The sequence below is a fragment of the Oreochromis niloticus genome, linkage group LG16 (genome assembly GCF_001858045.2).
Source record: "Oreochromis niloticus isolate F11D_XX linkage group LG16, O_niloticus_UMD_NMBU, whole genome shotgun sequence".
In the NCBI taxonomy this organism is placed as follows: Eukaryota; Metazoa; Chordata; class Actinopteri; order Cichliformes; family Cichlidae; genus Oreochromis; species Oreochromis niloticus.
This window is the reverse complement of record NC_031987.2, coordinates 285-144,463: the sequence shown is the minus strand read 5'-3', so window position 1 is coordinate 144,463 and position 144,179 is coordinate 285. Positions and strand designations below refer to the sequence as shown.

Sequence of the window (144,179 nt, the reverse complement as noted above, 5' to 3'; positions counted from 1 at the left end):
GAAATTAAGAGACGAAATAATCTTGTATGCACATCAGCTGATTTCAGGCCTTCCTGCAACAGAGGAGAGACTACAACAAATAAGAGAGCAGCAAGACAACGACAAAACACTAAAACAAATCAAACTCTACTGCAAAAATGGCTGGCCGGACAAACTCAAAATACCAGGTTCATGTTTCCCATACCACCAGCATGCAGGGGACCTGACTCCTGAAAATGAACTTCTCCTAAAAGGTATGCGCATAGTTATTCCAAAGACATTACAAAAAGATGTTTTGACACGACTGCACACAGGTCACCAGGGCATTGTAAAGTCCAGGGAACGAGCCAAGTAGTCGGTATGGTGGCCAGAACTGAGCTCTCAACTACAACAGCTGGTAGCAGAATGTGAGACATGTGCAAAGGTGAGACAGCAACCCAGAGAAACACTCATGCCAACCGAGTTTCCTACATGGCCGTGGGAGTTAGTTGGTGCTGATCTTTTTGAGTGGAGTAACAGCCAGTTTCTGGTTGCAGTGGACTATTTCTCAAGAGACATAGAGATAGCTAAGCTGTCCTCTACCACATCATCATCAGCAGTGATTGTCCACTTAAAGTCCATACTGCCAAGTAACCAGACTACTGTAAGAAGATATCCTACAAGAGACAGAAACCCAACGAGGTACCTTAAGGACCTTGATTTAGGTAGAAGGTACTCTTGAGCACCTGAGTGATCAGCCCGGGGCATAATAATCCCCTCATTCAGTTGAAGGACTGGGTTGTCTACCCCACCTTCATAGTTAGAATAAGTTCACACAGTTAAATAAAATAATAGTTATAAATAAAGGCAATAAATGTTTGTTACAGATTTGAGTTAACATAACAGCCTTGGAGTATCCAGCTACAAGTTAAACTGTAGTGATTTCACTATTGACATAAAAGTGAATTCATACAGAAAACATTATAGTTTATAATGTACTCAGAAGGGGGGATGTTATGGTAAGGACTAATTCAATGGTTCATGCAGCACCCTCTGGTGGTTGCGCCGTGTGTGTTTGTTGTTGCAGCTTGGCAATAAACTGGGTCAACACGTTAAGACAGAGCTGTCCCAGTCTCGTTAGTGTTGCTGCTATTATAAACTCGAGATCTACCAAAACACTCTGCAAGTATGTTCCTGGACAGCTTTTAAGGTTACAACAGTAGGAATTAAACTCCAACCAACTTCATCACTGGAGGGACGACAAAGAAGATCTGGACAGTTCGCAGCATTATACTGACCAGTTTTTCGTTGTTATGTGGAAACCAGGTAATAAGGTGCCGACTCCCTCCAGCAGCAAAGGAACACCACCCTCGAAATGACATAATGTATACATATATGTGAGTGAACTATATAAATGGTGTATGCGTAGAAACATTGAAACAGAAACATTGTGGGGCTGTATACAGGGGCAGATATAAAATATAATAAATAAATAAATAAATAAGGGTGGAGGGGCTATGGTCATTTAGGGTGGGGATAGTAGTTCCACTGAGACCAAAATATTGCACTGAACATAGAAAGACTGACAGACTTGCACATGGGATGGCAGCAACATAGTTGATCAATAGCAGTGTCAGAGTGGATGTGTTGGAGAAGTCTGTTCACACTCTTAGTTTGCATTAAGAGTTCTGACAGCCCACGGGAAAAAGCTGTTCTTTAGTCTGTTGGTTTTACACCTGATGGATCTGAACCTTTTTTCAGAGGGCAGGATGTTGAAGAGGTGGTGGTTAGGGTGGAGGTGGTCTTTAATAATCCCCCTGGCTCTGGAGAGACATCTCGAGTTGGCAATGGAGTCCAGTGTGGAGAGTGGACAGCCGATCACCTTCTCTGCAGTTCTGATGACCCTCTGTAGTCTATTCTTGTCAGCTGTTGTCCAACCAGCGTACCACACAGGGATGGCGTGCACCAGCACACTCTCGATAGTGGCACAGTAGAAGGACACTAGAAGGTCAGTCTGCAGATGGTCCATCTGAGAACTCTCAGGAAATGGAGGCGCTGCTGGGCTTTTTTCGCCAGGGCTGATGTGTTTGTGGACCAAGATAGGTCCTCAGATATGTGGGTGCCGAGAAACTTAAAGGAGGACACCCTCTCCACATAGTCACCTTTTATGGAGAGGGGAGGGGGATCAGTTCTTGTTTTGCAAAGTCCATCACCCCAACCGGTCACAGCAGATGGCCCCGCCCCTCCCTGAGCCTGGTTCTGCCGGAGGTTTCTTCCTGTTAAAAGGGAGTTTTTCCTTCCCACTGTCGCCAAAGTGCTTGCTCATAGGGGGTCATATGATTGTTGGGTTTTGTATTATTGTAGGGTCTACCTTACAATATAAAGCGCCTTGAGGTGACTGTTGTGATTTGGCACAATATAAATAAGGTTGAATTGAATTGAATTGAACTTCTTTTGTTTTCTTGGTGTTTAGGGTGAGGTTATTGTAGCTACACCATTCTGACAGTCGCGGGACCTCATCTCTGTAGGCGGTGTCATCATCGTTGGTGATGAGCTCCATCAGAGTGGTGTCGTCTGCAAATTTGATGATGATGTTGCAGGGGTGCGTGGGGGTGCAGTCACTGGTGTAGATGGTGTATAGGAGTGGACTCAGCACACATCCCTGTGACGAGCAGGTGCCGAGTGACAGGGTGGATGATCTCTGGTTGCCTGACTGATTGTGAACGGTCTGTGAGGAAGTTTCTGATCCATGCACATGTGGAGGGGGGGAAGTCCAAGTTTACCAGCTTGGCTATAAGGATGTCTGGAGTGATGGTATTGAAGGCCGAGCTGAAATCAATGAAGAGCATCCTTACTGATGTCCCAGGATTCTCCAGGTGATGCAGAGCGGAGTGGAGGGCGGTGGAAATTGCATCCTCTGTGGACCTGTTTGCCTTATAGGCAAACTGGTGGGGGTCGAAGCTGGGTGGGAGGCAGTCCTTTATGTGCTTTAGGACCAGCTTCTCGAAGCACTTTACAAACTGGAGTCAGTGCGATGGGTCTGTAGTCGCTGAGGCCACTGATGGTGGTGGACTTGAGGACTGGGACTATTGTTGCAGATTTCAGGCAGTGAGGGACAGTGGCATGTGACAGGGAGAGGTTGTATAGTCTCTTGAACACAGGAGCCAGCTGGTCAGCACAGGTTTTGAGCACTCTACCAGGTATTCTGTCAGGGCCAGCAATCTCTGATTTACTGCTCTGAACACACTGCAAACCTGGAGTTCGTGGAGGCTAAATGTGTGGGGGCTGTGCTCAGAGGAGGCTGTGGGCAGGGCGGTGTGCATGGTGGGGGTGACTGCAGTTTTCTCCAAGTGGGCAAAGAAATGGTTAAGTTCCTCTGATAATAAGATGTCCATGTTATCTGTATTTGTCCCATTGCCTTTGTAATTGGTGATGTGTTTCAGGCCCTCCCATATCTTTGTGGAGTTGTTATCAGAGAGGTGATCTGAAAAGGCCACCCTCACAAAGTCGGTGAGATCCCTGACCAAAAGAATGACCCGACTCTTGGAAAAAAAATGTAAAAAACTGTCATCGAGCTGCAGGCCAGCAACATGAGGGCCACCTTGGTGTTTTCAGGAATACCAGAGTAGCCAGAAGAAGACCCGGAAACAATGGTCCAAACATCCAAACCCACCTAAAACTCTCAGAGGATGTAGCTAAAAACATTACCTTTAATCGTGTTTATCATCTGGGAGGTCAACGAGATGGTGCACGCGGACACAGAGCAATTGTGGCCAAACTCAAATACTTTAAACAGAAAGAGCCGGTGAAGAGCTGCAGAGGAATGGACTTCAGGTCAACGACCAGTTTCCCAGAGAGATTCTGGAGCGACACAAGGTCCTGTTCTCGATCCAAAAGAAGTTCATCCAAGTAGGCTCCTGAGCTGTCATCGCAACCAAAACACCACATCATGGCTGTACCAAGTCAGGTGATTTGTACCTACACAAATACCCTCTTACCTCTGCTTTTTTTGGGGGGGGGGGGTTGTTATTATTGTGAAGAAGAGCAGGGAGGCAGGCAGGTGCGTGGAGCAAAGCCATTGCTGTGAAACCTGTTGAGAGGTCCAGCGTCCGAATGAAGGTTCTGTGAAGAAGGTTTGGCAATCTGTGACAGGGGGACACCTGAACATGATGGATAATGTCAGCCAAGCTCCTTCCCAGTAGCAGAACCAGCAGGACTAAAAACTCCATTGTTCCCAGAGCCTTTAAACTGTACAGCTCAGCACTCGGGGTGTGGGGGAGGAGTAGCAGGAGGAGGGGAGGGGTGGACGAGGCTGACCCAGTGCAATAAACAAAACAAAACACACTGACACTGTATTACAGTTTAATTCCTGGACTTCCTTTAATTATTACTTTTTAAATTCTTATTGCTGCTGATATTTTTGCTCTTAATTTTTTTCTAAAAAACATTCATCACATCAAAATTTATCACATCAAAATTTTAGAGATAGGGTGAGAAGTTCGGCCATCCGGGAGGGGCTCAGAGTAGAGCCGCTGGTCCTCCACATTGAAAGGAGCCAGTTGAGGTGGTTCGGGCATCTGACAAGGATGCCCCCTGGGCGCCTCCTGGGTGAGGTGTTCCAGGCATGTCCCACTGGGAGGAGGCCCCGGGGCAGACCCAGGACACACTGGAGAGATTATATCTCTCACCTGGCCTGGGAATGCCTTGGTGTTCCCCCGGACAAGCTGGAGGAGGTGGCTGGGGAAACGGAGGTCTGGGCTTCTCTGCTTAGGCTGCTGCCCCATAATTCCCTTCAGGATTGATAAAGTATTTCTGATTCTGACTCTGACTCTGACTCTGACCCGGCCCCGGATAAGATGGATGGATGGAGCCCAGGGTATGCCACAGGCAAGAAGAGCATTGATTACCCAGCACAACAGAAAATGTTCTGTTCTCTAAGTAAGAGTCAAACTATTTCAAAGCAGAACCCCGAATGCTGATGCATCTCTTCAAGCGGTTCACCAGGACTGTGTGATTAACAGTGTCAAATGCTGCACTGAGATCTAAAAGAAAACATTACATTAGCAGATAAAAACACGTCATCGATCAGCTTCAACACAGCAGACTCAGCGCTGTGAAATGCTCTGAAACCAAACTGATATTTAAGAATGAGAACATCTTAGACAAAAACAGCAGCTTCAACATAAGTCTAAAATTATTAAGAGCTGACAGATACAAACCAGTTTGGGGTTTATTGTGGCTGAAAAAGAGGTAGTTTAAAAATATGAAGAGGAATTCCACCTGAGGCACTAATATTTACAATAGTGAGGATGTTAGGGCCAGCTGTCTGCAGCACATCTCTGAGAAATGTCATGGGGACCACGTCCAGGGCGGAAGGATCAGGTTTCACATGCATGACTATATCAGTAAAATAAGGTAAAGTTCAAGGAGGAAAGAACAGCATATTGGTGGATCAGAAGGGTCTGGAGATGGGAGCAGAATATGAGCTCTGATAACTCTCAGTTTCTTCAGTAACAAACCTTCACAAGTGTGTGAGGCAGGCTCACGTATGGCTGTACTCGTGGGACGCAGGACATAATTAAACAGAACTTTGGGACTATCAGAATTCTTTGTAATAATCTCAGAGAACCAATTTGCTTTGATGGTGCCATATCTATTTAAACAGTCTCTAAACACTTGGTAAGAATAAGCTTATCTTTCATCATCATCAATAGTGTCACAAGTGACACTATTTAACCAAGGTGGAGTTTTTTATTTACACGCTCGTCAGGGTTATCGTAGTGAGTTTATCACAGTATTTCATATGTTTGTATCTGTATGATGTCACAGAGACGCTCCACCCACCTGCTCTACTCTTTTTGTGTGAGGCATCCAATGAGATTCAGGTTCAGGTTAATGTTTATTCGTCTAACAAAGTTTCTAAATGTGTGAAAGATGATTTCAGACTGAGGTCAAGCTGCATGCTGCCACTGCCACACGTTATTAATTACACTCAGGTGCCTTCATGAAGCCGCGATCCAGCAGCACAGCTCTGTGAGCTGGACGGAGGCTCAGCCTGGTCTGCAGAGTAAACAGGAGGTTCATCAGCCTCGTCCCTGTCACAGTGTCCTGTAGATGTCCCACTGGGTAAAATCACTCAGGCTCTGGCAGCCTGTAATTCATCTGCAGCTGTAAGCGGATGAGCGGCGACTAATGGCGTTCAGTGTTTGCTGCTAATCAGCTCCTACTCTGTATTCATGTGAAGTGAGCTTGGAGAGGATAATGGGCAGCTTTCTGCTGCAGACTACGACCCAGCCCTCCAAACCAAAACAAAAGATTTTATAGAAACCAGACGGCTGATAATGTGAGTAAACACAGAGTGCTGCAGCAGAGGAAGGGTGTAAAGCTGTAACACATGACTCTGGACTGTACCCTAATGACTGCTGAGGATAATTAAACATACAGAACCTGAGAGCGGCTGATGGAGCTCACAGACGTACTGAAACCAGCTCTCAGGATCTGGGTCTCTGGGTGCCTGTGAGTCAGCACTCAGGGCTGATGTTTGTGTCATAGAGGCATTAATTCAATAAAGTGTGTTATTTATCATGAGGTGTGTAAACGAATGGGACGATTGGGTGTAATAATGATGCCACTCCCCATGTCTTTAGAAGGACAAGCCTTGCTGTGATTGGCTGCCTCAGTTTAATCTTCATGAAGTGTTTTTCTGGCAGTAAGCTCAGCTTTTTGGCTTGTTCCTCGCTTCTTATTGTAAATGCACCCACAGTGTTTCAGAAAGAGACCCAGCCCTCCTCTCTGACACTTCCCAAAGAACTGAAACTGAAGATCTTACCTGGGCTGAAAAACCCTGCAGTTCTTCTAATGTCCACCAGAGGCAGCAGTGATTTAGTCCCCATAAAATTAACACGTTTGCAGCCTGACGCACAAACTATTTGGTCTCTCTATATAATTTGTCCTTTGTACCAACTGTACGAAGATTTTTTACCTGTTTAAATTATTAGGGGCGTGGCCTATTTGACTGACAGGTCAGGGGCAGCACAGGTGGCTGTAGCTGCTAGCTGTCTGCTAGCTTGACCTGAACTGGACCTTTGTGCTGTTGGAGCCTTTTGGAGCATGTGTAATGACATCATGTGACCAATAATAAGGCTGCTGTTAGGTCATTGTACTAACAGATCATACAAGGAGGTGGAGCTACAGTTTGGTGCACTGTGAAATTAAGGATTTGATTTGTGTGTGACTGAACACTGAATAGCAGATAGCTAACTGTTTCTTTTGATGAGTTTCCACTTGGTTAGCTTTATGGTTTATTATTTATGGTCAGCGCTGCTGTAGATTTGCTGGATCATAAACACAGGAGCTGTCAGACTGCAGAAGCTGCTACCGTTGTTCATTTTGTCAGTTTTGGAGGGAATGGCTCAGTCTGAGGATGTGCTGGCTGATCTTAAAGAATAGAGTCTCTGTGGTTTCTATGCTCATTACTGTCCCACAGAGACAAACCTGCATACATGGTGATTTCCTGTGTCCATAAATCCCCTGAACACTATGTTGGAAGTTTATTTTAAAAGCAGCTCTTGTCTTTGCAGCTGTTACACTCAAACTCTGCAGTGACCTCAGAAAAACATCAGCTGTAACTGTTTTAAGATCTAAGATAATGGAACCTGCTGGTTTCTGGAGCTGTGATTGGACGATGGGTAGACACCGTGTCATGGTTCTAGGTCTGGTGTCCGAGTGTTTATGTTTGATTATGAATATTCTGTGATTTAGTGGTTTTTCATGGTTTAGTCTTTTGTACTTCTAGCTCAGTTATTCTTTGGTATTTTGGTGATTTCTAGTCTTGAGGTTTGTTACTGTGCCTCTCCCGTGTTCTCTGTCTTACGTCTGGTCATCCTGGTTTCTTTTTTTTTTTTTTTTTTTTTTTTTCTTTTAACCTGTCCCGTTTGGTTCTTTTGCCATCAGAATTATTGTCTAAAGGCGAAGAAAGATGCCCAACGGATTTACTTTACCAAATGGACCATCCCAGCCTTGCCGTAATGGTCCATTTGAATCACCTTTTATTGTTTATTTTATTTTCACTTGCTGAATACGGGACAGACTTGACTGGGGGAAGGAAAGGGGAGAAAGAAAGAGGGAAAGAAAAACAGCGGGGAAGAGGGACGGGGAAAAAGAGCAAAAAACCAAAAACCAACAGAATAAGCAGACAAAAAATACATATATCGATCACCTGGATCACCTGTTGAGAAAGAAAGAAGAAAGCAAGCAGAAGAAAACGAGAGTAATAAACATCATCACAATGATCTATGGGAATATGACAGTAAATACTAAATATTAAACATTATTGTGCAGCACGTAAGATCGACAGCGCACAGTGTGCTTTGAGGTAAGAGCCAAAAAGGGTGTAGTTTGTGTGTGATCACCTGTGTGTACACCTGTGAGCATGGACGCGCTTGGTTTTTTTTTTTTTTTTAAAGGTTCCTTCATGTAATGATCTGCTAGAGGGTGTGGGGGGGCCACTGCCCCGTCCTCCAGGGCATGACGCAGGTATGGAGGAGATCAAAACTCCAGACATCCAGAGGCCCCCAGAACACAAGAGACCAAGGAAGACCAACAGAGGGGCAGCCGCGTCACTATCCCAGAAAGAGCTGAGGAGAGTCCCAGATGAGGGGTCACTCAGCAGCCGCGGAGCAGAAGCCAGGGGGGTTGCAGTGACGTGCCCGTGAGCTCTGCCGGCAGCCAGCTGTGCCTGAGTAACCGAGCTCCGGGCCGAGAGGCCGAGGGCACCCCGCCTCCGAAGTGGCCCGAGCGAGCCCCAGGCTCCAGGCCCTGATAAGCAGCCGCCAAGGAGTGAGCCGGTGTGTACCTGGGCGCCCACCCCCGGACACACAGAACCACCAACGCACCGATGTCTGAGGGCGTCCGCCACCGGCAGGGGAAGTGGTGGGGGGGAGATAGGCCTCCAAACCTTGAAGGGCCTGAGATGTCCCCAGAGAGGTGGCGTCTGATACCCAACCTGACATATAGACACAGACATACAGGCACACACAGATACAAACATCCATTCCCACCCTCATGCTCTCATAAGCAATTATTCCACACTCAACCAACGTGGAGACAGACATAAAGAGACGCTGTACACACAATCACTCTCCCCAAGCGTACTCTAAGAACCGGGTCTGGGTACCCTTGCCCCTGGAGGGGGAAACTGCACCCAGACCCAGGTGGTGTTACCCTTTTCCCTGCGGTGGGGAGAAGCAGACCGCCCCGACTCCACAGCAGCAGGGAGGCCCCACATTCCAGACCCCAGTCGGACGGCCAACTCCTCCTCCCAGCCCCCCCACTCCAGCAGGCCGCAGAGAACGGGGGTGTGTGAAGACTCCAAACCTCCCTCCACCCGCTCATATGTAGTGTTGATGCATGTGTGTTCTAAGGTGCATTTAAAACCCAGGAGGGCATGGAGCTACCTGCCAGAGCAGCAGGTAAGCGCATAGCCCCTCCTGCTAGCCCTCAATGTCTACGTGTATTTAAAATTGGGAGGTGGGCAACGACGCCAGGGGTGAGGTGTACACCCTGATGGTAATTTGGATTCTGTGTGGCGTGCCCACCCCCAAGATCCTATATGTATGTGTAATGAGAGTGTGAGTAATGTGAATGTCTAAGTTGTGGGATAAAATTGAGGCAGAGGCAGCCAGAAGGGGACGGGGGGTGGGATGCCTCCCCTGCACCCTGGTGACACACCCCTACCCAAGGCCCTGCATGTGTGGGTGATTGTGGTGGAGCGGGAAGAGGGAGGCAGCTGGAGATGGGGAGGGAAGGAAGGGAGGGGCAAGTAACCCCTCCCTGGGGCCAGCTCCCCCGCTGACCCCAGTAGGCACCCCCATACTCTGCAACCCGCCAGGGAAAGGGGGCCCAGGCCCATCCGGACCGGGGCCCAGTGCGGCAGCGCTGCCCGGCCCCACAGAGCGCGGGACAGTCCACCCGACCCCACCACAGAGAAAACTGCACCCATCCCATCATCCACTCATCTTCCAGACTACACTAGACAATAGACGCCCAGGCTGAGATCTTCCTCCACCTCTCCTGTATCTCCCCCTCCTGCAGAGAGAGTTCCTGAAGAGAGGAAAGCTCCTGCAAGATGTGACAACCTCCCCACCAGTTGAAGAGCCCCCAGGTGGCTCGATGCACCGGCGGCACCCTGCGCCAGGGCCGGGCCCCCATACACCCACCCGCCCACAACCCCGGCAACACACCAACCAGGACCCAGCCCCTGAGGCCCGGCCAGGGCCCCAGCCCAGAGACGGAGCGCCCCCAGAACCTCACGCCCGTCCCGGACCCACCCAGGGGCAGCCAGGCTACCAGGTCAGTAACCCACGTCCGTCAGCACAGACCCTCCCCTAGCCCTGCTGCACGCAGCCACGAGGAAACCGTCACCCAAGAGCCAACACAGCCCTTAATTGGCCATGACCGCTACCCCGGGTTGAGCCCCCCAAGGAAGATGCTCCTGGGGAACCCCCGATGCCCTAAGCCTGTCCCTGCCCCGACACCCATCATAACAGTGAAGGCGGGACCAAACTATGACCCCCCACCCCCATTAGGTGATGGAGTTGATCAAAGGAGCCCAGAGCAATTGATCTGATGTGGTGGCAGAGGCTGTATCAAGACTAATGTAATCTAATACATAATTTCTATATTGGTTAGAATTAAGATTATTTTTATTTTTCCAGTTCATGAGGACTGTTTTCTTGGCAATGCATAGGGCAGTGAAAACCATATGGGCTATATTCTTTTCCGTAGTGACATTATCTAAGCTGCCCAACAAACACACTAAAGGGGAAGTTGGAATGTTACATTTCAGACACTTTGATAAGTCTTCACATATCTCGCGCCAAAACTTCTGAACTGGTGGACAGAACCAAAGAGCGTGGATATAATTGTCCGGTGAATTGGTTTGGCAGTGTGAGCAGTTGTTGGTAGACGTAAAGCCCATCTTGAACATCCGATGACCTGTATAGTGCACTCTATGTAGTATTTTGTATTGAATTAATTGAAGACTGGGGTTTCTAATTAGATGAAAGGTTTTTAAGCAGATCTGAGACCAGAAGTTTTGGTCTAAATTAACTGATAAATCCGCTTCCCATTTTGCAATAGGAAGTGATATTGATTCATCTGTTTTAGAAAGCATTCTGTATATTTTGGACAGTAATTTGGGGGTTTTAAGAGTAAGAAATTGAACCACACTTGGTGGTGTTTGTAGTTCAACTTGACCTGGTTTAAATCTCTTTTTTACTATGGATTTAATTTGTCGATACTCTAAAAATCTTTTCTTGTTGATCCCATATTGTGTAACTAGTCTGTCAAATGAAATAAATTCTGTTCCTTCTAGTATATGTTCTAAATATTTGATTCCTTTACCACTCCAATCTGAAAAGTTTATCATATTATTGTTTTGTAATATGTCAGGGTTGTTCCAGATAGGTGTACGTTTGCATGGGATTAATGAAGACTCTGTCAACTTCAGAAACTCCCACCATGCTGTCAGAGAAGAGCTGATGTTGATGCTTTTGAAGCATTCATGTCGTTGGATGTTTGAGCTGATAAATGGTAGATCTGAAATCTCTAGATTATTGCAAAGTGCTTGTTCTACATCTAGCCAAGGTTCATCTAAGAGGGTATGTTTTTGCCATCCTGAGATAAACTGAAGCCTGTTGGCTAAGAAGTAGTGCTGAAAGTTAGGTAGTTCTAATCCTCCTTTGTCCTTGGTCTTTTGTAGTGTTTTTAAGCTTATACGTGGGGGCTTATTTTTCCAAAGGAATTTGGACATATATGAATCTAGAGATCTGAACCAATCTTGCGGCGGTTTAGTTGGGATCATTGAGAATAAATAATTTATTTTTGGTAATACCATCATTTTTATAGCGGCAACCCTTCCCATGAGTGATATGGGTAGACATTTCCATCTAGCCAGATCACCTTCTACTTTCTTTAAAAGTGGGATATGGTTTAATTTAGTTAGATCTGCAAGCTTGGGAGAAACATTAATACCTAAATATTTTATATTTCCCGATTGCAGTGGAGTAGAAGAGGAATTATGGAAGGAGCAATTAATCGGAAGGACTGTAGATTTTGACCAGTTAATTGAGTAATCTGATATTCTTGCAAAAGAGTTTATCAGTTCAATCACCCCAGAGATATTGGTTTGTGAATTTTGGAGAAAGAGTAACACATCATCCGCATAAAGGCTGATTTTATGTTCCACGTTCTTGCATTTTATGCCCTTAATTACTGAATTCTGTCTAATTGCTGCTGCTAGTGGTTCGATAAAAATTGCAAACAGTGAAGGGGAGAGTGGGCATCCCTGCCTGGTGCCCCTCAGGAGACAGAAGCTGGAGGATGTCTGGTCATTTGTTCTGACACAAGCTGTTGGGGAATTATATAATATTTGTAACCAGTTGATGAAAGAAGATCCAAAACCAAATTTGTGTAAAGTTGCAAATAGAAATTTCCAGTTAACTCTGTCAAACGCTTTTTCTGCATCTAAAGAAAATATAGTAGTTTCAAGGTTTTTACTGTATGAGTAGTCTATCAAATTAAGTAATCTACATGTCATCCTGGTTTCTATGTTCATGTATTTCCAGTTTGCCGTGTCCTGTGTTATTCTGTTTTGCTTCCTCCCTGTCTCGTGTGTGTGATTAGTCCCAGCTGTGTTTCCCTCCTGGTCCTCACCCCTTGTTACTCTTTGTGTATTTAGTCCTCTGTCGGTTCGTCTGCTGCGTTTCTCCTCCCGTGTTTCCATGTTTCAGGTCGTATGTGATGTTTAGCTTACCCCAGTTTAGGTTTTTGTTAGTTTCTCTTCCTTTTGTTTATAGTTTTGTGTAGCCAAATAAAGGCTTGCTTTTTGTTCATCAGCTCACTCTGCCTCCATCGTCTCATTTTGGGTCTGCATTCTCTTCACTCCACGTCGTCTGCCTTCCCAGATGTGACACACTGTGAGTGTAGGTACCGTCAGGTTTTAGGAACCTCTTTCTTTTATTTTACTGTAAATTGCTTTGGTTATAAATGTGCTATAGAAATAGAATTTACTTACTTATCGGTCCACAGGTGGAGACTAAACTCAGTTTTGGTTGGGTGTCAAAAGTTCTTACAGTTTTCACGTGGTTGGATTCGAGTAGCACAGCTAATAGAATTAAATCTGCTGAGGAATTACAGCCGAGTTTACAGTCCCAGTCTCAGGAGACCAGAACCCAATGGACCCGGTTTAAAGTAAGCCTACGGTGTCAGTACTGAAGTTCCTGTGGACCATGAGAGGCTGAGCTTTGTGATGATGAGGCCCGTTCTGCAGACTGAGTTTCTCCTGCCTCCTGAATGAGAGCTGTTATCTGCTGAGGATTCATTTAAAACACGTTTTGAAACTGGAAATGAATCGGCGTCTTATCGAGGCTGCTGCTCATTTTTAAATCAACATCATTTCACAGGAGTGCTCGGTTTCTGATAGGAAACACTCAGGGTCGGGATAAATGATGGGCTCTCAGGCTTTAATTAATCACACTTGAAAAGACTTTGACCTTCTGAGGAGAAACAGGAAGTGTCAGATGTGACGAGGAAACGGTTGCTTTAATGAAGCCTGTGTGATCAGAAGTCGGAGGACTTCAGGCCACCGTCAGAAGCTTTCCTGATGATCAGCTGACATCGTTTAGCTCCTCCAAACATTTCAAACCAACAAAGAGATGAACGAGCTGTTTTTTTATTTAAACCAGCCTCCAACGTTCAGACACGTGAAATTAAGGGCACCGCCCTCGCCCACCGACAGAAGCGACATGACATTCGTGGTTAAACTTCAGGTCATAAACATCTGACCTCATAGAGTCTGCGCCGATTTCCACGAGTACATGATTACAATCAAATAACATTAAATATTAAAGAAATAAAACAAAACAGGCAGATAAAATAGAAATGCATTCAATTTACAAACCTCATTAACCTGTGACATCAAATAATGTAAACAAAATACAACGAAATGGGACATAAAATTAAAGGAAAATAAACAAAAAGCTATTTCAAAGAAAATAACATATTAAATCAATTTATACAAAATAATATAATATTTAAAAGATTAAATCAGTTCGATGGGTCTCAGTCAGGCAGGTCATTGAACATCAGCACACAAACGTCTCCAGTTTGCTTTGTTTGGATGGAAATCTAATAGCTGTGAGAGGGCGGGGCCAGAACATGACAACGGCGAGGACAGAGGCCGTTTCTCATTATCGTCGGTTATTTAGACGCTCGTCTGCATCCTGAACATTTACCAATCAGACCTGATCAGAGGTACAGACAGAAACACACAGTAATAGTAAGTTTAGTAGCATACATGTCAATCTAATAACAGTAATTATGATACAAGGACTGATGTTCTGAGAAAAGCTAATCAGTTTATTAACTATTGAGCTGCAGTTTAAAAATGTATTGATATGATGATGTTGGTGGCTGTGGGACATTATGGATATCATAGCAGAATGATGGTGCAGCAGCAAGTGATCAACATCACTTATAGTATCAGAGGAACGAGCAGCGATAAGTGAAGAAGCAGCAAAAAGAAACGAGAAGCTTAGAGTGATGATCACAGTCACAGACTAACAGGAAACAGGAAGTCAGACTCAGAGGAGACACTCTGATAGACGAGGTCACACCCGTTATTTCATTTCTCCTGCCTGATGAAGCCTCTTCCTCCTCCTCCAGCTGTAATCTTTAAATTCCTCATTATCGGACAGAGCGGCGGCAGATTGAGTTCTGATTGGATGAAGGCGACATAATGAGCAGCAGCTCCTGCGGCGTAATGAGACTCTGCCTCACAAAGACTTCTTGTCTTCACCAGGAGGAGGTGAGAAACAGAGGCGCCGCCGGGGTCAGGAGGTCATTGATAAACGCTTCGTGTCCAGACGCTCTACCGCCGCCATCGATGAGTCTCAGAGACAAAGTTCGACCTTCAAGTCAAGCCTACCCGATGTTACTCGCCTGCAGCCTCTGGCCGTGAACTGCGAGAACTCTGAGAGGGAGAATTGACTATTGATTGATGATCGGTAAAAGCTTCAGACCAGTTTCAGCCTGCAGAGACGATTGAGCTACTGCTTCTTCTTCAGTGACTCAGATGAAAACGTCCCAGCATCCTGACACCTTCTTTCTGAGAAATAAACCAACAGACAGGAAGCAGAGCGACGGCGGCACAAAGGCCGAGTCAGAGGCACTCATGCAGAAACAACAAGGCGCTAAAAGGCTGTTTGTGGTGTCTCCATGTGGTCGATCTTTGATTCGCCGCCAGCTGAGCAGAGAAACCCGCCATGATGTCCGCCGGTTGCCAGCTCGCTCAGACACCGGGACGCTTTTCTTCCTCCTGACTCAGAGCAGGTCTGCAGGACAAGGAGGAGGAGGAGGAGTGAAGGCTCCCTGCGGGAGCAGGAAACACTCGTCAAAGGAAGAATGGGTGTGTTTGGAGAGCCCTCGGGTGCGTTTGGTTTTAGTGTTGGCTGCAGAGCCGGTCGGCCAGCGGGGAGGAGACGCTTCCACGGCTGAGCCGATGTCACTTAGCAACACCACCTTTTAGCTGGCTGAAAGTTCAGGAAGTCCCCCAACAGCAGGACGGACACCGTGAGAGACGCCGCCACCGTCCAATGGGAAGAGGAAGAGATTAACCCTTCAGTGACAGCAGGAAGCAGAGCGGTTAACAAGACCCAATCAGTGACTCCATCATGTATGATTAATTTTTGTTTCATCTCCACACACAGGAGGAGAAACAGGAAGTGATGCCAGCTGTGGTTATGGATGTCTGAAGACTATAAACGACCTGCTATCAAACCTTGCACTCACAGGAAGATGGCTCTATGGTGAAGCCACTGACCGATCAAGGTCAAACTCCTGCTGCTGAGGTCCCTCCCACAGGTAACTCCACACAGAGTTTTTATAGAGACTAAAACAGAGCGATGAAGATTCTTCAGATTTGGTCTCGGTGCTGGGATGTGTTCACGTGTTATAACAATTGTGATCACATATATACATAACGAGCAGGTCAGACTAACTTGGTCTGTGGACTTGTTCAGGTGTTTCTCTGCAGGTTGTTGTGTCAGCTGTCCCTCCTCTGAACTCCAACAATGAACAAAAACAAAGCAAATATATAAAAGTGGAAAAGTTCAGCTGCAAACTCAGATTAATGATTCAGTGTGGATCTGAAAGAAAACAGCGGAGCACGGACGATATTCTGACTCTGTGACCTGCAGACATTTGTGTGTGTATATCTGCACTGTAAAAATGATAACTAGTAATTGTTGATTTGAGTAAAGTTTTCAAATTAAACTGACTTAGAAATAAAACTTTCCATTTACAACCTAAAATAGCTTGTCTGCCCAACAAATTTCTTCCATTGTTGTCCTAACTAAGATTTTCTAGCGAGCATAACAAAGATTATCAACTTTTGAGTGGATTTTTTGAGTTGAGTTGGGAACCAGTGGGAAACCCCGTAGGTGACTGGCACATGTGGTCTGAATAAGTTTGAACTAGACCAAACTAGCCTGAGCAGACTGTGTGATAGTGGTTTGTCGATGTGTTGTGAACTGAAAACCTGCTAAGAAACTTTGAACAAACGTGGCCAAAGTTGGATGAAAACTAAAATTTTTCGACCATTACGGATTTTACCTGGTCTGAAGTTGGAGTGTATTATTTGACCATTTTTTGGACAGGTGCGGGAGCTGCCGGCCATTTGCACTAGCAGGTAAGCTAATGACATCTGTTATTAGGATTTTCTACAAGCGCTAGGCTGCATCCTCCTGAGGACCCAGGAGGGTGAAACGAGTAAAGCACTGAAAAAAAGCCAAACAATAACATATTTAAGTCATCTAAGGGACTTATATATCATGTTTAAGCTAGCGAAGGACCGCGCGGGGGGTTGAAAATGATATGCCAGGAATTCGCTGTTCTCGCTGCTCTAGCGAGCCTTGAATCCCCAGCTAGCTATCAAAGCTGGTGGTAACAGACGTCTCCGAAAACGTAGAAGCATTTTTGCAGAAATGTGTTGTCTTAATAAACTGAGCAGATATTTGACATTTACACAGCTACATTCTCGCCTGAAAATACCTTAAAAGTTTACTTTGTGACCCAGAAAGAGTAATAAGAGTAATATTAAAACTAAGTGGCTGCCGCCATTGTTTGAAACTAGAATCGGCTGGGCCGCGCTATGAATTCTGGCATAGGGTGGGCCACGAAGGATACACCTGACCCATCCTTCAAAGCTGTGGAAAGTATTGTATTGTTTTGAGAGCCTTTTTGTTGGTGGAGTATTGATTTTATGTACAATTCCACGGGTAGACGCGATCTGTATGGTCCGACTTTGCAAATGCGCAGTAAGGATCGGGGAGTCCGAGCCGTAACTTTTTTCTCTCGTTTTTTTCTACATAATATTGAAATGTTTCATTATATTCATAACATTCATAACATTTTCTCTCAGGCGGAGAGAGGTCGTGGAGTGTCAGCCTATGGTATCTGAGGTCCAGGAGAGATGACCTGCGCTGTTTTCCTCTGAGGAGGTAAGACTGTCCTAATTTATTTATAATTTAATTATTATTTAAATTGGCCATTATTTATACTTATATTGAAGTAGTACGGTATTTGCTGGGGTAGTGCATTGGCCAACTTTATTATCTTACCACTCCAGTCAAGGCCCTCTCCAGTGTTATATTGAAATCCTTACCCTGAACATTTCTGCCAGTACAAGAGTCCCCATGCTAAATCGAAATTGTGAAACAGAAAAGCAATCTCATAATTTTGACTTAGCATGTATTTTTTTTCTTTTTGTGCTAGAAATAGGACTTCTATAGTCTGAGATTGTTAGGGAAAGAATACTAAGGCAGGTCACAGAATCTGATTGGTCACAGATTTTGGTGCAACTTAGAACATAATATGTATTTTCATATTGATACTGGGTTTTGTGGGGGGTGTTTCTATTCCTGTGCAAAAGACGTATTCATGAGAGATTTTTGAAGTAGGTAGGTTTTGCTGTTGATGACACAGTCAGGCATATAACATGGTGCAGACTGTCCAAGACAGCTACCCAGGAATTTTCTGTGCTGAATAAATGACAATATTTTGGTGAATGTATTGTTTAGATATCTGAAAAATTTCATCGGATCACAAGCAAAGACCTCCTGGGGACCTTCAATGCATCCCTTGAAAAATTTGTGCCTGGCCTGCTGAAACTGTACTGGTCTAAGAAGGGAGCTCTTTGTGAGGAGATGGAAGACCTCCTGGATAAACTTGATGAACAGGTGAGTGAAGTGCTCCTTTATCTGACATTTTTAGAAGAGAGTATACTTTTCTCTTAACAGAAACTGAAAAAGATGTTGGCTTCAAATAAAACACATCAGTGAACATGTCAGTAAAAATGAATGTCATGAGTCATTGCTTTGTTCTTATTTGGCAGTATTTTATTTAATTTGTAAAAAGAAAGTAAAATTGTTAACATGGTGTTGTTGTTGTTTTTTTGGGGGGGGGGGGGGGGGGGTTGTACGTTTTGCGTGTTGCTGGGTCTGACCTGTGCTTTACTTTCATTACTATGAGATTGATTTTGCATTGTGTATAGTACACTATGTTACTTCACTAATTGAAATTCTTGTTTTCCACTGAACACTCTTTAGACATCCAACACTGTGTCCAACTTGCACTGAGAGGCCTGCCCATTTTCCTCAAGAGAAGATGCAACAGGTTTTCCTGAAGTGCTTAGTAAGTACAAAAAAGTAATGCAAGTAAAACTAATTGCTATGAGATGTTTTTAAAGGATGAGTTTATCCAAAATGGAAATGTACACTTTCTCAGTGCAGTCCAGATAATTTTATAGTGGTGATTGCAGTTGTCATAACTCTCACTCCTTTTTTTCTGCTGAGCAGCAGCTGGGCATTATTAGTGGTTGTTCCATAGCAGAAAATATTTTTGTATAAAACTCACAAGGTGGCATTAATTAAAGGAAAATAAGCTTTTTCTTCTTAAAACCTCCATGAGTCAAACGACCAGCATGGTATAGAGGTTAAAGTTAAAATCTTTAGAAATTTGTTTTGTCTTTAGTTTTTCTTAGCTTTCAATAATTCATATTTTACTTTTCTTCAGGACACTGACATTTTGGAACCAGTGTTGAACGGTGCATCTGTTGCCATCCTCACCATCCTACAAGATGACGATGCTGATACGTCTGTGCGAGAACATGCAGTTGTGTTGGAAGGGGACATCGTGCTACAGAACATTCCAGATCTCTCTACTGCCCTGGCATACCTCTTTGGCCTTCTGTATGCCCTCAACATTGATTATCCAAAGCAGATGAGTTTTACCTTTGAAGCAATTCAGGCCATCTTATTTTGGCCTGGTCGGACAATATGAAGGTGAAGTGGATAAATCATTATTCGAAATGTAAATTTTAGTCAGATGAATCTGTATTGTTGACAATATATGGTGAAAATTTGTCTTGTAGTATTGTAAAAAACTTGTTATAGTGTTAGTTTCCTCTTCATTGATGGTAACATTTCTAATAACTTTTAACTTCCATAGTTCATCATAGTAAGCCTGTGTAAAATATCAATGTCTGGGTACATAGGCAATCGTTTGTTGCACTACCCTATTTAATGTGCAATAGTAATGTTCAGCTTTTACAAGACGGTCAGGGTGTGTGTGCATGAATTATTAAGTTGCTGGACACTTTTCTTTTTTGGTTCTGGACTCTGGAATTTTAACGTCTCTGCTGGGGTGCTCAAAGCACCCAAAAGAAACTGGCAACACGTTTTTGTTTGTTTGTTATTTCTTTTCTTTCTTTCTTTTTGTTTTTTTTAACAGAAATTCACCCTACTACCCATGACATTCTGAAATGTACTGAAAAGACTGTTGAACAAAATAAATAAGCTTTTAGATAACATTGAATTGTGCTTTGTTTTATTCTATATCTATTAAGTGTTTTTTCAAGTATAATAACAACATACATTTTCCTTTGTTTATATAGGTAAATTTTCAACTCACTGGAGTAAGAATTGTATGATTACTCAACAAGAATATCTGTGTTTGGTGAAGGCAAAAATACATGGCATTGGAACCAGAATTTCTTTGTTAGACTTACAGGATTATCCTAATTAGGTGAACAAGAAGATCCAAGTTGGCAGAACTTGTAAATCTTAGTTAAGTCAACAACAGTTGGCAAAAGTTGAGAAAACTCAAAAATCTCTTGCATCATGTTGCCTTGAAATTTTACGTTTTCTCAACATTTTCTTTTTTACAGTGTGCATTCTACAGGGTGGGCCATTTATATGGATACACCGTAATAAAATGGGAATGGTTGGTGATATTAAAGTCCTGTTTGTGGCACGTTAGTATATGTGAGGGGGCAAACTCCTCAAGATGGGTGGTGACCATGGTGGCCATTTAGAAGTCAGCCATCTTGGATACAACTTTTGTTTTTTCAATAGGAAGAGGGCCATGTGACACATCAAACTTATTGGTAATGTCACAAGAAAAACAATGGTGTGCTTGGTTTCAACGTAACTTTATTCTTTCATGAGTTATTTACAAGATTCTGACCACTTATAAAATGTGTTCAATGTGCTGCCCATTGTGTTGGATTGTCAATGCAACCCACTTCTCCCACTCTTCACACACTGATAGCAACACCGCAGGAGAAATGCCAGCACAGGCATCCAGTATCCGTAGTTTCAGGTGCTGCACATCTCGTATCTTCACACCATAGACAATTGCCTTCAGATGACCCCAAAGATAAAAGTCTAAGGGGGTCAGATCGGGAGACCTTGGGGGCCATTCAACTGGGCCACGACGACCAATCCACTTTCCAGGAAACTGTTCATCTAGGAACGCTCGGACCTGGCACCCATAATGTGGTGGTGCACCATCTTGCTGGAAAAACTCAGGGAACGTGCCAGCTTCAGTGCATAAAGAGGGAAACACATCATCATGTAGCAATTTCAAATATCCAGTGGCCTTGAGGTTTCCATTGATGAAGAATGGACCCACTATCGTTGTACCCCATATACCACACCAAACCATCACTTTTGTTGTTCCAACAGTCTTGGAGGGATCCATCCAATGTGGGTTAGTGTCAGACCAATAGCGGTGGTTTTGTTTGTTAACTTCACCATTCACATAAAAGTTTTCCTCATCACTGAACAAAATCTTCTGCGTGAACTGAGGGTCCTGTTCCAATTTTTGTTTTGCCCATTCTGCAAATTCTGTGCGCCGATCTGGGTCATCCTCGTTGAGATGCTGCAGTAGCTGGAGTTTGTAAGGGTGCCATTTGTGAGTAGCTAATATCCGCCGAAGGGATGTTCGACTAATGCCACTCTCCAGTGACATGCGGCGAGTGCTACGCTGTGGGCTCTTGCTGAATGAAGCTAGGACAGCCACTGATGTTTCTTCATTAGTGACAGTTTTCTTGCGTCCACATTTTGGCAAATCCAACACTGAACCAGTTTCATGAAACTTAGCAAGCAGTTTGCTAACTGTAGCATGGGAGATGGGTGGTCTCGTAGGGTGTCTTGCATTGAAATCTGCTGCAATGACCCGGTTACTGCGTTCACCAGATATCAACACAATTTCGATCCGCTCCTCACGTGTTAACCTCTTCGACATGTCAATGGCTGTGAACAAAGAGAAACTTGTAAATAACTCATGAAAGAATAAAGTTACGTTGAAACCAAGCACACCATTGTTTTTCTTGTGACATTACCAGTAAGTTTGATGTGTCACATGGCCCTCTTCCTATTGAAAAAACAAAAGTTGTATCCAAGATGGCCGACTTCTAAATGGCCACCATGGTCACCACCCATCTTGAGGAGTTTGCCCCCTCACATATACTAATGTGCCACAAACAGGCCTTTAATATCACCAACCATTCCCATTTTATTACGGTGTATCCATATAAATGGCCCACCCTGTACATATACTTGTGAGAACTAACAGTCACTTGTGAGGACACACACACCGGTCCTCACAAGTTTGAAGGCCTTTTTGAGGCTCAAAATGTGGTTTTAGTGTCAGGGTTACAATTAGGTTATGGTTAGGTTTAGGGTAAGGGGTTAGGGATAGGTATTCATTTTTAATGGTTAGGATTAGGGTAAGGGACTAGGGAAAGCATTATGTCAATGAAGGTCCTCACTAAGATAGCTGAACGGGCTTGCATGTGTGTGTGTGTGTGTGTGTGTGTGTGTGTGTGTGTGTGTGTGTGTGTGTGCGAGAGAGAGAGAGAGAGAGAGAGAGAGAGAGAGTGTTTGTAATAAACCACAGTGAATAAATGAGAGAATAAAAGCCTCAACATGATGTTGGGGGGACGCCTCCCATCGCTTCCCATAATGCAGTGTGTCATAATGTTGGCAGCCAGATCCGAGCCTCAGAACAAAGACTCGACCTTCAGATGTTTCATTCATCGAACCTCTGAGCAGCAGGACACACACACACACACTAACACACACTCACACTAACACACACTCTCTCTCACACACACACACACACACACACACACACACACACTCAAAGGTTAATATTTGTGTTAAAAATCATAAGAACAGGGACACGCTGACACGGAGGCTGGAGTGTGCTGCTTCCCCCTGCTGGTCACTCTCCTGTCAGCAGCCACTGATAACATCGGGATCAGTGTGACTCTGACCTGTGGTATTACAGCCCCCTCTGCTGGACTCACACCATCACTGCTCCTCTCTTCATCACAATCAACAGAGAACTCGGTCAGAGTGTTTGACAGATGTCGGGACAGAAAAGATCACAAATATGAGCAACCAATCAGAAGCAGCGCAATGATCCACATTTAAACTCTCCTTTAACCTCACAGTGACCTCCATCCTGGAGCTCTCTGATGGTCTGAGTCCCACCTTCACTGATGTTTTACCTGTGAAACATCATACGTCCGGGGAAAATAAGGACACTTTAGTTAGTTAGCTAACATAAACTAATGTAAGTCTATTGACCGCAACCAACCAATCAACCTCCCCGGTGATGTTTTGTTTGGTACTGACACAAGATGGCACTAAACATGTTCTAAAAACCTTAAGCACTTATTTCTTAAATCCAGCTTGAGATCAGGGCTCAGTGGCTTAAATTAGCCTTTCTACATATAGGGATTCATGTCCTCTTTAAAGCTGTAACATCTGATCCTGAACCAACGCTGAGGCTGGCTATTGATCTGAACGTTTGGCTGTCAGTGTACTACATGATCTAAGGAATTTGGAAAGGAAAGCCAATTTTCCATCAAATCAGCAAAGATGCACAGAAAAGAAGGTCAGACACCAACGAGGGAGAACCAGAAGGACAAACGGAACAACACCATCATCCCTTATGTAGCAGGTTTATCAGAGAAACTCAGGAGTCTTCTCCAGGCACGACATCCCAGTGTACTTCAGACCCAGCCACACACTCAGACACAAACTAAACATGGTAGAGTTGCTGTGCAGTGAGGAGTGCTCAGCCCTCTACACTGCCGACATCAAACAGCCACTTCATAAACACACAACATAGAAGAGCCACCTGGGCAGGACAAGACTCAGCTGTACATCTGCACCTGTAACCGAGTCAGGTTACATATTGTTATAACTACAACTTCTAAACCCCAAACTGTCCTTCATATCCTGACTCGGACCTCCACACCTGTTGTTTTCCTCATTATCAGTCAGAGCCCTTCCTCCTCCTCCTCTTCTTCGTCTTAGGTGCAGCCCTATAAATTTGGCATAACCTTTGGCCTCTCCCCTTTTCTACAGTCCCCCTGTGGGAGAGGTTGGTTTCATTTCTTTTCCAACACTAATTATATCTTTATCCATCCTGATATTTCTGATTGTGTATTTTAGTTGTGAGGGTCTCACAATGGTTTCACCTGAAACCTCTGCTGATAATGACCCACACCCGTTTTCACACCTTGGCTCACGAGATTATGACGATGATCAATAATGGGTCCATGACCCTGTTAAGGGACCACTCCCAACAGGGTTTAAAATCAGGGACTCTCCTTTATTTACATTATCATGGCGCCCCTCGAGGCAGACGTGTTTGCTTGCTCCGCTCTCAGATGCCGACTTGTTGTTTGTTCTTTTTGCACTGGATAAGTGCTGTGGACTGTTAACACATCCGCGACAGGCACTACTGGACATCGGTAACTCACACAATCTTCTGGATTTTACCCTCCCACTGGAGCTTCAAGTCATTGTTCACCCCGGGAGACACCACCGCCGCCACCATCTCCAGGAAGGCCCGTAAGCACCGAGCCCTAGTGAGTCAGCCGACCCCAGGAGTGAACTTCAAAGCCTTCGGTAAGGCTATCGGGGGAACGTGTGTGTGTTCATTAACAAGTCGTAGTGCAGAGACGTGCAGACTGTCCAGAAGCACTGTTCGCCAGACGTGGAGTTTTTAATGCTATATGCCACCCGTACTATCTGCTGCGGGAGTTCTCAACTGTGTTGTTGGCCATTGTTTACACCCAGCCGCGTGCTAACTCCGTAGCAGCGCACAGCAAACTCCATGACGTTAGAGACAACTCATTGAGACGCTGTTTTTATCATCGCCGGTGACTTTAAGAAGTGCAACTTACGGACTGTACTCAGAAAATGCCACCAACATGTGGCCACCCGTGACAAGAACACCCTGGATCATGTTTACAGCAACATACACGATGCATACAGGGCTGCACCACGTCCTCACTCTGGACAGTCTGACCACATCTCTCTGTTCATGTACCCGGCTTACAGACAGAAACTGAAACAGTCAAACCCTGTCACCAAACCTGTTAAACTGTGGACCCCAGAGACTGAAAGTATCTGACAGGACTGTTTTGCCCAAACAGACTGAGATGTGTTTCAAACTGCAGCCACCAAGGAGAACTGCTCTGTCAATATATGCAGCTTTTAGATGTGTCCTTGATCCAACACAGTTGATTTAAATGGCTAAATTACCTCCTCAACGTGTCTTGAAGTTCTCCAGAATCCCGGTAATGAACTAATCATTTTATTCAGGTGTGCTGACCCAGGGTGATATCTAAAACCTGCAGGACACCGGCCCCCGAGGCCTGGAGTTCAACACCCATGCTTTAAGACCACAACCATCAGCCCTCTTCCCAAGAAAAGCCCAGCCACCTGCCTAAATGACTATAGAGCAGTTGCACTAACTCCAATCATTACAAAGTGTTTCGAGACAGTGGTGCTGCTACATCCCAGACACTCTGGATCCCCTGCAGTATGCCAGGGGTGGCCAACTCCAGGCCTCGAGAGCCGGTGTCCTGCAGGTTTTAGATGTCCTTGATCCATCACAGCTGATTTAAATGGCTAAATTACCTCATCAACATGTCTTGAAGTTCTCCAGAAGCCTGGTAATGAACTAATCATTTGATTCAGGTGTGTTGACCCAGGGCAGGGCTCTAGACTAACTTTTTGCCATGGGCGCACCGGTGCACTCAAATTTTTCAACCGCATTGCTTAACACCGCAGTTTTACATGTGCACTTTTTTGGGGGGGAAATTGCAGTCCATACAGACAATATTCATTTCTAAATTATTAACTAACAATCTTGTGCTTAAAGTGCTTTGTCAATATTGTAGACAATGTTAAACTTAATCATCATCATCATCCTCTGATGACCTGTTTGCTGCTGCCTGCCGCTGAAAGGCAGTGGGGAGAGGGGACACTTGGGCAGTGCATTTATTGCAGCATATAATGTGTTTTCTGGATACACTGCTGCTTTTTCAGCATTCAGAGATTGATGGCACCGTGTCAGAGCTGCCTATGAATTTCAGACGGATCAGGCCTTAACTTAACAAAAACGTTATCAATAGTTCTTTTCATCTTTCCTCATTACCCACAGCTACAGCCACTCTGTAGGGCCTAGGCTGCTCACTAGGGCTGGGCATCATCACTGATTTCTATAATACATTCGATTCAATTCAATTTAGCCTCAGACAGTCAGAAATATTATAATTCTGATCATTTATCAGTACCGACACTGTGAGACTTCATCAGAATTGAGAACATCACAGCAGATGCCTTTGTGTGAAAGTAACTGAGAATAAAACACAGAAAAACATGAAGGAGATTTTCCTGGTCTGACTTTTTATAGCAGATAACCTTAAAAATATTCTGCAATATTCTGCAATTTTGCATAATTTTAAAAAGTTTAAATTTCTTCAGTATTGAACAGCAGAAACGAGTCTTTCCTGTCCGAGGACATTTAAGTAAAAAAAACAAAAAACAAACAGACAGCGGCCAACAGCGCTGTAAACAACGGTAGACTGGTGGGTAATTAGTGAATGAATAATGCAGAAAACAGAGATTTGAGACAGGAAACTGTTCTTGAAGTACAGAGAGAGAGAGAGAGCGCTGTGCATGACGTGTGATTTTTATCATGGTGGAAGCAAAACAGCAAAAGTCAGAGGGAATTAATGACGACATTTATCAAATGTGAAACGTAGTTTGCTGCTTCTTTTGCTGCTGGCTCGGTGAATTTTGGTTGGAGAGAGACAAAACCTGCAGCTCAGAATCTAAAACACTGAGCGGACCCGACGCATCAGAATCGGTTAGCTCCGACAGCGTGTCCGTGTACGGGCCGTCAGGTGAGAAAGCCGAGAAAGACAAAGCTGATTCTGATGCGTCGGTCCGCTCAGTGTTCACGTCTTTGTGTGGAGTCTGTGTACCTGCTCTCATTTGCTGTTTGGTGGTTGTTGAAATAGTTTTGTGAGCTTTAATCTGAGAATCTGGCGTTTCTGGCAAAACACATATTATATTATTATATATTATATTTAAAAGTCGATTCAGGATTTAATGAATCGATATCGCTTTATTCAAGCTACTCACCTCTCTCTATCCACCTGCACTTTCAAACGTACACAAAGGACTACGGGACAACTACAGGACCACGGCCAATCACAGAGGTCCCGCCCCTGACTATCTCTGATTGGTTTAGTCCATGATAGGGGCATAATGTGTGTCTGTTGTTGACCACACGGAGAGTTGCAGAGATTTTTTTTTTTTTTTTTTTGTTACCCGAACAGTGCGACCAAATGTTTTTTTTAGTCGCACCATTGAAAAATTTGGTCGATATCTAAAATCTGCAGGACACTGGCTCTCGAGGCCTGGAGTTGGCCACCCCTACAGTATGCCTACTGGCCCAAAAGTCCATGTGAGACGCCACCACTGCCGCCCTTCACTATTCCCTCTCCCACCTGGAAAACAAAGGCTCATACATCCTAAGACTTTTTGTTGATTACAGCTCCGCCCTCCACCCTATGTGACTGGCTACAGGACTTTTTGACTGGCAGGCCCCAGTCGGTCAGGATCGGCAACAGGACTTCAGCCAGCATTATTACAAACACTGGCGTTCCACAGGGTTGTGTCCTCAGTCCCATCCTCTACACCCTGTACACCAGGGGTGGGCAATTAATTTTTACAAGGGGCCACATGACAAAACCCGAGTTGCGTCAGAGGGCCACATTAATGACATCTTGAACCCAAGTCTGCTTAATTTTCTTAAATTGTAAAATTCACTAAATTATATATCACAAATAGCTGGTACAGGTAATCAGAAGAATAAAACTAAAATAAAATAATGTAAATATTTATATTGGGCTATGCTATGTGAAATTGTGGCGCATATTCCAAATAAAACAAAAACAACCACCGAATCAATGCAATTTTATTTTAACATGTTTAACTCAACAAACAAGAAGTTTATAGAAATGCAACAATACAATGACTTGTGTCATGTTTTCTTCCTTTTCAGTGAGAATAATCCAGCCTGTTTTGGTTTTGAACAAGGGCATTGAAATCTGGCTGAATGTCTGAGGTGGCTATGCGAAGTACAGCTGAGAGGTGGTCATCAGTGACAGAGGACCTGTGTTTGGATTTGTTGAACTTCATCACCGAGAATGTCTGTTCACATACATAAGTAGATCCAAAGAGGACTAGAATCCTCTGAGCATGATTCCTCAGGTGTGGAAAGTTCTCTTCTTTGAGGGAGGAATAAAAGTCCAGCAGTGAGACTGACCTGAAGTGCTCTGCCAGAAGTGTGTCAGACTGCAGGTCAATGAGTTCCATCTGAACATCACTTGAAGCATTATCCACACTGCATGTGAAGGGAGAAGAAACCATGTCCATTTCATTTTCAAGAGCTTTGAAATCTTGAAATCGCCTTGAAAACTCTGCATGCAGTACTTCTAACGTGGCTGAGTACTTGTGGAGGTGATTGGCATTTGGAATAGCCTCCTTTAGTGTTGGCAAGTGGGTCAGAAAGTTGTCCTTCACTTGGCTTGAGATAAGCTGCAACTTCCTCATGAAAGCCTTTACTGCAGTGTACATCTCATGCACAAAAAGTCCCCTGCACTGCAGTTTGACATTTAGTTGGTTCATTAGTGCAGTCACATCCACAGCAAATCCGAGGTCTGCCACCCAATCTTCATCTGAAAGCTCCGGGACGCCATGTCCTTTCTTCACACAGAAATCCTGAATCTGTTCTCTCAGATCCCAGACACTTTTTAGTACCTTGCTTAGGCTGAGCCACCTGACAGAGCAGTGGTAGCTGATGTCACCATGTTCCATCTCATTTTCCTCCAAAAGAGCAATAAATTGTCTGTGATTTAATGCTCTTGCTCTGATGAAGTTAACTGTTTTAGTTACAACATCAACAATGTGGTCCATCTTTAACACTATCTTACACAACACTTCCTGATGTATAATACAATGCAAAAATGTCAATTTCTGCACAGGATTAATTTCTGTCACTTTATCCTGCATTCTCTTTAAAAGTCCTACATTTTTCCCAGTCAGATTTGGACAACCATCTGTTGTTACACCTGCCAGATTGTCCCATTTCAGTCCTAATTTTTCCAAACATGCATTTACCTCTGTGAATAAGTCATTGCCGGTTGTTGTTCCTTTCATTGACTGCATGGCAGCCAGCTCCTCCGTGACTTGAAAGCCTGCAGTTATTCCACGTAAGAAGATGAGAAGCTGGGCGGTATCACGCACATCACAGCTCTCATCCAAAGCCAGAGAAAAAAATTCAAAGTCTGCAGCTCTGTTCTTCAGCTGAAGCTCCAAGTTCTCAGCGATGTCCTCAACCCGCCTCGTCACAGTACGTCGGGAGAGTGAGACGTTCTCAAATGCGTCCTTTTTCTCTGGGCATATCAGTGTAACTGAGTCCAATAAGCACTCCTTAATAAACTCTCCATCAGAAAAGGCCTTACTTTTCCTGGCGATTTTGTGAGATATTACATAACTTGTCCGAACGGCAGCCTCTCTGGTGGTGTGAAGTTTGGTGAAAAGTCCTTGTTGGGTTTGTAGTTTTGCTAGCAATGCATCAGACACCCTTGCCCGCTCTTTTTCAGACAGATTTTTGTATTTATCCTCATGTTTGGTCGTGTAGTGGCGATTCAAATTGTAATCTTTTAACACAGCGACCTGTGTACCACAGACCAAGCACACAGCTTTACCTTTAATTTCTGTGAACAAGTACTTGGCAGTCCATGTCCTCTTAAAAACGCGACATTCGTTATCAATTTTTCGCTTCTTAGCGCGTGCTGCCATCTTGAGGCTAACATCATTTATGGCCGTTCACCTTCACTGAAAGCTCGCGACACGCAGATACGTCAATGTGGAAGTAGCGCAGCGGTTTTCAGAATAAAAGCAGCACCATCGTATTGCACTCACTACATATATTTACATAATCTATCTAGTGGTAATTTATTATTGACCTCACGCGGGCCTGAAAAAGATACACAAAGGGCCGTATGTGGCCCGCGGGCCGTAATATGCCCAGGTCTGCTGTACACCCACGACTGTGTCGCCTCCAGTAGGGATAACATCATACTGAAGTTCACGGACGACACTGCAGTGACCGGTCGCATCACTGGAGGGGATGAAGCGGCTTACAGGAGAGAGGTGGCCGGTCTGGTGTCATGGTGTGAGGACAACAACCTCTCCCTCAACAATGACAAGACAAAGGAGATGATAGTGGACACAAGGAAGAAGAGGAGGCCTCACCAGATGTGTTTATCCGGGGACTTGAAGTGGAGAGGGTGAGCAGCTTTAGGTACCTGGGCGTCTACATCACTGAGGACCTCACCTGGACACTGAACACCACACAGCTGGTCAAGAAGGCTCAGCAGCTGCTGTATTTCCCGAGGAGGCTGAGGAAGGTATGTTGGCCAAGATCCTCAGCAGGTTCTACAGCTGTACTGTGGAGAGCACACTGACCAGCTGCATCACTGCATGGTACGGCAGCACTACTGCTATGGACCGGAAACGCCTGCAGAGTGATAACAACTGTGGAGAAGATCATCAGGACCCCGGTGCCCTCTCTGCAGAGCATCTACCATCGCTGAGCCCTGACGAGCTGCCTCCATCCTCAAAGACCCCACACACCCCCAACATGTACTGTTCACACTTCTGCCCTCAAGACGAAGGTTTAGAAGTGTGAAATCCAGAACATCTCGACTCAACAACTCCTTCTTCCCCACTGCCATCAGACTCTTGAACAGCTGACCTATTTTAACAGTAATAATAATAATTTTTGCACATCAGGTCATCTCACATATCAAACCAGCACATTAAGCTCATAGCTCTTTTGCACATAAATTTAACACTTCAAATTTTTTCTCCTTTTATTTATTCATGCTATTTGTATTTTATCTATTTGTACATATTAACCAGCATCTGAGTGTGGACAGCAGAGAAAGAATTTCATTGTACAGAGAAATGCTTTTTCTTTGCACACATGACAATAAACGCTTTGAATCCTTGAATTGAATGAATTTGGTGTTAGAAGTGAAGAAGCTTCTTGGATGAGAAGTGAAACGTCTTCAAGGAAGTTTAAAGAAGACCAAACGCTTTTCTTTCCAAGCTCCTTAGACTACCATGACCTGGATTACTGAGGACCTACATGATGTTAGTTCAGTCGCTAACTGCTGTTTCCACCACCAAGTGACGAAACAAGTTTAAAGCATAAATCTCACAGGTCAGAAAGTTTATAAAACATTTTTATATTTTTTAGGTTGTAACTGGATTATATTCAAAAAATTATAGTTTTACTGAATTCTGATTGGTTTATTGGAGGTTTCTTTCCGCTTGTATTTTTCTCCATTTTTAAAGACTTTTCTGACAGCCCACCAACCTCTTTTCAGTGAGCGGGGCTTTTCTCTCATTCCATGGGCTCTACACACAAACACGGCTAATCATTGGTGAATAAATGGGGCTCCGGATTGTTCTAGGCATCCTATTGGTTGTTGTAGGTGCCCATCAGATGATCGTGTACGCTGTGACAGGTGACTATGGAAGACGGTGAAAAAAACAAACTGATCACAGCGTATCCGCCATCTTCCTCCTGCTGTCGGCCTCGGAGTGTGGAGTGGAAGTAATACGGAGACTAGGCGAGGGGGAGGCGGGCAGGTCGGCTGTACGCTGTGAGCCGGTCCGGGATCGTTCACACGGCGCTTCCTCCCGCGGAGCGAACAGACGGTACGCGGATGCGGTTTGAGGTTTTCCTCCTCTGAGCTAAGCTAAAGGGTAGCCGGGCCAGCTAGCATCCGTGTAACAGAGCAGTGATCATCAGAGGCGGGCTGAGGCTACACCTCCGCCCGGCTCTCTGCGGGGAGGTGAGTGTGATCCAGGGTCACAGCACGGCTGAGGCTTCGCGGAGAATGGTACAGTGGTCCAAGGTGAACTGTGCTTCATGGCCGGAGGTTCGCTGATGGAGTTAATCCAGATCAATCCTCTGATTGATAACCTGTCAGTTCGTCGATAAACCGATTTCTGCAGCATAAACCTTTACAGCACCGCTCCGACCCGGCGAGCAGCCTGTACTGGTCCTCAGGTCCGGATCTCCTGACAGCGCACCATGTCTCAGGGCCTGCCCGGCTCCTGGGCCCCTCTTCCCGGGTGCTCTCACGGGGCGTCTCGGTGAACGGGCCGCAACCGCTGCTTGGACCGGGACATGGTTCCGGTGCCCAGAGTCCTGTTGTCAGTCAGAGGGAGCGTAATCCCGGATTAGGATTGTAACTAGGATTTATCTGAGCAGCACCATGGGATCCGCCACCAGGCTGGCCTTCAGCGTCCTCCTAATCACCTGCTCCTCAGGTGAGCACACTTGGCTCTAACATCATCACCACAGACACAATCGATCATTAGAAACCAGACTTTAATTCTGATGTCACAGGAAACAAGCCCCAGTAAATAACTCCGAGCTGCTTTGATCCTAATCCGGGCTCAGCGCTAAAATAGGTAGCAGTCAGCTGTGTCTCAGTGATGCTGTCTGCTCACTGAAACGCCTCAGGGCAGCTATCCAGCAGCTTCATTTCAATAGTGTATATCACATATAGGTGATCTTCAACCACAGGTCACCTCAGACCTGCAGAAAACCTGCTGATCAGATATTGGTCAGTTATTGATTAGCTCTTGAGCTGACAGGAAACAGCTGATCTGTACCTGTTTCAGTCACTCTCACATGCTGTATGCTTCCTCTGCCTCCTCAGGTGCAATCCTGGGCCACATTCAGACTCAGACCTGTGTGCTGTACAGCTCCAGCTCCTACTCCTCCTCAGTGGAGGGCCGAGGGAACATCAGCGGCGTGGAGATCTGCTCCGGGCAGAAGGATAAGAGGCAGCACTGCTTCGCCACCTGGAGGAACACCTCCGGTCAGGTGACCGTGGTCAAACAGGGCTGCTGGCTTGACGACCCTAGCTGCTATGACAGGTAGGTGGGGCCAGAGAGGTCATGCTCAGGTAACAACAGGAAGTAAAGGAGCACGTCTGTGGTTCAACAGGAGGATAGCAGAGTTTAGACCTGATCGGGTTATTGATCGATGATGCTCCCAGCCCTGAACCTGACTTTGTTCAAGTACAGAGTGGTGATTTTAGAAGTTCCCTCAGGGCAGGTGTGTTCAGGTGTATGTCTACCTGTAGTTGAATTGGTTTGTCTACATGTTGCTGTAGGTTCACTCGGAGGATCAGAGTGATTTCAGGAGAAGAAGAGCTAGCACAAACTCACACACTCTGATGCATCCATCGGAGTGTGTGAGTGTGATGCATAAGAGTGTGACTTATGCATCCATCGGAGTGTGAATGTTCATGTATGAATTAGTTGGATAGCACTAAGAACTTAGAAAAGTGCTTGTGTGAATGGGTGAATGAGCGAGTTGTATAAAGCGCTTTGAGCACTCAGAGTAGAAAAGCGCTATATAAGAACCAGTCCATTTACCATTACCTGTCACCAGTCAGCCCTCGTATCAATCAGAGCAATTGAACAGTTTTCATATGTGAACCGAGAGGTGCTGTAAAAGCTCACCAGTGTGATAACATGAGTTCTGTCACTGTCGCTCACCTGTGAGAGACCACACAGGTGAGTGACTGTGAGCTCATGTGTGAGGTCACTTGAGAGTTCAGTGATAAAGCTGAAACACATTAGTGCGTGTGAGGAGTAGAGATGGATACTGACCTAAATTACTGGATCAGATATCGGCCAGAAATAAAAAATTTAATCCGATCCATTAAATATAAAAAAAAACACCTCACAAAACTTGCCACATGGCGTAACTCGGCTCATAACCGTAGCACGTCGGAGCAGTGTGCGTCACATGATAGAGCGGCTGTGTGTATTTGTAGCCTCGCTACCAAACCGGCATTTCATCTCCGAGGAAGTTATCCCAGAGAGAAGTAAAGCAAGTGTGTAAGTTCATCTCTGAATGTTTGTAAAGCGTTCCCACGTTAAGCTTAACCACCGATATATGGAGCGACTGCCTCTCTCTCTCCCTCTCCTGCTGCTACTTCAATCGTGAAACTGATCAATGATCAGCTGATCGGCTTTTCTGTGGCGAGTCCGTCTCTCTTCTTTGTTTTTGGCCCACTTTGCACCAGAAAGAGGAAACCAGCGGCTGAACAACAGCAGCACGTTTACGCTTGATAAGCTGTTGTTAGAATTTATTTAATATTACTTTCTACACCAGGATCCTTTTCTAAGTAGCTGACGGCTGGTAACTGTGCAGGGGCGGATCTAGCAAAGTTTAGCCAGGGGGGCCGATAGGGCATGAACAGGGAAAAGGGGGCACAAAGACATACTTTTCTTTCTTATTCTCATTTAAAATGTCGAGCTTTTAATAAATAATTATCTGAATCTTACACCCAAAGTTTTAATCTGATGTAAAATGTATAGAAGTCCATTACTGTATATAGTAACTGTTAATTCTAATATACCCTAGTAAGCTATAGTACTTTTTCCTTTGGGAAGGTTCCATCTGTGAATTCTGTAATTCTGTAGAAGAAAGATGTTGAATCTATTTAATTATTCTTGGAAAAATAATTGATTTCTGTGCATTTTTTTTCACCCTGCATCAAATTAAAGTTGATTACATCGATTAAGCATCATGAGGTGGGGGGTGGTTCCCTATTTTCTTTTGCTGGGAGTTTGCAACCCTATTAGTTAGGTTGCTTAATATTTCTGCTAAGTACTCTTTAAAATACCAGAATAGGGAGGATGGAGCAGGTTTAAGTTTATTAGATTGATCAGTGTTGCTGAACTATGAAATATTTTGGGCGCAGTGTATTTTTTACATACAGGTATAACAGAATACCTTTAGTGTTGTTGTTTATGCGATCGTGGCTCAAGAGTTGGGAGTTCGCCTTGTAATCGGAAGATTGCCGGTTCGATCCCCGGCTTGGACAGTCTCGGTCATTGTGTCCTTGGGCAAGACACTTCACCCCGTTGCCTACTGATGGTGGTCAGAGGGCCCGGTGGCGCCAGTGTCTGGCAGCCTCGCCTCTGTCAGTGCGCCCCAGGGTGGCTGTGGCTACAACGTAGCTTGCCATCACCAGTGCGTGAATGGGTGGATGACTGGATATGTAAAGCGCTTTGGGGTCCTTAGGGACTAGTAAAGCGCTATATAAATACAGGCCATTTTTTATTTAAACTTGAGTATGAACTTATACAAAATGCAGCAAGATATTAAAAAACAGTTTTATTGATTAAAAAACGCACTATATCGGATTCATATTGGTATCGGCAGATATCCAAATTTATGATATCGGTATCGGACATAAAAAAGTGGTATCGTGCCATCTCTAGTGAGGAGGAGGAGACACGTCATTGCGGGGGGGAGGGTTACCTAAGTGTGGTGACCTCACCTGTGCATCAGCTCATCTGTGCCGTTTCCTGATAGGAGGGAGTGTGTTGAGAGGAAGGAGTCCCCTGACGTCTTCTTCTGCTGCTGTGAGGGAAGTCTGTGCAACCAGAAGTTTTTCTACCTGCCCAACAGCAACCACACGCCACCACTGCCCCGTACGTGCCTGCTCATCTTGCAACTTATTCTGAAAATCTTTGACGTTAAAATGGAACCTTATAGTGAAAAACCTCCTGTACTTCATGTTGTAACCTCTTTTCGGTGTGTGTTTCCATAGCGACAAACATCCCACTCACGCTGCGACCCCCGGTGGTCACTGCACTGATGTACTCGCTGCTCCCCATCATGGCCGTCGCCACCATCATCCTGCTGTCATTTTGGATGTACCGACACCACAAACTGGCCTACCCACCTGTGCTGGTGCCCACACAGGTGAGACCTCCTGTGAGGAGCAGGTCATGTAACAGTCGGGTGACTTCCTAATCTGAGTTTAAAAAATGAAAAACAAACTTTCACAATAAATGCTTCATAACAGCTTTAATCAGCTGTCTGTTCTACAGGAAGTCCCAGCAGCAGGTGAACAAACTCGTTCCAGGTAAACACTGAAGCCAGGTGTACTGATCAGGTGTTTGGGGTTTGTCCTGACATGTTCCTGCTGTTTAGTCCAATCAGGAAGTCAGGAACACGTCATGTCAGGTTCAAAATAAAAGACCTGAAACACTCGCAGGGTGATCAGGAAAAGCACAGTTTCCACGGTAACGGTACACAGAGCTGGTGTTTGTTGTAGTTTAAAACAGCATCATCAACTCTGTCACGTGACTGTGTCATGTGACATTGATGCTCTTTTTGTTAAAAACCTCTGTCTTCACCTCTGGGGTGGGAGGGGCTAAGACGCGAGGAGGCGGTGACACATAGCTGGAGTAGTGAGGCAATGCTGATGTTTCAGAGTGAGGCTGTGATTTAGCTCCACCTCTTCCTGTCTGTGTGACTTTGAGCTGTTTCTTTGCCTCTCAGCACGCTTTTCACATCATGGTCGAGGTAAGGAGACCCACTGAGCGTGCTCCGTCACCACCCGCCTTGTGTTCTCCCACTTTGGGTCTCTGAGCACATTCTGTCACCTTTATGTTTTGTGTCACATGATGTCTGCACATCCCGCTCCTTCCTTGCCCTGCATGACTGTGTCAGCACGCCACACCGCCCATCTTTAGGCCAGCCCACTCTCATGGTTCTGTCACTCTGTGTTTTTAATGTACACATGTCCATGTGGGTGTGGCCTGACAGCCCTGACAAGATGTTCTTTATTTTCCTGTATCCTCTGTCTCTGATCTCCTCCTGCCCCCCCCAGGAGACCGGCCCCCTGCCCCCTCCCCTGTCCTGGAACAGAAGCCGCTGCAATTGCTGGAGCTGAAAGCCAGGGGGCGCTTTGGCTGCGTGTGGAAGGCTCAGCTGCTCAGCGAACTCGTCGCTGTCAAGATCTTCCCTGTCCAGGTCAGTGTGTGTGCCGTTAATCTTAGTGTGATTAATATTGATAATACAAGTAGCCCATTTACTACACAAGTGATTCCAAGCACTTTGGCAAAAATCTTGGCTATGAGAGGAGCATCAGAGCGTTGGTCTTCACGGCTCTTCTAACATCCAGACACTGATGACCTTCATACAGCTGAGCACCAACAGTCACATGACTGAAACACAAACATGTACGCACAGCTCACGCGGCTTATTTAACAACAACAACAAACGGGTCAGACGTGAGAATGATTTTGTTTTTATTGTCGTAGAAACAGAATAAATATTAAAAACATTATCTGATCCTTTGTGTGAAGTCTTCATGAGCAGCTTCGCCAGATGTTTCTGCTCCATATACATGAGCACATCTGCGTCAGGGAATAATGACGAGCGGAATATTCATTTCCAAACACGGTGACAGCACTCCAGTGAGACATGAAAGTTAAATACAACGATCCAGTTTTGATCAAACTGATTTTCTCTAAAACACTGAAATAAGCCAAACATGATGTTTAACCTCCACTGAGTGGCCAAAGCCTGGGGAGATTTAAAAATGATGTGGCAGGAGTCAGGGAGAATAAGCCTTGACCTTTTGGTCAGCTGACACCTGGCGAGGCGAACTGGCTGTTCGCCCAGAGGGAGGTGATGTTTGGAAATATCCGTATCTACATTCTCGCCTGAAACATCCATGCTGTGGAGACCATCCGTTACTTTGTGTCACAGAAACGGGCACATTTCAAACTTCACTCACAGTTTTAGCCGCTCTCCTCCGCCACGGCCACTTTTGAGTTTCAGTTCAGTTTTATTTCCACAGCACCACATCACAACAACAGTCGCCTCGAGGCGCTTCATATTGTAAATTAGATCCTACAATAACACATATTTTCAGATGAAATGCACCCCAACCCTTTGAATGATGACATCTCACAAGAGCACATGTTGGGAAATGACCTCTGTGTGAGGTCACAGTTGGGCCACGCCCCTGACTACTCTGACCTCTGACCTGTGCTCAGGAGCGTCAGTCTTGGCAGAACGAGTTTGAGATCTTCAGCCTGAGCGGGATGAGACACGAGAACCTGCTGCAGTTCCTCGGCGCTGAGAAGAGAGGCAGCGAGCTGGAAACGGAGCTGTGGCTCGTCACCGCCTACCATCACAAGGTAACAGTGACCCCACAGGCTGGAGGTGGAACTGCAGAACACTCCTAAAACTCCATTAGAACTAGAGATGGACCGATCCGATATTACGTATCCGTATCGGTCCGATACTGACCTAAATTACTGGATCAGATATCGGCCAGAAATAAAAAATGTAATCCGATCCATTAAATATCAAAAAAACACCTCACAAAACTTGCCACATGGCGTAACTCGGCTCATAACCGTAGCATGTCGGAGCAGTGTGCGTCACATGATAGAGCGGCTGTGTGTATTTGTAGCCTCGCTACCAAACCGGCATTTCATCTCCGAGGAAGTTATCCCAGAGAGAAGTAAAGCAAGTGTGTAAGTTCATCTCTGAATGTTTGTAAAGCGTTCCCACGTTAAGCTTAACCACCGATATATGGAGCGACTGCCTCTCCCTCTCCTGCTGCTACTTCAATCGTGAAACTGATCAATGATCAGCTGATTGGCTTTTCTGTGGCGAGTCCGTCTCTCTTCTTTGTTTTTGGCCCACTTTGCACCAGAAAGAGGAAACCAGCGGCTGAACAACAGCAGCACGTTTACGCTTGATAAGCTGTTGTTAGAATTTATTTAATATTACTTTCTACACCAGGATCCTTTTCTACGCAGCTGACGGCTGGTAACTGTGCAGGGGCGGATCTAGCAAAGTTTAGCCAGGGGGGCCGATAGGGCATGAACAGGGAAAAGGGGGCACAAAGACATAATTTTCTTTCTTATTCTCATTTAAAATGTCGAGCTTTTAATAAATAATTATCTGAATCTTACACCCAAAGTTTTAATCTGATGTAAAATGTATAGAAGTCCATTACTGTATATAGTAACTGTTAATTCTAATATACCCTAGTAAGCTATAGTACTTTTTCCTTTGGGAAGGTACCATCTGTGCAGTCTGCAATTCTGTTGAAGAAAGATGTTGAATCTATTTAATTATTCTTGAAAAATAATTTATTTCTGTGCATTTTTTTTCACCCTGCATCAAATTAAAGTTGATTACATCGATTAAGCATCATGAGGTGGAGGGTGGGGGGTGGTTCCCTATTTTCTTTTGCTGGGAGTTTGCAACCCTATTAGTTAGGTTGCTTAATATTTCTGCTAAGTACTCTTTAAAATACCAGAATAGGGAGGATGGAGCAGGTTTAAGTTTATTAGATTGATCAGTGTTGCTGAACTATGAAATATTTTGGGTGCAGTGTATTTTTTGCATACAGGAATAACAGAATAGCTTTAGTGTTGTTTATTTAAACCTGAGTATGAACTTATACAAAATGCAGCAAGATATTAAAAAACTGTTTTATTGATTAAAAAACACACTATATCGGATTCATATCGGTATCGGCAGATATTCAGATTTATGATATCAGTATCGGACATAAAAAAGTGGTATCGTGCCATCTCTAATTAGAACCTGGGAGAACGTGGACGAGTTGGAGCGGGTTCAATTTGTGAATGTGTGGACAGAAGACCGAGTCGCTCTAACAAATTTGACTTCTGACCCTCCGTCTTCATTCTGTGTTCTCCCTGACGTGTTCTCAGGGTTCTCTGACTGACCACCTTAAAGCCAACGTTCTCTCCTGGTCTGAACTCTGTCGGATTGCTCAGTCAATGTCACGAGGCCTGGCTTACCTCCACGAAGACATATCTGCATATAAACCCGCCATCGCACACAGGTACGTGCGTAAGGGCACGCCCACACAGGCGCATCTATATATATATATATATATATATATATATATATATATATATATATATATATATATATATATATATATATATATATATATATATATATATATATATATATATATATATATATATATATATATATATATATATACACATACACACACACACACACACACACACACACACACACACACACACCTCTACACCTGCCTGACAGCTCTGTGTGTTTTTCAGGGACTTCAAGAGTAAGAACGTCCTGCTGAAGTCCGACCTGACTGCCTGCATCGCCGACTTTGGCCTCGCTCTCAGGTTTGAGGCGGGAAAGTCTCCAGGTGATGCTCACGGACAGGTGAGTCCACCTGAGCTACGCCTCTGTCACACTTTGTCATTATAGCAGTGAGAGTGTAACAGTCAGTGGATACAGAAATATCTAAGAGTGTTTAGCAAACGCATGATGGAGTTCCAGGTACACCTGATGGTCCAGGTGAGGACAGTCTGGGTTAGGAAGAAGCAAATAGCTCCATCTGGTGGCTGATGGGTAAATATTCCGGGATGTTTGATAGAAGAATAATTAGTGCTGGGATGTTGAGCTGGCCTGATTGCAGCTGTGCACAGCGGGGGAGGCGTAGCTGAACGGAGCAGAGTGTCCAGAGTGTGGAGAACCAAAGAGAGAAATGAGAGTAGAGCAGCCAATTAGAGGGTTTGAGGAGGTGAAGCTACATGGTGTGACAAACTCACTGTTTGCGTTTACATATTAGTTGTAGCAGCTTTGAGGTCGGCTCTAAATGAGCTGTTTGTTTACCGGTCACTCAGCTCGTTCTCCACAGTAATGACATCATTTAGATGCTGTTGTGTTATTACAGAGTTTTAAAATAAGTGTGAGCACCTGCCATGAGGTTAAAGGGGGCGGGGCTTCAGACAACTGCTGCGTAACAAGTTCAAACTTTATTGATATCAGTGATGTTATCCATGTCTCTTCCGCCAGCTTCTCTGCTCTTTATAGTTGTGTCACATCACCTCAGTAAACAGCTGATCTGGTTCCTGTCTGTGTCAGGTGGGGACCAGGAGGTACATGGCCCCAGAGGTCCTGGAGGGCGCCATCAACTTCCAGAGAGACGCCTTCCTGAGGATCGACATGTACGCTGTGGGGCTGGTGCTGTGGGAGCTCGCATCACGCTGCAAGGCTGCTGACGGTATGAAACGCCAGAAGATACCTGAGGTCTGGTCACCTGACCCACCAGGTCAGCTCGTCAAAATTTAACAACAGCCAACCGGGTGGGACTAGGCCTGGCTGGGGTCACGCCTGGTTGGTTGTTAAAGTTTGACCTGCTTATAAAGAATGGTCATGTGACATGTGAGGAAACTGACATGAACATGTCGTTGTGGTCGGTGGAGGGCGACGCTGCCGTCCTGTGTTTACGTCTTCACCTGCTTTGCTTTGGTTTGCATCAGAGTGTGTGTGTGTGTGTGTGTGTGTGTGTGTCAAAGTGAACATTGACTGATCAGCACACCCTGGTCTTCTGTGGTTCAGGTCCAGTAGATGAGTACCTGCTGCCCTTTGAGGAGGAGGCGGGTCAGCATCCGTCTCTGGAGGACATGCAGGAGGTGGTCGTCTACAAGAAGCTCAGGCCCACAATCAGAGACTGCTGGCAGAAGCACGCCGTGAGTCACTACCCACAGTACACTGTAAAGCATAGCTCATGCAGTTGTTTGAAGCTCCGGGATGACCTCGCTGCAGGTGGAGTTTATAAAGAAACAAGGGCTATGTTTGACCTCTGACCCAGGTCTCCTCTATGCCCCCCTCCCAACGCAGGGTCTGGCTCTCCTCTGTGAGACGATGGAGGAGTGCTGGGATCATGAGGCGGAGGCGCGGCTGTCGGCGGGCTGCGTGGAGGAGCGCGTCGTGCAGATGCAGCAACAGTCGAGCGTCACGGCCCACGAGGAGATTGTCACCATGGTGACCAATGTGGACTACCCGCCCAAAGAGTCAAGCTTATGACCAGGGCCAATCAGAGCAGGGCGGGGACTCCAAACTAAAAGACTTCATGTAGGATGGAGAGGACAGATGTCAGAATAAAAGAACAAAGCCTGTGACTGTGCTGCAGGTGTACAGGCTTGTGCAGGTGAGCACAGCTGATTGGTCCATCAGCTGGAAGTCTGATCAGGAACAGAGACAAACTTTATTTCTTTTTTCACCTCCTGGAGCTGACAATCACGTCCGCCATGAACCTTTTCACCTCCCATGACCGAGTCTCTCAGTCCTCGCCGCCATGAAGTCGGTCTGACCTGCAGGTGGTCTTGGGGTCAAACTCAGTTCTAGTAAAGCTGCTACATGTGGCCTCATTGAGTCAGAGTCACGTGAGGACATCAGGAAGCAATCATGTGATCAGATGTATTGATTATCTGAGAATAAAAACATCATCAATTGGTTTTACAGGAACACAAACAGAGCTGTGTTTTTATTTTCAAACACTAATTTCCTGTGTGTGTGTGTGTGTGTGTGTGTGTGTGTGTGAGAGACATGTAAGCTGACCTCAGCATTGTTTACTGATCCTCAGTTCTTCATAAGACGTGCATGCTGTGGTGACCATGCTTCTGTGTGATGCCATCTGAGTAGGCGGGGTCAGACTTAGGAGTCTCTTAGAGAAACAGGAAATCATTTGATCATCAGGACAGGCTCTGATTGGTTGGTTATTTAGCAGCTGAACTCTTTGGGTGTCACCTTAAGCTGAGCAGCTGGAGGTCAAAGGTCAGCAGGACTGTTTTAACCTCAGATGATGCTGATGATGTCAGCGAACACATCACTAAACCTGTGCTGCATTCACGGCATCTGTTTTCTGACTGCTGAATCTGTTCAGATGAGAACATGTTGTGTTCAGGTCCCTGCTGTTTGAATCCAGATCAGCAAATCCAGGATCGGGTTTCCTGATTAGTTTCAAATATCCTGACATCAGGCTCAGGTCACGTGATCATTGTTCTGAACTTGATCAGGTAATCCAGACTTTCTCAATCAGCTCTAAGTGGGAAGGAGGCGGAGTCAGAAGCATGGACAGATGTGCTGACAGCAGGTATATGAAGATCAAACACCTGCAGGCAGAGCAGCAGGGACTGATGGAGCTGATGGTGCTATCACACTCTGACATCACTGCTGTGAATGGTGTCATCAGTTCACAGGTGCTGTTACTGTAGCTGCACGCCTGACGAATCCAACACACCTGAGAGTGAAGTCGGTCTACAAACTTAAGTTAACTTTAACGTCTGCATCACCAAAGTAATGCTTTACTGTACTCTAAATTACTGAATTACTCTAAATTCAGTAATTTGTTACAGTTTGATTGTTTGTGTGCTACAAAGGCTCTTCAGTTCTCTGCAGATAGAAAGGAAACAAACATAAGGTTTTTTTCTTCCTGCTACAATTATCTGATTTCAGTTGGTGTGAGGAAAGGACGAGAATGGTGGAGCGGTCTACAGTGATAGATAGATATGGATGTGACCTTTATTGCACAAAAGAAGAGACCAACCGTAAAGTGCAGTACTGTGTCCAGGACAAACAGCTGCAAACATCTGGGCAGACGTGTTGATGGACACTCATCTAGGTAATGTGTTCATCTGGATGTTTTCAGTGGTAGAAAACGTTTCATCAGATGACTACAGGTCGTTGATACAGGTTTCCAACCTTATCAACAAAATCAGAGAAACCAAACAACCTCTGACTAAGTGGATGGCACAACACAGAAGAGCTCAAGGAACTGACCTCCCAGCCCATTGTTCAGTGGTGCTAGTGTCAGTCATCATACAAATGTCATATTTATGAGGTTGGAAACCTGCAGTCAGCTGAGACTGAAGACGTTACCTGGATGATGATGAAAGGTCCAGATGAACAGAATCCACTTTTTGAGATTACTGCTTTGTCTTTTATTGGCTCAGAGGTTCACGTGTGAAGAGTTGGGGGTTTGATACCAGGTGTTAGCGTGGTCCTGAGACTGGAAGGTTGAACCAGGAAGTGTGTCTGCTGTAAGTCCTGTGCTGAGCCAATGGCAATAAAGGAACAGCTGCACTGTGATTCAAATGCCTTTTAGAGCAGCAGCATGCTGTGTGAAACATTGCCCCCTGCCGGTAAACCCTAAAAATGAAAGCAGTGGTGACAGCAGCAGCCTGACTGCCTGTGGGGTTTGATCAAAGAGGAGGAAGTGTATCTGTAGGTTCTCAGTCCTCCGGGTCAAGGTGATGTAAGGAAATGACTGGATGTATTTCTGATTCCTGAAGACGTTTCACAGACTGAAGCTTCTTCAGTTCTAAAACCAGATGCTGGAGAGTCACAGGTATTTAACCCGTAGTGGGTTTTTGACCCACTGCTGACCATGTGCCTCATCACATGAGCCAAGTGAATTTCTTCACTGTAAATAAATTCACTGTTGTCTATCAAGAAGTCCTGCATTTGTCTCCTGTTTCTAATTATAATAATAATTGGATTGCATTTACATAGCGCTTTTCAAAACCCTCAAAGCGCTTTTACAATTCTACTATTCATTCACGCTCACATTCACACACTGGTGGAGGCAAGCTACAGTTGTAGCCACAGCTGCCCTGGGGCAGAGTGACAGAAGTGAGGCTGCCATATCGCGCCATCGGCCCATCTGGCCAACACCAGTAGGCAGTAGGTGAAGTGTCTTGCCCAAGGACACAACGACCGAGACTGTCCGAGCCGGGGCTCCGATCACAGCCGGCAACCTTCCGATCACAAGACGAACTACCAACTCTTGAGCCACAAACCTGACAGTGAATCTTTTTCTGCTGCAGAAGAAGAAACAAGAACATTTAACGGTGTGGTCATTATCATTATTATTATTGATGCTGTTGTTGTACGGTCTGTGATGTAAGAGAGTTTGATCTGTTTATGAAAATCATCATGTCCTCTGATTGGGCATCAGGGCCCTGTTTCAGAAAGCTGGTTTAGTGCAAACTCTGAGTAAGTATACCCTGAGTTAACGAAAACTCTGGGTTTTCGGTTTCACAAAGCGAGTTTAGATTAATTCTGAGTGAGTTACTATGACGACACACTCCGTGAAGCTAACCTGCCCCCTAGCAGGTTTACTTCAACTAACCCTGACCTCCTCTTTGTCGGAAACCTGACTGTAGGAAGTGTCAGACATGGCGTGCCCCTTCCTTGAAGAGCCAGTAGATGTTGAAGCCCAAATTCTCTGCAGAGCTCTCCGCCGGGAGAGAGTGATTAGAGCGCGTTTGGACATTTTATCATTTCCTGATGATTTTCTGTGTGAACGTTACCGTTTTTCAGTTATTCAAATAAATCTATAATTTATTTGAATAACATCCTCAGGCCTTATATTGCTCATATAAGGCCTGAGGATGTTATTCAAATAAATTATAGATTTATTTGAATAACATCAGCCCCAACCTGTTTTTCGGGCCTCCGCTTTTTTTCTGTTGGCTATAACGGGTCACATTTGAGCATACAGAGTAAGCAAATATGTACTTGTAATGTGCTCAGATAATTTCAAGTGCTTACAGAAAGAAAATTAATGTAGCCTCTAACTCAGGCGTGTCCAAAGTCCGGCCCGCGGGCCAATTGCGGCCCGCGGTCCAGTTTTAATTGGCCCACAAGTAATTTTATAAATAGAATAGAAAATGGCCCGCACTTCAACTTTTGCTTGAGTTTATTGCACTTCTTAGTTTTAACACCAGGGGGAGCTGCTGTTGATCAAGGCAGTTGCTCCACCAAAAAGGACAATCACAGAAGAAATTTACCCCCAAGTTACCAAACATGGCAGAACCAAAGAAGCCAAAGGTAGAAAGTGAGTGCAGAAAATTTCAGACACTGTGGGAGTGTGAATATTTCTTCAAATAATTCAAGGGGACGTGTGTCTGTTTGATCTGCACTGAAACTGTGGCAGTTATGAAAGAGTATAATGTACGACGTCATTATGAAACCAAACATCAGGCCTATGCATCCTACACTGGTGCTGAGCGAGAGCAGAAATTAAAGCAAATGCTAGCTGTCCTGCGGGGTCAGCAACAGTATTTTTTCGTGCTCAAATTGTCCAGGAAAAGGCTCCAATAGCAGCTATGAGGTCGCCCAACTCATCGCAGGACATGACAAGCCTTTTTCAGATGGAGACCTCATAAAACACGGCCTCGTTAAAGTCACCGAAATAATGTGCCCGGAAAAAGTGCAGGACTTCAACAACGTCAGCGTGTCCAGAAATCTAGTTGTGCCACGCACTGAAGACTCGTCAGCCAACATTAAACTGCAACTGTCTGATAAAGCTGTGCTTTTGATTTTTACTCCATCGCATGCGATGAGAGCACCGATGCCACAGACACCGCACAGCTGCTAATTTTTTGCGGGGAGTGGATGAGAGCACGAGCGCTTTAGGTGAGTAAAAAATATATTCCACAATACCCGTGTGTTAATATGCAGGTGCACATGCTTCAAATATCAATAATGCGCATCAATTCTGTCACTACCCTGCTTTTGCGCACCACTTTCTTATATGCTTTTTTCTTGTTAACACACAGAGTACACACCGCTGTGCACAGCGCACGCACAGGCAAAGTCAGCTGATCTCCTCTGATGCAGATCTGCTCCTTGATCAAGTGACATTTGTCTGGATTTTTGGCACGAGTGGCGCACGATCAGCACCGCAGCTGGATGGCCCGATTTACATACCCAGCGCAGCTGATACTACAGAATAATTTACTAAAATTATATGGACTCATGTTATTAAGTCCAGTTCAATCTGTTAATGTTGATAATCGTTTCAAACGAACGTTAATAGGTGTGTTGCTAAGCCTAATAACGTAAATAACAAACTTGAAATGTACCCGTCCCATTTTCCCCTTTATTGTTTTTTCTCTGTGCTGTAAATCTTCTGTCTAAGAAGAAATCTGAGGCTGTTCTGAGAATGAGCTACCAAAGCTTTTTCTGAATAAATCAATAAAGATCCATTTATGGAAAGCTGTGATGAAGGCAGTTTTGTCTTTAATTATATTCAACAATATAACACATTTGACCACTTTTAAGTGATTTTTAATACAGTAAAGTTAAGGTTATATACCTAATTTCTAGTAAGTGGCCCAGCCCCTCCTATATTTTTATGTATGTGGCCCTCAGCGAAAAAAGTTTGGACACCCCTGCTCTAACTGCAATTGATTTACATAGGACAAACAGACCAAGCACTATGGCTCATAATATAATTACACCTTACCTGTTTGGACTATATTTTTATATTTCATTTTTACTTGCTGCCAGGAACGTTTGGGGCCTGTTGGGTTGCACCTGCGCTCACATCACATCACAAAATAAAATGTATAAAATAAAAAATAAAATGAAATATAATAAAATAATGTGTTAAATGGGTGGAAATCCCTAGATCAATGTTTAAATTAACACTCACGCATTGACTCTGTCGGCTATGTTTTGCCATGCATGCTCCCTTTCTTTTGCAGCTGAGGCTGTGTTACTTTTTTTCCGCAAAATTTGCATGTTATCGGCATATGCTGCCATCAGAATTTCGGCCTCAAGCGCTGTAAAATACATTGACCGCGCCTTCTTTCCCTCCGTCTCCATGGTGACTCGCTTAATCTGTGCTCCACTAATCAGGGCTTTATGTATCCTCGTGCGCGCGCTTAACTTGGGGTTAAAGCAACTCCGCGTTGATTGAACTAATTGTTATCAGCCTTTCTGAAACCGAATATTCCGAGTTGGACAGTTCGGGGTTACTCAACCCTGAGTATCATTTTTAACTCTGAGTTTTCTAAACCCGCTTTCTGAAACAGGGCCCAGTTGTCCAACCTCTTCTGATTGTTTATGTTTTGAAGCAGCCTGAGATCATCACTCAGTGGTAATCAAGGTGACGACGGGAACATCATGTTCAATCTCTGAGCACATTCAGGTTAGAGGCGTTTTGATGCATCGCGTGGGCGATGTAGCTCGACCTCCTTCAGTCAGAGGATGAACTGGTGACGAATGAGGAGTGGAACGTAGATCAGTGGATATACTGATCACAGACACACGTTTCTTCTGTTTTCAGATGTTTTGCCAACTAAATTAAATTTGAATTAAAATTTATGTTGATAGCGTAACCGAATACTTCTTCAGATCAGATCATCAATGACCCTGAGCATGCTCTGATTTATCGGGTTAATTATTTATTCTAATCATGAATTTGTCAGAAAATTCTGATTTTTGAAATGGGAATGTTTCTCGAACCTTCTGAAAAGCTACCAATCCTCTTCTGCTTGTCCTCGTCAGGGTCTCGGGGGCGGGAACTGGAGGCTATCCCAGCTACCATAGGGCAAGAGGTGGGTACAGTCTGTCACAGGGTCAAACAGAGAGAGAGAGACAACCATCTGCACTCATATTCACACCTATGGCTAATTTAGAATCACCCCACTAAATACATGTGTTTGGACTATGGGAGAAGCCCCGCCCAGGTGGGGGCCAAACCTCCATCCTGTTCCTCTTGTGAGGCAGCAGTGCTAACCACTGTTCTACTTTATCACACATTTATTTCTAAATTAATAAACTATGTTCTATTCACTTATTTTAAAAACCCCTCTGACAAATTTAAAAAAATATAAATGTTTATATGTCTGTGAAGGTTCTCAGATTCTCTAGAACTGAAGAAGCTTCTCGGATGAGAGGTGAAACGTCTTCAAGCAACTTAAAGAAGTCCAGACGCTTTTCTTTGCAAATTCCTTTGACAATAAATGTTTATATGAGTTTTATTTTGTATCAATTTTGTCTTTCAGGAAAAAAATCTAAAAAGAGCCAAAAACGTCATGAGTCAAATATGACCCATTTGGCTTTAACCCGAACTTAAAACATTTTCACGCTGGATGTGAAGGAGGACTTCATGTCCCATGGTTCTTTGCGGCTCGGTGGTCCAGGGTGGACCTGTGAGAGGTGGAGCCTTCATCCTCCTGATGGAGAAGCACTAACCGGGAGACCGCAGCCTCTGAGCAGACCGTGTGGACCCGAACTAGAGCCGAACCTCCCGGTGCGTGTGTGTGTGTGTGTTTCCGCGTGCTTGTCGGTGCTTCTTGTCGGTGATGGAGGCGGCGGAGGGTGGCGTTTGCGGGGTGAAGGTGATGTGTCGCTTCAGGCCGCTGAACGAGGCGGAGCGGAGCCGCGGAGACAAAAACATCCCGAAATTTAACGGAGAGGACACCGTGGTGGTGTCGGTGAGTACGCGCGCGCGCACACACACACACAGACACACACACACAGCCTCAGCGCCACGCTGTCTGTGTGTTGTTCACTGTGCAAGCAAACCTGCTGTGTGTAACTGCAGAACCACCGCACGCCCTATGAGCAAGCACTTTGGCGACAGTGGGAAGGAAAAACTCGTTTTTAACAGGAAGAAACCGCCGGCAGAACCAGGTTCAGGGAGGGGCGGGGCTATCTGCTGCGACTGGGTGGGGTGAGAGAAGGAAGACAGGATAAAGACATGCTGTGGAAGAGAGACAGAGATTAATAACAAGTTTGATTCAATGCAGAGAGGTCTATTAACCAGAGGCGGAGGCAGACATTTGATACACCTGGGGCTTAGTCCTAAAGGGTAGTATGCATGTGGGGTGGGATGGGGGTGTAGAAATGACTGAAAGATTAATAGGCTCTGTTTTGAGTTTTGTTAAAAAAAGAATGACTTCATATAGGGAAAAATATATATGACATATGCAGGACACCTTAAACTAGTTTTTTAAATTAAGCAGCAAGGCAGAACAAAATCAGGGCTGTATCAAGAAACGAGGACTAAACCCCAATTCAACCAGACCCAGAACTGATCTGGAATTAAAACAGGACTACAACAGTTCAAAATCAGGACTACTTAGGATTTAACCAAGACAGAACCAGAATCAAAACTAGATGATAGTAGCACTAAAACTCATCATAGACCTGCACTACACTTGTTTTTTAATTCTACCAAAGTACACTATTTAGATTGAGAAAAGTTTATATAATTATTTAGCCTTGTTGTGCAAACAAGCCTGCATAACTTAATAAATATAGAATTTGAAAACTAACAAACCTAAAAAGAAACACTAGGTATGAGATACATGAGTACCTATGATACGGTGATACTTTTGGTAAACAACCATTTGACTAACATGTGTCTCACCTGCTCTTGTTCCATCTCTGTTCTGTCCTCATTCTCCATCTCTCTCTCTGTTCCTCTCTCTCCTTCTCTGTTCCTCTCTCTCCCTCTTTGTGCTGACAATCAAACCAAACACCGACATCATCAAATATACAGTGGAAACCAGATATTTACACACTCTTCAGATAAAAACACAAACACTTTTTTAATTGTAACATCAAATCAGACTAAATGTTTATTTTTTTAGATTGATAAATATAAAAAACATTTTTGTTAACTTTAAGAGTAAAGAGAGAAACTATCTGTATTTCTTAATTGTAAATGGCACCAAATTGTATTCAAAACTGAGCCACACTTATGGAGCTCCACAGTTCTTTTCCTGGTGTTTTGGTTGACATGTCTTGATTTTCCCATGTCAAAGAAACAGGCTCTGTGTTTTGCCTTATATGCATCCACAGGTGTGCCACCAATTTACTCACATGGACTCTACTAACCTATCAGAAGCTTCTTCAGCTCAGAATGGAATCGTCTGGAGTTTTCGTATTAATTAACAATACACTTAGTGTACATGTACTAAATTTGATGAAAGTGATAAAAAATAGACAGCTCTGTCTCTCTTTATTCTGTCATTAAACTAATTCAAAAGATATTTCAATATTTATTTATCCAAAACAAAACAAATTTACTCTAAATTGATGTACAGTAAAAAAATGTTGTTGTGTTTTCCATAAAGTGTATGTAAATATCTGGTTTAAACTGTGAATATACTGCTGTGTATTGAAATTCCTCTTATTTTGCATAGAAATATATTGTACAACATACAAAGCATAATATATAAAATAACATCTACCTGAGTTTTTTCTTTGAAGAAGCCCCTTATGCCCATTCTTGCATATCAGTACATTACTGAAACCGATTTGTTTAGCCGTGGAGGGTAACAACTGAAAATATGAAATAAACACACATGTAAGCTAAGACTCTCTAAAGAAACAGCATTGTTGTTGTTCGGCTTTTCATTTCGCCATTTGTTGATTCACTTAAGAGCAAGTAACGTAATATGGGTCAAGTCATCCTTTTGACATCAATCTTTTGTGATAAACCATCATATTTATATTATTTGTACAGTACGAATGATTTGCTTTGGTACCTGGTCAAACTTCAGTTCTCCTCTGTCTGCCTGGCTGCGCTTCTCCAACAGCGCACTTGCAGGGAGCAGTTCCCCCCGCCCCCTCGCTCAGTCGCTTAGTGTCTGAGCTTGGATCATACCAATATTAGGGGGGATTTACGCACAGTCATAAATTCCCACAGTGTGCACTATGTGCTTTGAATATTGTGTGTAGTTTTTGTTTTATACAGATGTCAGCCAGGCATCTAACTATGAAAAAATTACACTCCAAAAGACCCTGGGCTTCTGAAAGAACAACCCGGGCTTAAGCCCAATAAGCCACCCCCCGCTCCGCCACTGCTATTAACACATAGGCTGTTTCCCAATTCAGGGGTTGCATCCTTTGGAGGACGCGGCCTTCGTGGTCTACTTGGGCCCAGTCCTTTGAAGACCGAGAAGGCCGGAAGTGAATGGGATGGTCTAGCTTCCGTCAGGCTGCTCAGGTTGCCTAGCAACCATGATACTAACTGCTGGAAACGTTTCATACAGCATTGTTTGACAAAAATGAAGGACAAATTTCTTTTGTTCATCTGCTTGTTTTATATGAGCTTTGTTTGATTTGATAAGTATCTGAGGCTGAGACCACGGGACTGTAAAACATGATTGTTGGGCTTCAATTCTGTACTGAACAGTCGTTTTAAGATTAGCTAGTAAATAACAATTAGCTAATGTTGTTCATGAGACTAAAGTCACTTCACTTTGGTAATGTAAATGTAATATGGCCAATATTAAAGTTATTATTATATTAATCATTATTAGTTATTACCAGCGTTGGGCAAGTTACTTTGAAAAAGTAATTAATTATAGTTATTAGCTACTTCATCATAAAGTAACTGAGTTGGTAGCTTAGTTACAAGATTCTAAAAGTAATTAATTACTAGGAAAAGTAACTATTGCGTTACTTAAAAAAAAAATGTTTAACCCTCTGGGGTCCAGGGTATAATTGGCCATTTTTGACTACTTTTAATTTTCCCTCTACATTTCACCTTTAAAAACGATTTACTTTGCCTTGTTTGGTATCATCCTTTTCAGCACAACCTCACTTGTTAGAATTTACAGTTATGTTTTCATTTTGAGATACAGTCAGTGTTGGGAAGGTTACTTTTAAAATGTATTCCATTACAGAATACTGAATACATGCCCCAAAATGTATTCTGTAACGTATTCCGTTACGTTACTCAATGAGAGTAACGTATTCTGAATACTTTGGATTACTTAATATATTATCATGCTGTTTACAACTACGTGAATGTACTATTGCTGTGATTTATTACTGTTACTGAAGGTCCGCGGCTCCGAACCGTAGTAAAGGGACCTCTGGCTAATACGGTGGGTTCCGTGTCGGGCTGGTAGCCGAAAAATAGCTTTACTTTGGTGTCTGGGTCAACTTTGCTTGCCAGAGACAGAGAGAGGCGTTGAAAGGCTGCTCCAACGGAACTTATTTTTTCCGGAGGAAAACACGAACACAGTGTACAGTTGAGTCTTAATAGCTTACTTACAGCTGGGTTCGTCAGGCACTCTTCTTGGCTGCGGTGATTATTATTATATTTACATGCTTCCAGCTCCCGTTTTTGCTCCGTGACAGCTCGGACTTTTCCTTTCTCTCCCTCCCTCGCTCACAGACACATAACGGGTATGGCAGTCCATTCTCCCTGCGGCACGGACTACACTGCCCATGAGGCTACATTCTTTAGGGCCATGCCTGTAGCATTCTGCCTTTTAGCTTAGCACAACAACAACAACAAAAAAGCGCTCTCTCACCCAGGAAACACGCAGAGAGAGAGCGTCACCCTGTAACCATGGCAACCGTAACGCTGCCGCCTGGAACAACAGAACATAGCTGTCAAACAAACCCAAACAGTCCTGACCCGCGAGAATATGAAACAGGAAAGTACCGCCGTGTAATCCATTTATTTCAACAAAGTAACTGTATTCTGAATACCACCTTTTTAAACGGTAACTGTAACGGAATACAGTTACTCATATTTTGTATTCTAAATACGTAACGGCGGTACATGTATTCCGTTACTCCCCAACACTGGATACAGTATTAACACAATAAAATCAGACAAAAAACATAAAATCCAAGTAGAAAAAGTATAAAATATATTATAGTATTTTTTACTGTAACAACCACAAAGATGTTTAATGAATCATATTGTTGCGACTTTCATCCATAAATAAAGCCGCGGCCGGCTGAGTTGGTTGTGTCCCTGTGACGCGCCTCCAATAATCCATAATGAGTCATACTTGTACTTTGCATATTTAATTTAAGAACAAAACAAAACAAACTTTTGCGCTTTGAATCAGATTAAAAATAGCGTATGCATTAACTGATGTGCCAAAAAAATGACGGTCAACAGAAAAGTTTGCCCACAAACCACTCACCCAACACCCCTGCTGCGAGCACCGAGATCAGGCAAATAGACTGCGACCACACCCCCATGCAATCACCTGAGATGCAGGTAAAGCTATACACCTGTGCCACCATAACAAATAAACAAAACATAAACATTGACTTTGGCTCTTACACATATTTCATAACTTTAAATGCAAATATAAATTGTCAATTTTAAAATCATATGCACAAGTTTTGCCAACAGAATTTGCAGCCATTTACCTTTTACCCCCTTTTTTAAAATAACCATTTCAAACTATTTACAGAACAATCAGGTGTTCTGCATTTAATAAAATGTCACATAAATTATTTGTGCCACTGCAAAAAATAACTTCTGTCCACTATAAAGGAGAACATCACAGCCTGATACCTGCAGGTCTGACAGCAGCAGGTGTATCACTGCTCCTGTTTCTACCAGTCTTTTACTGTACTGATAATCAATCACACATTGATTCTCTCCTCTCTGAGCTCTGACAGAGACTTAATTTAACCTGTCTGTTACCATGGTAACTGAGACTGAATGACTCATCTCAGCCTGAAAAAGACTCACCTGTGAAACCTGTACCTGAAACGTTTTCAGTGAGAGGAGTAAACATGTGACTGTAAACATTCCCTAATGCCCGGAGTTGTATGGTCCTGATTTTCTCTTGTTCATAACTAAATGTGAAGCACTTTGTTGCTTTTAAATGAAGAAATAAAACTGATCGTTGAAAAATCATCAGAGACAGCTGCACTCTCTGAATTCACTTGTTTGTTTCAGTTTTCCTTCATAAACTTTTAGTCTGAATTTTATTTAAACTAACGAGACAACAGTGAAAGGTTTGTGGTGAGTTAACGAGCCCTCGTTAAACTCAGACTGAACGTCTTGTTTTAGTTCTCATTACCTCCCCTGAGCCTCTGACCCTTGACCCTGCTCATTATATAAAGGTAAATCTGTTATTGTCTCGGTATCGTCTGTTTGTTTTTCTGAAGGAGAAACTGAGACAGTCATGTGACCATCAGGAGTCCCATTAAACTATAAATGCTATCAAACTTTATTTAAAATCACAGTGGAGACACTTTGTAAAAAAATAATAATTAGATTTATGTTCAGCTTTCAAGGAAGCCAAGGCCGCATTACATAAAGAAGGTCAAAGTTCAAAGATCTGAACATTAACTGACGGACGTTGAAGATCTCAGAGGGGAGCACTCACACAGAGGAGGCAGCAGAGCTGAAGGTCTGCTGTGGGGCTGGAGACGGTGTGACAGGTGCTGAGAAGGGAAGCATGGAGGGGTTTGTAGATGTGGGACCTGACCCAGCGTCAGTGGAGGTGCCTGTGTGGACTGACCAATCAGGACAGCTCAGCAAGAGTCCTCCCAGAAGGTGATCAGGGAAGCTCACTGTGACCTCAACGACCAGCGGACGGTTGGTGGTTTGATCCCTGGCTGCTCCAGTCGCCATGCCAAATACCCTTTGGTGACATACTTACCCCGAGCTGCTCTGTGACACCTCCATCAGAGTGTGAATGTTGTATAAATGCAGATACATAAGAAGTGCTCTAATTAATGAAGAGCTTCTTTTGTTTTTAACCAAATAAAATATAAAATCAGTGTTTATTTGTTTAACGTGTTTATTATTAACAGTAAGTAAGTCCTCACATACAAGGTTGTAGTACCATATCACCCTATTAGAGCACTTCGCTCTCGCGCTGCAGGCCTACTTGTTGTTCCTAGAGTATTTAAAAGTAGAATGGGAGGCAGAGCCTTCAGTTTTCAGGCCCCTCTTCTGTGGAACCAGCTTCCAGTTTGGATTCAGGAGACAGACACTATCTCTACTTTCAAGATTAGGCTTCAAACTTTCTTTTTTGCTAAGGCATATAGTTAGGGCTGGACCAGGTGACCCTGAATCCTCCCTTAGTTATGCTGCAATAGGTGTAGGCTGCCGGGGATTCCCATGATGCATTGAGTTTTTCCTTTCCAGTCACCTTTCTCACTCACTATGTGTTAATAGACCTCTCTGCATTGAATCAGACTTGTTATTTGTTCTTGTTCTTCTATCCTGTCTTCCTTCTCTCACCCCAACCAATCACAGCAGATGGCCCCGCCCCTCCCTGTGCCTGGTTCTGCCGGAGATTTCTTCCTGTTAAAAGGGAGTTTTTCCTTCCCACTGTTGCCAAAGTGCTTGCTCATAGGGGGTCATAGGATTGTTGGGTTTTTCTCTGTATGTATTATTGTAGGGTCTACCTTAGAATTACAATTGGTCAGTTCTGTCTTTGTTATCAATGAAAATTAATGTCAGATGTTGATTGATTAACTCTTTTCTCTCCTCCTAGTTTTGTTTTTTAAAAGAGAAATCTAACAGTCTTCACTGACCTACATTAATAATCTTGGCTTCGATGTGTTAAGATGTTACTGAGAGACTGAAACATCATGCCATAACACTCAGTGTCAGTGATCAGGGTGTTTTTTATATGACCACTTCATAGCAGGAGGAGACTGTCTGCTGACAGCATAATTTTTTTCCAAACAGAGGCTTTTATTTTTACAGTGTGTTTCCTGTGTTTCAGGGGAAGCCGTATGTGTTCGACCGAGTCTTCCCCCCAACCACTGAACAGGTTCAGGTGTACGACACCTGTGCCAAGCAGATCGTCAGAGGTCAGTGCAACACATTCCATTAAAGAAGGAAAGCGACTGAGAGGAAGTGACAGCTGTAAACAGCGTTTGTTTCTTTGTTTGTGCCTCAGATGTGTTGGGAGGATATAACGGCACCATCTTTGCTTATGGTCAGACCTCCTCAGGAAAGACTCACACGATGGAGGTTGGTCTGTTGTTTTGTAGTTTTTTTTCAGGTCTTTGTTTTGGTGTTTTTTGAATGATTAATTAAATGATTCGTCATGTTTCAGGGGACCCTTCATGACCCTCATCAGATGGGGATCATCCCTCGTATTTCCAGAGACATCTTCGACCACATCTACTCCATGGATGAGAACCTGGAGTTCCACATCAAGGTGAGTCTGCTTGTGAAACAAATATTTTTATGTTGTTTGTTTGTTTCTGTTGTCAGATCTCAGGAAAATCTCACTGTAAAAATGATTCTTCATCTTAATTCAAAGAAATATCATCATTTGATCTCTAAAGTGTTTTTATTCTGAATCACAGTTTTTCTTTTTAGAAGACTGAACATGTTTAATGTAACATAAACACTGGCTGTGTGTCTGCAGGTGTCTTATTTTGAAATCTATCTGGATAAAATCAGAGACCTGCTGGATGGTGAGACCAACTCTGAACCTTTACCATGCTCATATAGAGTTGAATAGAATAGAATAGAGTAGAAATAGAGTGTAAATACAATCAAGCTAATGCTAACTGCTATGATGATGCTTTCGTGTTTCAGTGTCAAAGACCAACCTGGCTGTTCATGAAGATAAGAACAGAGTGCCCTTTGTGAAGGTAAATAAATCGTGTTAGCTGCGTTTCGACTGCAGGAACAAAAGTCAGCAGAAACTGTCTCCAGATGTTTGTTTCCACAGCTGTGGGGGATCCACTGGACTCACCTGGTAGCCTAAATAGTTACTGGATATAACTCCAGAGGCCTAAACTATTTTGGGTTAGAAAGTGGTTCATTCTTACTGGGGTAAATCGACACAGTAACTTATGCTGTGAACCTAACTCGCTCCGGAGCCTGTTTAGATCCAGATTAGACGTCAGCAGGTATGAAGCACCACCCACTGACCAATCAGATCTCCAGAATACAGCGTCACAATTCCTGGAGGATCCGTCAGAGGTTTGTGTGCAAACAGTAGGAGAGTCTAAAGTTTTCTACTTCCATGCAAAGACATGGTATTCAATCATAAATATTAAATAACAAATAATAATATGGATTTTTATACACAGTGTTATTAATCTAAAAGCATTATTATAAGATTCTAAAACAGGACACCTGCACTCTACCTGCTGAGCTCAGATCAAATATGGACATAGACTCATGTCTGAATCGTAGAGACCTTTGTGAGGAGCAGGTCATGTTTCCTGGATCTGGTTGTCACAGAAATGTCTGTCTCCTTTATGGAGCTGTGGAACAGTAAGCTTTAATATTAAATTGATATTTTATTTTATATAAAATAAAACATTTTCTATTTTACATAAAATATATTATTTGTATTTTGTATAAATGCTTTTATGAGCTTTAGATTTTTATCATTGATAACATCTCTGGACTAGGTGGCATAGTAATAAGTCATATGATCCGTGAAATGCCCCTTTATGATTGGTCAGATGTTGCCAGTCCCGCCCTTTTCACATGAGTGTGCATGGGAAACCCTGGTTACCTTAGCCAGGTGATGATCAGCTTTGTGTGACAATGTTAGGATAAGAGAAGATAACAGAGACATAACCTGGATATGCTGAACGAGTGCTGTGGTCCAGGGCCTATGAGCCTTACCAGGACACCAGACAGACGAGGGGGGGGTCACTGTATTTATATTTGTTCAGTTTATGGAGAATTTCGTTTGTCTGCTGAGTCTCACAGGTGTGCTGTGGGTGCGCTCCGCCTCCAAATAGCCATATTGACCACGTGTCTGCAGCGTCCTGCTGCTGATATTCTGCTGATGTGTGTTTCACTGTCAGGGCTGTACTGAGCGCTTTGTTTCCAGTCCCGAGGAGGTAATGGACGTTATCGACGAAGGAAAAGCAAACAGACACGTCGCTGTCACCAGTAAGTCTTCACCTGTACGTGTGATACTTCCACCCCGGACCATGGTGTGTTTGTTCTTGGATCACTTTACTGAATGGGCTTTCTTCTTCCTGCAGACATGAACGAGCACAGCTCTCGCAGTCACAGCATTTTTCTCATCAACATCAAACAGGAGAACGTGGAGACCGAGATGAAGCTATCAGGGAAACTTTACCTGGTGGACCTGGCTGGCAGCGAGAAGGTCACACTGCTCCATCACACTCAGTGAGCACCTGTTCTCTGTAAATTTCTGCTTGCTGACACCTGGATTGTGCTTTCTGTCATCCAGGTGAGTAAAACAGGAGCAGAGGGCGCCGTTTTGGATGAGGCTAAAAATATCAACAAGTCTCTGTCTGCTCTGGGGAATGTCATCGCTGCCCTGAGTGAAGGAACGGTGAGTCTTCGTGTCTCCGATCTTCAGGTCTCTGACATGTACGCCTGAAATATTCTGGATTTAACTTGATTTGTTTGACAGAACGTCGCAGCTCACCTGATTTTTCAGGTGAAATGATTGTGACGTGTCTCGTGTGTCTCTAGAAAACCCACGTTCCATACAGAGACAGTAAGATGACCCGGATCCTTCAGGACTCTCTGGGTGGAAACTGTCGAACTACCATCATCATCTGCTGCTCGCCGTCTGTTTACAACGAGGCTGAAACCAAGTCCACCCTCATGTTTGGACAGAGGTACGGCAAGTCACCTGATCAGAGGAAAAAGCAGAGTACTGTGGTCGAAGTACGTCCTCCACAGATCTGAGTGTTTCTTCATTCGTCCTGTTGTTTCAGAGCTAAAACCATAAAGAACACAGTGTCTGTGAACCTGGAGCTGACCGCCGAGGAGTGGAAGAAGAAGTATGAGAAGGAGAAGGAGAAGAACAGGAGTCTGAACATCATGATCCAGAAACTGGAGAATGAGCTTAAACGCTGGAGGAAAGGTGAAAAAAGATGTTACTTCAGGGTTTTCACCTGGTGACGGCATTTATACTTCAATCTGCCTGCACACTTCAGACAGCTCAAAACCCACGATTGATGTCGCTTTCTCTCACCGCTGGCACTCCCACAACTTTTCACTCAGAGCTACCGAATGCTCATGTTGTCAAATAATCTGAGTGGTTGATGTGGTGCGTTTTCCACCAACAGCAAAGGGGGCATCATGTTTGGGTTTTTTCAGTTTTCTTCCTGCATTAAATGTAACTATCCAGGAAACAGCAGCTGTAAATGATGTATGTGCTTTAAAGTCCACAAAGGTGGAGTGAGGCTGCATCTTGCTGCTACGTCATCTTAAATCTGTCACGTGTTTTGGAAGGCAGGTCATTTGGTGGTGGCACGAACGCATTCTGCACTTTAATTTTTTTCACATTTGGTTCTGGTACCAAAAGAGTTCGGTTAGAGAAAGATCATGGTTTTTGCTGGACTCAACCCTCTGACATCAAACTACTCCTATCAGCAAGTCTCACCTCTGGACATGTATTCTGGCAGCTTTTCCTAAATGAGCTTTAATGATAAAAAAAAAAAAAACCACTAAATCTCATCCTTTAACATTTACCAGCTTTGTTACAAAAGAAAGTTTAAAAGCTTTTTCTTCCTCCTGGAAGGTAAACGTCTGCCTCCATCTTTGTGTTACTTTAGTCTGTAAAGGTTTCACTTCAGGACTCTTTGAAGTAGGACAGGGCAATATGGCCAAAAATATTGATCATGATATATATTTGAAAATTTGCGATAACGATATAACTGACGATATAATTGACGCGAGACAAAATACTTTACAACTCCACAACTTTATTAGTGCAAAAAAACAAAACAAACATCAATGTATTTTCACTTAAACAAGCAGCTATTTTTTTTTTTTTTTAAATGCAAATTCCGTGCTGACAGTCTAACCAAAAGGCATTTCCAGTGGAAATTGGCCGACATATCCTGAGCAAAACCATGTATAATATCCACAAACAGGGCTCTAGAGTGCGACCAAATCTTTCAATGGTGCGACTAAAAAAAATCTTAGGTTGCACCGGTGCGACCAACTGTTTGAGTAACATTATGCCCCTATCGTGGACTAAACCAATCAGAGATAGTCAGGGGCGGGACCTCTGTGATTGGCCGTGGTCCAGTTGAAAGTGCAGGTGGATAGAGAGAGGTGAGTAGCTTGAATAAAGCGATATCGGTTCATTAAATCCTGAATCGACTTTTAAATATAAACTTATTTTGCCAGAAACGCCAGATTCTCAGATTAAAGCTCACAAAACTATTTCAACAACCACCAAACAGCAAATAAGAGCAGGTACACAGACTCCACACAAAGACGTAAACACAGAGCGGACCGACGCATCAAAATCAGCTTTCTCTTCCTCGGCTTTCTCACCCGACGGCACGTAGACTGACACACCGTTGGGGCGGAAAGCCGACAGACTCTGATGCGTCGGGTCCGCGCAGTGTTTACGCCTTTTTGCGCTAGATTCTGAGCTGCAGGTTTTGTCTCTCTCCAACCAAAATTCACTGAATCAGCAGCAAAAGCAGCAGCAAACTACGCTTCATATTTGATAAATGTTGTCATTAATTCCCTCTGACTTTTGCTGTTTTGCTTCCACCACGATAAAAATCACACTTCATGCACAGCTCCCTCTCTCTCTCTCTCTCTCTCTCTCTCTCTGTGTATTTCAAGAACAGTTTCCCATCTCAAATCTATGTTTTCGGCATTATTCATTCGCTTATTACCCACCAGTCTACCGTTGTTTACAGCGCTGTCGGCCACTCTTTTTTTGTTTTTACTTAAATGTCCTTGGACAGGAAAGACTCATTTCTGCTGTTCAATACTGAAGAAATTTAAACTTTTTAAAATTATGCAAAATTGCAGAATATTTTTAAGGTTATCTGCTATAAAAAGTCAGGCCAGGAAAATCTGCTTCATGTTTTTCTGTTTTATCCTCAGTTACTTTGACACAAAGGCATCTGCTGTGATGCTCACACCTCTGATGAAGTCTCACAGTGTCGGTACTGATTAATGATCAGAATTATAATATTTCTGACTGTCTGAGGCTAAATTGAATTGAATCGAATGGATTATAGAAATCAGTGATGATGCCCAGCCCTAGTGAGCAGCCTAGGCCCTACAGAGTGGATGTAGCTGTGGGTAATGAGGAAAGATGAAAAGAACTATTGATAACGTTTTTGTTAAGTTAAGGTCTGATCCATCTGAAATTCATAGGCAGCTCTGACACGGTGCCATCAATCTCTGAACGCTGAAAAAGCAGCAGTGTATCCAGAAAACACATTATATGCTGCAATAAATGCACTGCCCAAGTGTCCCCTCTCCCCACTGCCTTTCAGCAGCAGGCAGCAGCAAACAGGTCGTCAGAGGATGATGATGATTAAGTTTAACATTGTCTACAATATTGCCAAAGAGAGCCAAAGCACTTTAAGCACAAGCACAAGATTGTTAGTTAATCATTTACAAATCAATATTGTCTGTATAGACAGCAATTTTCCCCCCCAAAAAGTGCACATGTAAAACTGCGGTGTTAAGCGATTGGGTTGAAAAATTTGGGTGTGCCTAAGAAAAAAAGTTAGGCACACCAGTGCAACCGTGGCAGAAAGTTAGTCTAGAGCCCTGACAACTGACTTAAAAAGAGGTTATACACACACACAATACGGTAATATTATGTCGAAGCACAGTAAGTATTACACCACGAGGCTCCTGACTACGGTAGCCGTAATGCTCCAACAATCCATCAAGCGATGCGGCTTCGTAGCTTATCAATTGGAGATTATGTATCAGAATTTCAGGAGCAGGACCACGCCTCCAAACACGGAGGAAACTCCTTCCGGATGTCATCTATATAGGTTCCCCCAGTTCTGCAAGCTGATCATTCTCGTTTACGTGCAAACAGGGTCCATTCTCGGTGAATACCTTTAAACACAGCTCATCTCTCAGGGGTAACGTAATTTTACTCACCCTTCGCTACAATCACCCTCTCGTCCGTCAGTGCGTCAGATAAACAACTACTCAAGCTCTGCATTCCATCGCTTTTCCTCCGGCAATCCCAGAAACACACCGAACGTCATGGCGGCGCTTCCAAAACCGAATGCTGACGACCTCCTAGCAGTTTTCTCGCCACCCGACATACGGTCTGTATGTACAGCCGTCAGCGCCGAACCCACGCTTCCAAACAAATTGCAGCTCCAACAGCAAAAGCTACAGCATACTTCGTAGCTCCACCCACCCGCCAGCGCCAGGTAGCAGGGGGAAGCTCAGCTCTGTTCTCTACCACTGACATGCCAGTTTCTCAGGAAAGAAGACGAAAAAAAAAAAACTCATCAGCAAACGTCGGCACCGAGTTGCCAGGTTCTCAGCCACCCATCCCTTCTTCGCAAAATTCTGCAGCCAGCCTTGGCACCGAGTTGCTGAGTTCCAAACCTCTCATCTGCTAAACTCCGCAGCAAACGTTGGCACTGGATTGCCAGGTTTTCCTTTATCTCTTATTTACCAAGCATTCTACCAACGCCTTGCCAGTTTCCATTCCTTCCATCCATCCTTCGCAAAATTTAGCAATATGCTTTCGTCGCACCAGGATGCTAGGTCCTTCTCTCATATCCAATCGCACCAGCAAGCTTTTCTACGAACGAGTCGCCAGTTTCTCTTTCCCGTATCCCATATTGGCAAAATGCAGCAGCACGCTTTTGGCACCAGGATGCCAGGTTCTCTTCCTCTATCACGCCTATGCAAATGCAGTAGCAGCGTTGGCACCGGGATGCCAGCTTCTCTTCCTCTATCCCCCCTATGCAATACAGTAGCAAGTGTTGGAACCGGGATGCCTGCTTCTCTTCCTCTATCTGTTATGTGAAGGCTGTGTGGCCCCTCGAACACTCCAGCGGAGACGAACAAAGGCTGGTGCGGTTCTCCAGAACCCCCAGCGGGAACAGAAGGCTGGACGGGGCCCTCGGACCCTCCAGCAGAGGCAGAAGGCTGGACGGGCCCCTCGGACCCTCCAGCGGAGGCAAACAAAGGCTGGTGCGGTTCTCCAGAACCCCCAGCGGGAACAGAAGGCTGGACGGGCCCCTCGGACCCTCCAGCAGAGGCAGAAGGCTGGACGGGGCCCTCGGACCCTCCAGGAGAGGCAGAAGGCTGGACGGGGCCCTCGGACCCTCCAGCGGAGGCAAACAAAGGCTGGTGCGGTTCTCCAGAACCCCAGCGGGAACAACAGATGAAAGCCGGACGGGCCCCTCGGACCCTCCAGCAGGACCAGGTTGCAGAACAAATGACTGAGGAGAGGAGTGGCGGTGGCGAGGCTGCCGTTTCCTTCGGGATGAGGAAACAGGAACCGGTGGAGAAATGGAGACCACCTCCTCTTCCTCCGACCACATAACCGCCAGGAAAAAGGCAGGCGAACGGACAGGTGAACGAGATCCCCGCTGGTGTGGGGAGGGAGAGGAAGTCCGTGGCAGCGGTGCGGAAACTCTGTCCCGCTGTGGTGACCGCTGCGGAAGCTGCTTTACGGCGAGCTCAGACCGCTGCTGCATTGGCGTGGTGAGAGAGAGGGCAAGCTCACGTGCCCTGACCTGCTCCCTCCATGCAGCGATGGTGCTGCCCAGATTGGCATCCGAAGCAAACTGCTGAAGCCGGGGACTGGTTTTCACCATTGCTTCCACTGTGCTCAGTCCCACAGACATAGCCCGTAGGCTGTCGGACTGGGATATGCGGTCCAGCAATTTAACCAGCCTTTCCATCTCAGCGTCTGACTCCAAAGTGAAAAGGTCTGTGGGGTCCATGTTCTGGTCGCGATCTTCTGTTATGTGAAGGCTGTGTGCAGGCAGGAGTGGTAGTAGGAGGACCCAAGGTGCAGACACTCGGAGGCAAAACTTGAACTCAAAACAGCTTTAATGCTAAACTCAAATGTAACATAACTGGATATATCAAAATAAACTTACACGGGAAGACTGACAGAACACACAGCATGGCATAAGGGTAGATCACGGCACGGACACAGAGAAACACAGGGCTTAAATACACAGAGGGAGCAATCAGGGAATGAGTAACAGGAGGGAAACACACCTGGGGCAAATCAGGCCTAACGAAACAGGGGAAGCAATACCAGATACATTAACATAAGACGCGGACTTTCAAAGTAAAACAGGAAACATAACACAGACTCACAGGCAGGCACTGCAACAGAGGGAACAGAGACGTGGGATCAGGGCAGACACAGACACTGACTGGACACGGGGATATAGCAACTAAGGATTACACAGAGACATAGACCATAAGACAGAATTCTAACAAAGAAACCAAAGACTAGAAATGATAAATAATATAATAAACTCAAAACCCTGGGTCAACAACCCAGGCATCCTAACACTATCCCTCCTATCCCAATAAAGTAGCAAGCTTTGGCACCGGGAAGGCCTAGGGTTTCGTTTTGAAGCCACTGATGCTTACTTCCAATCATGCAATATTTGTAAAAAAAATTTCTCTCCTCTTCTCCTGTCTTCTGTTTGCTCACTTTTATAGGGTGCTGCGAAGTTGCTGATGGGCAAATTAGAGATGTTTTAAAGAAAATGGCTAATAACTTAAAGGACCTGGCAGAACTGATGACTTAAAACAAGTCCTTTGGAAAAATAAAACCATGTATGAAACTTAAAACTGTGCTGGTCTGTGAGTCTGATTAATATGAATCTCCTACCCAAATTGCCACAATGAGTATTGAAATGAAATGAAATCTCTAATAATCAGCTATGTACCACAGGCCTTCAAAGTGGCTGTAGTTAAACCTTTACTTAAAAAGCATCTCTAGACCCAGCTGTCTTAGCTAATTATAGGCCAATCTCCAACCTTCCTTTCATATCAAACATCCTTGAAAGAGTAGTTGTCAAACAGCTAACAGATCATCTGCAGAGGAATGGCTTATTTGAAGCGTTTCAGTCAGGTTTCAGAGCTCATCACAGCACAGAAACAGCTTTAGTGAAGGTTACAAATGATCTTCTTATGGCCTCTGACAGTGGACTCATCTCTGTGCTTGTCCTGCTAGACCTCAGTGCAGCGTTTGATACTGTTGACCATAATATCCTATTAGAGCGATTAGAACATGCTGTAGGTATTACAGGTACTGCACTGCAGTGGTTTGTATCATATCTATCTAATAGACTCCAATTTGTGCATGTAAATGGAGAGTCCTCTTCACACACTAAGGTCAATTATGGAGTTCCACAGGGTTCAGTGCTAGGACCAATTCTGTTTACATTATACATGCTTCCCTTAGGCAGCATCATTAGAAGACATAGTATACATTTTCACTGCTATGCAGATGACACCCAGCTCTATCTGTTCATGAAGCCAGGTAACACACACCAATTAGTTAAACTGCAGGAATGTCTTAAAGACATAAAGACCTGGATGGCTGCTAACTTTCTGCTTCTTAATTCAGATAAAACTGAGGTTATTGTACTCGGCCCTGAAAATCTTAGAAATATGGTATCTAACCAGATTCTTACTCTGGATGGCATTACCTTGGCCTCCAGTAACACTGTGAGGAACCTTGGAGTCATTTTTGACCAGGACATGTCCTTCAACGCACATATTAAACAAATATGTAAGACTGCTTTCTTCCATTTGCGCAACATCTCTAAAATTAGAAATATCCTGTCTTAGAGTGATGCTGAAAAACTAGTTCATGCATTTATTACTTCCAGGCTGGACTACTGTAATTCATTATTATCAGGATGTCCTAAAAACTCCCTGAAAAGCCTTCAGTTAATCCAAAATGCTGCAGCAAGAGTCCTGACAGGGACTAGAAAGAGAGAGCAGATTTCTCCTGTTTTGGCTTCCCTTCATTGGCTTCCTGTTAAATCCAGAATTGAATTCAAAATCCTGCTCCTCACATACAAGGTCTTAAATAATCAGGCCCCATCTTATCTTAATGACCTTGTAGTACCATATCACCCTATTAGAGCACTTCGCTCTCACACTGCAGGCCTACTTGTTGTTCCTAGAGTATTTAAAAGTAGAATGGGAGGCAGAGCCTTCAGTTTTCAGGCCCCTCTTCTGTGGAACCAGCTTCCAGTTTGGATTCAGGAGACAGACACTATCTCTACTTTAAAGATTAGGCTTCAAACTTTCCTTTTTGCTAAAGCATATAGTTAGGGCTGGACCAGGTGACCCTGAATCCTCCCTTAGTTATGCTGCAATAGACGTAGGCTGCCGGGGATTCCCATGATGCATTGAGTTTTTCCTTTCCAGTCACCTTTCTCACTCACTATGTGTTAATAGACCTCTCTGCATCGAATCATATCTGTTATTAATCTCTGTCTCTCTTCCACAGCATGTCTTTATCCTGTCTTCCTTCTCTCCCCCCAACCAATCACAGCAGATGGCCCCGCCCCTCCCTGAGCCTGGTTCTGCCGGAGGTTTCTTCCTGTTAAAAGGGAGTTTTTCCTTCCCACTGTCGCCAAAGTGCTTGCTCATAGGGGGTCATATGATTGTTGGGTTTTTCTCTGTATCTACTGTACAATATAAAGCGCCTTGAGGCGACTTTTGTTGTGATTTGGCGCTATATAAATAAAATTGAATTGAATTGAATTGATTTGATGGTATTATCAGTAATTTTGACTCCTCCAGGTGAGTCTGTACCTGTGGAGGAACAGCTGGGCAACAGAAACAAGAAGTGCAGCAGCGAGACAGCAGCAGCGATTGACAGCTTGGCTCCGCCCCCCGTCGCCCTGTCTGAGGAGGAGAAGTCGCAGTACGAGACTCTCATCACTGACCTGTATCAGCAGCTGGACGACAAAGTGAGTCGCACCTGTACCCCTGTGTGAGGCCAAACTATTTAAAAGCTCAAAGACAGCAGTGCTTTTCTTTTAAAGGATTGTGGAGGTCTCATGACGGCAGCTCTGACTGTGGAACTAAAGATTTTTAAAAGGGATCACTACAGGTTTTCCCTTAGTCAGCAGTTGTCCCTCTCCTGGATCGGCTGGAGCTTAATTTAGGCGTGTTACGGGTCCGAAATTTAGGACGAGAGTAAAACAATGATGGTCCAGAAGAGGTCAATCAAACAATTGATTTTAATGAATACACGCAGCGTGGGGAGACGTACACTGGAAACCATCAGTTGTAAATCCCCACCCAAAAATACACTTCAGATTGCTTTTATAACATCAGGGTATTGTAACGCCCCTTCTTGCGTTTACAAGCACATAATTTGCATGTACAGAACATTCATGTATTTTAAGAATTAAATGCAAACACAGAGGTTCCTCTTTCTGGCATCCTCTTCCGAATATGGTGATGATCTCAGGCCTTTGCTCAGCTACTATTTTACTGTAACAATATACTCAGCATATGAGTTTTGATACATATATTTAACTCAATCATTTTAAAGTGGTTATAACTGCACCTATAATAAACATGTTAATATTTGATTATGATAACCCCTGTAATACAAATTATACCACAATGCCAACAGCTTCAATCAATGCTCTAATGAATGATAATTAATGCAATGATAAGGATGATGGTTATATACAGTTCAGCAGTAAACTAATTTCTTTAATTCTTACAGGCGCCTTCCCAGCTTTGACAAATGTCCAGCTGGGATAGCCACATTTGCTCAGGGCCTTCTTGATGTGATGAACATCATATCAAAGAAACTGACCTCACAACCCAGTGTTAGTCAGTGGTGCTAGTTTCAGTCATTGTGCTAATGTCCCGTTTATAAGGTTGGAAACCTGCAGTCAGCTGAGACTGAAGAGGTCCACCTGGGTGATGATCCAACGTTTCTCCCACTGAGAACATCCAGATGAGCACAATCAACCTTTCGGATCTTTGGTGAAGGTTACAAAGGATGATCTTATGTCCTCTGACAGTGGACTCATCTCTGTGCTTGTCCTGCTAGACCTCAGTGCAGCGTTCGATACTGTCGACCATAATATCCTATTAGAGCGATTAGAACATGCTGTAGGTATTACAGGTACTGCGCTGCAATGGTTTGTATCATATCTATCTAATAGACTCCAATTTGTACATGTAAATGGAGAGTCTTCTTCACGCACTGAGGTTAATTATGGAGTTCCACAGGGTGCAGTGCTAGGACCAATTCTGTTTACATTATACATGCTTCCCTTAGGCAATGAACGTCTGCATTTTAAAACTGGCTTCAAAGCTGCTGCAAAAATGTAAGAAACACTTAATAACAATAACAATAAATAATTACTGTAAAAGTACAACAGTCAAAGTCTGATTCTGGCTTTCTGCCCTGGATTTCATTCATTATTTTCTCCAGTTAGTTCTCCACACTCTGGATTCTCTGATTAGTTCAGCTGCCATTGCCCTGCTGCTCTGCACCGCTTCGGTCATAGACTCCCGCTGTGACCCACCCTGTCACCAACACCTATATATTTATTGATCAGTCACACATAGCTAGCTCTTAGTCATGTTATAGCAGCCTTTACATCAACATATATAATAATAATAATAATAATAATAATGCGTTGGATTTATATAGCGCTTTTCAAGGCACCCAAAGCACTTTACAATGACATTATTCATTCACGCTCACATTCACACACTGGTGGAGGCAAGCTACGGTTGTAGCCACAGCTGCCCTGGGGCAGACTGACAGAAGCGAGGCTACCATATCGCGCCATCGGCCCCTCTGGCCAACACCAGTAGGCGGTAGGGTAAAGTGTCTTGCCCAAGGACACAACGACCAGAACAGAGAGGCCGGGGATCGAACCGGCGACCTTCCGGTTACAGGTGCCCTTCCCAACCCCCTGAGCCATGGTCGATGGCAACAATTGTGTTGCTAGGCAACCCGGAGTCCCCCTGTAGTGGATAATTTATGCCGGGTCAAAACATCCTCTCCACTTCTAGGTTATAGTGGTCGTAATTATTTGTCTTTGGATCCCACACACCCAAAATTCAGTATTTGGTGAGTAAGCCCATTTTAGAAAAAGTCGGGAAATATGAGATGATAGGGTTTTATTTTAACAAGGTAACAGTAAAATGCCAAGGGATCAATGGACAGTCCACGCCAAACTTCCAGTATGTGCAGTAACCCCGGAGAGCACGCGGTGTCTTCTGGACAGTGTGTGAAATTATCTGGTTGTCACAAGTTGCATGGATGGGCCAGATCTTATCTGGTTTTGTACAGTCAGTCTTTTTAACGCCTTCTGTGGTAACTAGCTGGAAGACTTGTTTAAATCATTAAACTCCGTCTGATTGATGTTTAGGATGACGAGATCAACCAGCAGAGTCAGATGTCTGAGAAACTCAAACAGCAGCTGATTGACCAGGATGAGGTGAGTCTCACCTGAGTGTTACATTCCATACTATCCACTGATCGATCGATCAGAGGTTAATCAATAGCTCTCCACCAGCTGCTGGCATCTATCCGCCAGGACTATGAGCGGCTGCAGGAGGAGCTGTCCCGCGTGCAGAGGGAAAGCGATTCAGCTAAAGAGGAGGTGAAAGAGGTGTTGCAGGCACTGGAGGAGCTGGCTGTCAACTACGACCACAAGAGTCAGGAGGTGGAGAATAAGAACCGCTGCAATGAACAGCTGAATGACGAGCTCGCTCACAAAACTGTGAGTCCACAGTCAGAGGGATGGATGGATGTTTGGATGAATGAATGGATGTTTGGATGGATGGATGGATTGATTGATGTTGGTATAGATGCATGGATGGATAGATTTTTGGATAGATGTTTGGATGGATGGATTGATGTTCGGATGGATGGATTGATGTTCGGATGGATGGATTGATGTTCGGATGGATGGATTGATGTTCGGATGGATGGATGGATGTTTGGATGAATGAATGGATGTTTGGATGGATGGATTTTGGGATGGATGGATTGTTTGATGTTTGGATGGATGTTTGGATGGATGGATTGCTGTTTGGATGGATGGATGGATGGATAGATTTTTGGATGGAAGGATGGATGTTTGGATGGATTGATGTTTGGATGGATGGATGGATGTTTGGATGAATGAATGGATGTTTGGATGGATGGATTTTGGGATGGATTGGTGGATTGATAGATGTTTGGGTGGATGGATGGATTGATGTTTGGATGGATGGATGGATACTTGGATGAATGGATGGATGTTTGGATGAATGGATGGATTTTTGGATGTGTAATGGACCTGCTGTGTTTCCAGGTCAGTCTGGAGGCGGTTCAGAGGGAGCTGTCCTCCCTGCAGGAGCTCAGCTCTCATCATAAGAGGAGGTCAGCGGAGATCGTCAGTTTGCTGCTCAGAGACCTCAGTGAGATCGGCAGTGTTCTCGGGACCACCGAGCTCAAAGCTGTGAGCCTCAAACTAGTTCTTCTTCTCAGCTACTTCTACTTTTCATGTGTCTGAAAACAAACTCTGATTCTGTCTCTTCAGATGACTGAAGTGAGTGGAGTGATGGAGGAAGAGTTCACCTCCGCCCGACTCTACATCAGTAAGATGAAGTCTGAAGTCAAATCTCTGGTGAACCGCAGCAAACAGTTTGAGGTCAACCTGACAGAAAACACCTGCAAGATGGAGGCGAATGAGAAGGAGCTGAGCACGTTCCAGCTGCTCGTGTCGCAGGTGAGACAAATACAAACTGAGACAGAGACACACACATACACACACACACAGCCTGTCTGAGCAGGTGTGATGATAAACTCACCTGTGCGAGTTGTTTGTGTCTGCTTGTGCAGCTCCAGGCAAAGCTAGGGTCTCTCACTGATGACCTGCAGAAGGTGGAGCAGAAGAAGAGGCAGCTGGAGGAGAGTCAGGATGCTCTGATGGAGGAGGTCGCCAAGCTTCGCGCTCAAGGTAATACTGCCATGGTTACAGGAAACGGTGAACTCTGATTGGCTAACAGGTATTTTTAAAAATCCACCACAGGTGAACAGGTAGAAACAATAAGAGACTCTGTGTTTGTGTGTGAGCAGGTCAAATGCACGAGCTGACAGTGATGGACAAAGAGAAAGAACACATGAGCCAGCTGAAGGATGTTGTGGAGATGAAGGTAAACATGGCGTGATGTCACTGCGAGCAAAGTAACAATCAGGAAGTGAGGCAGGTCTGTCAAAGGTAAATCAGTGATAGAGGTGATGGAAGTGTCGCTGTGTGTTCTATAGAGAACGCTGGAGGAACAGATGGAGAACCACCGGGAGGTTCATCACAAACAGCTGAGTCGACTCCGAGATGAGATCGATCAGAAACACAGAGACGTCGACCGACTCAAAGAGTGAGTTATTGATCGTGATGACTGATTACTGAGTGATTGAGCTACTCTCAGACTCTTCTCAGTTGTTCTGGGTTCAGTCACATCGTTCATTTTAAAGAGTTTTGTTATTGGTCAGATTTTTGCTTCAAGTATGTGTTTTGTCAGAGTGTCGAGCCGGCTGTTTCCAGCTTCTTTGTTTCTTTCAGCGTGAATCAGGCTCTGCAGCTGGAAAACAGGAAGCTTCAGTCTGACTTGGACAAACTGAGAGCAGAGGATCAGAACAAAGACCAGAAGCTTCAAAAACTCATGTACGTTTGTCCCTCTGTTCTTGCCGTCGCCTCAAACATCATGATTGAGGTTTTAGCGCCATCAGACATGGTTGTGTCCACATTCAGTTCACAATATAATCTGTGACGTCTAAGTGTGTCAGACAGAAACCACATATTTATTTATCATGTTATTTTTCTCATTTGAACTCCTGCGGTGCTCAGATGACATCATCGTATCATGTCGCCTCCTTCTGCTTCCACCTGCCGTTTCTCTGACCAATCAGTGAACTCACATTAACAGGCAGTGGGTGTAAACGGAGTTCAGCTCTGTCATGCTAAACTCTGCTTGTGTCTTCAGGTTCGTGAACGAGAAGAGAGAACAAGCCAAAGAAGACCTGAAGGGTTTGGAAGAGACGGTGGTATGAGATTATATTTTCACTGCCATACATGCTCTGGGTCTAGAAGTGCTTCTGTGCACCACCACAGTGGGCGTTACATCAATCTGTGACTGAAGTGCAGATTTTCTATTCAACTAAAATTTTACATGAACTGTTGAAATGCGTGCTCAATCATCCAGGTAAGGAAATCCTAAAAAGTTGATTCTGTTTAGCTTCTCTGTATGTATTATTGTAGGGTCTACATTACAAGATAAAGCGCCTTGAGGCGACTGTTGTTGTGATTTGGTGCTGTATAAAGGATTACTCCTGAAAGTCTGCAAATAAGCTCTTCAGTTAAGGGCCTCCAATTCAATTTTTCAATTTCATTTCATCATCAGGACGCTACAACACAGAGCGAACACCATCCCCACAGACACAGCGGCCGGGGAAACAGAAGAACATCACATCAAGAAGGCCCTGAGTAAATGTGGTTATCCCAGCTGGACATTTGTCAAAGCTGGGAAGGCACCTAAAGAAAGCTCCAGCCGATCCAGGAGAGAAGGACAACCGCTGCCTAAGCAAAAACCTGTAGTGATCCTGTATGTGTCAGGAGTATCAGAACAGCTGAGACGCATTTTTTCTAAACACCGCGTCTCTGTGGCTTTCAAACCCCAAAACACGCTGCGCCAAAAATTGGTCCACCCCAAGGATCGGGTCCCCCGACACAAACAGAGTAACATAATGTACGCTGTTAAGTGCCAGGAGGATTGACAGGATTTATACATCGGGGAAACCAAACAACCTCTGGTTAAGAGGATGGCACAACACAGAAGAGCTACCTTGTCAGGCCAGGACTCTGCAGTCTATTTACGCAGATTAGTGACTACAAAGCCCCCCTTCCTGATGATAAGACATTTTGACCGCTCTCTACCAGATAATGTGAACAACTTCTATGCACAGTTTAAGGTTAACAAAAGGCACAGATAGAATAGAATAGAATAGAATGCCTTTATTGTCACTATACAGTTGTACAATGAGATACAGAGCATCTCCTACTCAGTGTAAACATGCTGGGGGGGGGCGGGTACAGTTCTGCAGCGCTATATACATATGGACAGTATTAACATATGGAAGAAGATGTGTATATATATATAAAATGTACAATTTACAAGCCGTAAGTAATATGTAATAAATAGTGTTATGTATATACAGTTGAGTTATTGCACATAGAATTGGTACAAATAGTGGTGGTCCATAGAGGAAGTGGGAAGTGGGGGGCTGTGTTATCGGTGCATGTGTGAGTTCAGGGTGGTTATCGCTTTGGGGAAGAAACTGTTTTTGAGTCTGTGGGTTTTTGTGCTGATGCACCTGCAGCGCTTCCCTGAGGGAAGCAGGCTGAACATGTTGAAGCCAGGGTGGGAGCTGTCCTTGATGTTTGCTGCTCTGCTGAGGCAGCGGGAGGAATAAATGTCCATCAGGGAGGGGAGAGGGCAGCCGATGATCTTTTGTGCTGTCTTGACCACACTCTGAAGCCTCACTCTATTCAATTCAATTCAATTCAATTTTATTTATATAGCGCCAAATCACAACAAAAGTCGCCTCAAGGCGCTTTATATTGTACAGTAGATAGCACAATAATAAATACAGAGAAAAACCCAACAATCATATGACCCCCTATGAGCAAGCACTTTGGCGACAGTGGGAAGGAAAAACTCCCTTTTAACAGGAAGAAACCTCCGGCAGAACCAGGCTCAGGGAGGGGCGGCCATCTGCTGCGACCGGTTGGGGTGAAAGAAGGAAAACAGGATGAAAGACATGCTGTGGAAGAGAGACAGAGATTAATAACAGATATGATTCGATGCAGAGAGGTCTATTAGCACATAGTGAGTGAGAAAGGTGACTGGAAGGGAAAAACTCAATGCATCATGGGAATCCCCGGCAGCCTACGTCTATTGCAGCATAACTAAGGGAGGATTCAGGGTCACCTGGTCCAGCCCTAACTATATGCTTTAGCAAAAAGGAAAGTTTTAAGCCTAATCTTGAAAGTAGAGATAGTGTCTGTCTCCCGAATCCAAACTGGAAGTTGGTTCCACAGAAGAGGGGCCTGAAAACTGAAGGCTCTGCCTCCCATTCTACTTTTAAATACTCTAGGAACAACAAGTAGGCCTGCAGTGCAAGAGCGAAGTGCTCTAATAGGGTGATATGGTACTACAAGGTCATTAAGATAAGATGGGGCCTGATTATTTAAGACCTTGTATGTGAGGAGCAGGATTTTGAATTCAATTCTGGATTTAACAGGAAGCCAATGAAGGGAAGCCAAAACAGGAGAAATATGCTCTCTCTTTCTAGTCCCTGTCAGTACTCTTGCTGCAGCATTTTGGATTAGCTGAAGGCTTTTCAGCGAGTTTTTAGGACATCCTGATAATAGTGAATTACAGTAGTCCAGCCTGGAAGTAATAAATGCATGAACTAGTTTTTCAGCATCACTCTGAGACAGGATATTTCTAATTTTAGAGATGTTGCGCAAATGGAAGAAAGCAGTCTTACATATTTGTTTAATATGTGCGTTGAAGGACATGTCCTGGTCAAAAATGACTCCAAGGTTTCTCACAGTGTTACTGGAGGCCAAGGTAATGCCATCCAGAGTAAGAATCTGGTTAGATACCATATTTCTAAGATTTTCAGGGCCGAGTACAATAACCTCAGTTTGATCTGAATTAAGAAGCAGAAAGTTAGCGGCCATCCAGGTCTTTATGTCTTTAAGACATTCCTGCAGTTTAACTAATTGGTGTGTGTTACCTGGCTTCATGGATAGATAGAGCTGCGTGTCATCTGCATAGCAGTGAAAATTTATGCTATGTCTTCTAATGATGTTGCCTAGGGGAAGCATGTATAATGTAAATAGAATTGGTCCTAGCACTGAACCCTGTGGAACACCATAATTGACCTTAGTGTCTGAAGAGGACTCTCCATTTACATGTACAAATTGGAGTCTATTAGATAGATATGATACAAACCACTGCAGTGCAGTACCTGTAATACCTACAGCATGTTCTAATCGCTCTAATAGGATATTATGGTCAACAGTATCGAATGCAGCACTGAGGTCTAGCAGGACAAGCACAGAGATGAGTCCACTGTCAGAGGCCATAAGAAGATCATTTGTAACCTTCACTAAAGCTGTTTCTGTGCTGTGCTGAGCTCTGAAACCTGACTGAAACGCTTCAAATAAGCCATTCCTCTGCAGATGATCAGTTAGCTGTTTGACAACTACTCTTTCAAGGATTTTTGATATGAAAGGAAGGTTGGAGATTGGCCTATAATTAGCTAAGACAGCTGGGTCTAGAGATGGCTTTTTGAGTAAAGGTTTAACTACAGCCACCTTGAAGGCCTGTGGTACATAGCCGATTATTAGAGATAGGTTGATCATATTTAAGATTGAAGCATTAATTAATGGCAGGACTTCTTTGAGCAGTTTTGTAGGAATGGGGTCTAAAAGACACGTTGATGGTTTGGAGGAATTAATTATTGAAGTTAACTCAGAAAGATCAATTGGAGAAAAAGAGTCTAACTTAACATTGATGGTACTAAGAGTAGCTGTAGATGATATTACATCTGTGGGATGATTATTGGTAATTTTTTCTCTAATGATAAAAATTTTATTTGTGAAGAAGTTCATGAAGTCATTACTAGTTAACGTTAAAGGGATGGTTGGCTCAGTAGAGCTCTGACTTTTTGTCAGCCTGGCTACAGTGCTGAAGAGAAACCTGGGGTTGTTCTTATTTTCTTCAATCAGTGACGAATAGTAAGATGTTCTGGCTTTGCGGAGGGCTTTCTTATAAAGCAGCAAACTATTTCTCCAGGCTAAATGATGATCCTCTAAATTTGTGACACGCCATTTCCTCTCCAGCTTACGAGTTATCTGCTTTAGGCTACGTGTTTGAGAATTATACCACGGAGTCAGGGACTTTGGATTTGAGGCCTTAGTTTTCACAGGAGCTACAGTATCCAGAGTCGTACCTTGGTGCAGCTGCCGTACCATACCATGATGCAGTAGGTTAGCAGGCTCTCAATGGACGAGCGGTAGAAGGTCAGCAGCAGGTTGGAGTTCAGCTTGTACTTCCTGAGGACTCTCAGGAAGTGCAGCCGCTGTTGGGCCTTCTTGATGACCGCTGAGATGTTTTCCGTCCAGGAGATGTCAGCAGAGATGAGGACACCAAGGAACCGGAAAGTGTGGACCCTCTCCACACACTCCCCGTTGATGTAGAGGGGGGCCAAGTCGGTGTTGTGTCTCCTGAAGTCAACAATGAGCTCTTTGGTTTTCTTGGTGTTCAGTGCCAGGTTGTTTTCTGAACACCATGCTGCCAACTTCAGGACTTCCTCTCTGTACTCTGCCTCGTCTCCCTTTGAGATGAGTCCGACTACCGTGGTGTCATCAGCAAACTTGATGATGAGAGTGTTGTTGTGGGTCGGACTGCAGTCGTGGGTGTAGAGAGAATACAGGAGGAGGCTCAGCACACAGCCCTGTGGGGAGCCGGTGCTCAGTGTGCGAGTGGAGGAGAGATGAGGGCCGAGTCTCACAGTCTGGGGCCGGTTTGTGAGGAAATCCTTTATCCAGGCACATGTGAGAGGAGGGAGGCCAAGAGTGACCAGTTTGTTGATGAGGATGTCCGGGATGATAGTATTAAAGGCTGAGCTGTAGTCCACAAAGAGCATTCGGACGTAGCTCTGCCGCTGCTCTAGGTGACTCAGCACAGAGTGGAGGGCTGTGGCGATGGCGTCTTCTGTGGATCTGTTTGCACGGTATGCAAACTGGTGGGGGTCGAATTCTGGGGGGAGGTAATCCTTGATGTGCTGAAGGACTAGTCTCTCAAAGCATTTCATGATTACCGGTGTGAGGGCCACAGGGCGATAATCATTCAGGCTGGAGATGGGAGACTTCTTCGGCACTGGGATGATTGTGGCTGATTTTAGACAGGATGGGATGGCTGCCTGATCCAGTGAGAGGTTGAAGAGTCTGGTGAAGATGAGGGTGAGCTGGTGTGCACATGCTCTTAGTACCTTGCCAGGTACTCCGTCTGGACCGGCCGCCTTCCTGGGGTTCACTGCTAGGAGCACACGTCTGACATCATGCTCCGTTACAGTGAGTGGAGCGGTGCAGGAACCAGGTGAGGATGAGGATGGGAGCAGGGCTGAAGCAGATGAGTGTTGCTGTTGTGGTGTTTCAAAGTGGGCGAAGAAGCTGTTTATTTCCTCTGCCAGCTGCACACTCGGATTTTCTGTTTTCACAGTGCTGCCTCTGTGGTTGATGATGTCTTGCATTCCCTGCCACACCTCTCGTGTGTTGTTGCTGGACAGGTGGGACTCGATGTTCCTTTTGTGGTCTGACTTGGCTTTTTTAATCCCCCTTTTCAGGTCAGCTCGAGCAGCCCTGTACAGAGCTCTGTCACCTGACCTGAAGGCGGCATCACGGGCTTTGAGGAGTGAGCGGACCTCGCTGGTCATCCAGGGTTTTTGATTTGGGAAAACCCGAATGCTTTTGTCCACTGTCACATTTGCAGTACAGAACTTGATGTAGTCCAGTACTGATCCTGTGAAAGTTTCTAGGTCCTGGTGTTCAAATATGTCCCAGTCTGTCTCTGTGAAGCAGTCTTGTAGTTACTTGTAGATACTTGTAGATACTTCCACTGCCACTGGGCAACTGGCAGCAAGACCAGACAACATTCCTGGACATCTTTCAAAGAACTGTGCAGAGAAATTTAAACATCTTCAACACATCACTCAGGCAGGCAATTGTGCCAGTTTGCCTCAAGAGCACCATCATCATCTCCAAAAGTTGATTCTGTTCATCTGGATGTTTTCCGTGGGAGAAACGTTTCGTCACTCATTCAATTGACGAAATGTTTCTCCCACTGAAAACGTCCAGATGAACAGAATCAACTTTTGGAGATTTACTTACCTGGATGATTGGCATGCATCAAGAAGCACCATTATCAGTCCCAAAGAAAGCAAACCTAGCCTGCTTAAATAACCTTAGATCCGTGGCCCTCACACCAATTGTGAGTAAATGCTTTGAGCAGCTGTTTTTGAAGCACATCAAGGACATTCTCCCAATAAACCTGGATACCCTTCAATTTGCATACAGAACCAGTCTATCTACAGAGGATACCATCTCCACCACCCTCCACCTTATGCTGTCACACCTGGAGAGGAAGAAAACCTATTCCAGAGTCATTGACTTCAACCACTTTTAACACAATCATCCCACAGCAGCTGGTGGAAACATGATGCTTCCAGGTGTGGACACTGCAACCTGCAACTGGGTTCTCTGCTTCCTGACAAAATTCAATTCAGTTTTATTTATACAGCACCAAATCACAACAACAGTCACCTCAAGGCACTTTATATTGTAAGGTAGACCCTACAATAATACATACAGAGAAAACCCCAACAATCATATGACCCCCGATGAGCAAGCACTTTGGCGACAGTGGGAAGGAAAAACTCCCTTTTAACAGGAAGAAACCTCCGGCAGAACCAGGCTCAGGGAGGGGCGGGGCCATCTGCTGTGATTGGTTGGGGTGAGAGAAGGAAGACAGGATAGAGACATGCTGTGGAAGAGAGACAGAGATTAATAAGAAGTATGATTCAGTGCAGAGAGGTCTATTAACACATAGGTCGTGTCCAAATTCATGGGCTGCATCCTCCTGAGGCCGCATTTGTAGACCGATTACGTCACAACGACGTGGCGAAGGCTGTCCAAATTCGTAGACTCCTCCGAATGCAGCCGACAAATGCGTCCTCCTTTTCCCCGAATTTGAAGGATGGGTCGGATGTGTCCTTCGTGGCCCACCATATCCCAGAATTCAAAGCGCGGCCCAGCCAATTCCAGTTTCCAGCAATGGCGGCCGCTACTAAGTTTTAATATTACCTCTTATTACTCTTTGTGGGTCACAAAATAAACTTTTAACATATTGTCAGGCGAGAATGTAGCTGTGTAAACTTCAAATATCTGCTCGGGTTATCAAGATATCACATATTTGCAAAAGCAGAGGTAACAGACGTCTCCGTCTGTTACCCACCAGCTCGATAGCTAGCCGGGAGCTCGAGGGTCACTAGAGCCGCCGAGAACGGCACAACTCCCGGCACATCGTTTTCTGATCCCCGCGGTCTTTCACTACTCAGGTTAAACATAATGTATAAGTAACTCAGATAACCTAAACATGTTATTATTTGGCTTTTTTAGTGTTTTATTTGTTCCGGAGTAAATCGGTTTGGCTGAGATTAAAGTTATTAGATTAGATTAGATAAAATAAAACTTTATTAATTCCTGTGGGTGGTTTTCACACAGCTGAATAAACGTCAAACAGAAAACTGATTAAACAGAAGTGTGAGCTGGTCGAGAATTTACACCAGTGTCCTGTTATATTTTAGATAGCAAGGAGCAGACGGCTGAGTTTATTAAACTCCACCAAGACAGCGGTGACGCTAATCTGAAGGTTAGACTGTCCAATTTCACAGCCGTTTACTTCCGGCCTACCCGACCTTCTGAGGTCGGGTAGGCCCATGAATTTGGACACGACCATAGTGAGTGAAGAAGAAACACCCAGCTGCCTACACCTATTGCAGCATAACTAAGGGAGGATTCAGGGTCACCTGAAGGAAAGTTTTCAAGGATTCAAGGACCTTTATTGTCATTCGCATCATGTTTACATGAGGTGGAACAAAATTATGTACACATGGTCCCGGAGCGAAAAAAAACAGAATAACGAAGAAACAGAATTTTTAAAAAGTAATAAATAAATATAAACATTTTTTTAAACAAAACAGAATAACAAGTAATAAAATAATACAATAAATAGAGTGCAACAACCTGAGTACCAATTATGGAGTAAGGAATGGAATAGAATATAGGTATAAATACTTTAGCAGCAAAGGGCATGATGTCCAGCATTGATCAAGTGACGGTGTCAGTAAGTGTCAGTAGTGATTAAGGTGCTACAGTAGCAGTTCTTGTACATTTATGCACTGAGAAGTCTCACAGCTTCTGGAATGAAGCTGCTTCTCAGGTGGTTTTGCATTTAATGCTCCTCAGCCTCCTGCCTGAGGGGAGCGGGACAAAGAGTGAGTGTGCTGGGTGAGTGGGGGCCTTCATGATACAGGTGGCCCTCTTCCTGCATCTGGAGGTGTATATGTCTGTGACGGTTGGGAGGCTGCCTCTGACCACTCTCTGCAGCCTTCACCACCCTCTGTAGAGCTTTCCTCTCTGCCTTAGTGCAGTTTCTGTGCCACACGTTGATGCCAGAGCACAGAACACTCTCCACCGCACATCTCTAAAAGGAGATGAGGACTGAGCTCTCAAGTCCTGCACGCTTCAACCTCCTCAGCAAGTACAGCCTCTGGTGAGCCTTCCTGATCAGGCTGGAAGTGTTGTTTTTCCTGTAGCCGTTCTAGTCATTGTTTGTGATGCAACCAACCACAGCTGTGTCGTCCGCAAACCTTACAGTATGACAGCCTGGGTGGTTGGGTGAGCAGTGTGAACAGGAGGGGACTTAGCACACAGCCCTGAGGGGAGCCAGTGCTGAGGACTCTGGAAGATGAGGAGACGTTGTGGATCCTCACAGACTGTGATCTGTTGGTCAGGAAGTCCAGAACCCAGTAACAAAGAGAGGAGCTCAGTCCAAGAGTCAGTAATTTATCGACGAGTATCTGCGGGATCATTGTTTTGAGGGCAGATGAGAAGTCCATGAAGAGCAAACGGACGTAGGAATTCTTCTGCTCCAGGTGGGTGAGAGTGGTGTGAACCACAGAAGAGATGGCATCTTCTGTGGATAGATTCTTGCGGTAGGCGTACTGGTGTGGGTCTGAAATGACACTGATGGTGGGCCATAATCAGCCTCTCAAAGCATTTCGTGACAATCGGCATGAAGGCTACTGGCTGATAGCCATTTAGACCTGTCGCAGCAGAGCTCTTGGGGACTGGGATGATGGTGGCGGTCTTCATACAGGTGGGGACAGCTGCCTGGATGAGGGAGGAGTTAAAAATGTTTGTCAGGACCTCAGAGAGCTGATCAGCGCAGTTCCTCAAAACCTGCCCGGGGATGTTGTCTGGGCTGGCAGCTTTGCGGGGGTTAATCCTCTTGAGGATCCTCTTCACTTCAGCTGCTGTCACACTGAGGGTTTCTCCATCAGGTGGTGGAGAGAGTCTGATGCTGGGGGGCGGTGCGTGTTAGGGTCCTCAAAGCGAGCGTAGAAACGGTTGAGAGCCTCAGGCAGAGAAGGGTCCCTGGGGCATTGTGTATCCCTGGTTTTGTAGTCAGTGATGCACTTGATGCCCCTCCACATACTGCGTGTGTCAGGTTTAAGTGGTTAAAATCCCCAGCCACTACCTAAAAACCTTCCAGGTGCTTATTCTGAAGCGAGCTGGTATTATTGTGTAGCTCCTTCAGTGCGTTGTTAGCATTAGCATGCGGTGCTATGTAGGCTGCTATGACAAACATCTCCAAAAACTGACAAGGTGAATAGAATGAGAGACATTTCACAGTCATGAATTCTACATCCTGAATTGAATTGATGGAAGCCTAATCTTAAAAGTAGAGATAGTGTCTGTCTCCTGGATCCAAACTGGAAGCTGGTTCCACAGAAGAGGGGCCTGAAAACTGAAGGCTCTGCCTCCCATTCTACTTTTAAATACTCTAGGAACAACAAGTAGGCCTGCAGTGTGAGAGCGAAGTGCTCTAATAGGGTGATATGGTACTACAAGGTCATTAAGATAAGATGGGGCCTGATTATTTAAGACCTTGTATGTGAGGAGCAGGATATTGAATTCAAAATGGCAGCCACAGATGAAAAACCATCTCAGTGAGCACATCAGGGGTGTGTCCTGAGCTCGCTGCTGTTTAGACTGTTTACAGTCTAAACAGTACAGTCAGATCCAGCACCAACCACATTGTAAAGTTTCCAGATGACATGACAGTGATCGGTCCCATCAGTTACGGTGTTCAGTCCGTTTACAGAATGGACAGCTTGAAGTGTGGTGTAGATCCAAAAGTCACCATCAATGTGGACAAAATGAAAGAGAGAGTGATTTCAGGAGGCCCGGCAAAGATCACCACACAGACCTCAACACAAATGGTGGTGCTGTGGAGAGGGTGAGTAGTGTTTAGTTCCTGGGTATACTTTTGTTAAATGTCTGGACGTCTACTCTTCAGTCACATGCTGGATGCTTGGTTTCCTCTGTGATGATGTACAGAAGCAAAATCATAAAGTCTCTTAGTGCTGATGTGAGACCAGCTGAGTCTCTGTTTCCTCCAACAGGCCAAAGAGCTGCAGATGCTCAACAACCTTCGCAAACTCTTCATCGACGACATCGGAGCTCGAATCAAGAATGTAAGAATAAAAAGTAGCTTTACTTTTTCAGAGGAGCAGAGCTTTGATTCTTCACACAATCGCTGATGTCACTTCCTGCTTTGAATGCTGTCGCTGCTCCAGGTTTACAATAAGCTCATTTATCATTTTCCAGCTTATTTACATTCAAATTTAATAAAGTTTAAAGAGTACCATTGCGACATTGCATTTCCACTGATGTTAACGTATCTGATCTGCCTCAGTCCATTTTGTGTGCGTGCGTGTGTGTGTGTTTCTGTCTGTCCAGTGATAAAGTCTGATGTGTTATTGTCATGATCAGAGTTCAGAGAATGACAGCGATGAGGCTGGTGGCAGTTTGGCTCAGAGACAGAGGATCGTCTTCTTAGAAAATAACTTGGAGCAGCTCAGCAGGGTCCACAAACAGGTAAGTGATTCTCACCTGGTCTCTAAGCCCTACCCACAGGGTCACCCTCAACTGGTGTCTCCCGCATTGGAAGTTTGTGTTTCAGTTTTTAAAACCCGGATCTTTAGTGTGGGTCTGTCATTGACAGGTTGCTCTGTGATTGGATGTTTGGTGATGTTGTGTTTGTTGGCAATTATTTCTTGAAATATAACAGAGTACAGATCCTACAGTGAAGCTTGTGTCTCCAGCTGTGATCCTCTGTGTGACCATGTGAATGAGAAGGCGTCTCCCAGGTATAATAGTGCATAAAAGCTTAAGAATTTAGACGTGTAGACAGTGTAGAAGCTTCAAGGTGAAGGGACACTAAGTCCTACGATAAGGTGGACACTTGGGCAGTGATGTGAATAACGGCGTTACAAGTAACAGCGTTATTAACAGTGTTACTATTTTTCAGTAACAAGTAATCCCAAAAAATTGGTACCTTTGGTTATGGAAAAGTTAGGCCCTCTCTTTTTTTTTTTCTTTTTTTTTATTCATATTTTAAATGGACAGAAACATTAACAAATATACAACAGGAATAATCATACTGTCAGTTCTCTGTCCGCTTCTTAACAACAACCAACAAATAAGGACTAACAATAACTAAAGACAAACAAACAAACAAAAAAACAAAAACAAAACAATAACAAAAAACAAAAAACAAACAAAAAAAACAAAACAAAAAAAGAACAAAAAAAAACAAAAAACAAAAAAAACTTTAAAAACTTTAAACTTTAAACTTAATCTCTCTAAATCTCCAGCTGTATGTGTCCTGGGCCTGTTACCTGACAACAGTATTCTTTCAAAAAAACAGAGACTGTGGATGCGTCTGGCTTTCATAACAGGATGCAGGATAATACTGAGGCACTGGAAGTCATCCAGCCCCTGTTCTCTCAGGGAATGGACTGAACAAATGTCTAAGATGGCATCATATGAACGGGTTATGTACAGAATTAAGGGGAGAGAAGATATTTTTGAGCAGGTTTGGGGTCCTTTTTTGTTGTATATCGACAATGTCTCTTAGATATTGTGATAAGTGTTTTTTTTTGGGGGGGGGGGGGGGGGGGGGGTTCATGTGTCGTTGGTATTCTGGTTGTTGTTCTTTTACTTTGAAAGTCAGCAGAGGGAAGAAATTGTCTAATGTTATCAGTGGTCAAGGTTATGTCTTATTTTTTTTTGGCACCCGGGGGTTTAGCCCCCATTGATTTTGTTTTTGTTGATGTTTCCCAAAAGTTAGGCCCTCTCACTACATTTGCAAAACCTTCTATCAGGAACCTTGGTGTAACTTTTGACTAGGGATGGGTATTGTTTCGGTTTTATCCGATACCAGTACCAAACCGGTACTTTTGAAATGGTGCCGGTGCTTAAACGGTGCTCGAACCGGTGCTTAAAGAATGGAGAACACAAACTTTGTCCAAAAACCTCTCATGTTTAACTGTTTTTTTGTAAAAAGGTAACAATGTTAGCCTTTTCTGCAGCTATAGGGCATATATGGTATCACTCTTGGCTGGAAGCAGTGCTTAAACAATGGAAAAACACAAACTTTGTCCAAAAACCTCTCATGTTTAGCTTTTTCCCACTTTTTCTTTGGTCACTTGAGCCTTTTTGGCCAGGGTGAAGGGAGTATCTGCCATCAAACAAGAAGACAGCCGCGTGTAACTATGACAGTGTTTGCTAGTTCACCTTACATGCATTAATGTAATAACGTGGTTAGCGTACTCAACGTTAATTACACATGAACAACATGAAGCTACTCACGCAGAGAAAAACGGCTGCTGCTGCCATCATCATCCGTCATCATTTCTGCTACACTGGCAGGGCTTGGGGCCAGGACTCTACTCTTCGGGTTTTTGGGGGATGTTGCTAACTCCGGGTCCGATAACAGGCAACCCACCTGCAGTAGATGTGCACGGCGTGAGGTCTCGCAGCAAGCTATCAAATACGGTGCATTTCTCGGCTTTTAAAAAAACGCTATGCGTCACCAGGTGTTTCATCAGATTCGAGGAGTTACCTCCTTTGCACAGTATCAGCTTAAAGCACTTGTTGCAGGCTGCTGAGTTTGCATCTTTTGCTGTGAAGTACAGCCAGACTTTTGACCGCTTCGCCTTGGGCATTTTTAATCTGTAGCTCTGCTCTAAAAGAACGTACGTACCTGGGCCCGCCTACTACGCTTGCAAAAGTAAAATGATTGGCTAGAATCCAAAGTGTATGACATCTCAGTAAAAAAAAAGCACCGAAATAAAGCACCGAAATGTGCGCTGCTTTTCGGTGTGGTTACTACCGTTTATGTCAGAACCGGTGCCATTACCGGTACCCATCCCTACTTTTGACTCAGCTCTGACTTTGGACACTCATGCTAATTTATTGGTTCGCCCCTGTTTTTATAATTTAAAAAATATTGCTAAGCTGAGTCCCATTGTTTCACGCTCAGAACTACAGGGAGTGCAGAATTATTAGGCAAATGAGTATTTTGTCCACATCATCCTCTTCATGCATGTTGTCTTACTCCAAGCTGTATAGGCTCGAAAGCCTACTGCCAATTAAGCATATTAGGTGATGTGCATCAATGTAATGAGAAGGGGTGTGGTCTAATGACATCAACACCCTATATCAGGTGTGCATAATTATTAGCAGTGTTGGGTAAGTTACTTTAAATTAGTAACTTAGTTACATTACTAGTTACTTCTCTAAAAAAGTAACTCAGTTACTTCAAGTTACTCGTTACTTTCAAAGTAACTAGTTACTAGGGAAAGTAACTTTGGTTTTACTCAGAATTCTCTTGTTCATGTGTTGCTTCTGTAACTGGATACCCAGCAGGATTGCCAGTCTTCTAGCTTGCTTACTTGCCACAAGTGCACTGTGCCACCTACCAATAGAAAGGAAAAAATAATGTGCACATTTCCATGAGAGAAATCCCACGCCTGGACCGTCGTTGACCGCCACCATGATTCTAGCCTACTTTTTACATCCAACACAAAAACTGCAGTCGTGGTGCTTTTGATTGTACTCAGAACTTGGAAATTCTGCCTTCTGAATAGGAAGATGTAGGTAACACCAGACTGCAGATGAACTGCATACAGAGCTGGACTGGGACAAAAAAATCGTCCCGGGCATTTTGACTAGAGACCGGCCCACCATTATAGGAAAAATCATAAAGCCTTTGAATGAAAATAAACACTGTTGTGACAGTGATGTACACTGTTCTGATGGTATCAATCTATCAATTGTTTGTTGTAAGACTCAGATAATTATTTTTTTTTAAAGCGAGACATTTTAAATGAGAATAATAAAGAAAAGTATTTCCTTGTCCCCCCCTTTCCCTGTTAATGCCCTACCTGCCCCCCTGGCAACACTTTGCTAGACCCGCCCCTGCACAGTTACCAGCTGTCAGCTACGTAGAAAAGGATCCTGGTGTTATTTGTCTCTCAGAAACAGTTCATAACTTCCCTTCAACTCATTCATGTCACCTAAAAGGTAAACCTGTTTCTCCATCACCTGTTCAGCTCTGATGATTCAGTAAGGACATCTCCTGGTTTCATCTTCATGTTTCCCTCTCACCAGATAACCAAACCGATATCATGACCAGCAGCTTTACAGCTGTGGCTCCAGCAAACATCAGCTAATACTAGAAATTAATATTAAATAAATTCTAACAACAGCTGATCAAGCTTAAACGTGCTGCTGTTGTTTAACGCGACATCCGCTGGTTTCCTCTTTCTGGCGCAAAGTGGGCGATAAATAAACAAGAGAGAAAAGCCGATCAGCTGATCATTGATCAGTTTCATGATTGAAGTAGAAACAGGAGAGGAGAGAATGAGAGAAGAAGAGGCAGCTGTGCAGCTTCAGCTTTGTGTCTTTTGTAGCTGAAGTCCGGGACAAACTGTGTTCCTTTTCACCTCAGTACGAAACGCGTAATATTTTCTCTGAATACCAGACGATTCTGTTTTTAGGGCACGGTTGGCAACTCTAATAATTAACCGTATGAACAAAATAAAGTTCAACATCAGTAACATAGCACCCACCCAGCTGTATAGAAACTCCGTCATGCTAGCTAGCACGCAGTACGAAAATGTCAGCATACCGAAAATAAACTCCACCTAAACTTGGTTTATATCTGACTCAGATAGACTGCAGGTCATAACTTCTTACCTGAAGTTCAGTTCACCTGACACGCGGACCGGCGGCCGCTTCGGGTCTCTCCTCTTGCCTCCCTTTTCCTTCATCCACCTGCTGGCCTCCACCACTTGCTAATGTTATTGAATCTGTGGAAGCTCCGCGATATCCACCACACGAAGTAACGAGTAACGAGCCTATCTAAATCCCAGTAACGAGTAACGCGTTCCTGGTTTTGGCATAGTTACCGTGCTCGTTACCACAATAATAACGTAGTTACTGTAACGCGTTACTTAATAACGCGTTAGTCCCAACACTGATTATTAGGCAACTTCCTTTCCTTTGGCAAAATGGGTCAAAAGAAGGACTTGACAGGCTCAGAAAAGTCAAAACTAGTGAGATATCTTGCAGAGGGATGCAGCAGTCTTAAAATTGCAAAGCTTCTGAAGCGTGATCATCAAACAATCAAGCGTTTCATTTAAAATAGTCAACAGGGTCGCAAGAAGCGTGTGGAAAAACCAAGGCGCAAAATAACTGCCCATGAACTGAGAAAAGTCAAGCGTGCAGCTGCCAAGATGCCACTTGCCACCAGTTTGGCCATATTTCAGAGCTGCAACATCACTGGAGTGCCCAAAAGCACAAGGTGTGCAATACTCAGAGACATGGCCAAGGTAAGAAAGGCTGAAAGACGACCACCACTGAACAAGACACACAAGCTGAAACGTCAAGACTGGGCCAAGAAATATCTCAAGACTGATTTTTCTAAGGTTTTATGGACTGATGAAATGAGAGTGAGTCTTGATGGGCCAGATGGATGGGCCCGTGGCTGGATTGGTAAAGGGCAGAGAGCTCCAGTCCCACTCAGACGCCAGCAAGGTGGAGGTGGAGTACTGGTTTGGGCTGGTATCATCAAAGATGAGCTTGTGGGGCCTTTTCAGGTTGAGGATGGAGTCAAGCTCAACTCCCAGTCCTACTGCCAGTTTCTGGAAGACACCTTCTTCAAGCAGTGGTACAGGAAGAAGTCTGCATCCTTCAAGAAAAACGTGATTTTCATGCAGGACAATGCTCCATCACACGCGTCCAAGTACTCCACAGCGTGGCTGGCAAGAAAGGGTATAAAAGAAGAAAAACTAATGACATGGCCTCCTTGTTCACCTGATCTGAACCCCATTGAGAACCTGTGGTCCATCATCAAATGTGAGATTTACAAGGAGGGAAAACAGTACACCTCTCTGAACAGTGTCTGGGAGGCTGTGGTTGCTGCTGCACGCAATGTTGATGGTGAACAGATCAAAACACTGACAGAATCCATGGATGGCAGGCTTTTGAGTGTCCTTGCAAAGAAAGGTGGCTATATTGGTCGCTGATTTGTTTTTGTTTTGTTTTTGAATGTCAGAAATGTATATTTGTGAATGTGGAGATGCTATATTGGTTTCACTGGTAAAAATAAATAATTGAAATGGGTATATATTTGTTTTTTGTTAAGTTGCCTAATAATTATGCACAGTAATAGTCACCTGCACACACAGATATCCCCCTAAAATAGCTAAAACTACAAACAAACTAAAAACTACTTCCAAAAACATTCAGCTTTGATATTAATGAGTTTTTTGGGTTCATTGAGAACATGGTTGTTGCTCAATAATAAAATTATTCCTCAAAAATACAACTTGCCTAATAATTCTGCACTCCCTGTAGAAATGGTCATCCATGCATTTGTCTCATCTCGTTTAGATTATTGCAATTCTTTGTTTACTTGTTTAAGTAAAGCCTCTGTGGATCATTTGCAAGTTGTTCAGAACGCTGCCGCAAAGCTTCTGACCAAATCTTCTAAATACTCCCACGTTACACCCCTGCTGATCCAGTTGCACTGGCTTCCCATAAAATTCAGAATCCACTTCAAAATTTTGACTTTGACATTCAGGGCTCTGCATGGACATGCACCAACCTATATCAGAGATCTTTTACATCAGTACATCTCCAGCAGGTCCTTGAGGTCATGTGATCAGGGCTTGCTGGTCGTCCAACATATGAGGCTGAAAATGAAAGGCGATAGAGCGTTTGTAACTGTGGCCCCCAGACTCTGGAACTCCCTTCCTTTAAGCCTGAGATCTGTGCACTCAGTGGTTTCATTTAAGAAACAGCTAAAAACCCATCTTTTTAAACTTGCTTTTGGTTGATTTCTGTTTTTATGTTTTAGCTTTTCTGTGAAGCACTTTGTGATTTTTGTCTTGAAAGGTGCTATACAAATAAAATTTTACCTACTTTACTTACTTAATCTAACTAATTACTATTTCTATCGTTACAACGCCGTTACCGTTACTAACAAGAAAATGCGATGCGGTTGCGTTACTATTTTTCAACAAACAGACGGTTGAAGCTGTGTTCAGCTTACCGCATCTTATATCAGTTGCACAGAAGTAGCTGTAAGTAATCTGGGCGCTACAGCTTTAAGCAGCTGCGCGCTCCCGTGGGCGGCAAACAGTTTCTAGCAGATGATCAGTTTTTGGCACAACACCTGGAGCTAAGGGGGCAAAACAATCGCATGAGTGCTGCTGTTTGACTGAGGAAGAATAAAGCAGTCGTGGTAAGCCAATCACATGACCACTTTAAGATGCCAAAGCACCAAGGTGATATATACCAGTTTTTAAATTGTGTTGATAGGCCACGTAAAACCAGAGTCGTGGTAAACAATATATATGCGGCATTTTTTCCTGAATAGTTTCGTCACGTTTAGTGTCTAAGGAAAGCGCTAGCAAGCACTCTCTGCTTATGAGCAGAAACAAAACAAACAAACAAAACAAAAAACAGCCCGTTCGTGTTGGTGGAAAAATTCACCATGTCGACCAATCAAAAAATGATATGGCAACATGACATTTGGTTGTTTAGGAAGAGGGGGAAGTTTTAGGAGTGACAGCGAGTGAGAGAGAGAGAGACAGACAGACAGTAGAAAAAGAGAGAGAGCGAGTTTTGAGATGTGAGAGATTTGTGACGTTTAGCGTGTTTGCAGTGTGTAGTTAATGTGTTGTCTTGTGTAGTTAGTGTGTAGTGTAGAGGATAGTTTTGTGTTGTGTGTCAGAACAATGAGGCGACTGCTGAATGAAAACAGGAGCAGTGATACACCTGCTGCTGGCAGACCTGCAGGTATCAGGCTGTGATGTTCTCCTTTATAGTGGACAGAAATTTTTGCAGTGTCACAAATAATTTGTGTGGCATCTTATTGAATGCAGAACAGCTGATTGTTATGTAAATAGTTTGAAATGGTTATTTAAAAAAGGGGTAAAAGGTAAATGGCTGCAAATTACTTTGTTTGCAAAACCTGTGTATATGATTTTAAAACTGACAATTTATATTTGCATTTAAGGTTATGAAATATGATTCATTAAACATGTTTGTGGTTGTTACAGTAAAAACTATAACTTTTTCTACTCAGATTTTATGTTTTTTGTCGGATTTTAGATCAATTGTGTTAATACAGTATGTCAAAATGAAAACATAACTGTAAATTCAGACACGTGAGGTTGTGCTGAAAAGAATGATACCAAACAAGGCAAATAAACAGTTTTTAAAGGTGAAATGTAGACGGAAAATCAAAAGTAGTTAAAAATGGCCAATTATACCCTGGACCCCAGAGGTTTAAATGTTTTTTTAAAGTAATGCAGTAGTTACTTTTCAAGTAATTGATTATTTTTAGAATCTTGTAACTCAGTTACTAACTCAGTTACTTTTTTGAAGAAGTAACTAGTAATTATAATTAATTACTTTTTCAAAGTAAGTTGCCCAACACTGCACTTGGGACCGCTTGAGACAAAACAACATCTGGCGTCTCAGTCAGGGTTGCTTTCACGGTCACTAAGACAACAGGCTGTTAGGTGAAAGGTGAGAGAATAGGGAAAAGCACTCAGTACACGTTTAACAGAGTTTGTAGGTGCAGCTCCCCAGGCGGACTGCTGAGAGGCTGGGACCAGCCTGGGGCACCGACGAAGGGAGAATTAAGTGTAAACTATGATTTCTCCCCATTAGTTTTAATCAATCAGATAGATGCACAGTCTCTTATAAAACTTTGTATACTGATAAGTTGAGAAACTCTGATTTGGGAAGACGGACTGCAGCTTTACACCCTGTGGTCTTCTGAACAAAAGGGATCCATGTACATGATAACATGTAATCATTCATCACCTGCTTTAATAAATAATAATTAAAGAAAGAAGTGTTTTACTGGGGATTCCTCAAGGTGGATAAACAAACACGCTGTCAAGTCACATAACTGACAGTAGCTGTTTCCTCCAGCTGGTTCGGGATAACGCTGAGCTCCGCTGTGAGCTGCCCAAATTGGAGAAGCGTCTTCGGGCGACAGCGGAGCGAGTGAAAGCTCTGGAAACAGCTCTGAAAAATGCAAAAGAGTCGGCTGTGAAGGATCGCAAACGCTACCAACAGGAAGTTGACCGCATCAAAGAGGCCGTGCGGTCCAAAAACCTGTTCAGGAAAGGACACTCAGCTCAGATCGGTGAGAAGATAACTTAAAATAGGCCAAGTCTGATATGTGATGTGATAGGCTGTTTGTCATTACCTAAACTCTCCTGTTACCTGCATTCATATAGCCAAGCCAATAAGAGCCGGTCATCAGCACCATCAGAATCCGTCCTCCTCCCATGCTATCCGACCGATCATCAGAGGAGGGGGTGCAGGGTCCAGCCCACGACACCAACCCCCCCAACACCAACCTCTGCAACATCTCCACCAGAGCCACAGCAAGTAGGCTCCAGGTGAGTCACACCTCAGAAACCATGGCACACATCTACATAGCTTCAGCCACAACTTTATTTCTGTCAGCACTGCTTGTCAAACTGATCTGTTTTATTACAGCTCATTAAATAAAATGCTTGGGAGCTTTTCTATATTTGAGTGAAGGAAAAAAGGATAAAAGACATGCTGTGGGAGAGAGCCAGAGATTAATAATATCTAATGATTAAATGCAGAGAGGTGTATAAACACAGGGTGAGTGAAAAAGGTGACTGAAGAAGAAACACCCAGTGCATCCTGGGAATCCCCCGGCAGCCTACACCCACATAGCAAGCAGGTCTGGCCCGGATCTGGTATCAAGCCGGCACTGCTGGTTGACTTCTGGCATGGTAAGTGGTATGTCATCCAGATATGGGCCAGGCCTGGCGTAGATGGCACTGTTTATGTTCCTATTTTCCTATTTTAGTTAGAAGACCCAAATGCCATGTTGCAATACTACAGGGAGTGCAGAATTATTAGGCAAGTTGTATTTTTGAGGAATAATTTTATTATTGAGCAACAACCATGTTCTCAATGAACCCAAAAAACTCATTAATATCAAAGCTGAATGTTTTTGGAAGTAGTTTTTAGTTTGTTTGTAGTTTTAGCTATTTTAGGGGGATATCTGTGTGTGCAGGTGACTATTACTGTGCATAATTATTAGGCAACTTAACAAAAAACAAATATATACCCATTTCAATTATTTATTTTTACCAGTGAAACCAATATAACATCTCCACATTCACAAATATACATTTCTGACATTCAAAAACAAAACAAAAACAAATCAGCGACCAATATAGCCACCTTTCTTTGCAAGGACACTCAAAAGCCTGCCATCCATGGATTCTGTCAGTGTTTTGATCTGTTCACCATCAACATTGCGTGCAGCAGCAACCACAGCCTCCCAGACACTGTTCAGAGAGGTGTACTGTTTTCCCTCCTTGTAAATCTCACATTTGATGATGGACCACAGGTTCTCAATGGGGTTCAGATCAGGTGAACAAGGAGGCCATGTCATTAGTTTTTCTTCTTTTATACCCTTTCTTGCCAGCCACGCTGTGGAGTACTTGGACGCGTGTGATGGAGCATTGTCCTGCATGAAAATCATGTTTTTCTTGAAGGATGCAGACTTCTTCCTGTACCACTGCTTGAAGAAGGTGTCTTCCAGAAACTGGCAGTAGGACTGGGAGTTGAGCTTGACTCCATCCTCAACCCGAAAAGGCCCCACAAGCTCATCTTTGATGATACCAGCCCAAACCAGTACTCCACCTCCACCTTGCTGGCGTCTGAGTGGGACTGGAGCTCTCTGCCCTTTACCAATCCAGCCACGGGCCCATCCATCTGGCCCATCAAGACTCACTCTCATTTCATCAGTCCATAAAACCTTAGAAAAATCAGTCTTGAGATATTTCTTGGCCCAGTCTTGACGTTTCAGCTTGTGTGTCTTGTTCAGTGGTGGTCGTCTTTCAGCCTTTCTTACCTTGGCCATGTCTCTGAGTATTGCACACCTTGTGCTTTTGGGCACTCCAGTGATGTTGCAGCTCTGAAATATGGCCAAACTGGTGGCAAGTGGCATCTTGGCAGCTGCACGCTTGACTTTTCTCAGTTCATGGGCAGTTATTTTGCGCCTTGGTTTTTCCACACGCTTCTTGCGACCCTGTTGACTATTTTGAATGAAACGCTTGATTGTTTGATGATCACGCTTCAGAAGCTTTGCAATTTTAAGACTGCTGCATCCCTCTGCAAGATATCTCACTAGTTTTGACTTTTCTGAGCCTGTCAAGTCCTTCTTTTGACCCATTTTGCCAAAGGAAAGGAAGTTGCCTAATAATTATGCACACCTGATATAGGGTGTTGATGTCATTAGACCACACCCCTTCTCATTACAGAGATGCACATCACCTAATATGCTTAATTGGCAGTAGGCTTTCGAGCCTATACAGCTTGGAGTAAGACAACGTGCATGAAGAGGATGATGTGGACAAAATACTCATTTGCCTAATAATTCTGCACTCCCTGTATACTGCTATGGTAGCCAATGTTTCAAATGCAGATTTGGCAGGTTTGTGAGTGTACACTTTATCCAAAACCTAGTGACGGTTTACTCATCTTTGCCAGTGGGTGTCTGTAGCTCAGGAGGTAGAGCAGGTCACCTACTGATCGGAGCGTTACTGGTTCGATCCCTGGCTCCTCCAGTCTGCATGTCAAGGGTGTGAATGTGTATGAATGTAGTTAGGAAGCACTCAGTTAAGAGAAAGTGTGTGGTTGGGTGAATGTGGCATTTTGTATAGAGCACTTTGAGTAATCCGGGAGAGTAGAAAAGCGCTATACAAGAATCAGTCCATTCACTGTCTGAACAGAGTTTCGTCATGTTACTTTTTCACTATTATGTTCCGGCACATGTTGTTATTACATGGCTTGATTAAAGTACACATAAGGCTGACACGTGGACCACCAAAGGGCCATCATTCTTTGCAGTATGTGGGCCATGTGTAAGCACATTGTGTGGGCCAGATCGGGGCCACACCAATTTTGCTATGTGGGCACCTATTGCAGCATAAGTAGAGAGAGTGTCTGTCTCCTGAATCCAAACTGGAAGCTGGTTCCACAGAAGAGGGGACTGAAAACTGAAGGCTCTGCCTCCCATTCTACTTTTAAATACTCTAGGAACAACAAGTAGGCCTGCAGTGTGAGAGCGAAGTGCTCTAATGGGGTGATATGGTACTACAAGGTCATTAAGATAAGATGGGGTCTGATTATTTAAGACCTTGTATGTGAGGAGCAGGATTTTGCATTCTGGATTTAACAGGAAGCCAATTAGGGAAGCCAATACAGGAGAAATCTGCTCTCTCTTTCTAGTCCCTGTCAGGACTCTTGCTGCAGCATTTTGGATTAACTGAAGGCTTTTCAGGGAGTTTTTAGGACATCCTGATAATAATGAATTACAGTAGTCCAGCCTGGAAGTAATAAATGCATGAACTAGTTTTTCAGCATCACTCTGAGACAGGATATTTCTAATTTTAGAGATGTTGCACAACTGGAAGAAAGCAGTCTTACATATTTGTTTAATATGTGCATTGAAGGACATGTCCTGGTCAAAAATGACTCCAAGGTTCCTCACAGCATTACTGGAGGCCAAGGTAATGCCATCCAGAGTAAGAATCTGGTTAGATATCATATTTCTAAGATTTCGGCGTGCTTTTCCAGTTGTGCCAGCATCTCTGTCCACATGGCTAGCATGTAGCCACGTTAGCTGAATGGCTGAATCGAGAATGTTGTCATTCAGCGGCGTTTCCGTGAAGATAAACACACAGCAGTCTCTTAGTTTGCGACGTTTTGCTCTCTGCTGTCGGATGTGATCGAGTTCATTGTCCAGTGAGCATACGTTTGCCAGAATGATAGATGGAACAGTCAGTCTGGTTGGGTTAGCCTTTAGCTTAGCCCGGACACCACCTCGCTTGCTGCGCTTCCGGGTTCGGAACTGTTAGGAGATGCTTGCGGCATCTCCTCACAGGGATGGTAGCAGTAGGCAATTTGAGGGCGCACTCACGGGAACTCAAGATAGCGCCGGTGTGTATGGCAAGCCGTCCTCGTCCGGGTCTGTGGCTCTGCTTTTTACCTTCCCTACCCCTTTTACTGGACCTTGGCATAGTACTTCTTATTTTTTTGGTTTTATGCTCATGCTCATTTTGTGCACTAATAACCTACAACAGACAAACGCTTTTAAATCTCCGATTCTCTTATTTGCATCGCTCGGATCCATATTGGAACCTGGGTGACACCACCCTGTTACAGCAAGACTCCTCCACCAGTATTTCCTGCCTACCCCTTCCCAACCTGCACAAGAAACATTACAGGAAACGAGGTAAAAGGAGTGGTCTTCGCGTCCGCCTCGAGGCTTACCTTAAAGCAAGGGCTACAGATTATCCATATGCTAGCCGGGATATTCTGCGCTTTCTCCCCTCCTCCGGAGACCGCTTTGATGCTAAACTGCTAAGCCATTGGTGGATCTGCCCCACTGGATTTCAAGCCTACCCAGCCCTTCCAGTGGCATGCCTCCCTGTTTGGTCCTGGATTATGTCCTCCAGACGTGGGGTCCATCACAGCAACCTAAGCGTTCTGCGACGTGCTACCAGTGGTGACCTAGCTCCCTGAACACGGATGGTTTTACTAAGTGTCAGGTCACTGGCGAACAAGACCTTTCTTTTAAATGACTTTTTCCTCGCTACTCGACTGGACGTTTTACTCCTAACGGAGACTTGGATTCGCCCTGGTGAGTCCATCCCCTTCTCTGAGCTTCTCCCACCAGACTGTTCCTTTTTTAGCTCACTGAGACTTACTGGCTGAGGTGGTGGCTTAGCTTTGGTTTTTAAAAATAAACATAAAGTTCAGCAGCTACCCTCCCCTACATACCCCAGCTTTGAAGCTCAGCTACTGGAGATGACTGACTCTTTGGCTACTCTGTGTGTTGTGGTCTATCGCCCGCCTAAATACAATAAGACTTTTATCTTTGAATTTGCCGACCTTTTAGCATCTGTTCTTTTTAAATATGGCTGTGTTCTTATTGCTGGCGAGTTTAATATACACGTCTGCTGTAAGGATGACCCGTTAGCTAAAGACTTTCTTGCATTAACTGACTCTTTTAACCTTGTTCAATGGGTAAATGAATCAACCCATCCTAAGGGCCACACCCTTGACTTGATCCTTTCTTATGGCTTGGACATTTGCATCAAGGATATAAACAATGTTACGATCTCCGACCACTCCCCAGTCATCTTTGATGTTGACTTAGATAATACTGAACTGTACCCTGAGTTCCTGCTTTGCCCTTTACGTATAGTTAGTGCTGAAACTGTGGCAAATTTTTTTCTTTCCTGAATTCTGCATCCACTACTTTTGATTATTCTACCTGTCATATGGTTGATGACTTTGCAAACACCTTGCTATCCATATGCTCCTCTATCCTTGACACTGTTGCACCTATTAAAATGAAGCGCCCTAGAACCTTTTCTCAATGCTGGTTAAACGACTCTATGCGCGCCTTACGACGTGTCTGCCGCCGTGATGAGAGGAGTTGGAAAAAAGATAAACTCCAGGTATCTTATGAAATCCTACGTGCCAGCCGCTCGAAATTTCAAACTGCTGCTAAAATAGCCAAAGTGGCTTTCTTATCAAAAATTATCCTGTCTTTTGATCACAGCCCCAGAACGCTATTTAAAATTTTTAATTCTGTGGTCAATCCCCGTCCTGATATGCCGCTGGTGTGCTTTCCGGCTCTTTGTGAACAATTTTTAATTCACTTCTTAGATAAAAGTTTCTTCGTAGGGGTGGGCGGTATAAACGGGATACGGTAGAAACAATATTAATTTGGCCAACGGTAGAGATTTTGGTCGTGTCCAAATTCATGGGCTGCATCCTCCTGAGGACCCGGCCTTTGCGGTCTATGTGGGCCAGGTCCTCAGAAGGTCGGGTAGGCCGGAAGTAAGCGGCTGTGGAATTGGACGGTCTAGCCTTCTGATTAGCGTCACTGCTGTCTCGGTGGAGTTTAATAAATTCGGCCGTCTGCTCCTTGCTATGTAAAATATAACAGGACACTGGCATAAATTCTTGACCGTCTCACACTTCTGTTTAATCAGTTTTCTGTTTGACGTTTTTTCAGCTGTGTGAAAACCACCCGGGGGATTAATAAAGTTTTATTTTATCTAATCTAATCTAATAACTTTAATCTCAGCCAAACCGATTTACTCACGAACAAATAAAACACTGAAAAAAGCCAAAAAATAACATTTTTAGGTTGTCTAAGTGACTTATATATTACGTTTAACCTGAGTAGCGAAAGTCCGCGGTGATCTGAAAATGATGTGCTGGGAGTTGTGCCGTTGTCGGCGGCTTCAGTGACCCTCGAGTTCCCGGCTAGTTATCGAGCTGGTGGGTAACAGACGTCTCTGAAAACGTCAAAGCACTTTTGGAAATATGCGATATCTTGATAAACTGAGCAGATATTTCAAGTTTACACACCCACATTCTCGCCTGAAAATATGTTAAAAGTTTATTTTGTGACCTAGAAAGATTAATAAGAGTAATTTTAAAACTTAGTAGTGGCCGCCATTGTTGGAAACTGGAGTTTGGCTGGGCCGCGCTATGAATTCTGGGATATGGTGGGCCACGAAGGACACAACCGACCCATCCTTCAAATTCGGGGAAAAGGAGGACGCATTTGTGGGCTGTATTCGGAAGAGTCTATGAATTTCGACAGCCTTCGGCGCGTCGCTGTGACATAATCGGTCTACAAATGCGTCCTCAGGAGGATGCAGCCCATGAATTTGGACACGACCTTTGACTATACCGCTCTACCACGATAGCGCATGTTGATGGTGTCATCAAGCTGCGCCTGTTTTGGTCGAAAGCATTGCAGCGGCTGCAAACAACATCATCTGCAAATTATGCCGAGTGACAGTAATAGCAAAGAGACAAAGCACTTGTGGAATATGGGGAAAGCCAAAAACTGCGCTTCCTCCACTTCCGTACCATTGATTCATTAATGCTGAATTCTCTGGCAGCTGCTCTATTCCCATGTTGTTGCAGTATATTAATGACTAACCTCGTATTGTGGATGGATTATCTCAGTTGTTCTCATAACTGAAGTTTGGTCCGTTTACAGCATCCTGCCATGCGATTGCATTTGTCCCTAACCATCGGGAACCCTCATGTTAACTTTTATCAAGTGGAAAAAAGTTAGCGTTCATCCTCCAGCTTCACTGTGCTATTGTTATGCTAACGTAGCTGTTTTGCTAGCGACCACGTAGCACATCATTATATACCAGCTAGCACAACTTCAGTAACCCTACAAACATCACTGCTGTTTAGTTTTCTGTCTTCATTTATGTTGGAAGTGATAGCAGAGCTGTACGTTTGAATGTTTCAGAAATCTCTCAGTCAGAACATGCTATATCATGTTTAGGTGGAAACTAGCGAGCTAACTTCCTGCTAACTTCTAACTCCGTTAAATTTAATAAATCCTGTTTTCATGGATGCCTGGATGTGAAACTTAATTGTTACACCTGGTAAAGCAGCAACGCTGATCATTTTATTAAAGATGAAAGAATGTAGACAGTTTTTAACTCTCAGTGATGCCGCAGTGTTTGTTTGACTTTGGGATCTGAAGCGGACGGAGTTTAGGACCCAGATTCCTCCGCGAGGCTCCTGACTACGGTAGCCGTAATGCTCCGGCAATCCATCAAGAGGCGCGGCTTCGTAGCTTACCAAAGTGGTACTAAAATATTTTTTGACACATTTCTGTGCGCCGTGTACCACATAAAATCGGTTCGAGGTCAGTAAGCACAACCAGAATTCATACATAAGGCACACTGTCGATTTTTGAGAAAATTAAAGGATTTTAAGTGCGCCTTATAGTACGGAAAATACGTTATACGGAAGACAAGACTATATCGCGATATACATTGTTACCGCACATGCTTCAAATTATACCGTGATATGGATTTTAGGCCATATCGCCCAGCCCTATTATGTGAATTGCAGGCTGATCTCTAAGTTCCCGTTCCTGTCTAAAATTCTCAAGAGGATAGTTCTTTTACCACTCCAGTCATATTTGGATGCGAATGACATTATTCATAAATTCCAGTCTGCCTTTAAACCACGTCATGGCACTGAAACAGCGTTGCTTAGCAGGGCTCTAGAGTGCGACCGAGTGCGACCAAATTTTTCAATGGCGCGACAAAAAAAAATCCTAGGTCGCACTGGTGCAACCAACTGTTTGAGTAAAAAAAAAAAAAAAAAAGTCTCTGCAACTCTGAAAGTCTCCTTGTGGTCAACAACAGACACACATTATGCTCCTATCATGGACTAAACCAATCAGAGATAGTCAGGGGCGGGACCTCTCTGATTGGCCATGATCCAGTTGAAAGTGCAGGTGGATAGAAAGAGGTGAGTAGCTTGAATAAAGCGATAAAGCTCAAAAACTATTTCAACAACCACCAAACAACAAATGAGAACAGATAAACAGACTCCACACAAAGACGTAAACACAGAGCGGACCGACGCATCAGAATCAGCTTTCTCTTTCTCGGCTTTCAGCCCCACGGCCCGTACACGGACACGCCGTCGGGGCTGAAAGCTGACAGCTCACTGATTCTGATGCGTCGGGTCCGCGCTGTGTTTACGTCTTTTTTGCGCTCGATTCTGAGCTGCAGGTTTTGTGTCTCTCCGACCAAAATTCACTGAATCAGCAGCAAAAGAAGATCCAAACTACGCTTCATATTTGATCAATGTCGTCATTAATTCCCTCTGACTTTTCTGTTTTGCTCCCACCACGATAAAATCACACTTCATGCACAGCTCACTCTCTCTCTTTCTCCCTCTCTCTCTCTCTGTGTACTTCAAGAACAGTTTCCCATCTCAAATCTATGTTTTCGGCATTATTCATTCGCTTATTACCCACCAGTCTACCGTTGTTTACAGCGCTGTATGTTTTTTTTTTTTACTTAAATGACCTTGGAGAAGAATATACTGAAGAAATTTAAACTTTTTTTTAAATTATGCAAAATTGCAGAATAATTTTTAAGGTTATCTGCTATAAAAAGCCAGGCCAAGAAAACCTACAATATTGCCAACGCACTTTAAACACAAGCAGTTTTTCAGTAACTGATCTTTCTGGTAGAAATGTCCTCCAAATAAAGAACTTTGTGTTGACAAGATTGTTAGTTAATCATTTCCAAATCAATATTGTCTGTATGGACAGCAATTTCCCCCCCAAAAAAGTGCACATGTAAAACTGCGGTGTGAAGAGATGCGGTAGAAAAATTTGGGTGCGCCTAACTTTTGTGCTGGTGTGCCTAAGAAAAAACAGTTAGGCACACCAGTGCAACCGTGGCAAAAAGTTAGTCTAGAGCCCTGCTTAGAGTCCTTAATGATCTTCTAATTGCTGATACTGGAAGCTCTGCGATCCTAGTTCTATTGGATTTATCCTCGGCCTTTGACATGGTGGATCACAGCATCTTATTAGCGAGGCTTGAGCATACTGTAGGCATTAGAGGTGTTGCCCTTGATTGGTTTAAATCATACCTCTCCATTAGGTCCTTCTCGGTCAACCTGGGCACCTGCTCTTCCACCGCTGCACCTGTCTCCTGTGGCGTGCGTCAAGGATCTGTGCTGGGCCCTGTTCTTTTCTCACTGTATATGCTCCCTCTAGGTGCAATCTTTGAAAAATACAATATCGCTTTTCACTGTTATGCTGACGATATATAGATCTACTTTGAACTAGCTGATGATCCTGCTCTGTCTCTGCACTGCTTTCAAGAGTGCATGTGTGAGGTCAAAGAGTTGCGCTTAGGAAACTTTCATCTTCTCAAGGCTCGCGGGGTGAGCCGTGTGGAATTAGTAAAGGACCCAAGATGCAGGCACTGCTGATGTGAGGTAGCTTTATTTGTGGCGGTTGAAAATACAAAAAGGCGAGGGTGGCGAAAAACAGAACTGAGAAAACCTAAAATGTGAAAACTAAGCATAAAACAAACCTGAAGCCAGAAACAGAGACGCAGGGACACACAGAGAGAAAAACATAAGATGACGTAGGGAGATAACGCAGATGAACTGGCAACAGGCAGGATAACACACAGGGCTTAAATACACACAGCAGTAATCACGGGATGGGAGACAGGAGGGGAACACACATGGGAGAAATCAGAGCTGACGAGACAGGGGAGGCGTAAACTGAACACACTCACATGAGACAAAGACTTTCAAAGTAAAACAGGAAACTCAGACACGCAAAGACACAGACTCAGAGACGCGGGCTTAACACAGACCTGACTACACTAGAGGGGATACACAGAACCAAAACATAAGAATAAACGAAGATACATCAAGAAATCAAAGATTAACAATACAGAACAGAAAACACTGGGTCACAGACCCAGGACCGTGACATATCTTAAATGATAAGAAAACTGAAATCGTGGTATTTGATGGTAATATTCCTCGCGGACAACTTCGTGATGCCTTTGGTTCCCTTACTAGCTCCCTCTCTGACACTGTTAGCAATTAACGGGTGTTGCAGGATAACTCTTTTAAATTTGATAAACAAGTGTCTGCTGTAGTTAGATCTAGTTTCTACCAACTGCGTCTCATTTCCAAGGCTAGGCATTATGTCCCGCATAAGGACCTGGAAAAGCTTGTTCATGCCTTTGTGACCTCTAGGCTGGATTACTGCAACTCCCCTTATTTCGGTCTTCATTCTGCCCTTCTTCATAGACTGCAAACTGTTCAAAATGCGGCGGCACGCCTTCTGACCGGAACTGGGAGGTTTGCCACTATTACCCCTGTTCTAGCTGACCTGCACTGGCTACCCATTAAATACCGCATCCAATTTAAAATACTGCTGCTTACTTTTAAAATGATCAACAACGCAGCCCCGAGCTACCTTATGGAACTCTTTAGATCGTACATTCCCGCTCAAGCACTAAGATCATCTACTCAGTTACTCCTGGTGCAGCCAAGATCTTGAGGTGACCGTGCGTTTGCTTTGGCTGCACCAGATTTATGGAATAACCTTCCTATTGCTAACCGCGCGTCTGATTCTATCCAATCATTTAAATCACGGTTAAAAACCTATTTATTTAACCTTGCCTTTCCTGCTAATTACTGCTTGTATCTGATCCCTACACTTACTCTATTTTACCTTTTATACATATCTTTTATGGTTTTGTGCTTTTAACATGTTTTACTTGATATGCATTTTATGCTATTCCTGTGTATTAGTGACACTGACCTGTTAGCATACTCGGTACTTTGTTATGGTCCTATAATATTTATCATGTTTCTGTCTTATTTTCTGTCTTTTATGTGAAGCACTTTGGTATACCATTGGTTTTTAAATGTGCTCTATAAATAAAGTTGTATTGTATTCTTTTGTTATAGGATCTTTGGGTAGAGTTGATATTCACATTGATATTCCAGAAGAGCGTAGCGGGTGTATGAGAGTCTTTGTAAATCTTTCACACACATGTTGTGTAATACGGGGGCAGAATCAATAGAAAAGCAAACAAAAAACAACAAAAATGCACCTTTTTAGGATCCGGAGTAGCGCGCTGCCATCACATCAATCCAAGATTAATTGAATTCCTCACAGTGTTATTGGAGGCCAAGGTAACGCCATTTAAAGTATCTGGTTAGATATCATGTTTTTAAGGTTTTTAGAAAACCCTGGTGGACTAATCCCAGGCTATCAAGACTAGCAATTGGGACATGGAATGTCACTTCTCTGGTGGGGATAGGTAACGACAGGCCAAGAGGATCATGGGTCGGGCAGTGGCTGAAGCAAAAACCTGGGTTTAGGTGGAATTCGGAGAGGCCATGCTAAAAGCCTTCTTAATTCCACTGACAAGTTATCTGTAAAGAAAGCAGAGTCTGTGTACAAGGGGGGGTGAGTTGTCCATCACCGGGAGTGAGGCCACTGAGGCAGTTAAACAACTCCGTGGTGGCAGAACTCCTGGGGTGGAAGAGGTTTGCCCTGAGTTCCTGAAGGCTCTGGATGCTGTAGGGCTGTTTTGGTGGTTCCCATCTTTATGAAGGGGGACTGGAGGGTGTGCTCCAACTACGGGGGGGGCAGGGATCACACTCCTCAGCCCTCCCAGGAAAGTCTATGCCAGGGTGCTGGGAAAGAGAGCACATCTGTTATTTGAGCATCAGATACAGATGGACTGATGGGCGGTTTTTGCCCCAGTCCTGGAACACTGGACCAGCGATTTACCATTTCAAGGATGCTTGAGTCTGCAAGTAATACAACATAACACAGTAAACTTGTAGATAGATGGATGGATGGTTTCAAACCACTGCAGCATAGTACCATTAATACCTACAGCACGTTCAAATCAGTGTAATAAATACTATGGTGAGCAGTATAAAAGTAACGGTTTTATAGCCAGCTTGAAGGCCTGTGGTACACAGCTGATTATCAGAGATAGGTTGATCATGTTTAAGATTGAAGCATTAATTAATGGCAGGACTTCATTGAGCAGTTTTGTAGGAATGGGGTTAATGATCTTCTGAGTTAGTGAGAAGCTATACAGAGTGAAGATGTAAAATTATTAACAAGATAATCGATCTCTGTGGGGTAGTCTTCAGGTAGCTGCTCTGTACTGTGTTGGCACAAGGCCAAAGAAGATAACATTTTCAATGCCATATGTCAGAACAAATCTAAAGTGTGATTAAATGTGTCATGGCTGTGTGCAAGCAGGCAGGGAGGAAGGACCCAAAATGCAGGACTCGGAGGCAGACATAAACTCAAAACACTCAGCTTTATTGCCGGATAGTAACAGAACAGAAACTTAACCAAACTGAGAATACAAAAACAAACTAAGCAGACAGGCTAAGCTAGGCTAGCAGACGGAACACACAGTTAACGTGAGGGTACGACGCGACAACGAGTAGGGGAAGACACAGACATTAAATACAAGAGGTGAACGGAGCGAAGAGGAAACAGCTGGGAGACACGGCTGACGCTGATTACACTGACATAAGACACAGACCTACAAAATAAAACAGGAAGCACACGACAGACACAGAGATCCAGACGAGACACAGAACTTAACACAGGCAGACTCATAAGCAGACATAATGACATCATGGACAGACAGGGGGAACACGGAAAGTGGGACCAGGGCAGGCACAGAACAGAAACCTAACAAATGGCAAATCTTAATGGAAAACACAATCAGAATAAACAAAAGCATAAAGAAACACAAAACACTGAGTCAACAGACTCAGGACCATGACAAAATGATCGTGTAATTTCCAGCATCTACATGGATATTAAAATCACCCACTATAATTATTTTATCTACGCTGATAAAAAAAAAAGTTTGAGAAAACTGAGTAGGAACAAACTCTTTCTCCCGGGTCAGAGTATGTTTAATATTTGATGTTGAAACCCTGAATTAACTGTTTAATCAATCAGTTTGTTAACTTCTTTCTGAGTCATTTTTTTAATTACTCCCGTTCTCCACAGGTAGCAGATGACTCTGGGTCAGTTTCCTTTTCTGTGGATCTTTGGACTCTCCTGTTTTCACAACTCTGCCTATACTGGAACCACACCCCACAATGTTCTGCCTTAACAGCCATTCCACCTTAAACAATCCACCTTAACAGCCTTGCCAGCTTAACAAACATTCCACCCTAACGCAGATGCTCTCTCTGACTGTTTTCTGAATTTTTGTTGTTGTTCTTTATTCTCAAACAATCAAATATCTTCAAAGAATTACCGCTAAGAAAAGTTAATATTTTATCTTTTTTTTTTTTTTTAACTAAATGACATTTTTAGATTTTTGGGTCTCTGTTGCCTTTATTACACAGCACAGTGGAGAAAGAGAGGAAGGATGCAGCAAAGGCTCTCGGGTCAGTTCCACCTGGTCGCTGCGTATGGTCTCCTTTAGCTATGAGCTAAACCTGCTCCCCTAAAGTTTAAAATGTGAGTCTGAATCTGAGTCTGTAAACCTGTTAGTGTTTACTCATCATGTTTATGGCATTCAACTCTCAGATTTAAAGCAAACAGATTTTTCACAGAGGTGCAGAATTCCTCGTTTGAAATTAATTAAATAAGAGTTTATTATAATCTTTAAAAAGTGTTATTGTCCAAAACCTAGGGGTAATCTGGAAATGCTGCTCCCTGATTCCGACTCCACCCAAGAAAAGGACAAAAACTTTTAGCAGTCTAAACTCTACACAGCTGTTTGTTGACTTCGGCAGTGAGCCACGCCAAAATAACAAAAAAAGGCCCTTAAAGGTCCGTAATGTTCCCTGCCGAAAATGAAAGTCAAACAACAGATACATTTCTAACCCAAGGTCCCACTCAAACAAGAGAAAACAGATTTCAACAGAAAAGGCTTCTTATTCCTATCAGGCTGCCAGGTTGTCTAATTTACAAAACTATTAATAACTATTTACAACGAGCTTGATTAGGTCTCACAACGCCACACACACAAGTTCACTTACTTTACTCACTAATGAACTTTTTGACTCAGGAGTTTCACACAGAGAACACTCAAAGTTACCTTTAGAAACACACGTGGTGTGGAGACCAGAGCTTGCTGTCCAATCTGGGAACAGGAATCCAAGCAAACAACTCGGCTGTCAAGATATACCCACACACAACCCTGGGAGGGAGGAGAGAGAAAAACCCACACCCACATCCTCTGGTGGGAGGGGTCACACAAATAAAAACACACATAACAATGATACTAAAATCAGTCAGGGCTCTAGACTAACTTTTTGCCACGGCTGCACTGGTCCGCCTAACTTTTTTTCTTAGGTGCACCAGCACAAAAGTTAGGTGCATCCAAATTTTTTAACCGCATTGCCTAACACCACAGTTTTACATGTTCATTTACTTTTTTTTTAAATTGCTAACAATCTTGTCAACACAAAGTTCTTTATTTGTTACTGAAAAAATGTGTTTAAAAGTGCTTCACTGAGCTGAAATTTAAACTTAAAACATCTCAAGATATATTCAATAAAAAGAAAATGTAAATTAAAAAGACCTCAAAGTGTCTCACAGGCTTCAAAATGAACATCTCAGTATCTGAACAGCTTTATATCTTATGGACCCTCCTCCATTGCAGTCACATGGCCCTCAGATGGCCAACTCCTGTAATCTGGCCTTTTCCCCCTTTTTTCCCATGTGTCTGCGATGACACCTGTAACCTGGGCAGCCGTGACATCATTACTGTACGTGGGGTTCACCTTCAAGCCATTTTTCTTGTGAAGAATTATTTTGGACTTGAACTTAGTGAACGGAACATCTTCTTTGGGAATATCGTAGGCGATGTTAAACTTAATCATCACATCGGCCTCCTCTGACGAGGAGGGGAAAGTTGGCCAGTGCATTTATCACAGCATATAATGTGTTTTCTGAATATACTGTGCTTTTTCAGCGTTTCATTTTGAAACATATTAGCTCCAGTCACAAATGCAGTATTGCCGGCCACGGTCTCTCCACACTCACCACAGTAAATGCAGTGCATCATGTTGTCAGCTTTACTGTATCTTAGCCAGGGAAACTAGTCAAGCCGCTCCCTTCCCAACGTATACACTTTTCCCTTTTACTGTCAGTCTGCTCTGAGTCCATCATATGTGGCTCATTATCTGATGCCGTCTCTAGACCAATGTTAGACATAACCTGAGAGGTTGATGGCTCCGTGTCAGAGCTCTCGCTATGAATTTCAGACGGATCAGGCCTTAACTTAACGAAAACGTTATCAATCGTTCTTTTCATCTTTTCTCATTGCCCACAGCTACAGCCACTTCTATCGTGTCTAGGCTGCTCACCTCTGTCTATCCGCCTGCACCTTCAAATGTACACACACATAGGCCTACAGGGATATCTGGACCCCGACCAATCAGAGAGCCCCTGCCCCTGACTATCTCTGATTGGTTTAGACCACGATACGGGCATAATGTGTGTTGTTTTCTTTACTTGAGTGACTGGTTGCACAGGTGCGACCTAGGATTCTTTTTGTCACACCACTGAGAAATTAGGTCACATGTCACACTCTAGAGCCTTGTCAGTTCTTATGTTTATGTTGATGCATAAAAAACCTCAGTATAAAATCATTTTTTAAAATGAAACAAATGTTTCTCACATTTTCTTTTTCATTTTTAAATACAATTTTCAAAGTGTTACAACTTTTAATTATATGAGTTTTAAATTACAGCCATCCTCTCACACACTTTGTCTTTCATTCAAACCATAAATATAATGGCAGCTTTAAAAAATGCTGCTAGAGGAATAAAATTCAGGAAATTCCAGGAACATGATCGAAAGTTGTTTGTTTTTTTTAATTAATTTTAAACTTTTTTTCCTGACGACAGTGTTGGATTGCCGATATTGATTGTGTGTTTTTAATGTGTTTATTACTGAACTGAAATGTAATTTAAGGAGTTTATTTTACTGTTTATTTATTAGTTAAAAATGAAAAATGTGTATGTTACTTTTGTCATCCAGCTGGAAATGAACGTGTGTCAGTGTGTTTGTGTGTGTTTGTTTTGTGGTTGTTGTTGTTGTTGTTGTTGTGAATCTGCAGTAAGTTTACAGAGTGGCGAAGCTGATGAATGACAGCTTCGAAGTGACACGGTCAGCTGATGGCAGATGTTGTGAACAGGAAGTTAGTGACATGATGTCAGCCAATCAGAACATCATGTTTTCTGCAGTGTTTGTGGTCACTTTACATCTCCAACATTGTATTGAAAGCAAGCTAAAGCACATCTGTTTGTAAGTGTTTATTGATGTATTGGTAATGTTTACGTGCTGCTAATGAAAGTGTTTATTATAACTACGTTCATAATGTGCTGTAAGAACAAAGTGATACTGAAGTGATTCACAGGTTGTTGTAAAGACATCGAACATCACGTGTTTCTGAACATGTTAAATAAAGTGAAAGATGGAGTGTTTATCTGACATCAGGAATAGTGTTTACTTCTTAATCATTTATTTAAACACTGGAAAAATTCGAGATCGGATGATTAAACTGATAAATGGGCCAACTATTTTTCATATACAGGTCAGCTTAAGTAGTTAAGCTCGTGATTAATTACAACAGCTGTAATCAGGTTTATGTGAACTATTGGCATCATCATTTATTTATGTTATATTTTGCACTCTGTTTCTGTTGAGATGGTGTACGCATCTTCAATACATTTGCTTTTTTAACTGTCTTAAGGAGTGGAATGACCATTCTATTTGCTATTTTTTCTTTATGTTTCTTGTAAAAAATCTAATAAAATTAAAGTCTTAAAAAAAACACTGGAAAAATTCTAGAATAACATTTATAAAACAGACTTTTAATCAGCCTCTCATGAATTGCCACTTTACCGTGACACTTTGGGGGTGTCCAAATTCATGGGCTGCATCCTCCTGAGGCCGCATTTGTTGGCCGACGTGCCGAAGGCTGTCCAAATTCGTAGACTCCTCCAAAGGCAGCCGGCAAATGTGTCCTCCTATTCCCAGGATGGGTCGAGTGTATCCTTTGTGGCCCACCATATCCCAGAATTCATAGCACGGCCCAGCCAATTCCAGTTTCCAACAATGGCGGCCGCTACTAAGTTTTAATATTACTCTTATTAATCTTTCTGGGTCACAAAATAAACTTTTAACATTAAACTCGATAGCTAGACGGGGCGAGAGCAGCGAACTCCCAGCACATCGTTATCAAACCCCGTGGTCTTTGACTACTCAGGTTAAACATAATATATATAAGTCACTTTGATAACTTAGAAATGTTATTGTCTTTTTTTCAGAATTTGATTTGTTCCTGAGTAAATCAGTTTGGCTGAGATTAAAGTTATAGTTTTCACACAGCTGAACAAACATCAAACGGGAAACTGATTAAACAGAAGTGTGAGATGGTCGACAACTTACGCCAGTGTCACGTTATATTTTGGATAGAAAGGAGCAGACAGCTGAGTTTAGTAAACCCAGGATTACATAATAACCTAACCTAAACCCCTAACCCTAACCCATATCGTACTGAGAAGAGGCCCCAGGCCAGACCCAGGAAACTGGAGATTCTGGGAAAGCCTCATGTTCCCTCGAATAACCAGGAGGTGGCGGGTGGGAAGGAGGAGGTCTGTGCTTCTCTACTTCAACTGCTGCACCTGTAATCTGACCTCTTTTAGTCAATATTTATACTGCAAGACTGTTTAGAAACACACTAATCAGACAAATCATCTTATCTACTCACCATCATTCAAAAACTTTAAAATAATCTTCAACAATATTTTACCAATAATATGACAGGGTTTGTGTGAGATGTTCATGTGAAGCCTTGAGTAGTGTGAATGCTATATTTGAAATAAAAAAACATTACTAAGATTCTGTTTTATAAATAAAAAGATGTTTGCTCTGCAGGCATATTTTGTGATAATGTAGCAGAATTTTATAATGACACTAGGATATGTTTTAAATATTCAGTGGTACAAATATACAGAAAATCATTAGAATTATTTATTGGAGTACTGTATATTTTTGTATTTGAAAACAAAAACAATTGTGGCAGAGGTAAAACAGTCAAAACATTTAATTATAGATTTGTTTGTGCTAATACAATATAAACTCTAACAAAATATCTTCTGAAAATTCCAGTTTTTACATCCCGGCCCAAACCAGACATGGGTTCTAAAATCTGTAAACGTGAGTCCATCAGATGATTTGGTCCTGCTCAGCACCTTTTACTTCCTGTCCAAGTTGAAGATTTCTTGGCTTTCCGTGAGAATGAACTCCACAATCTGATTCTGATACACCATGTTGACCGCCATGTTTCCGGCATCCAGTTCAGGCCACATCAACGTTGGACCGAACACGATTCCGATGCCCTGAGTGGACATCAGGTTCTTCCTGGAAAAGGCCAGAACTCTGCAAGAACCAAAAGGAAAATGCAAACATTAACATGTCCATGTCCATAAATTAGCTAACAAAGCATCAAACAGTGTACTGTGTGCTACCCATCCTGAGTTTATAAATACGACCCCACCCCATCCCAGGGAAATCCAGGTTCTTTTCTGAATATTGATATTAAACTTTTTCAATGTGAAATTATGTAATCCAGAGCCAAAACAAAACTGCTTAACATGTTTAAATCAGTTGCAGCAAATGGCCGCCCCTCCCTTTAACAGGTTTCTTCCTGTTAAAAATTGAGTTTTTCCTTCCCACTGTTGTCAAGTGCTTGTTTATAGGACATTGTCTAATGGATTTTTCTCTGGATTTATATTCTTACAATATAAAAAAAAACCCTTGAGGTGACTGTTCTTGTCATCAGATCAAAGGTATTCAGTCTTTGATCTGATCATTTTGTCTAAATCAAAGTGCCATATGCCTGATATTGTGATGGTGCCTTTCTGATTGTGTGAACTGTCACAGCACATGTGAGTGAAATTCTTGTGTGCAAGCTTCACAAGCAACAGCGGTGTGCAAAATATAAGAAACATAAGATACAAGCCAAATATAAGGACAGGAATGTAAGAATTATCACTTGTTTGTAAAGTAATATGTGCAGTGGTTTATTCCACAGTATTCCACCTGAACACTGTAAATGCTCCTAACAGGTGAGGTTCAGGTGTGTGTTGGATTACTTGTGCAGGTGGCTGAAGAGAAGCTTCATGGTGTCATGGTTGGGTTTGGGCAGCTGCTGTATCAGTTTCTTCACAGCCTGAACTTTTTGTTTGGGTTCTTTGATCTCTGTTAAAACAAATGACAGCAGTATTAGTTTAACCTTTAGGTTTCTAATTGAAGTTTAAACGTTTTTAAACTTGGGGGGGAGTCTTGTTCAAGCAGTCTGGAGATTCTGTCTAAATACAAGTCTCATTCTTAAAGTGACCTGACCAAGAGCAGCAGAGATTACAGAAATAAAAGACCCATTTTATAAAGTCATCACAAACTGAAGATTTATAACAAAGGCAGGTTTTACTCACTGATGGCCTCCACAAAAGGCTGGAAAAACCTGAATGGAAACAGTGGCTCCGGCAGCTCACGGAAAAACATTTTGAGGGCCCCAGTGACGACGTGGACATCCTCCCACTGACTGTGTTCCAGGTCCAGATCCTCCTCTGTGTGACAACCATGGAAATATTACTGAGCAGAATCTTATGAGAAGAGGTCAGAGCACATTGTTGTACCATTTTCTACATATTGGTTTTTAACTTCGGAGTCTACTTAGGAGGACTTAATACATTTGATATAAATTATTGGTAAAAGGTCATGCCACAAGCACTATTTTGACGGGTTTGGTTGACTGACTTAGTTGCTTAGCTGTGTATCGAGGTTTAATTTCTTAATAAAATTCTGTTTCATTTTGTAACCTGCATTGTTTGACTCTTTGTTTTAATCCCATAGCTTTGTCAGGGCAATGTAAGACTTACGCTGATTAATTATAACCCATTTTCATAAATGAAAGGGAAATTAACTACTTTACAGCTACTGTAAAAGCTACTATTTAGTTGACCTTCATCGACGAGGAAGCGAAGTTTCTGGATTGTGGCCAGGTTTCCACTGACTCTGTAGATCCCATCAGCTTCCAGACCTGCAAAGAGATACACTTTATTAAAAACCTTAATTTAAGTCTGAGCTCATTCAATAGATCCATATGTACTACTCGTTGCTAGTTGATTGTACTCAAACAGCTTTAGCTTTCAGGAAACAGAAACTAAACATACAGTGGTGTGAAAAAGTGTTTTCCCCCTTCCTGAATTTTTCATATATTTGTCACACTTAAATGGTTAGGATTATCAAAAAAACTTAAATAGACAAAGATAACACAAGTAAACACAAAATGCAGTTTCTCAATGAAGGTGTTTATTACTAAGGGGAAAAGTCCAAACCTACGAAAACTGATTGCCCCTGTAAATGATCCATGGCAGACCTGACGACATTTTTATGCTTATAAGCATCTCTTTATTTCGCATTCTCACGGTTGTTCTCACAAACACATGACTGCAGCTCTAAAGTTGCCAGCCACACACATCACCAACAACAACAGCATTACAGCAGTCCGCACAGCCAGTAAGGCGTGATCTCCTGCAGCAGCACCACAGACCACGCCCCACCACAGTGCCCTAAACCTAATAACTGGTTGGTCCACCATTAGCAGCCTAACTGCAATTAAGTGTGATAACTAGCAATGAATCTTCTACAGCTCTGTGGAGGAATTTTAGCACATCCGAGGTTATTTGAGCATGAACTGGCTTTATAAGGTCTGGGTTCAGGTCAGGACTTTGACTGGGCCACTCCAAATTCTTCATTTTGTTTTTCTTAAGCCACTCAGAGGTGGACTTGCTGCTGTGGTCTGCTGCAGAACCCAAGTGCGCTTCAGTTTGAGGTCACAAACAGATGGCAGCACATTCTTTATACAACAGTTCCATGCAGAAGCACTTTTTAACTTTCATAGAGATGCAGAAACTCGACTCTGGCTCATGCATTGGTCAGCATGAATCTGAGTCTTCTTAATTTCCAGATGGAACTCAAGAAGAGGGAAAACACTTTTTTATACCACTGTACCTGTGTTTAGAATCAGAATCAGAATACTTTAGTAATGCCAAAAGAAATCATGTGGTCACAGTTACACACACACAATAACAGTAACAGACTGAACTAAATTAAATAATACGATATATTACAAAGTTTACAAAATAGAAGAAATAATAATATATAATATATACAAGTAGCTCAGTTGTAAATATCCAGAATATTGCAGAGGTGAAATATATATGATTGACGTTTTACTCTGACCTGTAAAACTTTGTTAGTTATTATTTTACTGTAAAGCATGTGCAAAGGGGTGTAACTATTGTACTGTGTACTGTAGATGGCCACGGGCAACCATGATTTCCTGTGTCGTTCATTGGTGCATTATGGGTAATCTCAGTCTCTCACTGAGCGTGCTCCTGTGACTGGCAAGGATGTCAAGGAATGGGTGGGAGAGTGGGTGTCCATATCTTGCACAGTCATGTCTGAGTTTCAGACATGACTGTGTTCAGTAAACGTACCTCGTTTCTCAACGGCATCCACACAGATCCGAACAAACTTTGGTACTGTGGTCCCTTCACGCTCACAGAGACTCGACAGATGGCAGCCAAACACTCGATCTGAGACAGATGTTATAACAATTTGATCAATTAGAATTTTTGTTAACTTAATTATTATATTAAGCACATTTTGAAAGCCAGTTCACTCACAAAAATCATTTTAAGCTTGTGTTAGGGCCAGGGTTAGGTTGTACAACTGAACCTGTAAAGCTTCTGCAAAGGTAACATACTGTATATAAAAACATGATGTTATTTTATTTCTTAAACCTCTCTAGTCTGCCAGCAATACTGGTAAAACAAAATTTATCCAAACTGTTAGTTAAGTTTTAATTTTTAAAGAAGACATTTCTAAAGGAAAGGAAGCAAGCATAAAAACACGATTGGAAAACAAAGCTTCAGAAAAAAGGCCGAAGCAAAACAAGCAGAAACCTTTTATCAGGCCTTTCTCCTGTAGAGTCTTCATGGATGGACGTCTGATGATGAATTTCTTCAGCCTGTTTTTCACTCCATTCTTGTCTGCGCTATCTGAGGCGCTGTGCTTCAGCTTTGAGCTGCCAAACATGTCTACAGAAGAAACAGGTTGAGGTACAGCTTTGAGATACTATGTAAAACTATACTATGATTTGGTGCTGTGTAAATAAAACAGGATTGAATTAAGTTGAATTGAATGTAAAAAGGTTAGGGATTAAAAAAACAGAAATTAATTATTTTCAAATCTTATAAACACACACATGCGCTCATTTTGAATTAGATGGCAGCAAAACATCAGCTCTTGGGACAGAGCAACAAAAAGCTGGATAAGTAAGTGGTACTAAAAAGAAACAGCTGCAGGAACAATATGCAGCTAATCAGGGTAATTGTATCCAATCACAACAGCGTTTTAATGGATGCAAAAAGATTGTAGCCAATCTTTGTACAGTTTGGGCACAACAGGAGCTCTCAGAAGTGAAAATAGGCAGAGGTTCACCAATCTGCAAAAAACTATGGTGGAATAATATTCAGAATAATGTTTCTCAATGTTAACTTTAAATGATGTCTCTCATCACCCATATTCTGATGGTATGGTTATTAATCAACCAAAGACCCTGACAGACTTTTAATTCATTTGAAAGCCTGATGCTTAGCCTCGTCCACCCCAGCTGTAAAACTCAGAAACCAGTCTTACTTGTTATCATCTATCGTCCACCTGGGCCTTACACAGAGTTTCTCTCTGATTTCTCAGACTTTTTATCTGATTTAGTGCTCAGCTCAGATAAAATAATTATTGTGGGTGATTTTAACATCCATGTAGATGCTAAAAATGACAGCCTCAACATGGCATTTAATCTGTTATTAGACTCAATTGGCTTCTCTCAAAATGTAAAAGAACCCACCCACCACTTTAATCACACTCTAGATCTTGTTTTAACATATGGCATAGAAACTGAACATTTAACAGTGTTTCCTGAAAACCCTCTGCTGTCTGATCATTTCCTGATAACATTTACATTTACAACAGGGGTGTCCAAAGTTTGGCCCGCGGTCCATTTTTAATTGGCCCTCAAGTAATTTTATAAATAGAATAGAATACGGCCCGCACTTCAATTTTTGCTTGAGTGTATTGAACTTCTTAGTTTTAACACCAGGGGGAGCTGCTGTTGATCAAGGCAGTTGCTCCACCAAAAAGGACAATCACAGAATAAATTTACCCCCAAGTTACCAAACATGGCAGAACCAAAGAAGCAAAAGGTAGAAAGTGAGTGCAGAAAATTTCAGACACGGTGGGAGAGTGAATATTTCTTCAAAGAATTCAGGGGGACGTGTGTCTGTTTGATCTGCACTGAAACTGTGGCAGTTATGAAAGAGTATAATGTACGACGTCATTATGAAACCAAAAATCAGGCCTATGCATCCTGATGCTGAGCGAGAGCAGAAATTAAAGCAAATGGTAGCTGTCCTGCGGGGTCAGCAACAGTATTTTTTTCGTGCTCAAATTGTCCAGAAAAAGGCTCCAATAGCAGCTATGAGGTCGCCCAACTCATCGCAAGACATGGCAAGCCTTTTTCAGATGGAGACCTCATAAAACACGGCCTTGTTAAAGTCACCGAAATAATGTGCCCGGAAAAAGTGCAGGACTTCAACAACGTCAGCATGTCCAGAAATACAGTTGTGCGACGCACTGAAGACTGTCAGCCAACATTAAACTGCAACTGTCTGATAAAGCTGTGCTTTTGATTTTTACTCCATCACATGCGATGAGAGCACCGATGCCACAGACACCGCACAGCTGCTAATTGTTTTGCGGGGAGTGGACGAGAGCACGAGCGCTTTAGGTGAGTAAAAAATATATTCCACAGTACCCGTGTGTTAATAAGCATGCATGTGCAGGTACACATGCTTCAAATATCAATAATGCGCATCAATTCTGTCACTACCCTGCTTTTGCGCACCACTTTCTTATATGCGTTTTTCTTGTTAACACACAGAGTACACACCGCTGTGCACAGCGCACGCACACGCAAAGTCAGCTGATCTCATCTGATGCAGATCTGCTCCTTGGTCAGGTGACATTTGTCCGGATTTTTGGCACGAGTGGCGTCGGACCAGCACCGCAGCTGGATGGCCCGATTTACATACCCAGTGCAGCTGATACTCACCAGAATAATTTACTAAAATTATATGAACTCCTGTTATTAAGTCCAGTTCAGTCTGTTAATGTTGATAACCGTTTCAAACGAACGTTAATAGGTGTGTTGCTAAGCCTAAGAACTTAAATAACAAGCTTGAAATGTACCCGTCCCATTTTCCCCTTTATTGTTTTTTCTCTGTGCTGTAAATCTTCTGTCTAAGAAGAAATCTGAGGCTGCTGTTCTGAGAATGAGCTACCAAAGCTTTTTCTGAATAAATCAATAAAGATCCATTTATGGAAAGCTGTGATGAAGGCAGTTTTGTCTTTAATTATATTCAACAATATAACACATTTGACCACTTTTAAGTGATTTCTCTAACTTTAATACACTACAGTTAAGGTTATATACCCAATTTCTAGTAAGTGGCCCAGCCCCTCCTATATTTTTATGTATGTGGCCCTCAGTGAAAAAAGTTTGGACACCCCTGATTTACAATAATTGATTACACAGCAGTGGGGAGTAGACTTCATCACAGTAGATGTCTTTCTGAAAGCGCTGTAACTAAGTTTAAGAATATAATCCACCCACTGTTATCATCTTCAATTCAATTCAATTCAATTTTATTTATATAGCGCCAAATCACAACAAAAGTCGCCTCAAGGCGCTTTATATTGTACAGTAGATAGCACAGTAATAAATACAGCACAATAATAATTCAATGGCCTGCACCAACATAGAGCAGAGCAGCTATCTGAACACTACTCCAACAGAGGTCCATCATCTTGTTAATAATTTTACCTCCTCACTACGTACGACTCTGGATACTGTAGCTCCTGTGAAAACTAAGGCCTCAAATCAGAAGTACCTGACTCCGTGGTATAATTCTCAAACACGTAGCCTAAAGCAGATAACTCGTAAGCTGGAGAGGAAATGGCGTGTCACAAATTTAGAGGATCATCATTTAGCCTGGAGAAATAAGAAATAAGAACAACCCCAGGTTTCTCTTCAGCACTGTAGCCACTTCTTCACAAATAACATTTTAACCATTAGAGACAAAATGACCCATAATCATCACACAGATGTAACATTATCTACAGCTACTTTTAGTACCATTGATATTCATTTAGAGTCTTTTTCTGTCATGGTCCGCCATTCCTTGCCAGTCGACCTGCCATATCTGTGTTGTATTTGGATTTGTGTTTTCTACTCCTGGTCTGTGCATGTTTGTGTGTGTGTGGTGGTGTTTGTGTTTTGGTGCAACACCAGGCCTGAAGAGTTTCCCACCTTGGAGTTGGCCACCCCTCTTGACTAACCATGCTATCCTGATGCTGATCAGCCTTGTCAATGGCTCTCTACTTAACAGAGTAGCTGACACTGTATCGTTGAGGAACACAGTCAGTAATCCAGCTCGCCAAGATGAAAGTCTCCCAGGAGATTTACGGGAACATGTGGAGATAGCTAAGCACCATTGTATAGAGATAGAGCTGGGAGTTGTATTTTCACTATGAAGAGAAGTCACTGCATGGTAGCATTCAACTCCAGTGAGTAGGATGCTTTGATTTCCATGAGTGTTAGGATTGATGACAACATGCAGGTAGTATATGGTAAACAGGTCTCCAGTCCTGACAGATCCATGAGGGGCCGACCCCGCGGAACGAAGGCCAGGAAGAGACGAGCCAGCAGAGGAGGAAGAGCAGACCATGCAGCTTGGCCAGGCCCGACTTTTGCTCTCAGACTGCAGGAAACGACATCTGGCTGGTCAGTGTTTTTATTGTGGCAGATAAGGACACTATGCAGACACCTGTCCCACATGGCCAAAAGATCTTGTTCGTCAGTAGCAGTAGGAATGCTGGTGGGCACGATTGAGGACGTCTCCCTACATAGACTGCAGGGTGGCTGTAGCTCAGGTGGCAGAGCAGGTCAGCCACTAATCAGAAGATCGGTGGTTCAATCCCAGACTGCCTCCTGGTTGCATGCCAAATATCCTTGGGCAAGATACTAACCCCATGTTTGCCTACTGGTGGTGGTCAGAGGGCCCGGTGGCACCAGTGTCCGGCAGCCTCGCCTCTGTCAGTGCGCCCCAGGGCAGCTGTGGCTACAATGTAGCTTGCCATTGCCAGTGTGTGTGAATGACTGAATGTAGTGTAAGGCGCTTTGGGGTCCTTAGGGATTGAGTAAAGCGCTATACAAATGCAGGCCATTTTACCATAGACTCCAGTGTTAGTGTCAGGTTTATATTGGCCTGCAAGTGACGATGGGTATCGTCACTTGCAGGCCATTCAGATCTCCTTTTCCGGCAACCATGTTGAAAAGATTAGTTCCTTTCTGTTTGACGACGCTTGTATCCTTCGTTCTCGGTTATCCATGGCTAAATAAACATAAACCCCATACTGACTGGTCCAAGGACTGTATTTGTCATGGTCTCAGTGTCTCCCTGGTTGACCTAGTTTCCAGGCCACATTTTCTTTTGAGCATCTCTCTCTCTCCCCTCTCCCTTTCCTGTCTCTCACCTGTCTGCCTGGGCGGAGCTCAGCTGGGCTCCCGCCCTTGGCCCATGCAGCTGCTGTGAATCTGCCTGATTACCTGGACTCCTGGTCTGATTTTTAAGCTGAGGGCTCAGAAGGCGTCTTTGCTGGATTGTTGAGTTATTCTCGTCAGTAGAGCTCTGATAATCTGTTTCTTGTGTGATTTCTCAGTTTATTCTAACCACGGTTCTCCTGTGCATAGACTCCTGGACTCGTCCTTATCCCTGGATCTGTTTCCCTGGCAGCGTGACGTGGAGTAGGTGAGAGTGCTAAAGACAAATGCGAGAGGAGCGAACAAGCGGAGTGTGTTTGGACTCTCTTCCCTTTTTCCCTTGGACCACTGAAAGTCCCTGCCCCATACACTGTATATAATTTCACATGGTGTGTTTGTAAATACACTTGTGACTGTAATTCTAGTTCAGCTGGTCTGCGCCCGAGTCCGTGACAGTATTACCTTAACTTTTTTAAGAGTTGCACAGCTGCTTTCCACCTCCAGTTATGGAGCAGTCATGATAATTTAGATGTGAATCATGTTTTACACACTAGTGGTTTCTGTCCCTTTAGCTGCTTACTGCTGCTTTGTATAGATACATATCATTATTCCTCAGACTCACTGATGGATCGTCGGTGTATCGGGTTACGTTGTTTGACACCAGGAGAAGCAGAGCCATATCCAGGTAGGGAGCTGTGTCTGGGCAGGTAGTCTGTGCTGTTTGATCTCCGCAGAGGAAAACCTTCTTTAGTCTGAGCAGAAAAGAGGTACAAGCAATCTCAGGAAGATTAGTTTTATTAATAAGTGATCAATTTGTCTTTTGAAAAGAAATTCACAAAATGCACAGAAATGATTTATAAATAATGAATTAATGAACAAGGAATAAAATGATGATTTTAAAGGGTGGTGATTTCTTACTGAAGAGTCGACAGTCTTTTTGATGGCGTCGTACCATTTGCTGGCAGTGGAGTTGCTGTCAGTCTGGACAAGGTACTCACTTCCTGTGCTTGTTGTAATCTAGAACAGGTAAAAAACCCCCAAAACATTTAATTTCTGTACCATCTATTTTAAATAACCAGAGAGAATAAGCCATCAGGTAAGTGTTCACCTGGAAGACATTTTTCCTGCTTGATTTCTCAGTATTCCACTCAATGACTGCTCCACACAGCTGAAGCACATCTGCCTTACCTCCTGGTTTCTAAGCGCAAAGACAGTAATGTGATAGGTCACACAAGTTAGACATGATAAATATAAGTAGAGATACACTGACAGTAGTGATGAAAGATTTTTATACCAGTCCAGTTTCCTGTTTGTCTTTATAAAACATTAACTGGTCTGAGGTGAGCACAGTCCACACTGAAGACCAGTTCTTCCTCTGCTTCTTACCACTCTCTGAAATTTTAGCCATATTCATGATTTCACCTTTCAAATCCACCTGGAAGCACACAAAAGGGAAATTAAGGAAGTGTTCAGCCGTTTTATACATATGCTGTCGAGAGGGGGGGGGGAAATCATCACAAACCCGGAAAGACAAACTGAACATGGGACTTTAAATCAAATCTATTTTAAAATAAACAGTGCCTCTAAGGGTTAGCCATGTTTAGTTGTGAAAAACTAGTCTGAATGAGCAGACATGAATATTTAATCCATATGTCAACCAAACCAAGATGTCAGTGAACTCTCTGTAGACACCGATAATCAGACTCACTTGTGGGGATCAGAACAAGCCACTTCGAAAGCTTTGGACATTCCTGGCCTCACCAGTAGTTCCAACCAGATGGCTATCCAAATCTGACATGCAGATTTGGATAGCCATCTGGATGCAAGAGGAATTTGTCTGACTCTGTGGGACTCCATGGCTCCATTAAAACCCAGACAGCCTCGGGCTAAACCTGCGCCTTGGTTTAATGACAGCGCTCATGCTGTTAGGAGGGAATGTCACCCAGCAGAACCCAGGTGGAGAAAGGATAAACTGCATGTATCATTTCAAATTTTCAAAGACTGCTGACATCGCTACCAGAAAACTGTCAAAGAGACAAAAAGGGAATATTTTGAAAATATGATTTCTTCCAACAGTCATAACCCACGTGTGTTATTTAACACCACTGAGTCTGTTCCTAATACTCCACTGAATGCCTGTTTGGAAGTTTCTCCTGATATTTGCAATAATTTTCTGAGGGTTTTTTTTTTTTTTTTTTTGTCACCACCAGGGCTCTCATCACAGCTCCAGACTCTGACCCCTCTGTCTCTCTCTTGCACTGCTGTTTTTACTCCATTTGATCTTGTGACGCTCTCCACTTTAGAGGATGTGGTCCGCCATATTAAGCTCACAGGTTCCCCTCGGGATCCTCTTCCTCCACTATTTATTTATTTATTTATTTATTTTTTAAAAGACATTTCTCCTAGTACAGGACAGTATGTCCTTTACATTATTAACAGCAATCTGTCTTCTGGTGTGGTTCCTGCAAATTTCAAACATGCAGTAGTGCAGCCACTGCTTAAGAAACCTGGCCTTGATCACGCAGTCTTAGCCAATTATAGGCCTATTTCCAAGCTACCTTTACTTTCCAAGGTTTTAGAGAAAACTGTTTTTAGTCAACTTCAGTATTTTCTAGATGATAATGGCATCCTTGAGGTTTTTCAATCAGGTTTTAAAACCCTTCATAGCACAGACTCTGCATTATTAAGGGTTTTTAATGACATTCTTCTGGTATGTGATTTGTTCTGGTCTTGCTTGACCTAACTGCTGTCTTTGACACCGTAGACCATAATATTCTCATTCTTGATTAAATGATGTAGTGGGTATTGGTGGCACTGCACTTAATTGGTTTAGGTCTTATTTGGCCAAGAGAACTGTCTCCGTCAGCCTTCTCGGTTCTGGATCATCTTCTGCTCCTCTGTCATGCAGCATCCCACAGGGCTCAATTTTAGGGCCACTGCTGTTTTTACTGTATTTATTGCCGCTGGGCTCCATCCTTAGAAGGCATGGGATCTCTTTTCATTGCACATGCTGATGAATGCCAGATCTATTTGCCACTAAAGCAGAAGGATGGCATGTCCATAAAACCTGTTTTGACATGTCTAGATGACATTAAAGCTTGGTTGGCTTTAAACTACTTGACTCATAACAGGAACTTGTAAAAGAGAGCATATAACCCCTGTCCTGGCCTCACTGCATTGGCTGCCTGTGTCTTTTAGAGTTCATTTTAAGATTCTCATGTTTGGTTTTTAAATTCTTTCACAATCTCGCCCCGCCTTACCTCTCTGAGCTGCTTCATCCCCGCACACCTTGTCGGTCTCTTAGGTCAGCTGACCAGCTGCTCCTGGAAGTACTGAGATCCAGGAGGAAGCTCAGAGGGGGCGGGGCCTTTTCTATCATGGCTCCTAACTGATGGAATAACTTGCCCTTGCATGTTAGAGAGGGCCCTTCACTGTCCACTTTTAAAACACGTCTGTGACAGCAATGACGGCCCCGACCACATACTTGCACTCTTTACACACTTTTTATTCCTGATTACTGTATCTACAGCTCCCGGCCACAGCTTTTCAGCTGCATCCCACACACACAACACCCACCCAAGCAAAAAAAACAAACTCCTCCCATATGGAAAAGAAATAGTAAAAACTTATAAAAGACTTGCATAAGACGTGGCCTACTTCATATAGTGAATCATATAAGGCTTATATGATTTACTCATGAAAGTGGCCACTTTCTCATTACTTTCATATATTGTTTTAGTAAGTATCCAAAACATACAAGTTTCATTTATATAATTTTTCAAGGGATTTTATATCTGTTTTCACTCTTGTATGCTTTTCATACAAGTTTCACACAAGACAGATACAAACTTTATAAGATTTATATACATCTTTTCCATATGGGCTGGCACGTTTAATATGCCTAATATGCCTGAGATCGAGCTCAGGTGTGTCAGCCTCCCCCACACGAACCACGACCTGCCACAATGTCTTAAAACCCATTTTTATTCTTTGGCTTTTGTCCTCAATGATACTTAGTTTTTCTTAAAATTAAATTAATTATTAAATAACTATTTCACTTTCTTGTATTTGGATCTTATTTATATATTATGAATTTTTATTATTTAGTTCCAATGTGCAGCACTTGCTTTCTAAATAAAGATGATGATAAAGAAGAAAGGATGCCCAAATTACACTGTATTTTTAAATACTTACAGTGTAATATAGCAGAAAAACAAAATACCTTTAAGAGCATGGGCCATATTATTTAGTAGCTTTTGTGTACAACGCACACAAAAAAGTAACAAAATAACTAAACTAAATCTAAAAACCTGGAATGGACTCTGCTCATATGTTACTTGGACACTGCTATGCAGATGCTTTATGTTAACCTATTTCTACCTGTCCAATCCAAATAAAGATATAATTAAAAACAAACAAACAAAATAACTAAACTGTACAAATAAAGTGTAAAGGCTAAATATTCATAGCTAATAAGAACAACTTTTAATTCTTTTTGTTTTGGGTTTCATAAATAATAAGTATTTTTCTACTGGAGTCTTTTTACTTCACATATTTTTATTTATTTGAGTTTTCTCACAGTCCTTTTTGAAAGTTCTTGTTGATGGTTCAACAGTGTTTGTGAATGAAAATATCAATTTATACTTGGCTCCATTATTAAAATCAGATAGGCCTATACCCTGTAATATTTACTGCTGTTGATGTTTTTTTCTTCTAAGCAGGAAAGGAAGAACGGCCTTCATCACATTTTTATACGTAATATAAGAGGACAGCTGAATAGTGGAGCTTATTCATTTTAATGTAATGGATAATGAAAATGTAAAAGGACAAGGTTAAGCTACCACCAGCTGTATTATAAAGTGTCATCTACTTATCTTCTTATCTATTTTTATTCAACAGTAGAACTTTCCACACATAAGAACCCGGGCACAGAAAGTATTAGGTCTACTTTTATATATGAACAAACATTCACACAGGCTTTAATGCATTTGTTCAAGCCCGAGACAAAGTAGGTTTCTCTAACTGAAGAAAAAGAATTGAAACGGCAATTAAACTACAAGCAGAAAACCAAAAACACTTTGTATGAAGTTAAAAGTCAAATGCGGAGCCTATCCCAGCTACCATAGGGCAAGAGGCAGGGTACACTCTGGACATGTCGCCAGTCTGTCACAGGGCTAACGCAGAGAGACTGGTGGTGGAATCAAACTCAGGACCTTCTTGTGAATCACTGTGGACGCCACTGTGCTGTCGTTGAAACATTCACTCATTTAATTGGGAAGTAGATTTTTTGTTTTCATAAATGATGACCAATCTGCACTGGGATCAGTTGTTGTGGATCGCAAATAAAAAGCAAAATGACAAAGTAAGATGATCTTACAGAAGAGTGAATGTGTGGGAGTCAGATGTGGAGAGAGGAGATTAAACTGAATCTGTGAAGGAACTTTTCGAAAACAGGAGGAATGTAATGATTATATAGTTTGTAATTACCAGAGGTTCAAATGTAGCAGCTCCTGCTACCACAACATTGTGCTGAGACTGATTCCTGCGATGTCGAGAGATCTGCAAAAGACATGTTCATTAAAACAGAAGCGTCTCCTGCAGGCTGGTGCTTCTTTGTGATTTACGTACAGGTTTCTGAGGAAGGTCGGTCTCCTGCAGCACCATCGACTTGGACTGACTCAGACGGTCTCCGGAGCTCGGAGAGTTTTTAATGCGCATCTGCACGGCTCCCTGTGTCGCTGTGCTGCGCTGTGGAGCCTGAATCACCGGTGGTTTCACGGTACTCTGCAGGTTCGTGATTCTGCACATGAAAAACAAAACAATCATTTTTATCATTTCATAGCTTTACAGTTAGTTTTGATGTCTGTGAATTTATATTTCTATGCTCTTAAACAATCCACTTTAGAGAAAATGTGTCATGATATTACATTTTATTTCCCATTAAAATAATGATGAATATTATGTTTCTCCAGGCAGTATGGGTAACCCTTTTCTCAGGTAAAAACGTACATAGACTGTTCATTCTTTTCATTTGTGTACTTTGGGAAATACTTTGTAGAATTTGTATCCCCCCACTGAAAGTTTATTTTACAATTTATTTAAAAAGTAGCTTTTAAACACCCATTATGCTTAATGTTAAATTAACCATGATTAAATAAAAATACATTTAATAAAATATGTAATATTAGAATCAGTTAAACTTAACTGAAATGGCTCTGTGTCTGCGTCTATTCACCTGTTTACATCCACCCTGACTTCCCATCCACTCCTCCACCTCCTGTTTGTTTAAACTGAGTGACTGAACATTCAGAAGTTCCATCCACAAAAGGATCTGAGGACAGTTTGACTTTTTCCTGTTTGCTTCACTTTAGTTACACAATGTCTGCCTTTCTGCTAGCCGGCTGCAAGGAAACCAGAGCTGAAAAGACTGAGGGTATGTTTGAATAGTACCTCTTCTCTCCTTTTCTAACCAGTTTTCCTCGATCTCAGTGGGAAACAATATAAGGAAAGCTGGGTAGGAAAATTAACCAGGACTTAGAACAAGAAAAGGGTGTATCCGGTTATATTTAACTGGCAGTGTCAGCAGCTTTTGGCATGGAATGAAAAACACACTGTTACTTGACATTTACAGTTCTGTTGCTGGTTTACATGAATGCCTGGACGGTGTATTTATTTAAATTATAGAACAGCATTTTTCCTCTTCTAAAGACGTTAATAAGGGAAACATTGAAGCTCTTTTTCTTAGTATCTGGAGAATTCAAGTAGTTCTTATTGCTGTCATGCAGATACTTCCAGGCCTAACCATCAACAAACATGATTCTGGTGACAGAATTTTACCACGTGTCAGGTGTGTAAACAACCATTTTCTTTTATTTATATATCGCCAAATCACAACCAGTGGCGTGTCCAGCAGGGTGGGCTGGGGGGGCACAGGCCACCCCAGGTGCCACCCCGAAGCTAAAACAATAAAATTCAATCAAATATCAAATGTACGATTATGTTTTCACAGTGAAGCTCAGATATCCGAGTGTAAGTGAATGCAGCATCGGCTTCTGCACTATGAGCATCACGTTAGCAAAGGAAGGAGAGCCAAGCACGAAAGAGGCACCGCAGAAAACAATTTTTCGGCGAAAGAAAATGAGGAGAGAATAAATGTCCTGGTAAGTAATATTAAGTTTGTTGAGTTTAGTAAACTTCGGTGAAATGAGAATACCAAGGAAAAAATAACACTTAAAGAATTATTGCAACCGTCGAATATTTCAGACAGTAGGCTACTGGGGGGAACTAGCATAAGAGTTATGAGTTATAAGATATAATCCAAGTCGTAGGATTGCTGTATGGAGCTGCAGATTTGGTTGCAGGTTAACATAGCTGGACTGGCCATCGGGCATACCGGGCATTTGCCCGGTGGGCTGATGACTTTTTTTTTTTTTTTTTGTAACGGCATGAACAATGAGAGGTGGTGGACAGTGGCGTGTCTAGAAAATTTTTGTTGGGGGGGCCAGGTAGGGGCACAGATTTGGAGAAGGGTGGCAGATGTAATTGGCAGATAATGTTAAAAAAAAAATCTACCAACCGTTAACCATCATTCAATAACCCTGTAAACCTAATAACTGAATTTGCTTTTGACTCTTATTAGAATGAGGTTTTAACCACTACGGTGCAAAGTTTTTAGATACTACGTTGATAAAGTACAAGAGATACAATCAGTGCTTTGTCAGTGTTTATTCAGCATTCAAGGACAGCAATATTTGCATAGTATTTTTACGGACATATAGTGCACATATGTTTTGGGCAAAAACATTTTTGAATATTAAAATACAAACATTTTTAACATACAATTGCCAAATTAGCCAATGCAAAACTTAATCTGCCTATTAAAAACAGAAGATAATCTTCTCACAAACTAGTGTTTGATTTTGAAACAGGAAAAAATGGGGAAACAAATGAAAAGACTAACATTTGAATGAAACCTGAAAGCAAGTAAATACTTTCTATGCTGCCTTATGGTAAACTTTGGTAATATTGATGTATAAAGAACAACACTGGCTGATGATGAAATACAGTCAGCTGGCATGGTGACACTGCCAGTATTAACCTGCAGGGCTGGACTGGGACAAAAAATTGGGCATTTTGACTACAGACCGGCCCACCAGGTATTAAAGCCATAAAGCCTTTGAATGAAAACAAACACTGTTGTGACAGTGATGTACACTGTCTTGTTGGTATATGTATGATTTCTATAAATTTTACGTCAGATAAAAACTTTGTTCGCAAGATTCAGATAATTATTTAATAAAAGCTAGATATTTTAAATGAGAATAAGTAAGAAAAGTATTTCTTTGTGCCCCCCTTTCCCTGTTAATGCCCTACCTGGCCCCCTGGCATAACTTTGCTAGATCCGCCCCTGCACAGTCACCAGCTGTCAGCTACATAGAAAAGGATCCTGGTGTTATTTGTCTCTCAGAAACAGTTCATAACTTCCCTTCAACTCATTCATGTCACCTAAAAGGTAAACCTGTTTCTCCATCACCTGTTCAGCTCTGATGATTCAGTAAGGACATCTCCTGGTTTCATCTTCATGTTTCCCTCTCACCACATATACAAACCGATATCATGACCAGCAGCTTTTACGGCTGTGGCTCCAGCAAACATCAGCTGATACTAGAAATTAATATTAAATAAATTCTAACAACAGCTGATCAAGCTTAAACGTGCTGCTGTTGTTTAGCGCGACATCCGCTGGTTTCCTCTTTCTGGCGCAAAGTGAGCAATAAACAAACGAGAGAAAAGCCGATCAGCTGATCATTGATCAGTTTCATGACTGAAGTAGCAACAGGAGAGGGAGGGGGGAGAATGAGAGAAGAAGAGGCAGCTGTGCAGCAAAGACACAGAATAACTCCAGCTTTGTGTCTTTTTTTCATTCTAGCTGAAGTCCGGGACAAACTGTGTCTCTTCTCAGTTCAATACGAAACGTGTAATATTTTCTCTGAATGAGGGACCATTCCATTTTTAAGGAGCCGTTGGCAACTCTACTAACTAAACTTATGAATAAAATAAAGTTCACCATCAGTAACATCATAGCACCCACCCAGCTGTACAGAAACTCCATCATGCTAGCTAGTACGCAGTAAGAGTTATTGTAACTGACTGTAAAAAGTCAGCACAACGAAAATAAACTCCACCTAAACTTGGTTTATATCTGACCCAGATAGACTGCAGGTCATAACTTCTTACCTGAAGTTCAGTTCACCTGACACTCGGACTGGCGGCTGCCTCGGGTCTCTCCTCCTCCTGCCTACCCTTCCCTCATCCACCTGCTAGCCGCCGTGGAAGCTCCGCCATGCTCGATGGCCAGTTCAGCAATGTTAAACTGTTAATCTTTCGCCGAAAAACTGTTTTCTGTGATGCCGTCTTTCGTGCTTGGCTCTCCTACCTTTGCTAACATGATGCTCATAGCGCAGAAGCCGATGCTGCATTCACTTACACTCGGATATCTGAGCTTCACTGTGAAAACATAATCGTACATTTGATATTTCATTGGATTTTATTGTTTTGGCTTCGGGGTGGCACCTGGGGTGGCCAGTCTGGTTGGGGGGGGTGGCCTGTGCCCCCCCAGGCCACCCCGCTGGACACGCCATAGGTGGTGGATTGGCCAGATGCTGGCTGATGTGTAAAAATAACTCAGTTGTTTGGTGGTGGCTAAGGCTGAGCTTCCACAGAGGCCAGCAGGTGGATGAGGGAAAGGGAGGCCAGAGGAGGAGAGACCCGAGGCGGCCGCCGGTCCGAGTGTCAGGTGAACTGAACTTCAGGTAAGAAGTTATGACCTGCAGTCTATCTGGGTCAGATATAAACCAAGTTTAGGTGGAGTTTATTTTCGTTATGCTGACTTTTTACAGTCAGTTACAATAACTCGTACTGCGTACTAGCTAGCATGACGGAGTTTATATACAGCTGGGTGGGTGCTGTGATGTTACTGATGTTGAACTTTATTTTATTCATAAGGTTAGTTAGTAGAGTTGCTAACGGCTCCTTAAAAAATGGAATGGTCCCTCATTCAGAGAAAATATTACGCGTTTCGTATTGAGCTGAGAAGAGACGCAGTTTGTCCCATACTTAAGCTAGAATGGAAAAAAGACACAAAGCTGGAGTTATTCTGTGTCTTTGCTGCACAACTGCCTCTTCTTCTCTCATTCTCTCCCCTCCCTCTCCTGTTCCTACTTCAATCATGAAACTGATCAATGATCAGCTGATTGGCTTTTCTCTCTTGTTTGTTTATCGCCCACTTTGCGCCAGAAAGAGGAAACCAGCGGACGTCACGCTAAACAACAGCAGCACGTTTAAGCTTGATCAGCTGTTGTTAGAATTTATTTAATATTAATTTCTAGTATCAGCTGATGTTTGCTGGAGCCACAGCCGTAAAAGCTACTGGTCATGATGTCGGTTTGGATATGTGGTAAGAGGGAAACATGAAGATGAAACCAGGAGATGTCCTTACTGAATCATCAGAGCTGAACAGGTGATGGAGAAACAGGTTTACCTTTTAGGTGACATGAATGAGTTGAAGGGAAGTAATGAACTGTTTCTGAGAGACAAATAACACCAGGATCCTTTTCTATGTAGCTCACAGCTGGTAACTGTGCAGGGGCGGGTCTAGCAAAGTGTTGCCAGGGGGCCAGGTAGGGCATTAACAGGGAAAGGGGGGCACAAAGAAATAATTTTCTTTCTTATTCTCATTTAAAATATCTAGCTTTTATTAAATAATTATCTGAATCTTGCGAACAAAGTTTTTATCTGACGTAAAATTTATAGACATCATACATATACCAACAAGACAGTGTACATCACTGTCACAACAGCATCTGTTTTCATTCAAAGGCTTTATGGCTTTAATACCTGGTGGGCCGATCTCTGGTCAAAATGCCCGGGCCAATTTTTTGTCCTAGTCCAGCCCTGCAGGTTAATACTGGCAGTGTCACCATGCCAGCTGACTGTATTTCATCATCAGCCAATGTTGTTCTTTATACATCAGTATTACCAAAGTTTACCATAAGGCAGCATAGAAAGTATTTACTTGCTTTCAGGTTTCATTCAAATGTTAGTCTTTTCATTTGTTTCCCCACTTTTTTCTTGTTTCAAAATCAAACACCAGTTTGTGAGAAGATTATCTTCTTTTTTTAATAGGCAGATAAAGTTTTGCATTGGCATTGGCTAATTTGCCAATTGTATGTTAGAAATGTTCATAGTTTAATATTCAAAAATGTTTTTGCCCAAAACATATGTGCACTATATGTCAGTAAAAATACTATGCAAATATTGCTGTCCTTGAATGCTGAGTAAACACTGACAAAGCACTGATTGTATCTCTTGTACTTTATCAACGCAGTATCTAAAAACTTTGCACCGTAGTGGTTAAAATCTCATTCTAATAAGAGTTAAAAGCGCATTCGGTTATTCGGTTTATAGGTTTATTGAATGATGGTTAACGGTTGGTAGAATTTTTTTTAACATTATCTGCCAATTACATCTGCCACCCTTCTCCAAATCTGTGCCCCTACCTGGCCCCCCCAACAAAAATTTTCTAGACACGCCACTGATCACAACAACAGTTCCCTCAAAAGTCAAAGTGGAGGGAGGGGGAGAGAGAGAGATTTTTATTTCGAACATGGAAATATAACTGAAATAAGAGAAAAGAAAAAAAAGCACAACTTAAAAAACATCAAGTTTTCATGTAAATCTCTATGTCCACACAATGTGTGTGCTGGAAAAGAGTAGGATGAATTTTACACTTTTCCTGGAGAATACAATGGAAAAACAATCAACAACATTAAAAAACAGCATTTCTTGAAATCCCTAGTCACATCTTTTTTCAACAGTTTTAATGGAAAGTTCGGTGTACATCAGAGGTTGAGCGGTATCATGAAAATGTCAAAGTACCATCTCGTAACACTTTGGTCTTCCTCCTAAAATGTGGTTAATCAAATAATTTTTAAAAAGACGGCAGGGCTGGAGAATGTGGGGTTATAGAAAGAAGCTGATGGTTTGTATGTACTTCCTGAACTCTTAGTGTGCAATATTACATTTAAATATATTGTTGAAATGTCTGATTAGTTTGTTAGAAAATGCAAATAAAAACATTAAACACTCTGATCGTTTTGTTTTTTATGACGTTGACATATGTTTGAATCATCCCTCGTGTCTGCAGTTCTGTGTGTTTGAGCTGTTTCAGTAACTGACTGTGACATAAAACCACATCATAAAAACAGCACACTTAAAAATATGATCAGGTCTCAGAACTGACAAGATGAGAAGTGAAGCCTCATTAACCGGAAACAAAATGAAACCCTCCAAACAACGGAAGCTGGACCGTCAGTCATGCATGAAGTCTTACTATCATAACCTCATAGTCTGAATCAGAGAGTGTTACAATGTTTCCTTAACTTGAGATGAGATTAGTCTAAAAAAATAAGCAAATGAGATCTTTATGCTCATTTAGGGTTATTCCTATTATTATTGGCCTATTTTTAATTTCAGCCAGAAGTGAGCGGAGGCCTACAGAAAGTAAACAAATGTGAACCCCAGTAACGCAGTGGTGAGACCTGCAGACACACACCAAACCAAACCAATCACAGAGACAACAGAATAATGAGATTTCATATTTAAAATGTACTCACCTTGTACCCGCCATCTCTGTATGTCTCAGATCACAAAAGAAGAGACGCAGAGAGGCCTAACTGTCAGAGGAAGTAAAAAGCATCACGTGGTTTCTTCAAACCAGACGTCTCAAACTACAACTGCTGCAACCTCCCCATTTCCTGAAAACAAACCTCACTCTCGTGAGACCAGACACGGGCAGTTTCTCACTTCTGTCAGTGCTGGTGTTCAAACATTACAGATGGTCTGACTTTATTTACCCTGGATTTATAAACCTATTACTCAGAACAGCTAATTAGGAACCTAATCAGATTATTTTGATTATTTCAAGGCTTTCTTGGCCTGTTGTTGTGTTAGTACATAGTAAATTTATTATTTTAGAAATATTATTCCACCTAAATATCTAATTTATAAGATATAAGTGACTTATATGTAATTAATATGCTTATATACTATAATATAACATGTTTAATAACAGTAGCTTTATACATTGCAAACGATATATTCACCATTTTAAAATAAATATTACACCAACTGCACACAAGTTATCAAGGAGCTGTTGATGGCTCATGGCATGGTTTTGGCATCATTTGGAATTTCTAAATAAATGATTAACAAAGTGTTTAGATATTATCCATAATGTCAATAATGATGGTGAAATGGGCTAACTGTGTGTTAGCACAGGTTTTATTAATATTTATTTCATGCTGTAGTTAAGCTTGAGACATTCAGACAGGTCCCAGCTGCTAGTTCAGTATTTAGAGTTAGCTGATCTAAAATGAGTTTATACAACAGGAAAAGGAAACAGACAAATCACAAAGATACAAAACATTTAATATAATATAATGAATGTCTTTTTATAATTTTAAACTGACATGTGTAGTAGCTGTATTAAACATATTATTTCAATAAGGAAAGATCATTAGAAACAACTGAACATGTTTTAATGATATGCAGAATTCAATTTGAGGTATTTGGCAGTTAGCCCCCCCTGTTGTCACAGCGACGCGACGAAGGCTGTCCAAATTCGTAGACTCCTCCGAATGTAGCCGACAAATGTGTCCTCCTTTTCCCCAAATTTGAAGGATGGGTCGGGTGTGTCCTTCGTGGCCCACCATAACCCAGAATTCATAGCGCGGCCCAGCCAATTCCAGCTTTCAACAATGGCGGCCGCTACTAAGTTTTAATATTACTCTTATTACTCTTTCTGGGTCACATAATAAACTTTTAACATATTTTCAGGCGAGAATGTCCGATATCTGCTCAGTTTAACAAGATATCACATATTTGCAAAAGTGCTCCAATTTTTCGGAGACGTCTGTTACCCACCAGCTGTTACCCACTAGCTAGCCGGGAGCTCGAGGGTCACTAGAGCCGGGTCACTCCCAGAGGATCATTTTCAGATCACCGCAGTCTTTCGCTACTCAGGTTAAACGTAATTTATAAGTCACTTGGACAACCTAAAAATGTTATTGTTTGGTTTTTTCAGTGTTTTATTTGTTCGTGAGTAAATCGGTTTGGCTGAGATTAAAGTTATAGTTTTTACACAGCTGAGTAAATGTCAAACAAAACTGATTAAACGGAAGTGTGAGATGGTCGAGAATTTACTCCAGTGTCCTGTTATATTTTAGATAGCAAGGAGCAGACGGCCGAGTTTATTAAACTCCACCGAAACAGCAGTGATGCAAATCTGAAGGCTAGACCGTCCAATTTCACAGCCGCCCGCTGCCGGTCTACCCGACCTTCTGAGGACCCAGCCCACGTAGACCGGGAAGGACGAGTAGTCAGGAGGATGACAGCCCCTGAATTTGGGCACCCTAAGAGATTAAGTGTCAAATGTGAATCAGCAGAGGGGTCTATTAACACATAGTGAGTGAGAAAAGTGACTGAAAAGGAAATACTCAAGGCATCATGGGAATCCCCCGGCAGCCTACACCTATTGCAGCATAACTAAGGGAGAATTCAGGGTCACCTGATCCTGCCCTAACTATATGCTTTAGCTAAAAGCATATAGTTAGGGCCAGTCGTCAACAAAATAGACGAACTGAACCTACTTCTCGCCGCACAGCCACTTGTCCGCGACCGTTGTGTCCTGGTTTTCACAGAGACATGGCTACGAGAGGGAATTCCCGACGCCTCGATGCAGCTAGCAGGCTGCACAATGCACCGCAGCGACAGAAAGACTACAGTGGGGAAAAGCAGAGGAGGAGGTTTGTGCACACATAACAACTGGTGCACAAACACTAAGATCATCACCACAGTCTGCTCCCCGGACATGGAGGCAATGTCTGTCATCTGTAGACCTTTCTACTTGCCCAGAGAACTGCCTGCAGTGCTAATAATAGCAGTCTATATTCCACAAGATGCTAATGCTAGCTCAGCCCTTGGATACCTGTACAACCTATCTCCGAACACCAAGGGACATATCAAGAGGGAGTACACATCATTGCAGGGGATTTCAACAGAGCATGCATAAGAACTGTGCTGCCTAAATTTGTTCAACATGTGAAATGCCCTACGAGGGGAAATAACACCTTGTATCATGTTTATTCAAATATTAAGCAAGCCTACAGATCTGTTCCCCTCCCCGACCTGAGTATGTCCAACCACCTCTCCCTACTCGTCCCGGCATACACACCACTCAGGAAAAGGACAAAGCCCACCATCAGAATCATTAACGCCTTTGAGGAAGTTCTGGCTCAGCTGCAGGACTTTTTTGCCCTCACAGAGTGAAGTGTCTTTGAACATGATGACCTAGAGAGTCACACAACTGCAGTGCTGGGTTACATCAAGCACTGCATGGACACTGTCACCTCGGAAAAGCGGGTCCAGCTCTACGCCAACCGTAAACCCTGGATGACAAGCAAGGTTCATGTATTGTTAAAGGCACGCCACTTCGCATACAAATCTGGGGACCAGGACATGTACAGCAGAGCAAGAGCAGACCTTAAAAAAAGCATCAGAGCAGCAAAACTGGACTATTCAAAAAACCTTTCAGATAACCTCTCTAATAACTTAAGAAAGGTATGGGAGGGCCTGAAACACAACACCAATTACAAAGGCAATGGGACAAATACAGATAACATGGACGTCTTATTAGCAGAGGAACTTAACCACTTCTTTGCCCGCTTCGAGAAATCTGCAGTCACCCCCACCATGCACACCGTCCTGCCCACAGCCTCCTCTGAGCACAGCCCCCACAAATTTAGCCTCCACGAACTCCAGGTTTGCAGTGTGTTCAGAGCAGTAAATCAGAGGAAAGCTGCTGGCCCTGACAGAATACTTGATAGAGTGCTCAAAGCCTGCGCCGACCAGCTGACTCCTATGTTCACCAGACTATTCAACCTCTCCCTGTCACATGCCACTGTCCCTCACTGCCTGAAATCACCAACAATAGTCCCAGTCCCCAAGTCCACCACCATCAGTAGCCTCAGCGACTACAGACCCATCGCACTGACTCCAGTGGTTGAAAAGTGCTTCAAGCAGCTGGTCCTAAAGCACATAAAGGACTGCCTCTCACCCAGCTTGCACTGAGGATGCAATTTCCACTGCCCTCCACTCCGCTCTGGATCACCTGGAGAATCCTGGGACATCAGTAAGAATGCTCTTCATTGATTTCAGCTCGGCCTTCAATACCATCATCCCAGACATTCATTCAAATTTGCAGACGACACTACTCTGATGGGGCTCATCACCAACGATGACGACACCGCCTACAGGGGTGAGGTCCAGCGACTGTCAGAATGGTGTGACTACAATAACCTCACCCTAAACACCAAGAAAACAAAGGAAGTGGTCATGGACTTCCGCAAAACAAGAACTGATCCGCCAGTCTGCCTCCCACTTTGGACCCCCACCAATTTGCCTACAGGACTAATCGATCTACCGAGGACGCTATCACCATAGCGCTCCACACTGCGCTGAGTCACCTGGAGCACAGAGGAAGCTATGTAAGAATGCTCTTTCTGGACTTCAGCTCAGCATTCAATCATATCATCCCGGAGATCCTGGTCCAGAAACTGTCTCACCTGGGACTCTCCACCCCCATCTGCCTCTGGATCAAGGACTTCCTGACAAACAGACCTCAGTCTGTCAGACTCGGCCCCCACCTGTCCAGCACCATCACACTCAGCACCGGGTCTCCACAAGGATGTGTTCTGAGTCCCCTCCTGTTTACGCTCTACACATCCGACTGCTCCCCTACCCATCTCTCAAACACCATCATAAAGTTTGCGGAGGACACCACTGTGGTTGGACTCATCTCAAGGGGGGATGAGTCAGACTACAGAGATGAGGTCAACAGACTGACTGAGTGGTGTTCAGTTAACAACCTCCAACTGAACACCACAAAAACTAAAGAACTCATCTTGGACTTTAGGAAGGGAAGAGCAGACCTGGCCCCACTTTACATTCACGGGAACTGTGTGGAGAGGGTACACTCCATGAGGTTTCTGGGCGTGCAGATCTCTGATGATCTCTCCTGGACTGCAAATACCACGGCGGTGGTAAAAAAGGCCCAGCAGCGTCTCCACTTTCTGAGAGTGCTCAGGAGGAACAACCTGGAGGAGAGGCTGCTGGTGACATTCTACAGAGCCACCATAGAGAGCATCCTAACGTACGGCATAACAACATGGTATGCAGGGTGCTCAGCTGCAGACAGGAAAGCACTGCAGAGGGTCATCAACACAGCCCAGAAGATCACTGGCTGCTCTCTGCCCAGCCTGGAGGTCATTGCAAACTCTCGGTACCTCAGCAGAGCTGGCAATATCATCAAGGACCATTCTCACCCCAGCAATCAACTGTTTGAACTATTACCGTCAGGCAGACGGTACAGGTCACATAAAACCAGAACAAACAGATTCAGGGATAGCTTCTTTCCCAGAGCTATCACCATTGCAAATAAGCACAAAAACAATTGAACCTGCTTAGCCATACCATACTGTCACTGTCATTATATTATGCTGCTATTCATACTGTCATACTGTCATTATATTAATGCTGCTATCCTGTAAATATCATACTTACACTCTAAAAAATGAAACATGGGCTTTTTAAAAATTAATTCATAGTTTTATGTTCAATATACTTAAAATTGTTAATCTTATGTGTGTAATTAATATTTTTAAATTTGATTTAATTAATTCTAAACCGTTTTAATGTTAAATAATAGTGATATTTTCAATTTATTGAACACATTTAATTAAATCCAAAGAGCCCTTTCCACATCCTTTCTGAGCATGCGCAGAGAATGAAAAAAATCTTCGCGCATACGCATTCGCCTTCTTCATCTACGCCACAGTGTGCTTTGGCCACGTGTCTGGAAAGAGGGATTAATCATGATTCATCCGCTGGAGTTAAGGTAATTTCTTCGTATTTTTAATAGAATATAATTTAACTAGTACTTTGCGATAATATATGGCGTATATTTTTCCGGTAAATATATGGGCCGTGTGTGTTCTGTAGGTTTTAGCATTTTGTAGCATTTAGCTAGCATTGGAAACATTGATTTGCATATTCGATGTTACTGCACATTTGAATATTGCCCCATCTGCGTTTAAAATTTCATTCGCACTCCGAATAGCACACTTATTTTATTTCTTTTATTGCAGTATCAAGTTAGGAGAATGTTAGCTGTCCACTGCTTGCTTAGCTTCGCCTGTGTGAGTGTGTCATGCAGGCGACCTCTGAAGGTGACCCCCACTTACCCCCCAAAATAAAATCAAGTATACTGGGTGGATAATGCTTCGTTTGTGTCGGTTTGTGCTGTTAAAATCATCATTTGTATCACTATGGTGTCAAAGTGATTACACTTTTATTTCATAGGTCATTCAGAGTTCACCAGTCCAAGCAACACAAAAACGGCCCAAAATAGGACAAAAAAAACATGCCACAAAATGCTCTGCTTGGTTAGTGCTTGTTTGTGCCGGTAAAATTAACATTTGTGCTGCTACGGTTTTGCAGTTATTAATGTTTTAGTTTTTCGCGATGACGTAACGGGCGTCGAGCACGCCCCCGTGCTTACGGGCGCGAGTGAGCGTCCGGGTGATGTAGATGTCGTAGGGAACGCTCGCTCGCACCCGAGCATTTTGTGGCATGTTTTGACCTATTTTGGGCCATTTTCGTGTTGCTTGGGGGGGGGCTCCGGTATATAATGGTAAACGTGGTCACATGAACAGAAGACAATCGATTGGAGATAGAAGGCATGATTTATGAAATGAGTTACAGAAATGTTGGAGCATTTGAAATTTAACTTGTATTATTAATACATTTTAAAAGAAACAGGAGTGTTCTTAAGTTTAGACCATCTCCGTGCAACCCCTTGCATGTGTCTCACTGTACACGATTTTTTTGTGGTTTTCTTTTTCTCTCAGGTTGCTGCTTGTGGAATTTGGAGCTGTGGAAATTTGAGCTGTGCTCCAAAAGTGCATGTAAAGGTACAAAATGCTTTCATATTATTTACTTTCTCCTTAATATGCAATTTTACATTTTGAATTCTCTTATTTGGTCTTTTAGGTTATAAATGTGGTGTTGTAAGCTTTGCTCTTTAAGTGTATCTAAAAGGTACCAAATTCTAAAACACTTGAGACTTAAACACTCAATTCTTGGTCTGAGACGCTCCTATCCGTGCACTTACAGTCATTGTCTTTGTACTTTCAAAACATGGGGTGGTCTTAGGACTCATCTAAGTCGTGCACATGTTGCTAAGCCCTCTCACACTGTAGAACATGTTATTTTGACTTGTCCTTCTTGTTCTGAAAGCCACATATCAACAAGCAGAGAATGCTTCCTCCATATTAATAAACATCTCAAGAGGTTTGAGACAGTAGACTGTGTTTATCAAAATTGTTCTTTCAAAACTAATGTATATGGTACTTTCCAGACACAAGAGTAGAAAACATTCATACATGCATGCTAAGATTTCAAAAATGAAATAGTGAAAAGAACTGAATTTACAAGTAAAAATGATCTTTCTGAGGAGTCTGCAGATGAACGGTCCTCTGACTTGCATTGTGAAGCTGGTGTAGTTAGTGAAAATTTGGAGGAAGCTGTAGTTAAAAACCTTGCCTTGGTTTTATTGACGTTGGAGGTCTTTTCACATGTACCAACATCAGCAATCGACAATTTAATCGAGGGGCTACATTTTCTGTTCACTACTTCTGCTTTACCCTTAACAAATAGTTTAACTTTGGCTGTTCTCAAGGAGCATAATATTGAGGTTAGTGCATTGCTAGTGAATGAGTTGTGCACTGCATTATACACTGGAAATCCACTACTTAAAAGTATTGCAAAAGGAGGATCACTTGAAACAACATTTAAGCGCAAGAAGTTTTACTATGAAAAATTTAATGTTGTTGAGCCAGAGGAATATGTTCTAGAGGAAAAAACAAAAACAACCTTTCAATATATTCCACTGCTAAAGTTATTGGAGCAGTTAGTTCAACGTGAAGATATTGTTGCAAAGCTAGTTGACATATAATCTTTATGGGAATGAATTTGTAAGCTTCTCATTCTCTAACACAAAATAGTGCTTGCTTGCAACGTGTTGCCCCCTAATGGCAGAAAACTACACACTGTCACTTTAAATATTAGAATAAAATCTGCTTTGCCCTTTAGTATATTTTGGAAAAGCAGACATTTGTGAAAGTAGGTGTCTGCTGTGCATCCAGTTAAAAACCATATATCTAGATTGTCAACTAGCAGGCTACGTTACATTACTGTGACATTGTTTCTCCCTGCAAGTTGTGAAATGAGGGTTATAAATTCATCTTTATGGGGAAAAAGCATGTTTAAAATTACTTACAAACAATTATGAATTGGTTAAACAACAATAAAAATTGTTTTTATGTTTGTGGGGGTCTCTACTAACATCAAAACAGTAATTGCCCTGCATGTGTTGTTTTGTTTAGAGTTCCCGAATCGAAGTGAAGTGTGAATGCATCCTTCAAGCTGTGATTATATACCTGAATGAGAACCCTCAAAATATCATCAAAGAGTACATGGTAAGTTTATTTTTAAAGGGATATTTTCACCCCTCGGTAAAATTTTGACTGTCATAATTCCCAAAGTTTTGTAAGTTGAAAAATGCTGCCAGATCAGGCATTCTCCTGATCTGGCAGCAATCAGTTTTCTTTAAATTAGCTTACAACAATAAAGTGCATGGGAACTACTAGGATTTTGTTTCCATTCACTTACATTGTTTTATGCTAAACTAAAGAAAATAACCCTGGTCAGCACAATATTAATATTATTATTAATAATATTATTACTTTGGCACAGGTCCATCTGAGTGAGGTGTAAATTAGTGAGGTGTTTCGGGTGAGCTCATTGTGAAACCTGCTGTACAGTGCAGCGAGGAATGCCCAGACCTCTACATTGGAGAGACCAAACAGCCACTTCACAAGCGCATGGCACAACATAGAAGAGCCACCTCCACAGGACAAGACTCAGCAGTCCATCTGCATCTTAAGGATAAAGGTCACTCTTTCGAGGATGCCAATGTTCACATATTGGACAGAGAGGACAGATGGTTTGAAAGAGGAGTGAAAGAAGCCATCTATGTCCACTGTGAGCGACCATATTTGAACAGAGGCGGTGGTTTACGACACCAACTGTCTGCCATCTATAATCCAGTTTTGAGTTCCCTCCCCAGACGACTTAACGCCCACTCACATCCTGGGCCATCTGACCTCAGGAATTCACATGACAAGGTGGGGCCAGGTTTCACAATGAGCTCACCCGAAACCTTGGCTGATTAGGTCCCACACCCGCTTTCACACCTGGGCGCATGTGATTAGAGGATCACCAGGGGGTCCTTTGTCCCTCCTTGGGGGGATACTCCCACTGGGTTTAAATCTGGGACTCTCGGCCATTTGACCTTAGAACTGAAGAAGCTTCTCGGATGAGAGGTGAAACGTCTTCAAGCAACTTAAAGAAGTCCAGACGCTTTTCTTTGCAAACTCCTTTGACTACGATGACCTGGATGAATGAGAACCTTCACAGACGTGGACTGGGAAGATTTTTTTCTGCTCTGCTCCCTCTGAGCTGGGTTTTATTAAGGACAATATCCGCACTTCAACACCCCCAAAGACTGTTCAATTAAAGACTGTAAATAGTGGTGGCAGAAGGGCCAGAACAATCTCTGATAAATCTGTTACGGTTCCTGTGTACGCAAACCCTAGATCTGCTCATTCTAAGACTGTTTTATCTGAGCCTACTCCTTCTCCTACCTGTGTTCCTGCTCCAAGGGCAGCCCAAGCCCGGCTTTTCTCCACACCTGTTTCAGTTTCTCCGGTGGGGAAAGCTGAGGTTCCGCTGGTCCCTACTCCGGCCCCCAGGCCGGCTGAGGCTCTGTCAGTCCGTGCACCCATACCAGCTCCTCGGGTGGGGATGGCAGCTGCCCAGTCGTTGCTGGTGCCTGTGCCAGCTCCCAGGACGAGGGCAGCTGTGACCCAGTCTACCTCCACACCAGTTCCTGTTTCTCAGGTGGGGGTGACTGGAGTCCAGCCACCTCAGGTGCCTGTCCCAGCGCCCAGGCTGAGGGCAGCCAGAACCAAGCCCGACCTCCCCAGAGGCTCGGAAGAGCTAGCCTCTCCACCTGCCAGTCTACCACTTCATCCACCTCCTGATCCAGCTTTCCATGCCCTAGCACAATCTCTAGTTAGGCTAGCTGACCTGTTTCCAGCTCAAGCGCCAGGTTTGCTAGCCCAGACTGCAGCATTGTCACCATCTTTAGCTCTGCCATTAGCTCCGCCCACCTCTGCTCATCCATTAACCTCCCCAGTCCAGTCTGTTCCCTCGCCTGCTGTTCAGCTTCCAGTCCAGTTAGTTCAGTCACCCGCTGCTCAGTCTCCTCCTGCCCTCCAGTCCCCCGCTGCTCAGTCTCCTCCTGCCCTCCAGTCAGTCCAGCATCATCCTGTTCAGTTCCCCGATCTGCAGCCACAGTGTTCAGAGCCGGCTGTGAGTGCTCTCTCTCCTCAGCCAGAGGTTCCCGCACCTGCCGGCCCTGCAGCTGCTCCTCCGTCACCGCCAGCTCCCACGCCGTCGCCTGCAGCTGCTCCTCTGCCGGCTCCCATGGTGTTGTCTGGAGCTGCTGCTCCGTCGCAGCCTCCTCATCCACGTCGGATTCGGCGTCAGCGGCCACCTTTCAGGCCGCTGACTGGACCTCGTCACCAGCGTGGTCGGCCTCCGGACCAGCTCAGTCGCCGCCACTGCCTTCTGCGTGGCCGGCCTCCGGACCTGCTCAGTCGCAGGTGCATATATATTACTACTTGTATAGATGAGAGTTCCTCCACCTTTCCAAAGCAGGCCATCCTACCTGAGAGTATAATTCACAGTGATGAGTCTGAGATTTACGGTTAGTGATGAACCTCATTTGTATCCAGTGTGCAGTTGAAAAGTGTTGTGAGAGGCTCTGCCACAAAATCAGCTCCCAGTTTCAAGAAGTAAGGATCTAGTAAGTCGGGTCCTGAAGATTTTCTATGATCTAACACTTTATAGACTTCATGCACAGAGAAAGGAACAAAATTAAATGGCTGACCAGTGTACACCGGGAGGTTTGTGCTGTGGAGGTAAACACAGACGACATGAGAACTCTCTATTAACACTCCTGGTTTATTGCTCATCACTACAAAACTGAATACTTTTCGCTCCAAAACACAGCAGCAGCAACACTTCCTGTAAACTGGGTGTTCGGGAGGCGGGGGCACTATGTGTTAATAGACCTCTCTGCATTGAATCATATCTCTTATTAATCTCTGTCTCTCTTCCACAGCACGTCTTTATCCTGTCTTCCTTCTCTCACCCCAACCGGTCACAGCAGATGGCCCCGCCCCTCCCTGAGCCTGGTTCTGCCAGAGGTTTCTTCCAGTTAAAAGGGAGTTTTTCCTTCCCACTGTCTCCAAAGTGCTTGCTCATAGGGGGTCACGTGATTGTTGGGTTTTTCTCTATATGTATTATTGTATGGCCTGCATTGTAGGTAGGATCGACTGTACAATATAAAGCGCCTTGAGGCAACTGTTGTTGTGATTTGGCGCTGTATAAATAAAACTGAATTGAACTGATCAAACTGATTGTCTGTCATGGTCCTGGGTCGAGCGACCCAGTGTTTGAGTTTTATGTATCTTTTGTATTCATTTGTGCCTTAGCTTAGTTCACCTAGTTTATTTCTAGATTGCAGTTTAGTCTTGTTCCTTAGTTGTTTATGTCATCTCCCCCTGTACTAAGTCTCCCTGGTTCATGCGTCATGTCTGCGTGGTTATGTTTAGTTCATGTCATGTCTAATCTCCATGTTTCCTGTTTTACTTTGAAAGTCTGTATTCAATGTCAGTGTATTTAGTTTCACCTCTCCTGTCCTGTTGTTAGGTTCATGTGTGTCAGCTGTGCTCCCATGTGTGGCCACTTCCCCTGATCATTCCTCATGTGTATTTAGTCTCTGTGTTTCATGCATTCTGTGTCGCGTCGTCTGTGTTCCCACCCTCCGTGTTTCCATGCCCAGCCTTTTGTATCCTCAGCCATAGCCTTACCATAGTTTGTTCCCAGTTTAGTTTTCTGTTTAGTTACTGCTCTCGTGCGGCCCTCATCCTTGTCTGTTTCTTTTGAGACCAGTCATCAGCCATAATAAAGGCTCGCTTTCAGTTCTAGTTTGCTCCAGTCTACTTTCTTGTGTTCGCACCTGGGTCCACCACACACACCACTGCACGGTCTGTCTCCTCAGATCGTGACAATTGTCGATCTTTATTCAGTACTTTTTATTATGTCACGCACAAACACAAAATAAAGACGGAAAGAAAACATACGTGTTGCCGTGAGCTCTGCCAATATCACAGTTATAAGGTGAGCATCTGAACACAGAGTTTTCCAAACCCTAGAAACCTGGCTGAACACAAACACATTAAAAGACATTAAAATCAGACTATTTTCTTCACTCAGAGTGGCTAAAATGTTCCTGATATTTGCTTTATGATCACTGTGTTCAGGCGATCAGTTTAGGGGAAATCGAGTTTGGGAGCACAGACCATACCTGCGCCCATCTCAGGTCTCCAGAGACCCCCAGCGAAGCTCCAGGCGGGGTCCCATGGATGGGGTTGAAGAAGTGAGGGGTGAGGGGAGGAGGGGTAAAGAGGAGAGGGGGGAGGTTAAGGTTAGGGCCCATCACAGGGGTGGGGATATGCCCAGTCCTCCTCTCCCACTAGGTGTCCGAGTGGTTAAGGTTAGGGCCGGAATTGAACTTTGTGTTCAGAAAGGGAGAGGAAAAGTGTTCCGGTCCCTGAAGGGACGCGGAGGTGCACGGTCCTTCCCTTGGGCCCTCCCGCTACTCCACTGCCTGTTACGGCCACCAGGCACTAAGCGCCGTCCCCGGTACCGTACAGGGATCCAATCCTGGTCATCCTCCAGGTAGACCATTTTTTTGTTTTGTGTTGTGTTGTTTTGTCTTGTCTCTGGTGAAGCCTTTGTTATCTAATAATAAAAAATTGTGTGGATGATGCAGCCTTTGGTATTATAGTTTAATAAATGTATTTGTTTGCTATTTATGAATGTAGGTAAGAATGATAATGTATCTAATTGATAATGCAAAAAAGAAGAAATAAAACCAAAAGAACAAAAAAAGTGCTTTTGTTTAATGAAAATAAAACAATTAATTAATTTTTAATAAATGCAAAATAGGCCAATTGGTAGTGTGCCCGGGGCAACGTTTCGACCCAACAGGGTCTTCTTCAGGCCAGGGCACACGCGGTACAAACAGAAAAACTGGCTGCTGTTAACAATCTGGAGATGTTGCTCCTTCGGCTGTCAGGGCAAGAATGAGGGTGTTCAGCACTCCTCCCCTTATATAGCCTCTGATGAACTAAACTGAAAATGCAGTTTTCAATGAACTGATGTTTGGAGTTTTTGCAGCCTTGCCTATAGTGATGAAAAAATACAAAAATAGAAAATGTGCATATAATTGAGTAACACAAAATTGTTTTTAATGTTTTTTAATAGTTTTTAACCAACATAAAAGTTTTAAATAAAACTTTGTTTTAAAGTGTTTTTAGTATTTTATGAACTGATTTTAAATATTTTTGTTGTTTTTTTGATGGTTTTTAGTAATTTTTTTTGTTGATTTTTTATTTTTGGTGCTTTTAATTATATTTGTAATTATGAATTGTGCATGTTTTAAAGATACACAACGTTGTAAACAATAGTAACAGGAAAACTTATTTTTAACTATTTACAGACAATATGAACCAATGGAAATGAAGTTTTTAATGTTTTTCAAGATATTTTATACTTTTTTTGTGTATTTTTTGGTGTATTTTTTATGTTTTTTGCAGTGATGTGTATTTTTCAATGTGTTTTAAAATAATGTTAATGAGCTATAAAACATGAGGGTTCCCCACGTGAGTGGGGGTTGGG

At 43.3% G+C, this 144,179-nt stretch overlaps 3 protein-coding genes and 2 long non-coding RNA genes across 8 annotated transcripts; 3 read left to right on the top strand and 2 right to left on the bottom strand.

The window, feature by feature from the left end:
* Positions 1-15,745: 15,745 nt before the first annotated feature.
* On the top strand, positions 15,746-19,419 carry LOC112844223 (uncharacterized). Of its 2 annotated transcripts, none has more exons than XR_003216953.1 (5): positions 15,746-15,879; positions 17,438-17,516; positions 18,096-18,254; positions 18,624-18,708; positions 19,090-19,419. It is a non-coding gene; the product is annotated as an uncharacterized LOC112844223 (long non-coding RNA). The 2 variants fall into 2 exon arrangements; XR_003216955.1 differs by lacking the exon at positions 15,746-15,879 and adding an exon at positions 16,237-16,705.
* Positions 15,815-26,907, bottom strand: LOC102077901 (uncharacterized). 2 transcript variants are annotated; one of them, XR_003216957.1, is made up of 3 exons: positions 26,814-26,907; positions 16,017-16,080; positions 15,815-15,907 (listed from the first exon to the last, which is right to left on the bottom strand). It is a non-coding gene; the product is annotated as an uncharacterized LOC102077901 (long non-coding RNA). The 2 variants fall into 2 exon arrangements; XR_003216956.1 differs by having other exon boundaries at positions 16,017-16,075.
* Positions 26,908-30,890: 3,983 nt separating this feature from the next.
* acvr2aa (activin A receptor type 2Aa) lies at positions 30,891-41,928 on the top strand. The gene is given in 12 exon segments (XM_003458380.4): positions 30,891-32,087; positions 32,483-32,702; positions 35,161-35,279; positions 35,399-35,553; positions 36,467-36,485; positions 36,488-36,609; positions 37,641-37,784; positions 39,339-39,472; positions 39,723-39,837; positions 40,543-40,681; positions 41,020-41,150; positions 41,302-41,928. Coding segments are annotated over 12 exon segments (1,539 nt in total). The 5' UTR covers positions 30,891-32,032; the 3' UTR covers positions 41,488-41,928.
* A 6,448-nt stretch (positions 41,929-48,376) lies between these two features.
* LOC100696313 (kinesin heavy chain) lies at positions 48,377-108,230 on the top strand. Of its 2 annotated transcripts, none has more exons than XM_019355864.2 (26): positions 48,377-48,692; positions 55,716-55,803; positions 55,893-55,966; positions 56,052-56,156; positions 56,370-56,418; positions 56,543-56,598; positions 57,775-57,862; positions 57,958-58,082; positions 58,170-58,274; positions 58,418-58,566; positions 58,666-58,814; positions 66,485-66,654; positions 69,094-69,162; positions 69,241-69,447; positions 70,024-70,170; positions 70,252-70,440; positions 70,554-70,671; positions 70,791-70,867; positions 70,980-71,089; positions 71,275-71,376; positions 71,696-71,756; positions 82,032-82,103; positions 82,402-82,506; positions 90,928-91,144; positions 91,239-91,403; positions 95,218-96,916. In XM_019355864.2, exons 1-25 carry the CDS (start codon positions 48,561-48,563, stop codon positions 91,394-91,396), a joined length of 2,922 nt encoding a protein of 973 aa, XP_019211409.1. In that variant the 5' UTR covers positions 48,377-48,560; the 3' UTR covers positions 91,397-91,403; positions 95,218-96,916. The 2 variants fall into 2 exon arrangements, with proteins under 2 accessions (XP_019211409.1, XP_005463436.1); XM_005463379.4 differs by lacking the exon at positions 95,218-96,916 and adding an exon at positions 104,444-108,230 and having other exon boundaries at positions 48,378-48,692.
* A 1,187-nt stretch (positions 108,231-109,417) lies between these two features.
* On the bottom strand, positions 109,418-130,958 carry arhgap15 (Rho GTPase activating protein 15). The gene is made up of 13 exons (XM_005463380.4): positions 130,805-130,958; positions 123,759-123,930; positions 123,618-123,689; positions 119,425-119,565; positions 119,239-119,328; positions 119,049-119,147; positions 118,753-118,882; positions 113,434-113,568; positions 112,966-113,064; positions 111,426-111,503; positions 110,896-111,030; positions 110,557-110,662; positions 109,418-109,840 (listed from the first exon to the last, which is right to left on the bottom strand). The coding sequence occupies exons 1-13, from the start codon at positions 130,816-130,818 to the stop codon at positions 109,657-109,659; spliced, it is 1,455 nt and encodes a 484-aa protein (XP_005463437.1). The 5' UTR covers positions 130,819-130,958; the 3' UTR covers positions 109,418-109,656.
* Positions 130,959-144,179: the final 13,221 nt, after the last annotated feature.

What these genes read in the sequence shown, in the direction of transcription:
- LOC100696313 (XM_005463379.4), top strand. Translation starts at nt 48,561, where the DNA reads ATGGAGGCGGCGGAGGGTGGCGTTTGCGGGGTGAAGGTGATGTGTCGC. An exon ending in ACCTGGCTGGCAGCGAGAAG is followed by an intron (nt 58,083 to 58,169) that starts GTCACACTGCTC and finishes TCTGTCATCCAG; the next exon opens with GTGAGTAAAACAGGAGCAGA. An exon ending in CTGCCCTGAGTGAAGGAACG is followed by an intron (nt 58,275 to 58,417) that starts GTGAGTCTTCGT and finishes GTGTGTCTCTAG; the next exon opens with AAAACCCACGTTCCATACAG.
- arhgap15 (XM_005463380.4), bottom strand. An exon ending in GGAGAAAGGCCTGATAAAAG is followed by an intron (nt 113,065 to 113,433) that starts GTTTCTGCTTGT and finishes CATCTGTCTCAG; the next exon opens with ATCGAGTGTTTGGCTGCCAT. An exon ending in TCGCTTCCTCGTCGATGAAG is followed by an intron (nt 111,031 to 111,425) that starts GTCAACTAAATA and finishes GTTGTCACACAG; the next exon opens with AGGAGGATCTGGACCTGGAA.